The sequence below is a fragment of the Suricata suricatta genome, chromosome 8, assembly GCF_006229205.1.
Source record: "Suricata suricatta isolate VVHF042 chromosome 8, meerkat_22Aug2017_6uvM2_HiC, whole genome shotgun sequence".
Classification (NCBI taxonomy): domain Eukaryota; kingdom Metazoa; phylum Chordata; class Mammalia; order Carnivora; family Herpestidae; genus Suricata; species Suricata suricatta.
The window spans coordinates 59,483,145-59,598,105 of record NC_043707.1 but is presented as its reverse complement, the minus strand read 5'-3'; the positions used below and the strand labels follow the sequence as shown (position 1 = coordinate 59,598,105).

At 37.4% G+C, this 114,961-nt stretch overlaps 1 protein-coding gene and 1 pseudogene across 1 annotated transcript; both read left to right on the top strand.

The window, feature by feature from the left end:
* Positions 1-15,687: 15,687 nt before the first annotated feature.
* Positions 15,688-99,471, top strand: AGL (amylo-alpha-1, 6-glucosidase, 4-alpha-glucanotransferase). Its single transcript, XM_029949043.1, has 34 exons — positions 15,688-15,993; positions 16,555-16,704; positions 36,008-36,218; positions 36,750-36,916; positions 37,735-37,938; positions 45,869-46,050; positions 46,403-46,514; positions 49,858-49,984; positions 50,361-50,463; positions 50,560-50,657; positions 51,731-51,870; positions 52,911-53,098; positions 54,646-54,769; positions 55,565-55,728; positions 56,294-56,395; positions 56,511-56,666; positions 56,768-56,918; positions 59,504-59,628; positions 59,717-59,829; positions 60,178-60,312; positions 63,046-63,176; positions 67,056-67,192; positions 67,446-67,579; positions 68,844-69,019; positions 72,153-72,255; positions 75,547-75,772; positions 76,947-77,058; positions 87,027-87,162; positions 88,340-88,452; positions 89,264-89,475; positions 90,704-90,801; positions 92,753-92,840; positions 92,952-93,085; positions 98,384-99,471. The coding sequence occupies exons 2-34, from the start codon at positions 16,623-16,625 to the stop codon at positions 98,499-98,501; spliced, it is 4,602 nt and encodes a 1,533-aa protein (XP_029804903.1). The 5' UTR covers positions 15,688-15,993; positions 16,555-16,622; the 3' UTR covers positions 98,502-99,471.
* A 14,562-nt stretch (positions 99,472-114,033) lies between these two features.
* On the top strand, positions 114,034-114,194 carry LOC115300478 (annotated as a pseudogene).
* Positions 114,195-114,961: the final 767 nt, after the last annotated feature.

Genomic DNA, 114,961 nt, shown 5'->3' with positions numbered 1-114,961 from the left:
TGTCTATTGATGGACACTTAGGTTGTTTCCATGTCTTGGCTATTCCAAATAATGTTGCAATAAACATAGGGATACATATATCTTTTTGAGTTAGTGTCTTCATTTCCCCTGGGTAAATACCCAACAGTGGAATTATTGGATCATAAAAGATTTCTACAATGTGGTGAAAAGTTAAAACAAAAAAGCTTAACATGACCTAGGAAGCTACCAAGTAGTCCTTTTGGTGGTTTTATTGTTTTTAATATTTTTTTTAGAGGGAGAGAAAGAGTGAAAGCAGGGGGAAGACAGAGAGAGATGGAAATAAAATCTGAAGCAGGCTCCAGGCTCTGTGCTATTAGCACAGAGCCCAATGCAGCACTCAAACCCACAAACCACAAGATCATGACCTGAGCTGAAGTCAGATGTTTAACAAACTGAGCCACCCAGGCGCCCCTTGTGGTTTGTTTTTAAAGGTACTGTAAAGCTACTTGAAAATATACAATATTGAGGGCACCTGGGTGGCTCAGTCATTGAGTATCTGACTTCAGTTCAGGTCATGATCTCACATTTTGTGAGTTTGAGTCCCACATTGGGTGAGCAAGAGTCTTGCTTTGGGTGAGACCCACTTCTCTCTCTCTCTCTCTCTCTCTCTCTCTCTGTCCCTCTCTCACTTGCACCCTCTCTCTCTCAAAAAAAATATATATATACAATACTGGAATTAATGGCAAATCACCTTTCTGATAGAATTCAACAGTAAACAGAAACCCAGTACCTCAATGTTGTTGAGGGAGATGTTGTAGAAAAAAGTCATCAAGTTGATCAAAAAGAAAAATATGTTGTCTGAAAGCCAGAGGTGATACTTTGTCTCCAAAGGCAAAAATCATCAAGAGGAAAGAAGTAAAAAATATAAATAATGCAAAAGAAAAAAGTCCCCCTTTTCTGAAAAATAAGGAAGGACAACTTAGGGAATACAATGTTATAGATTTTAGAATTTAAAAAGCATCCAACTGAATTGGCTACCTAATGGCTTGCACATTTTAGAAAAGTTAAGGAGTCCCTAAAAATGGAGGTTTGGGAAGGTATGAACTTGAGGCACAAAGGCACGGCTGGTGCTTCTCAAACTTGAAAGTTCTTACAAACTACCTGGATATATTGTTAAAATTCACTCTGATTTTGTTTGTCTGGTGTCCAGCCTGGGATTCTGCATTTCTAACAAGCTCCCAGATGATGTGAATACTGCTGGCCCCTGGCTCACACTCTGAACAGCAAAGTACTAATGACTCCAAACTTGAGCATAGCATCCAGGAAACCGAAATAGAAATTCTCCACATATTCATTCAGCCATAGATAAAAATGTTTAGACCTTCACAAGATTAGGAAATTGGTGGCATGGGGAAACAGGGTTTATTAACCTTGCCTATGAGTCACTATGAATTAATTTTTGCTTTATGCTAATCAAACATAGGTTATGAACATAACCCTATCATAAAAACACCTGTGTATTTTTCAGATAGTCCTAGAAGCACTGATAGAACAGTATATGCTCACCTGGCAACAATCCATGGCAGTGGTAACCATTTTACGTAAGTGACGTATGGACACCTCAAAGTTGTAAATCTGTAGACTTCAATGAGCACAGCACCTCTCAGGTGTAAATCTCAGATAGAGCACTTGCCCTAGAACTTGAACCAGGTGCTCAAGTTCCAAAAGAGCTGCTTCTTACCCCTGCCCACTTGCACTCTGCCCAACAGGGAAGACTTGGAACATCTGATCAGCAGACTGATCCTTGCCAGTGAGAACCATGCATGGAATATGTCAAATGGTCTAGAATTAGCCTGCTTTCCCCATGTCACTTTTGGGTGACATTCGCAGCCTGTTAAATAGCAGCAGCCTCCTCCCCAAACTCCTTGCCTGATTCTCACTGTGTTTCTCCAGTCTTTCAGACTGACCAGCTACCCTGGTCCTGATTTGCTTAGTCCCCAGCAACTAGGATTGGGAACTGGCAAAGGTTCCTAGTCAATATGGCTTTGGGGACCCCGATTTTATGCTTGGTCCTTGTAGTCCTCTATGACCTGTGGTCCAACTCCATCCCCAAGAATGAAGATGTTGTTATTTGACTAAAAGTAATGAAACTGTTGTTACCATATCCCACCCAATTAGGTGGAATCCTTCCCTACTGCTACCAGCCTGAAACTGTGCTGTTTTATTTAAAAAAAAAAAAAAAAAAAAAAGGTGGGGGGAGTGGAAGGGGCAGATGCCTGGGTGGCTCAGTTGGTTGAGTGTTCAACTGCAGCTCAGGTTGTGATCTCGCCGTTCGTGGGTTAGAGCCTGGCATCAGGCTCTGCACTGTCAGGGCAAAGCCCACTTCAGATCCTCTGTCCTGGTCTCTCTCTATGCCACCTCCCCCACTCATACCCTCTCTCTCTCTCTCAAAAAATAAACAAACATTAAAAAACAAATTACTTGTATAACCTAATCTGCTCATCTTGTCTCTATGTAACCTATAATACCTTGTGGCCATACTTAGAAATTTTAAAAATCTAGAAATTAATCCCCCACCACCACAGACTACCCAGATTATATTGCTGAAATCACTTTACAGTCCAGGACCTCACTTTTCTTATCTATAACTTAGAGACATGGAGTTAGTAACTACCTTGTCTCTTTCACAAAATTGTAACATTAAGTGGAATTATAAATATTGCAACACTTTGAAAATCTGTAAAGTACTACATAAGCATCAAATATAACCACTGATATTGAGAGTTTAATTTAGCAGATGAATAAACTACTTTTAGAAGCAACTTCTCCAAGTCTGGAACAATGAGGTGACAGGTGACATCACGTTCTGCCTCTTCAACTAAGCCCAGGGATTAAACAGACAACTTAATCTATGATTATGCTTCCATAAATCAACTAATTTGCATAGGTTTAAGTACTCCTCTAGGTACTAGCTGACAAAACATGGCTACGGAGCCTGTCACAACATTCTATGGCTCATTAAGTCTTTGTGGGAAAATTAATTACTTGTCTCATTTTGATTTTTTCTATTTTTGATATTATAAACCAATTTGATCAATATATTGCAACACAATGCTGTGTAGGTACACAACATATATTATACTAAATAATTAAAGTGCCATAGAAGTTTGTCAGACCAGAGGTGATGTGACCTATAGAAAAACTGAGTGTACACTATTCATATAGTCTGTATTCATTTTCTAATATAGACAATTTTTAAAATACAAATAAAAAGGATATATTGAGTCTACAGTATTTATACAAAAATCACCACATTATTTCATTAAATATTTCTCAGTATTGCTGAAAAATTCCATTTTGGTTCAAGATCGTCCAGCTGAACTGGCTAGCTGATGGCCGGCAGATTTCAGAAAACTAGAGGATAGAAGGTCCCTAAAAATGGAGGTTAGGAATGCCTGAACTTGAAGCAGAAAGACATAATGGTCCTTCTCACCTTTTGGGTCACCTTGCCTCCTGAGCCATCCAGAATTATAAACACAGAATGCTGTTTGACATCTTAATTTTAACGTAACTATTAAAATATAACACAAAGGAATTAGAAATCACCTCAAATTTTCATTACTTTTTTAAAAATATTTGAAAATATCAAAGAATCAATAAGCCCTAGGAAGGAGAGAAAGAAAAGTCAAGATGGATCGTAGAGACTATACTAAATGAGTATGGTATGGGTCACAAAATCAGTTCAAAGACTAAAACACTGAATCTGTTCTAAATTCAGTGTACATTACATATATTTGTATTTCAAAAATACCATTATTGTCAAATTTAAGTCAGATATACATATATATCTTTTAATTTTTTTAATGTTTAGTTTTGAGAGAGAGAGAGAGAGAGAGAGAGAGAGAGAGAGAGAGGATACAAGCAGGTGAGGGAGGGGCAGAGAGAAGGAGACACAGAATCGGAAGCAGGCTCCAGGTTCTAAACTGTCAGCTCAGAGCCCAACGTGGGGCTCAAACTCACAAAGGCAAGATCTTGACCTGAGCCAAAGTCGGATACTGGACCGAATGAGCCACCTAGGTGCCCCATAAGCCACATATATTTTTAAAATGTAACTTTACTATGCTTGAATCTCTAAATAAATTCTTTCCAATAAAATACTTTTATTACTATTTTTCTATGTAAATAAAAAAGCAATCATTTGCCTTGACAGGACATGTAACCTATGTTCATGCAATAAACTTTCCAAAGTGCTGATGAATTTAATTCAAGCTTAAAGTTTTGCTGATTATCCACTATGCTGCATTCATGATATACAACCCTTTTAATCACTGTGTAAGCAGGAAAATGACTCCCACAGTCACTGTAAATTGAGAAGAGGGCTTTTTTTAAACCTTAGGCAGTTAAAATAGATTAGCCTCTGTCTTATACTGTTGACCTTTCCTCTTAGTTTACTTGATTGGCAGTGAAATACTTCAGTCAAGTGTTCTGGTAAATTAGGCTGTGTTGGTCGTCAAACTATGTTGGTCATCAATCTATGTAGCAGATATCACTCATAGATTATGCTTTATGTAATTTTTATACAATGTACTATATGATGTTCCATATAAGTACAGAAAGGGAGAAAAGAAGGAGGGAAGGGAGAGAAAGAATGAATGAATGAAAGAAAGGAAGGGAGAGGGAAAGGAGAGGAAAGAGGGGCACCTGGTAGTTCAGTTGGTTAAGCTGGTCAGAGCTCAGTCAGTGGCACTCCATCTCTGTCTCCCTCTTTCTCTCTCTCTCAAAAATAAATAAACATTAAAAAATAAAATAATTTTAAACAAAGAAAAGAAAGAAAAAAACAAGTGTTGGCAATGATGTGGAAAAATTGAAACCCTGTGCACTGTTGATGGGAATCTAAAATAGTATAGCTGCTATGAAAAACTGACCCTGAGAAAATTAAAAACTGAATTACCATATGATCCAGCAATTCCACTTCTGAGTATATTTCCAAAAGAACCTAAAGTGGGGTCTCAAAGAGATATTTGTACACTATGTTCATAGCAGTATTATTCACAGTAGCTAAGACATAAACAACCAAATGTCCACTGACAGATGCATGGATAAACAAAATGTATATGCATACAAGGGAATATTATTCAGTCTTAAAAAGGAAGAAAATTACACATGACAACATGAGTGAACCCTAAGGAGGTGATGGTAAGTGAAATAAGTCAGAAATGTTAACCTAAAGTAAATGTCAAAAATGTTAGCCTAAAGTAAACTATTCATTAAACCAGAAACAAAAGTATAAATATTATAACCTATTAAGTCATCCATTCCTTCCATATTCATTCTTATGGCCATTATTAAATGCCTTTCAGTGTCAGGTACCACACCAGGCAATGGTGATCCTGATGTAATATAGGATAATATTTTATTTTATTTTTATTTTTAAAAACTATTTTAATGTCTTTTTTTTTTTTGAGAGACAGAGACAGAGAGTGAGCGGGGAAGGGGCAGAGAGAGAGGAAGACACAGAATCTGAAGCAGGCTCCAGGCTCTGAGCTGTCAGCACCGAGCCTGATGCGGGGCTGGAACCCACAGACTGTGAGATCATGACCTGAGCTGAAGTTGGACGCTTAACCAACTGAGCCACCCAGACGCCGCTAGGATAATATTGTAAAAATATAAATGTATCTTTCTCATTTGCCTTTACAGCATACAAGACTTTCTCCCATTTGGCCTAAGATACCCAACTGCCTCAGTTAGAGTCTTGGATTGCTAAAGAATTAATGTAAAGAGAAAGAAGAGTTAATAATAAACACCTTTCATTCAAAATATGATTTTGCAGCAAGACTATAGACATTTTTGATAAAGAGTTTTTTCTCTAAGTTCCTTTATCTTTCATTTAACATTAGCAGCAAGGACTAATGAACTAGTTCCTGGTAGGTAGGAAGGAAGGGAAATCCATTCCTTCTGGGCTTGAGTAATTGTGAAAGTAAGACCATCTAAAGAGAGAGAGGGGAGGGAAACTGTGAAATGTCCTGGTGAGAACAAGTCAGACAGGTTCAGGGCATTATTAGAATATAAACTCCAGGGGGGCCTAGGTGGCTCAGTCATTTAAGCATCTGACTACAGCTCAGGTCATGATCTCACAGTTTGTGGGTTTGAACCCTGCATCGGACTCTGTGCTGACAGTTCAGAGCCTGGAGCCTGCTTTGGATTCTCCCCTGCTCATTCCCTCTCTCTCTCTCTCTCTCTCTCTCTCTCTCTCTCTCTCTCTCTCTCTCTCTCTCTCTCAAAAATAAACATTAAAAAATTAAAGAATATAAACTCTTTATATTTATATCTGCTTTGTTCATTACTGCTCCTTCAGTTCCTGAATGGTGCCTACCACACAGTAGGTACAGTATTTGTCAAATGCATAGAAGACTTTTTGTTCTGCCCCCTGTTTTGAACTCTGGATGAATGGTGTTATGCTAGGCAAAATAAATAAATAAATAAATAAAAAATAAAAACCAGGGGGGCCAAAAAGGAGAGCCCCAGCATAGTTAGGAGGGTAAACCAAGCACATCAGTTATAGACAGGACCTAGAGAGGTCTGCAGTGGAAGTAGGACCTCAAGGAAGTCTAAACAGCAGAGAAGGCTTCTAGGCCCTGACCAAGCTAAGAAAGAATGACAGGAAGTTACCAGCTATAGACATCAGTAGCTTACGTCACCAGGATAACCAGGAATAGGACTACATAGATGTACTTTCGGTAACACCAGCCCCTGCACAATGCCCAGTTCAAGGCCACAGAGTTCAACTCCTCCAAAGCAATGATTTCATGTGAGACCCTGCTCTGTATGGCAGACACCAACTTAGAAGTAGGGAAAGGAAGGGGGATGGAAACAACGAAACAATGATTTCATAGAAACAAGGTTAAAGATATTATTATTTTTTTTATTTTTTAATGTTTATATATTTAAAAAGAGAGAACACAAGCAGGGGAGGGGCAGAGAGAGAGGGAGAGAGAATCTGTGCCGACAGTGCAGAGCCCAATGTGGAGCTTGATTCCATGAACCATGAGATCATGACCCGAGCTGAAATCAAGAGTGAGACACTGAACCTACTGAGCCACCCAGGTGCCCCAAAGAAATTATTTAAATAATTGGATCAGGATTAGTTTTAAAACAAACTAAAATTATTTTTGCTTTCCCCTGTCCAGCAATTGGGGAATAGTAAAGGGGATCAGGGCTGTTTTAAAAATATAGATGGAAACAACCTAGTGTGACGGGCATTAAGGAGGGCAGTTGCTGGGATGAACCCTGGGTGTTATATGTGTGATGAATCACTAAATTCTACTCCTGAAATCATGAAAGAAAGAAAGAAAGAAAGAAAGAAAGAAAGAAAGAAAGAAAGAAAGAAAGAAAGAAAGAAAGAAAGAAAGGAAGGAAGGAAGGAAGGAATGGAGAAAGAAAGAAAGAGAAAGGAAGGAAGGGAGAAAGAAAGAAAAGAAGAGAGAGAGGGAGGGAGGGAAAGAGAAAGAGAAAGGAAAGGAAACAACATAGGTGTCTATCAATGGATGAATGGCTAATGAAGAGACAGTATGTATGGGGGCTGAGGGTGGGAGAACTGGGAAGATATTGTAAGGTAACAAACTTGCAAACAGTAGATAAATAAGTCCTGGAGATCTAATGTACAGCATAGTGGTTACAGACAATAATACAGTATTATGAACTTCAAAGAGACTAGGTCTTGCCAAGAGACTAGGTCTTACAGGTTTTTTATCCCCAAAAAGAAGTAATTATGTGATGTGGTGGAATTTAGCTAACTCTATAGTGGTAATCATATTTGCAATACATATCAAATCAATACACTGTACATCTTGAACTTACACAATGGTATATGTCCATTATATATCAGTAAGAACATTTAAAAAAAAAAAAAAGGAAAGCCTGAGAAACGGTCACAGCCAAAAGGAGTTTAAGGAGACATGACAACTAAACGTTATGTGGTGCCCTGATGGGATCCCAGAACAGAAAAAGGATAGGAGGCAAAAAGCATGGAAACCTGAATAAACTATGGACTGTAATAATGTATTAATATTGCTTCGCTAATTGTAACAAATGAATCATACTACTGTAAGATGTTAACAATAGGGGAACCTGGGCTCCAAAAAATGGGGATCTCTCTGTACTCTCTTTGCAACTATTTTCTTAACTCAAACTATTCTAAATTAAAAGGCTTATTTAAAATTTTTAAAAAGAAGAAAGTATAGTTTCCTTCGTATACCTAAGAAGTGTAAGTAGTTTTACAACTCAGCCATCCAGAGACAGGAAACATAATCTCTACCTCAAAAACTCTAGTGAGAAAGAAATAAAAGGCAGTTATTACTCAACATGATATGATACATCATTCATTCCAACAGAGGACATGAAGGAGGAACACCTAACCCAGACCCACGGGAAAGAGGGCAAAGCAGGGAAATACTGCCTGAAGGAGCTGTCCTGGGATGACTATTAGATTAGCCAGGATACTCCTAGAAGAGAACAAACTCACTGTTGTCATAGCTATAAAGTCAGCAATGTTCAACTTCAATTTATAAAGCCTTTATTGACTTCCAGGCCATGGGGATATCAGTGCTCTCAGATTTAGAGTTTACTGAACAGAATCACTGAGAATACAACTGAAATCCCACTCTTCCACTTGATCCCTGTGTGACCTTAAACAAACCACTTAACCTTGGGGACTCAGTTTACATATCTTTAAATTAGGGGTAACAATAGTGTCTTGGGAATTGAGTTGCTTCATGTAATGGGCTTAGAACGGCGCCTGGCACCTCCGAGATGCTCATTAAACATTCATTGTTATTAACTATTTATAGGGTATATATTAATTTTTGAAACATTTCAGATATTTTATTTTTGTATATCCTTGAAAGATAAATTACAGCTTGGGAATTAGAGCACAAAAGCAGTTCAGGGACTTACGTAATGCCTGAAGAAGAATGCTTTCCCCTAATTCCTTTTTTATTTTTATTTTTTTTTTAAGAAAGAGCTTCCCTAAACAAACCTCTGGCTTTCCTTTGCTCTAGTTAACTCACTCCATTTCTAGAGAGAGGGGAGTGATTTACCTGGCTGGTAGATTTGGGGCAAACAACTGGTGAGCTTGGCTTACCTCTGGTTTTTTTTTTAAGCGTATTTATTTTGGGGAGAGAGCAAGCGGGAGAGGGGCAGAGAGAGAGGAGAACAGAGGTTCGGAAGTGGGCTCTGTGTTGATAGCAGAGAACCCGATGTGGGCTCAAACTCAGAAGCCCTGAGAGCTGACCTGAGCTGAAGTCGAATGCTCAACCCACTGAGCCCCACAGGCGCCCCACCTCTGTCCTTTTCTGAGAATAAACATGCAGTGACCATGCTTTCCCCAGTCTGTCTATGACGGGAAAGGTAAGCAGGCTGGTTCTGGGGTTCGGCTGCAGCAGGTTCATTTGGCTGATCGATCTTATAGCTGCAGTCTCCAACTGGACTTTCTGAAGTTTGGGGTAGTCGGTTTGCTTAATCACCTCCAAGCTTTCTGAGAGAAAACCAAGGTGTTTGTGAAACATCTGTCCATGAGGTCAAGCACAATTAAACAATTAGTTCCATGTTTTTCTTCCCGGGCCTTCCATCCTCCTGCTCCAAAGTGCATTGCTTTGATAGCAATTAAAATGGAAAATAAAGTACCACACAAACTGTGGTAGACACTACTAACTATTCATTCTCTTTCCTTAATAAAAAGAACTTGTGTTGTGGCTCATCTCATTGCTGCCCATTTGTGTGTGTATCTTGTGACCAAGGTTTGACTAATGAGATAGGAGTAGAAATGCTGTCTGGTATTTCCAGAAACACTTAAAGGGAAGAGGTGCACCCTTCTTTTCCTCTTCTTCATCATATTCCCTAACTTGGATATGATAGCTGGAGCTCTGGCAGCCTTATTGTACTATGATACTACACATAGTAAGAGAGAGAAAGCTGGGAGCTAGAGAGAGCCTGGCTTCCTATTAATTTTACACAGCTGCCACACCAGCTTTAAACTGCTCACCCCTAAACTTTTAGGTCAGAAAGAAACATATTTATCTCTTGTTTAAGCCACTGTTGCTTTTTTTTTTTCTGTCATATGCAGCTGAAGTAGTCCTGACAAATATAGAAAATCAGCTCAAGTCTTCCTTCTGCCATCCTTTTTCCCCAAACCAGACTGGCAACTCTACCCTCTTCTACTGAGAGACTCTGGAGGCAGGATTTCAACAGGAAGTTAAATTTATTTGCAAGGATAAATGATTTAGCTTTAAATTGGGGGCAAAGAACATTTTAAAAGACCCATCTTTAGAAAGAAGAAGACATCACCACTAAAAAATCCTCTCGAGTTTCCTCCTATCATGGTTTCCAAGCATTCCATACACCTTTATGGTCAATTTGTTATATCAGTGCTTAGAACTTTTTAAATGACGTCCTATGCAAGTTTTGGCTTTTATGTTTTGTTTTTTTTTTTAAATAAAATACAACTATTTATTTTGTACATCTCGATAATTATTCTAACAAATATTAATTGTACAGCAACAAAACCTTACTTTTTTCTTACGTGCTTCTTCTATTCTCTATGATTTAGGCTAAAACTTTGGGCTCTGACTCACTTTCTGAGTTCACCTTTTTTACTCCCTCTTCACAGAGTAAGATAAGAGAATTTTGTTTGTGGGCTCTAGGAGCATCCCCTTCAGCTGCTTTGTCTAACAGCCATCCCGCCATCCCAGATGCAGCACAGACAAATGGCCATCAGACCTTCTCTTTTCAGGCTCTCATTTATTAAAAGCCTGACTTTCACCAAGGACTATATAATTAAGGCCTTGAATACTTTCATTATTTCATCTAATCTTCACAACAACACTCCAAGTGAAGCGTTAATCTCTCCATTTTACAGATGAATCAACTGTAATTCAGAGATTAAAACGAATCCCTAGTTTCTTTACAAAGTTCATTTACTTTTTCTTTTTCTTTTAAAATTTTTAATGTTTTTATTTATTTTTGAGAGAGAGACAGCACAAGCAGGGGAGGGTCAGAGAGAGAGAGAGGGAGACACAGAATCCAAAGACAAGCTCCAGGCTCTGAGCTAGTTGTCAGCACAGAGCCTGATGTGGGGCTCGAACCCATAAACCGGGAGATCACGACCTGAGTCAAAGCCAGACACTCAAATGACTGAGCCACCCAGGTGCCCAAAGTTCATTTTCTTTGTGTTATACTATCCCTTCTTGAAAAATCTCTGGTTTCTGTACCTCAGTCATTATATTAGGTACTTCTTCTTGTCTGACTTCACCTCTATTTCCTTTCCTATCTTCCTGGTTAAAGAATGGGTATTTCCCAAAAGTGCAGAATAAATTGTTCCACTTAGAAGAGATTTTGAAAACACAATTCCAAATTTTACAAAATAAAATTATTAATAATGTCAGTATATTATCACTACCATATAAGGCACACAAAAAATGCTGATGAATATAAAAGCCAAATAAGGCAGATCCAACCACTTCAGACCCAGAACCTCCCAGGACTGGGATCAAACTATCCAAAATACCCTAAACAACTCCTCTTTTTCTGAAAACAGATACACGTGTACACAGACCTTAAGAAACGCCCTAGTGTTTTCTGACCCTTCTGACCACAGCCCTTCTCTCACTCCCCAAATACATTAATATCAATGTTTTAGAAGGCACTAGTCACTGCCAAATAGCTGAGATTATCCATCGGATGTTCCTCAAGGAGATTCTTCTCCTCACAACTCCAGGATGAGATTATTGGGTATATATAGATCCCTGTTATGCACAGGACAGGCACATGACAAATGTTCGCCAAAATGAAGGCAGCACATAGCACCACGGTAGCTCTAGACTACAAGTTCACTGGCATTCCAAGAAGTTCACAAATAGCACATAGTGTGATTTCTTTTTTTAAAAGGACACTGTGGCTTGTAAATATAATCTTTGAGACACATCACATTGATTCATAATGTTTTCATTCTTTAACATTCTTCACTCTCGTTCACACTATGAAATCTCCACAATTAAGATCATTTGGATTGACAAATCTTTCAAGTCCCCAGTAGCTCGCCGTGATCGTAGTGGTTAGTACTCTGCATTGTGGATTGACAAATCTTTCAAAATACAAGCATTTGTGAAAGAATAACTCACCATGAGAGGAATTCATTTTGTCAGTCTATTTTACTCTTTATTTTAACCAGAATATTGGGCCCTAAAGTGACAGTTTTGCTGGCGGAGGGAGAGCAAGAATAGAGACCTTTGGAGTCCTGGAGAAGAGTGATCGGCAGAAAGGCAGTGTGATGAGCCGGTCATAGGAGAGACTCAAAGTGGCGGGGGATATGGAAAAGAGAGCCTGAAGACAAAGATAAAAGTAACTGTATTTCACATCAGTCTGGGTCCCATCCTAATATTTGTACTTTCACAGTACTTGGTAAGTCTCAGGCACAGTTCTAAATCCTCATTTAATTAATAGTAGGTACTATTTTTTCCCTGTTTTACAGTTGTATAAACCAAAGCACAAAAAGGTTGAATATCTTCCAATTATTTTTAATGTTTGTTTATTTTTGAGAGAGAGGGAGAGAGAAAGCACCCAAGGTGGGGGGGGGAGGAAGGGGCAGAGAGTGGGACAGAGAATCTGAAGCGGGTTCTGTGCTGACCGCAAAGAGTCTGATGTGGGGTTCAAACTCACAAACTGCAAGATCATGCCCTGAGCCCAAATCGGACTCTTAACTGACTGAGCCATCCAGGCACACAAGGTCAAGTATCTTACAAAGCTGCATAGCCAGTTAGCGGCAGAGCTAGGATTAAAATGCAGGCACATTTCATAATCATGAATTATTATGATTTTACATAGCATAATTTTTGAGAGTGGTGGCTCTCAAACATGTTTTTGACTATGATTCCCAGTAGGAATACAGGACCCACTACAATAAAACATAATAGAAACAGAAGTTTCTTGAGATAATAGTCTTACCAGATGCAGTGCACTCAGATTGTTCCTATTTCACTTTAAAAATTGTTGGTTGCAGGATACCTGGGTGGCTCAGTTGGTTACCATCTGCTTTGGATTCTGTGACTCCTTCTCTCTCTGCCCTTCCCCTGCTCCCATTTTCTGTCTCTCTCTCTCTCTCTCACCCTCTCTCTCTCAAAAAAGTTAACATTAAATTTTTTTTAGATTGTTGGTCGCAACTAATAAATTACTTTTACAACCCTCAAGGGGTATGACTTACAATTTGAAGAACACTACTTTAGAGAGCAGGGCTGTAAGTGATCATTCGATATCTTCACTTGGATGTTTGACAGTCATGTCAACAGTTATCTTCACTTGGTCATTGACAGTCTACAACCAAACTCCTGAATTGCACACTCCAATCATGCTCCCTCCCTTTTCTTCCTCTCATTAAATGGCAGATTCTTCTGCACGGTCCATATAGTAGCCACTAGTCATACAAAGCTATGGAAGGCTTGAAATATATCTATTGTAACTGAGACATGCCAGAAGTGTAAAGTACACACCAAGCTTCAAAGGCTTAGTAGGAAAAAAGAACTTAAAATATCTCATCAATAACTTTTTATATTGACTGCATTTTAAATAATGTTTAAGACATGTTGAGTTAAATAAAATATATTATTAAGATTAATTTCACCTGGGACATCTGGGTGGCTCAATTAAAGATCTAATTTCAGCTCAGGTCTTGATCTCATGGCTCCTGAGTTTGAGCCCTACGTTGGGCTCTGTGCTGACAGCTCAGAGCTTGGAACCTGCTTCCAATTCTGTGCCTCTCTCTCTCTCTGCTCCTCCCCTCCTCACATTGTGCCTCTCTCTCTCTCTCTCAAAAATAAATAAACATTAAAAAAAAATTTAATTAATTTCACCTGTTTCTTTTTACTTTTTTGATGTGGTTACTTGAAAGATTTTTACTGCCTATGTGGCACATTATCTTTCTTTTCTTTTTTTTTCCATTATATTTCTTTTGGATGGAATGTTCTGGTTGCTCAGGCTAAAAACTTTGGAATCATCCATGACTCCTTTCTCATCATCAGTATAAGCCCTACTTTCAAAATAGATCCATAATTCAGTAACTTCTATCACCTTCACTGCTATACCTTCTTTACACACACACACACACCCCCCACTGTATCTTGGTTAATTGAAATAACGGTTTAACTGGCCTTGCTTCCTTCCTCACCACACCCGACAGTGTATTTAGCTATTCTCCATAAAGTTGCAGAGTAATCCTTTTAAAGGTCTATCAGATTATGTCACTCCTCTGTTCAAAATCCTCCAATGTCTCTTTTGCGCAGATTAAAAGCCCAAATGCTTGCAATGGCCTACAAAGTCTTACAAGATCTGGCTGCCAAACCCACCCCATTATCTGTTCTAATTTCTTACCACTCTCTTCCCTCAGTTATGTTGGCCTCCTTGTCCACCAACTGTGCTCCTGCCTTATGGCCTTTCTGTACCTCTGTATATAACCCTCTACCCTGGATATCCTCTCTGCTCTTTCTCTGATTAGGATCAACTCACCAGCAAGTCCTTTATTGACTATTATATTTACAATTGCAAACTTCCTTTTCCTGACTCTTCTATGCTTCCCACTTCTCTTTTTCCTGCAACCTTTCATTATCTTATATAATTTATTTATTTTATTTATTTTTCTACCTCCCACCAACAAAATGAAAGAGTTCCATGAGGGCAGTAACTGATTCACCTGCATGCCTGGCAAATCCTAGGTGCTCAATAAATACTTGTTGAATGAATAAATGAACTACAGATCCCCCAACTCAGTTTTGGACCATTTGCAATGAGCCATTCTCAGAAATCTACTGAAACAAATATTTCAGTATCTTTAGTTTTTAACCATTATTGTTTTTGGACCTATAGTATTTCCACAATAAAGAAAGCAAGATCTCTGCATTCCAAACCCTTGACCTTTTTTCTCATGATCCATAGGTGTCCTCAAAAACTCTAGAAAGGTGTTCTTTTCCTCAGGCATAAAATCTCCTTAGACACCTGTACCAGATCCTAAATTTCTGGCCTACAATTATGTGCAGCCAATACAGATCCTTAAATTGCATATAATCTTCAGGTCTATGCAGTGGACATCAGATACAACCAGACTTTGTACAAGTGGTATTTGCACACTCAATTGTTTGCAAACTGGCCACAGTTCACCTACCTAGTAGTGCCGTGTCTGCTTTCAAGATGTGCCCTGTGATAGCACTAGAGATGGTAGACACACGAAGGATGGAATGTCTGAGATTGTAGACGGCCCCTTATTTTAAACATGGGGAAATCAAGATTCAGAAAGTTTAGGCCAAGTAAGCTTAGGCCACATTTAAAAAAAAAAAAATCAAAAAGACACAAAACACATAGTGGTAGAAAAACACAGGAAGCCAGGTCTCTCGCCTCCCACCATTCAGCCGGTCCACAAAACGATCCTGTAACCTACGCAGCTCAACCTAGCTGGCAGCCTTCTGCCGTAGCACTTTAATGTTCAACTACGAACTTGCAGGGGATAAAGGAGGTGCTGGCACACTCCGGACCTCGCACCTCCTAGGCCCGAAAGAAAAAAAAAAAAAAGCAGCCCGCTGCCTGGGCAGCAGCCACCTCCCGGACCCCGACCCCGCTGACCACAGTCTCGCGAGACTAGCGGTCGCGAAGAGCAGGGTGCGGAGCCTCCCGGAAGTGGGCGGCGGGACCTGTCAGCTCCCACCGGTCGTGTGAACTTGAGGCCGGGTGGGTAGAGGGTCTCCTCGGGGACCAGCGCGAGGCGGAGCCACGGAGAAGCGGTCTGCCATTCACACAGCTGCCTTAGCACTGGCCCGGCTGCCGCCGCCCCGCCCTTTGCCCTTCACGGCGCCCGGCCCTCCTTGTCTGGGGCTGCTTTTTGCGCCTGGGCAGGCTGCCTTTCCCCGTTGGCTTTCCTTTCCGTCTCCTCCCCCGACTCCAACACCAGAGTCGCGGGTTCTGCAGTGTCCCAGAAGCTGCACGTATAACTCGCTCTGTGTAAGTGCTAGGAATGCCTCTGGCCTCTCAGGGAAGTGGGTTCTTTCTATCTATAGCTCCGTCTGTACATCCTATGTCTGCAGCAGCTATTCCCGGGGCAACAACTGCTTCCCAGTGTTCTCATCTCCCCATTGGTGGCTTCCAACCCGAATTTGGGAATGGGGAGCTCTCCCACCTGTTATCTTTGAGCGGACTAATCTCTTGTAAGCAGAAGTGCCGTTTGTAGTCTTCAGAGCCTTTTGGCTTGGGACCGGGAATTTAACCCCCACCCCCGCCCAAATCCAGGCTTTCCAAAACGTATTGCCTTTCTTTGAGAACAATTTAGGTTTTTTTTTTAACTGTAAGAATCTATAATACAATAGTTTTGCGTTGGTCCTATTGTGCTCTAAGGGAGGAAACAACTATTAATTTACCTTCTCAGGTCGTCTTTATAGGATTCATTCTTCCTTTTTTGCTCAGCTAGGGTTAAAACACATTTAGAACATGTAAGTGCGGCTGTCAGCCTTGAAGAATTTAAGGTAATAGTTATTTTCTTTATCTTAAATCCTTTTTGTTTCATAGGGGTAACTCATTCGATTTCGGAGTTCTTTTAAGTCTTCTGAAAGATTTCAAATCTTCTAGAAGCCAAAATGGGACACAGTAAACAAATCAGAATTTTACTTCTGAACGAAATGGAAAAGCTGGAAAGGACCCTCTTCAGACTTGAACAAGGTGAGTAGCAAGTTGTTTTATTAGCTGTGTCTTTTTACATTTTAATCTATTGCCATTCTAATTTTTTTTTAACTTTTAAGACAGGTATAATTTCCAAGGACCTTTCCAGACTCGACTAGTGCAAAGACAGTGCTGTATTTTAAAAATATAACTAATGAAAGTTGATTCTAGTTATAAAGTTGAAAATGTTATATCTGTCATGTTAGAAGGATAGAATAGTTCACTTTTCTTTCTGTGCTTAGTTCCACATAAGACGGAAGTTTCATATATGATCAAGAAATTTACCATGTTTTTTCTATTAATTATTATAAAACATGGTAAATTACTTCCTATGTAATTTTATTTGGAGGATAGCTACAGTTTTTTTTCATAGCCCTCATTTTTTTCCTTTACTGAAACTTTGATTTAGTAAAATAGATCACAGAAAAAAGCAAACTATTATTTAGATTTATCAAAAGCCTCTCGAATGTAGAGAAGATAAAAGCTGAAAATATTTTTTGGCTGAATAAAGATTTTAAAAACTGATCAGGTTATGTTGAAATATATTTGAGCTTTTTCTTTAGACTTTATAATTTTTCAATATTGAAAAACATCTCACACTTTTCATGTTAGTGTAACTTGTGAAGTAGAAGTTTAATGTATGAAAAATAAAATGCATCCCGCTTTAATAGTGTAACAGATAGACATTGATCGTAAACACTGAAGGATCCCCCCCACCTCAATATCTTAAGAGTTAAATTTTTGAAGAAAAACAAATCGACCGTCAAATGTGTCAACCTCCATGCCAAATCACCTTCTTCCAACTTTGGCATTTCGGATCACTGAGTACTTACTCCATTTTTGGCTTTCCTGACTCGGCACTTTCCTGGTTTTCATTTTTTTTCCTACCCTCTTGAGTACTCCTGTCAACTTGGTGGTGTCTCTTGCTACGCTGTCTTCCTTCCTTATTTTAATTAATTCTATCTATCTGCAAGAGATCTTTTCTTTTTCTCTTCCTCTGCCCTCAAAGAATTATACATTCTCACAGCCTCATTTGTTGTCTCCATGCTGATGGCTCTTTTTGGAAGAAGAGCCATAAATTTTGCTTGCTACTTGAAAGCCAGGAGTATAATGGCAAGAATAAGGAACTAGAATTTTCTTGACTCTCCTGCTAACAACTTCTTTGACTTTGGGCAAGTCACTTGAATTCTAAACATTAATTTATTTGCGAAATGAAGGTGTTAATTTCTGCTCTATTAACTTCCTGGATGTTGAAGCTCAAAATTAATAATACAGGGCTTTAAAGTCCTAAACAGATATCAATCAGGCATTGATAGATCACTATACCTATCTATTTTTGCCCTGGATTCTTGGCTTCTTCCAGTATTACACTATAGAATAGCCTTAGGGTAGCTCCACTTGATGTGCTTACATCTGACATGTCCAGAACCATCTCCTACTTCCCTTTCTTAAACCTTCTTTGTTTCCCATCTTGTTTATTTTAATGATGTCTACATTTTCATAGTTTCCAAGGCCAGAAACTTTATATTCTTCTTTGATAGTGTCTTCTCTTTAACTGCAATCTCTCTTGAAGCCCTGTAATTTCTTTCCAAATGTCTCTTTGCCTGTCTCTTCCATATGCCTAAACATGGATGCTAGAATAAACTTCTATGCCATCTCTTCCCTTTTCATTAATTGGTGTCTGTAAATGCCTTTGTGGGGTTTCCAAGACATCCTCCTCTAATAGAATCCACCTTCACTAGCCAAGGTTATAACTCATTGTTCCCCATTATTAGTTTCCTACATCTGTACAGTTCCCCTGTCAATCCCCTCTCCCCTGGCTTTTCTCAAAGCTCTCCTGACACCGTCATCCCCAGCAGGTTCCTCGATATCCATTAATCCCTTTACTATCACTCTGTGTATTGCCTACCTCTCAGCTTTCAGCTAAAATTCTACCTTCTCCATGAGGTCTTTCCTTAATTTTTTGTTATCTCCTTTCTTTGATTTCCAGTCGCACAATAGGCACAGGAAAATTAAGTACTGAACAATGTAGCAGTGTCTAAAAACTTACTGGTCTCATAGCATCCAACTAGTTTAAGATCCATGAGGATAGGGAAAGTATTATAACCTAGTGCAATGTACAACAGCCATTAAATCCGTGCCGATGGATTGCTGAAACGCCAGTTAAAGCTAGCAAAAGGTGTTAAATTGAGCCAAACTATTTGAAGAGGGAGCTAGGAAGGGTTTATAAAATAAGAATGATGTGGTTGAGTCTGTAACTCTAGTTAAAACTGGTAAATCCAACCAAATGATATAAATGGGAACATGTCAATTTTTTGTGTGCATGAATGAGGTGATCATATTACTATAGAAGATAATTATAATGTGAAAGATGAAGGGACATTAGAGACAAGAAGTCATTGAGAAGGCTGTTTTGAAAACACATCTGATTAAAAATAAGGATTTAACTACATTAGAGTCAAGATGTTTACAGTTAAAGTTCAAGACATTTTATTTTACTTTTATTTTATTATTATTATTATTTTAATAATTATTTTTGAGAGAGAGAGAGAGAAACAGCGTGAGCAGGAGAGGGGCAGAGAGAAGGGGAGACAAAGACTCCAAAGCAGGCTCCAAGCTCTGAGCTGTCAGCACAAGAGCCTGATGTGGGGCTCGAACTCAGAGACTGAACTAACAACCTGAGCTGAAGTCAGACACTCAACTGACTGAGCCACCCAGCCACCCCTTTTTTAAATATTTTTTTAATATTTATGAGAACGAGAGAGAGAGGAGGAGGGGCAGAGAGAGGGAGAGAGAGAACCAAACAGGCTCTGTGCTGCAGCATATTGCAAACCGTGAGATCATGACCTGAGCAGAAACTAAAAGTGGGACACTTAACCACTGAGTCACCCAGGCGCCCCAGAGTATAAGACATTTTAAAATTCATAGGACTTAGTGACCAATTAGATGTGAAGAAAATCTTTGATTCTTTCATATTTAATTGGTCACCAAGTCTCTTCATTTTTCTTTTCTCTTCTTTTCTTTCTCTTTTCCCTAAGAAAGGATTCCTCCTCATTTTCCAGCTTAATATCTCTATAGACTCTTCTAACTCAAGAAGACCAAAAAATATTTTTTCTAGCCGAGTCATGGCCTTTCCCTGTATTTCCTGGTTCAGTGGCAGAGTCATGAACAAAGTCAGTTGTTGCCAAACCTGGAGTTCTTCCCTTTTTATATAGGTTGGTCAAATTTCAACTTTTACTTTTTTTTTTTTTGAAGAAAATACTTTAAATGTTTCTTGATTAGGAACTTGAGCTTATATAAATTTAGAGGAGGGAACAAGATGGAAACATTTAGTTTAGAGTAATAGTTTACTCACTTTACTGGTTGCCTACAAGAGGGATATGGCTAATCTGAGTAGTTTTCCTCATGTTCTCTGAGGAATAAGATAGCCACTCTATGTACTGCTATGCCCTAAGCTAATTTTAGCAAACTGAGTGAGTCATTATGGAATCTGACATACTCTAGGTATTCTAATATTTCATTTACTGTATATAAAATTTTAGTTTTGGGAACTTGTACTGGACATCTACTGAGTAGGTGTGTACTCTTGGGGTTATGCCCTGATCTGTCTAGTGAAACATAAAAAGAAAGTACAGGATTTCTCTTTTCTCTTTTTTTTTTTTTCTTTCATATATTTTTGTTTTCAAAAAGTAATTACATTTTGGGGCACCTGGCTGGTTCATTCAGAAGAGCATGTAACTCTTGGTCTCAGGGTTATGAGTTTGAGCCCCACATTGGGTGTAGAGATTAGTAAAAAATAAATAAATAACTTTAAAAAAAAGATTTCTGGAGCATCTGGGTGGCTCAGTTGGTTAAGCGTCCGGCTTCGGCTCAGGTCATGATCTTACAGTTCGTGGGTTTGAGCCCTACATTTGGCTCTGTGCTGACAGCTCAGAGCCTGGAGCCTGTCTTCGGATTCTGTGTCTCCCTCTCTCTCTGACCTTCTCCTGCTCACATGGTCTCTCTCTCTCTTTCTCAAAAATAAATAAAACATTTAAAAATTTAAAATAAAAAATAAAAAAGATTTTTTAAAAGCAATTAACTTTTGCTAATGTATAAATTGACATTGATGCTTTCAGTTTGTGTGTCAGATAAGTTATAAACAAAAAAGACATATTCTGAGAAAATAGTAGGAGTTGTAGCTGTGGAAGGGGTTGATAGTCATAACATCACTGCTTTGAGATAGGTTGCCATGGGTTACAGTTTTACCTCAGCCAGGCTAAGGGATACGCAAGTCATAATACCTTAAGTACTCGAGTGTTTACAGTATTTCATAACAAAAGGTGCAATAACCATAAATGCCCCTTTTACCTCAGGAGATTGTCAGACTTAAAGATGAGTTAGAAAGTGCTTGAAATTTGCTCTTTGAAATTTGTCTTTTCAGGAATGACATGTAGCTTTCACTAGTATGATACCTAGAAAATATTTTCTGAAAAAAGAAACACAGTTAAATTGAGGTAAACATGAGTGAGAAAGTTAACTGCTTTTTGATGAAAATTGATACCATAGAGCCGAGGTGAGCACATTTTTTCCTCTAAAGGTTCAGATAGTGAATATTTCAGCTTTGCAGGGCATTTCTTTTGCAGTTACTCAATTCTGCCATTATATCATGAAAGCAAACATAAAGAATGAACAAATGAATGTGTTCCAACAAAACTTTATTTATAGAAACAGGGTGGATATAGTTTGCTGAGCCTTACTATAGCAAGAGCATTTTGAATATGTATTTTAGTAATACTTCCATCATATGATTTCAGCCATAAAAATAATACCTACCCTTTTTTAAAAATTGATAACAAAATTTTACAATCGGTTTAAAATCTTTCAAGTGAAAGATTTTGGTTAAATTTCAAATCATCTATTTAATGTATAAATATAGAATATCTTATCAGTTTATAAAAGCAATTGATGATAACAGAAAAAATATACTTACTAGCACATTTCAACAAAAATCTTTACATAATTGGTGAATGGGATTGAAAAGTTGATGTCATGAATTAGTTAACATGGTCACTAAGAGCTTCTTCCATTTGAATTTAGGTATCTTTGTGTGGTGTTTTTTCAAGTCTGATGCCTTTAAACCAAATATCAATAAAAAGAACTTGGAATATTTAAATTACTTTATCATAAAATATTAAACCAAGACTTAAAGTTAATGAAATTTATTTAATTGCATTGCTTTCACTGACATATTATCAATATTAATTTTTAGTGAGAGCTAAAAGATATTTTCCATCCATTAATAGGTAAAATTAGGTTGCTTAAAATATTATTTATTTTATGTATCCCATTTTTGTATTTTGTAATTTATATAATCTGTTAAATTGTCATACATGTATATTCTATAAATAAATAAATATTTATATTTAGAGAATGCTTGTCAATTTTTTCTGAGGGTATACCACTGACCCAAATACTGTTTTTGAGATTTTGAATGAGTTTTAACCTTTGTACTACAAGTTCTCTGAATCCTTGTGTAATGATAAAAACAATATTTGTACAAACTGAACGGGAGGCAAGTTGTTTAAATATGCTCATCCAGCTAATCTCTGATGTTTGTGCCTGTTCAAAGTGATACTACGTCTTCTGTAGTAAACTTAAGCATTATTTTAGAGATGTAGATATTTATGATTCTCACAATCACTGAGTATTAAAATTTGATGTTTTAATTCTCTGAGCAATTATTTCTCCATCTGTCTCTTCATAATTTTACCTCTAACTTTAAATGATATTTTCCCAATTATAAAATTACACAAGTGTATAGGAGTACCTGGCATGCTCAATCAGTAGAGCATGCTACTCTGGATCCCACGGTGGTGAGTTCAAGCCCACATTGGGTGGAGAGATTACTTAAAAATCTTTTAAAACTGAAGTAATTAATTAAATTATACAAGTGTAGAAAAAGCCTTTTTTCTGTACTCTTTGTTTCAAAACAAAATTGGGTTTATACTAACCAAGCAAGGTGAAATCTGCTTATAGTATAATGGTATCTGAATTCCACATTCCAGATTACTGCCACAGTTCCACCATATATTTTTCTAGAAAGGATTTCGTTTTTTTCTAAATTTTAGTTAGTTAGCATACAGTGCAATATTGGTTTCAGGAGTAGAATTCAGTGATTTATCACTTACATACAGAACCCTGTGCTCATCACAAGTGCCCTCCTTAATACTTATCACCCATCTAGCCCATCTCCCACCCACCTCCCTCCATCAACCCATAGTTTGTTCTCTGTCATTAAGAGTCTCTTGTGGTTTATTTCCCTCTCTTCTCTTTTTCTCTTCCCCTTCCAATATGTTCATTTGTTTTGTTTCTTAAATTTCACATATGAGTAAAATTGTATGGTATTTGTCTTTCTCTGACTGACTTATTTCTCTTTGCATAATACACTCTGGTTCCATTCATGTTGTTGCAAATGGCAAGATTTTGTTCTTTCTAATCACCGAGTAATATTCCATGGTGTGTATATACCATGTCTTCTTTATCTGTTCATCAGTTGATGGACATTTGGGCTCTCCCCATAGTTTGGCTATTGTTAATACTGCTATAAACATTGAGGTACATGTACTCCTTTGAATCTATATTTTTGATCCTTTGGGTAAATAGCAAATACTGCAATTGTTGGATCATAGAGTAGCTCTATTTCTAGTTTCTTGAGGAACCTCCATACTGTTCTCTAGAGTGGCACCAGTTTGCATTTCCAACAGCGCAAGAGGCTTCCCCTTTCTGCACATCCGTGCCAACACCTGTTGTTTCTTGTGTTGTTAATTTTAGCCATTCTGACAGGTGTGAGGTGGTATCTCATCATGGTTTTGGCTTGTATTTCCCTGATGATGAGTAATGCTGAGCATCTTTTCATGTGTCTGTTAACCATCTATGTCTGGAAAAGTGTCTATTCATGTCTTCTACCCATTTCTTAACTGAGTTATTTGTCTTTTGGGTGTTGAGTTTGATAAGTGCTTTATAGATTTTGGATATTAGCCCGTTATCACATATGTCATTTGCAAATATCTTCTCTCATTTCATAGGCTACCTTTTAGTTTTGTTAATTGTTTCCTTCTTTGTGCAGAAACTTTTTATCTTGATGAAGTCCCAATAGTTCATGTTTGCTTTTGTTTCTCTTGCATTCAGGGACATGTCTAGTAAGAAATTGCTTCAACTGGAGTCCAATAGGTTGCTGCCTGCATTCTCCTTTTGGATTTTGATGATTTACTGTCTCATATTTAGGTGTTTCATTCATTTTGAATTTATTTTTATGTATGGTATAAGAAAGTGGTCCAGTTTTATTCTTCTGCATATCGCCATCCAGTTTTCCCAACACCATTTGTTGAAGAAACTGTTTTCCATTGGATATTCTTTCCTGCTTTGTCAAAGATAAGTTGACCATATTCTTGCAGTTCCATTTCTGGGTTTTCTATTCTGTTCCATTGATCTATGTGTCTGTTTTTGTGCCACACTGTCTTGATGACTACAGCTTTGTAATGTAGCTTGAAATCCAAAATCATGATGCATCCAGTTTTGTTTTGCTTTTTCAGGATTGCTTTGGCTATTTGGGGTCTTTTGTGGTTTCCTACAAATTTTAGGATGTTTGTTCTAGTTCTGTGAAAAATGCTGGTATAGGTATTGCATTAAATGTGTAAATTTCTTTGGATAGTATAGACATGTTAACAGTGCTCTTTCCAGTCCATGAGCATGGAATGCTTTCGATTTCTTTGTATCCTCTTCAATTTCTTTTATAAGTGTTCTATAGTTTTCAGAGTACAGATTTTTTACCTCTTTAGTTAGGTTTATTTCTAGGTATCTTATTGTTTTTGGTGCAGTTGCAAATGGGAAAGATTCCTTGATTTCTTTTTCTGCTGCTTCATTATTGGTATATAGAAATGCAATGGATGTCTGCATGTTGACTTTATATCCTGTACTTTGCTGAATTCATCTGTTCTAGCAATTATTTGGTATATCTTTTGGGTTTTCTTTTTTTTATTATTTTTTCTTTTATTATTTATTTTTGAGAGAGAGATAGCATGAGCAGAGGAGCGTCACAGAGAGAGGGAGACACAGAACTGTAGACAGGCTTCAGGCTCTGAGCTAGCTGTCAGCACAGAACCCGACGCGGGGCTCAAACCCACAAACCCACGAACCGTGAGATCATGACCCGAGCCAAAGTTGGACGCCCAACCGACTGAGACCCCCAGGTGCCCCTCGGGTTTTCTAAAGAGTAGCATGTCATCTGAAAATAGTGAAAGTTCGACTTCTTCCTTGCTAAGATAGATGCCTTTTATTTCTTTTTGTTGTCTGATTGCTGAGGCTGACTTCCAGTACTATGTTAAATTGTAATAGTGAGAGTAGACATCCTTGTCTTATTCCTGACATGGGCTCTCAGTTTTTCCCCATTGAGGATATTAGCTGTGGGTCTTTCTTATACTACCTTCATAATGTTGAGGTATGTTCCATCTATCTCTACTTTGTTGAGGGTTTTTATCAAGAATGGATGCTATATTTTGTCAAATGCTTTTTCCACATCTGTTGACAGGATCATATGGTTCTTATCCTTTCATTTATTAATGTGGTATATCATGCTGATTAATTTGTGAATATTCAACCAGCCCTGCAGCCCGGGAATAAATCCCACTTAATCATGGTAAATAATTATTTTTTTTCTTTTCTAGTTTATTGTCAAGTCGGTTTCCATATAACACCCAGTGCTTATCCCAACAAGTGCCCTCCTTCATGCCCATCACCCATTTTCCCCTCACATCCACCCCCCATCAACCCTCAGTTTGTTCTCAGCATTTAAGAGTCTCTTATGGTTTGCCTCCCTCCCTCTCCTTAACTATTTTTCCCTTTCCACTCCTCCATGGTCCTCTGTTAAGTTTCTCCTGTTTCACATATGAGTGAAAACATATGGTTATCTGTCCTTCTCTGCCTGACTTATTTCACTTAGCATAACACCCTCGTTACTATGTGGATTCTTTCTCTTTGCCATGTAGTATTCCATTGTATAGAGAAATGCCACCTTCTTGATCCATTCATCAGTTGAGGGACATTTAGGCTCTTTCCATGATTTGGCTTTTCTTGAAAGTGTTGCTATGAACATTGGGGTGCATGTGCCCCTGTGCATTGGCACTCCTGTATCCCTTGAGTAAATTCCTAGCAGTGTTATTGTTGGGTTATAGGGGAGTTTTATTGTTAATTTTTTGAGGATCCTCCACACTGTTTTCCAAAGAGGCTGCACCAGTTTACATTCCCACCAATAATGTAGGTGCCCATTTCTCCACATCCTCGCCAGCATCTATAGTCCCCTGATTTGTTCATTTTAGCCACTCTGACTGGCGTGAGGTGGTATCTCAGTGTGGTTTTGATTTGTGTTTCCCTGATGATGGTGATGCTGAGCAATGTTTCATGTGTCTGTGGGCCATCTGAATATCCTCTTTGGAGAAGTGTCTGTTCATGTCTTCTGCCCATTTCCTTCACTGGATTATTTGTTTTTTGGGTGTGGAGTTTGGTGAGTTCCTTATAGATTTTGGATATTAGCCCTTTATCTGATATGTCATTTGCAACTATCTTTTCCCATTCCGTTAGTTGCCTTTTAGTTTTGTTGATTGTTTCCTTTGTCGTATAGAAGCTTTTTATCTTGATGAGGTCCCAATAGTTCATTTTTGCTCTTGATTCCCTTGCCTTTGGGGATGTGTTGAGTAAGAAATTGTGTGGTTAATGTCAAGGAGGCTGTTTCCTGCTTTCTTCTCTAGGGTTTGATGATTCCTGTCTCACGTTGAGGTCCTTCATCCATTTTGAGTTTATTTTTGTGTATGGTGTGAGAAAGTGGTCTAGTTTCATTCTTCTGCATGTTGCTGTCCAGTTCTCCCAGCACCATCTGTTAAGGAGGCTTTTTCCCATTGCATACTCTTTCCTGCTTTGTCAGAGATTAATTGGCCATACATTTGTGGGTACAGTTCTGGGGTCTCTATTCTATTCCATTGGTCTATGTGTCTGTTTTTGTGGCAATACCATACTGTCTTGATGATGACAGCTTTGTAGTAGAAGCTAAAGTCTGGGATTGTCATACCTCCTGTTTTGGTTTTCTTCTTCAATATTACTTTGGCTATTTGGGGTCTTTTGTGGTTCCATACAAAGTTTAGGATAGTTTGTTCTAGCTTTGAGAAGAATGCTGGTGCAATTTTGATGGGGATTGCATTAAATGTGTAGATTGCTTTGGGTAGTATTGACATTTTAACAGTATTTATTCTTCTGATCCATGAGCATGGAATGTTTTTCCATTTCTTTGTGTCTTATTCAATTTCCTTCTTATGTTTTCTATAGTTATCATTATATAGATCTTTTACATCTTTGGTTAGGTTTATTCCTAGGTATTTTATGCTTTTTTGTGCAATTGTGAATGGGATTAGTTTCTTGATTTCTCTTTCTGTTGCTTCATTATTGGTGTATAAAAATGCAATCGATATCTGTACGTTGATTTTGTACCCAGCAACTTCTCTGAATTCATGGATCAGTTTGAGTAGGCTTCTGGTGGAGTCTCTCAGGTTTTCCATGTAGGTTTATCATGTCATCTGTGAAAACTGAAAACTGACTTCGATAAATAATTCATTAAATATACTCTTGAATTTGATTTGCTGATATCTTGTTGACAATTTTTGCATTCATGTTTATCAGGGATATTGGCCTGTAATTCTCCTTTTTAGTGAGGTCTTTGTCTGGTTTTGGAAACAAGGTAATGCTGGCTTTGTAGAATGAGTTTGGAAGTTTTCTTTCTATTTCGATTTTTTGGAGCACTTTGTGAAGAATAGATATTAACTCTTCTTTAAATGTCTGGCAGAATTCCCCTGGGAAGCCATCTAGAAAGGATTTCAGAAGTTCAGTATAGATGCATAAAATGAGCAAACCAGGGGCGCCTGGGTGGCTCAGTCAGTTAAGCCTCCGACTTCAGCTCAGGTCAATCTCACATTCATGGGTTCAAGCCCCGTGTCAGGCTCTGTGCTGACAGCTAGCTCAGAGGCTGGAGCCTGCTTCCAGTTCTGTGTCTCCTTCTCTCTCTGCCTCTCCCCCTCTCATGCTGTGTCTCTCTCTGTATCAAAAATAAATAAAACATTAAAAAAAATGAGCAAACCAGAATAAAAGTAGCCATAAAAGGAAAGTAGATTATTAAATATCTTTAGATAACATGACTTATAATAGCTTTATAATAGTCTAGCTTACATAAGACGGTTTGGTACCACAATTTATCTAATCACTCCCAATCATTAGATATTTAGTTTGTTTGCAGTTTATTTAATTATAATAAATGAAGCTGTTATGAATATAGTCTATTTACATCACTGATTAATTCTTCAGAAAATATGTCTATATGAAATTATTAGGTCAAACATAAGCCTTATTAATACTCTTCAAGTATTTATGCCAATTACTTATAGAAAAATTTGTGTATATAGCTACTTGGAAAAGAAGGTATAAGTTTCCGTGTACAGTGTGAGAAATAGAAGTGAGTCCCTGGATTTTTGCAGTTACTTAATAATACCATTTATATACTTAATAATACCATTTATATAATATACCATTTCATAGCCATTTGCTATGAAAAATTTATATCCACTATTTAGTATAATCCAAGAATATGGTTAGCAATACTTATCACTACTGATAATTTTTTGCAAGAATGTGTAGAACTTCCATTCTTCACATTATCCATACTGCAGTATGCAAAAGAGTGTTTGTATTTATCTAGGCAAAGGTAGAGGTGTTTGATTGGATTACAGTAAATTGAAAGAGTCCTGCATTCTCTTAATGTCTTTTATTGAAATATTTTGCTATTAAAGACCAACTTAGCCAGTGTTTAACATTGTGGTGTAGAATTTGCCATCTGTTGAACATCATTGTGAAGGATTTACTTCTACAAGAGCAACTTGAGACATGACATGACATATCTACATGCTCTGTATTTCAGGATTTGCTTGGAATCAAACTGACATATATGTCACACACACACACACACACACACACATACACATATATATGTATCCGTTCATAATGATATCTATGCTTCATATCCACCACAACAAGGTTTGTTGTAGCTTTCCCCTTTATTTGTAACATCTTTCTCTAACATTGAAAAGTTTGGGGCACCTGACTGGCTCAGTTGGAAGAGCACATGCATGACTCTTGGTCCCAGGAATGTGAGTTCAAGCCCCACAGTGAGTATACAGATTACTCAAATAAATAAAACTTAAAAAAAAAAAAAGAAAAGAAAAGAAAATCCTGGCCCTCACCACTTTTATTTTTGAAAGATATTTTCACGAGATATAGAATTTTAGGCTGACAGTTTTAATCTTTAAGTTACAGTTGACCTTATCAATGCAGAGATTTGGGGCACTGACCCCTAATGCAGCCAAAACTCCAAGTATAACTTTAGATTCCTGCAAAACTGAGGTACTACTAGTAGTAGTATTAACTACTACTACCTATTGTCGACCAGAAACCTTACAGATACAACATATTCTATTTATGTACTATATGCTATAATCTTATAGTACATAAGCTAGCGAAAAGAGAATGTTATTAAGAAAATCATAAGGAGGGGTACCTGGGTGGCTCAGTTGGTTAAGCATCCGACTTTAACTCAGGTCGTGAGCTCATGGTTTCTGAGTTCAAGCCCTGTGTCAGGCTAGCCACTGTCAGCAAAGAGTCCACTTTGAATCCTCTGTGCTCCTCTCTCTGCTCCTCCCTTGCTCATGCTCTCTTTCTCAAAAAAATAAATAAACATTTTTTTTAAATCATAAGGAAGAGAAAATTTATATTTACTGGACTGTACTGCAAAAACAAAACAAAACAAAAACAAAAACAAAACCCAACACATGTATAAGTAGACCTGCACAGTTCAAACCCATATTGTCCAACAATCAGCTATACCTTTAAAGATACTGCTCCACTATCTTCTTACTTTTGTTGTTTCCCATGAGAAATCTATCATCCTTATCACTGTTCCTCTGAACTTACTGTGACATCCCCCCCCCCCCCCCCCCCCCCCCCCCCCCCCCCCCCCCCGTCCCCACCTGGCTTCTTTTAAGATACTCTCTTTTTCACTGCTTTTGAGCAATTTGACTTTGATGTTTCATAGTGTGATGTTTCTTGATTGGGGATTTATTAAACTTCTTTGGATCTGTAAATCCGGTGTTTTTTTTTTTTTATCAAATTTGGAGATTTTTTAAACCCATTATTTTTAAAATACTTGGTATCTCCCCTTTTTTCTTCTTTGAGGACTCAAATTACCTATATATTAGGCCACGTGAATTGTTCCGCAGATCAGTAATGCTTTTTTAATTTTGTAGATTCTTTTCTCTCTCTTGGTTTCATTTTGCATATTTCTTTTTTTTGTGTTTATTTATTTTTGAGAAAGAGACACTGCAAGTCAGGGAGGTTGCAGAGAGAGGGAGAGACAGAATCTGAAGCAGGCTCCAGGCTCTGAGCTGCCAGCACAGAACCTGATGCGGGCCTCAAATTCAAGAACCACCAGATCATGACCTGAACCGAAGTTGGAGGCTTAACTGGCTGAGCCACGCAGGCTCCCCCCATTTTGCATATTTTTATTCCTGTGTCTTGAAATTTACTAATCTTTTTTTCTGCCATGTCTCACCATCCATCAATTCCATCTTGCAGATTTTTCTTTTTTTTTTTTTTTAAAGTTGCTTCTTATAGTGCACAATTGCTGAGGATCCTGGATTTGGTTTGTTTGTTTGTTTGTTTGTTTGTTTGTTTGTTTTAAGTAGTTTATTGTCAAATTGGTTTCCATACAATACCCAGTACTCTTCCCCACAAGTGCCCTCCTCCATCACCACCACCTCTTTCCCCCCCTCCCCCTTCCCCTTCAACCCTCAGTTCGTTTTCAGCATTCAATAGTCTCTCAGGTTTTGTGTTCCTCTCGCTCCCCAACTCTCTTTCCCTCTTCCCCTCCCCCTGGTCCTCCATTAGGTTTCTCCTGTTCTCCTGTTAGACCTATGAGTCATCTCGCAGATTTTTCATCCTCAGACCTTGTAGTTTTCATTTTTAAAATTTTATTTGGATGTTTTGTTATGCTCTGTTTTTTAATATTTTCCAGGTCTCGACATAACTTTTTGAACATATGGAATACAGTTATAATAACTGGTATCCTTCCTTATCTGCTAGTTCAATATCTATGTCATTCCTGGGTCAGTTTTCATTAATTGATTATTTTCTTTGTTTGTCTTGTAATCTTTTTATGGATGCCAGGCATTATGAGTTTTACCTTATTGAGTTTTACTAAAAATACTGGGTGTTTTTTGATTCTTATAATTTTTTATCTTTGTTTCGGAATGAAGTTAAATTACTTGGAAATATTGTAATACATTTGAGTTTTACTTTTATGATTTGTTAAGCAGTCTAGTCTATGCTCTGTCTAGGGCTCTTTCTTCTCTACTCCTGAAGCAATATCCTCTGAACTTTCTGCCCAATGCCTCAGGAATTATGAGTTTTTCCAATCTGGCACTTGATTTTTCCAATCACGCGCTATTCCTGGTCACAGACATGCACTGATCAGTACTCTGCAAAGTGCAGAAGGGAGACCTTCTGCAAATCTCTAGGGTTCTGTCTTTGGGCACTTTTCTCCTCCTCACTAAATACTGACATCTGCAAACTAGCTGCTTGGGTCTCAACAGATCCTTAACTCTATCTTCTCAGCTTAGGAAGTTAGCTAAGCTCTGCCTGGGTTTCTCCTCCTTGTGCCTCAACCTGGACATTCTTTCAAGGTTGTAAGAAGGGGCAGTTGGAGGCTTCACATTGTTTATTTTCTGTCTCCTAGGGATCACTGTACTTTGTTGCCTGATGTCTAGGCTTGAAAATTATGATTTCATATATTTTGTTTTTTCTTCGTTTCTTTCTTTCAAGTTTCAAGGAAGAGCATAAATCCAGTCCCTGTTATTCATTCTATCTTTGCTAGAAGCAGAGGTCTCAGGTCCTGTACATCTTCTGTTTCCTCTGTGTGAGATGCCCTACCATAAAAACCTGTATCATTAGTGCCATCACCTCCTTTTTCTGTTTACCAGTTTTATACTGGATGCTGGACAATGTCAATGTTCTGTTGCAGTATCTCTGGATTTTTTTGTCTTCCTTTGAAGCAGTAGTACCCAGGCAGCTCTTTCTGCCCACAGGTCCTATCCCTGTGCTTTAGTAAAACCACCTTTTTTGCACCCAAAAAAGTAAATAAATAAAATAGGAGTGATGTCTTTTATTTGGGGAGCCATTTACCTTATCTGTGTATTAGCTTAATCCTTTTGAGGTTTAAGATTAGCAGAGAGCCCAACATGAGATCATGACCTGAGCCAAAATCATGAGTCGAATGCCCAACCAACTGAGCCACCCAAGCACCCCCCTTTTGGAGCTGTTTTAATGTTTGGCAGGATAGGTATAGTAGTTTTTACTCTAGGGCTACGTTAGCCTTACTACATAAGACATGACCCTTTTGAATACAATAGGTGTTCAATGAAGTCTCTTCACTCTGAAAATGGTAATATCTCCCAGGCTTGAGTGAGCTCTGGGAATGGGTCAACTGATCGCTCCCAGTAGTCATTCTTTGCCTAGCCTCATGGATTCAGACACCACTCATGTCAGCCTGGTATTCAGGCAGACCCAAGGTAACCCTCGGTAATTTTCTAGAGAGCTCTTTCTTTGCAGTTTCTTCTATGTCATACTCTGCCCTGAAAATTACAGTTTCTTCACTCTCCTCAAATTCTAATCTCTGTCTCCTCAATTCAGACTACTATTTCTGCTTCCTGTGTCACAGCAGAGAAAGTTCCCCTTGTCTGAAAGCTAGGGAGTCCACAGGAATGACCATTCTCTTGGGTATCACAGTCCTGAACTCCTTATTTTGGAAAACAGTTGCCTCATATATTTCTTCTAGTTCTCAGCAGAGGACAAATCTAATACCAGTTACTCCATTATGGCTAGAAGCAGACATAATCAGAGTGATATAAAATACAAAGTGATTTAATACACAAGTTAGGTCATGTGACTTCTCTGATCGAAATTGTTCACTGGCTCCTAGTTTGAGTCAGAGAAAAAGCCAGAATACTTACAGTGGCCTACAGGATCCTGATCTGGCACCCGTTACCTTTCTTTCCCCATATTCTACTACTTCTCTCTGAACTTATTCCAAATCACACATACTGAGTTTCTTGTTATTTCTGGAATCACCAGGCTTGCTTCCGCCCTAAGTTCTCCTGGCTTCCTTTGCTTGACCAATACATTCCATAGACGGCCATGAATAGCCGTGGGGCTAACTCCTCACTTCTCTCAAGCTCTTCAACTTCTTAATATTTAAAATTGCTGCCACCTCCCCACCATCTCTCCTTTATCCCCATTTTCCTTGCACTGCTCTGATTTTTGTTTTTTCTCTTAGCATTTATCCCTCCCTGATACACTGTTTTTTCTTTTGTTTATCATGTTCATTGTTTAATGGCTGCCTTCCTCCCTTAGAACTCAAGCCCCCAAGGGCAGAGATCATTGTCTATTTTGTTTCCTGTACATGGTATGTGCTTATTACATAATTTTTTATACTTTGATAGATGCTTCATAAATTGAACATTAAAAGTATAGATAATAGTATGCTTCTCAAAAAGTTTCTTAAGAGGTAAAACATTCCAGTTTTAAGATAAATAAATCACAGAGATGAAAAGTACAGCATAGGAAATATAACCAATAACACTGTAATAATGTTGTATGGTGACCACACTTATTGTGGTAATGTATAGAATTGTTGAGTCACTATGTTGGACACCTGAAAGTAATGTCACCTGTGCTTCAATAATAAATAAAAAGTAAAATAAAATAAATTTTTTTTAATTTCCTTAAGTTTAAAGATTATAATCAGCAGAACTAAATTTTCCTGCCTTCATTGCTTATTATTGCCCATCATTGATTGAAGTGTTACCTTCATGATTAAAATTTCTAAGCCTTATATTTCTTTTTTTATTATATTTACTTTTCAATTTTAATTCCATATAGTTAACACACAATGTTATATTAGTTTCAGGTGTACAATATAGTGATTCAACAATTCTATACATTACTCAGTGCTCATCATAAGTATACTCTTATTCACTTTATATTTCTAACAGATTGTAGTCAGAATTTTCACATTTTAATAATTGTATTAAGATTTAAAATCTTCCCTGATCTAACCATATTTTTATTTTACAGTGAAATTTTAACTATAATGTGTTAAATTCTTTTTTGCCTTCCATGACAAAATGCTTGTAATACATTCTAGAAGTCTCAGATACATTTTAATAGAAATAGCCTAACTTAGGCAAAATTGGGATTGTTTTGGCCCTCTGAATTCCAAAAAAGGCTTAAATAATAAAACATGAAGAGTAGGGAAATAGGCAGTCGTATGCTGGAATTGCTTGTGTTGACTCACAAGAGCTGGTGGTGCATGTCTTTTCCCAATTCCATGTGTAGTAATGTCATATTGGTAGCTTGAGGCTGATCATAGTGAGCTTATTTCTACCAGGAAATCAGCAAACACTGTAAATCAGGACTCAGCGCCCCCCCCCCCCCGCCAACCCCCAACCTCAGCCGCACGCAGCCACATGTTAACTCTTTATTACCACACTCTGGATTTGAACAGACATAAAGAACTGGTGTCAGGGGCTCAAATGCCTCTAGACCTCCTTTTAGAAGTTTGAATCCTGCCTCTCTAGAGGCTGTCTTCACTCAGGAAGACTGGCTTTCTGTGTCTGTGGTGAGATTGTTGTTCCATCATACCTCCCGGGTTTTACATACTGTCACACACACTGGCACCACAGAGAAACTCACCTTCTCTGTTGCTATTTGAACAATGTTAGCAAAGATCTCTACTTAGATGCCCACCTCTGGGCAGTCAACTCAGAGGTGGAGGAGTTGAGGGATCATGGGAAATGGGGTCATGTAAGAGCTTGCACATCCTGGAGAAAAGGGAACACTCATGCACTGTTGGTGGGAGTGCAAACTAGTTTAGCCATGGTGGAAAACAGTATGGAGGTTCCTCAAAAAATGAAAAATAGAACTACCATATGATCCAGTAATTCCTCTACTGAGTATTTACCCGGAGAATATGAAAACACTAATTTGAAAAGATACATGCACCCGTATGTTTATTGAAGCACTATGTACAGTAGCCAAATTATGGAAGAAGCCCAAGCGTCCATCAATAGATTGATAAGGAAGGTATGGTATATATAGTGGAATATTACTCAACTATTAAAAATAACAAAATCTTGCCATTTGCAACAACATGGATGGATCTAGAGAATATAATCCTAAGTGAAATGAGTCAGTCAGAGAAAGACAAATACCATATGATTTTACTGTGTGGTATTTTAGGAACAAAAAAGAAAGAAAGAAAAAAGAAAAAAAGAGACAAACCAAAAACAGATTCTTAACTATAGAGAACAAATTGATGGTTATTAGAGTGGAGGTGGGTAGGGAGATGGATGAAATAGGTGAAGGGGATTAAGAATACACGGGCACCTGAATGGTTCCGTTGGTTAAGCATCCAACTCTTGGTTCTGGCTCAGGTCATAATCTCATGGTCATGGGATTGAGCCCTGCATTGGGCTCCATGCTGAGCGTGGAGCTTACTTGATTCTCTCCCTCTCTTTCCCTCTTCCTCTCCCTCTTTCTCTCTCTCTCTCTCTCTCTCTCTCTCTCAAAATAAATAAACTTTAAAAAATGTATTAAAAAATGAATACACTTATCATAATGAGTACTGAGTAATGCATAGGATTGTTGAATCACTGTATTGTACATGTGAAAGTAATATTACCCTGTATGTTAACTATATTGGAATGAAAAAGAAAGATTTCAAGTTCAGTTAAATTTCATTTTGTTTTTTACTTTAGTGCTATCCTGGTTTCCTAAAAGTACTCTCAATAACCTTGAAGACATGTTATTAAAGGAAGGTGGGGAGAAGAACTTGCATATCACAAAGTAGCCATGCAAATCGGAATCAGTTTCTGGGAGAAAAGGAGAGGGACAGTACAGAGCAGACAGTTCTGTGTTGTATACTGTATGTTAAATATAAAATTCAGCTAACTTAGTATGCAAAGTAGTTCCAAAATCAGCAGCATTGTATATTAGGATGTATTTTAAACATACTTAACAAGTTATAGTTTTTTTAAAACCTTAAATAAATCTTTTATTTACTAATGTGGTAATTTAAGTTCTTACAGTCAGTTTATTGAAACGTGTTTTTTTTGTTTAGGGTTTGAACTACAGTTCCGATTAGGCCCCACTTTACAGGGAAAAGCAGTTACTGTATATACAAATTATCCATTTCCTGGAGAACCATTTAATCGAGAAAAATTCCATTCCCTAGAATGGGAAAATCCAACAGAAAGAGAAGATGATTCTGATAAATACTGTAAACTTCATCTTCAGCAAGCTGGATCATTTCAGTATTACTTCCTTCAAGGGTAAGTCAGGTGTTCTGTATGTGGGGGGGGGGGTTATTTTATTCTCTAATTAAATTATCTAGCTTGTAAGAAAAGTTGCTATATAAACCATGGCAGTGCAATTTTTTACAGAATTTTTTGAGATGCAAATAGAATATGGTTCCTCAGTTCCTAGGGAGCAATTAATTGTTAGACTCATTGCAGATTCAATTTTTTTAAGTAACCACTTGAATACTCTACTCTTTTCATGTAACTTAATTATAAGATACTATTTGCTTGAGTGCCCTTGTTATTACTAATAGGTATGCTTATTTTTCCTTAAAGCAACATTATTAGAAATTATACATATTATATCACTATGTAGAGATTAGAAAAAGGAGAAAATGAGGCTTTTCCATTGAGTTTCAATGCAACTTTTTAAATGGTTTTATGTGTTTAGAAATATATTTTAAAATAGGACAATTCACTTTCCCATTAGAGAGTTAGACTATTAGATGAGGACTTTTTTTTTCCATCATTAATTGAGAAGTTCTTGTTTTGTTTTTTTCTTAGAAATGAAAAAAGTGGTGGGGGTTACATAGTTGTGGACCCTATTTTACATGTTGGTGCTGACAATCATGTGTTACCCTTGGACTGTGTTACTCTCCAGACATTTTTAGCTAAGTGTCTGGGACCCTTCGATGAATGGGAAAGCAGACTTAGGGTTGCAAAAGAATCAGGTAACGTCAGCTCTCGTTTTTTTCTTTATGAAAATAAATGTAATTATCCTCTGTGATATAGTTTTCAAAGGCTTTGATTCTCTTGTTTCTTAGTATATTTAGTAATAGAAATAAATAGAATCAAATAAAGTTGTTAGGACTTAACCATTTTTAACCTGAAAAAATAGCAAACTTTATGGTTCAACTTAGAAAATTAAGGAACTCTAATAATAAAATGAGATCATTATTGTATCTAAGACTTTACTTTGACATGGAAAAATTATTAGTAAACTATTAAAATGTTTGGAAAATGTATTATCATTGTATATAACTTTAATTCAACACTGATTGTCTTCCATGTTGAAGGTGTGTGATGCTAGACATACCAAAGGGTAATATTTTCTGCTTTCAAACTGAATACAATATGAAGAAAGAGATGAGTTTATTGACACAATTGAAACAGAATACAAGATGGTGGAACATTAAAAGTAGGAACAAGACACGCTGACATATTTTTACTTCTCTACATTTATATCCATCTAATAAATATAAATTGAACCCCTACTAGTAACCAGGCACTGTGTATGATTTTTTCAAATGCATTATTTCATTATCTTTGTCTGATAGATGAGGACACTGATATCCTGAAAGATTTAAGTAGACTTGCTTGAAGTCACTTATGGTACAGCTAGGATTTGAACCCTAGGCTTTGATTCCTTTTCTAGTTACATGGTTCCCTTGCTGTTTGAAACTACTTAAGGAAGTTTAAACTTATATTTTGCTTACTTGTAGTTCGTTTGTTTTCTTACAGTGGTCTTTGTTATTTTCTTGCATTGCAGGTTACAACATGATTCATTTTACCCCATTGCAGACTCTTGGACTCTCTAGGTCTTGCTACTCCCTAGCTAACCAGTTAGAGTTCAGTCCTGACTTTTCAAGACCTAATAGAAAGTATACCTGGGATGATGTTGGACAGCTAGTGGAAAAATTGAAGAAGGAATGGAATATTCTTTGTATTACTGACGTTGTCTACAACCACACTGGTATGAGCTTAATTAAGTACTTCCATTCATTTTGATGAGAATATTATATTCTGATTATTTTATTTCTTGCTGTTTTAAATAACATAAAATTGGAAAACAATTATGTGTAGGTGTCCTTCAATTTAAAAAGTCACTTTATGTAGTGCCACTTTTTTCCTTCAAAGAAAATAAGTGTTAGTTGAAGATATTTCAATATGTAATTACTTTGCATTTGATGATTATAAAAACAGGAGAGCAATCATAGAAGGCACGTTTGATCACATATTTCAACTTGCAGTATTCATACTTTGCAGACCAACCTGTGAATCCCATATAGCAGCAGCTCTGGTACTATAGTATATATTTGAAAAAACAGAATGACTGTTATTTAGAGAGAAAATTATTGATAAACTCTTAGAAGTTAAATCTAAAAATTGTATCTTTTACATGTTAGAAAGGCTTCTTAAAGTTAACCTGTTTGGATCCCAAGATCCTTTACCAATATACAGTTCCATAAAATGTATCAGAACTTCCCAACTGGTGGTCCTCAGGGAGGTGATTGCTCCTCTCACCTGTCAGAACAGCTGGGCCTGGGGGTGCCTGAGTGGCTCAGTCGGTTAAGCCTCCAACTTTGGCTCAGGGCAGATCTCACGTTCATGGGTTCGAGCCCCGCGTTGGGCTCTGTGCTGACAGCTAGCTCAGAGGCTGGAGCCTGCTTCCGGTTCTGTGTCTCCTTCTCTCTCTGCCCCTCCCCTTCTCATGCTCTGTCTCTCTCTGTCTCAAAAATAAATAAAAACTTTAAGAAAAGAACAGCTGGGCCTGGGGAAGCCACTGGCCATGATCAGCTTTCAATTTAACCCAGTGTCCCTTGCAAACATTATCTTCCCTGTGCAAACAAAACTTCCTAGTGTCTTAGAACTTACTATTCTTCACTTGAAATTTTGACATTATTGGTAATTGCTTTAATATCTATAATATTATTCACATCAAGTTTATCAAACTACATAATGACATTATAGGAGTTTAGGATATGGCAGAGGCAGCTATAACAGAAACAAAAATATAGTGACTTAAAGACTGAAACTGTATTTATTTCTTATAAAAGATTAGATAGGGAGCACCTGGCTGGCTCAATCGGTTAAGTATCCGACTTCAGCTCAGGTCATGATCTCACAGTTTATGGGTTCAAGCCCTGCATCAGGCTCTGTGCTGACAGCTCAGAGCCTGGAGCCTGCTTCAGATTCTGTCTCTCCCTCTCTCCCTGTCCCTTAACTGCTCATGTTCTGTCTTCTGTGTCTCAAAAATAAAGAAAACATTAAAAAATTAGATTAAAAAATTTTTAAAAACATTAAAAATTAACATCCCAAGACTGCTATGGTAGCTCAGTGGTGATAGGGAACTAGGTTCTTTCTCTCATGCTGCTCTATCTCCAATAATTTGCTTTCAACTCTTAATCAAATATGGCCGCTCCAGTTCTCAGTACCACCTTCTACCCAGTGGAAAGGAGGAAGGGAAGTAAGTCATGCATTTAAGGACATGATCTGGTGTGTATATGTGTGTTGTGTGTATATGTATATATATATAAGATATATATATGTAACTCCATGATAAATAAATGCCGATATGTTTATATATCATTTCTCATATTTTATCAGGTGGGATTCTGTCTCTTGGCACACTTTGCAAGTAGTCTGTCAGCCATGTGTATGGCTGAACCTTGGGAATTCTGTTACTAAAGGAACAAAGGGAGAAAAAAATCAGAGACTTTATTTCTGAAGCATTTGAAAGATTCTATGCAATATAAAAAAAGTAAACTTTGCTTCAGCCTTAAATTGGAAAAAGTTGCAAATTATGTGCTTTCTGTGAAACAGGTTTTCATTAAAAAGTTACTGTCCAGGGAGAGTCAACTTCCAGATTGGCAGTGTGAGGGCTTCACAGAGTTCTCTACCCAGAAAAACAACTGGTAAAAATTATTTTTTAAGAGAACTGTTTAAAGTCTTTGAAAACTATTCTAAGGGAATTCAACATGTGGAAAAGCATTTACACAAGGAAATCTCCTAAATCTCAATAAGAGCAGTGATAATCTGTGACATTTGAACAGGGACGGTGCTTCTCCCTGCCCCAGTTCAGAATGATGATAGGTCTACTTCTGGCATGTGCAGGTGGGAACACAAGGTTCCTTTTCTCCCCAGCTCCCTGTTGAACGGGCAGGCTTCCAACATTTCTCATGTCCCTTGCAACTCCAGCACTATGTTGTAGAAATTCCGTTGTGGGCAAGAGCACTTGTGATATCTGGGACTCCCTTCCTTCATCCAGCCCCTACTCACAAAGGGAAAGCTCTACCCCGTGCATGGCAGAGCAAGAATTCTGGGCCCTAGTTGCCCTGTCCCTGCGTGCTGGTGGGGGGAGCCTCCACACCTAGAGACATACACCAAGAAAACCAGCTGGGCAGCAGTGACACAGGTGTTCCGGCCAGGGGAAGAGATGTGCAGTAAGAACAGAGTAAGGATGAAATTGACTTTATTGGTACATAGCCTGGGACACTGTTGAAAACAATGGAGACTTTGGTGGTATACAAGAGAAGGCTCGTATCACCTTGAGAGCGTCATCCAACACCACAGGCCAGCCAGCACTTAACCCGAAAGAACCAGAGAGAGAGACAGCCAAGAACAGCCCTCCTGGAGTCAGACAAGTCTCAAAGACTGGCCTCAGAGACTAGCCCTGCTGAGGGGCCCAAATTTAATTGGATCATATTGTGGAGCAATTTATACTTCAGCATATTATCAAAAATAATAACACACCAAAAGAGTAACAACTAAATGTGATTCCAGCCGATGTAAGCAACTTAATAGAGTTCAGGGAAGGAGACAGTCGTGAGAGCCCTGCTGAGAACCACTGTCATCCCAGACTGACTGCCGATGACCAAGGCTGTACCCTCTGGGTGGCGACATCAGTGGCTACACACTGTTGAGGAAATAGACTTCACTGAAATCCTACAGCCAAGTTACAAACAAGCAGTCAGTGAGAACTGGAAGGAATGGGCTCAGTATCCAGAGTTGCTACAATACATTATTTACATTGCCCAATTTGCAATAAAAAATTGTAACATGCAGAGAAACAGCAAATGTGACCCATACACAAGAAAAAAGCAAGCGACAGAAATCACCTTGTAAAGTCCTAGATGTCATGCACACTGGTACACATTATAGAAATGAAATACCAGAAGGAAAAGGATAGAAGAAACACCTGAAGTAACAGCTGAAAACTTCCCCATCTTTAAAATTTGATTTAGGGGCGCCTGGGTGGCTCAGTCAGTTAAGCATCCGGCTTCGGCTCAGGTCATGATCTCACGGCTCATGGGTTCGAGCCCCGCACCGGGCTCTGTGCTGACAGCTAGCTCAGACCCTGGAGCCTGTCTTCAGATTCTGTGTCTCCCTCTCTCTCTGACCCTCTCCTGCTCGCGCTCTCTCTGTCTTTCAAAAATAAATAAAAAGCATAAGAATTTTTTAAATAAAATTTGATTAAAAAAAAACATTAATCTACATATCCTAAAGCTCAGTGAACTTTAAGTAACATAAACACAAAGGTAGCCACACTCAGCACATCATAGTAAAAATCCTTAAAGCCAGATCCAGGGAATTGTGAAAGTAATGCAGACCTTGTTTTATTGTGCTTCACTTTATTGCACTTGTCAGTTACTGCTTTTTTACACATTGAAGGTTTTGTGGCAGCCCTGCGTCAAGCAAGTCTATTGATGCCATTTTTCCAACAGCATTTGCTCACTTCTCCTGTCTCTGTGTCACATTTTGGTAATTTTCACAATATTTCAAACTTTTGCTTATTATATTTGTTATGGTGATCTGTGATTCGTGACTTTGACTTGCTGAAAGTTCAGATAATAGTTAGCACTTTTTAGCATCAAGGTATTTTTTATTTAAGGGATGTACATTTTTTTAAAGATATAATGCTATTGTACACTTACTAGACTATAGTATGGTATAAACATAACTTTTGGGGGCAGCTGGGTGGCTCAGTCAGATGAGCATCTGACTCTTAATTTTAACTCTGGTCATGATCCCAGGGTCGTATGATCAAGTCCCGCTTCAGGCTCCAGGCTAAGTGTGGAGTCTGCTTGGGATTCTCTCTCTCTCTCCCTCTCCCTCTCCCTCTCCCTCTCCCTCTCCCTCTCCCTCTCTCTCTCCCTCTCCCTCTCCCTCTCTCTCTCCCTCTCCCTCTCTCTTTCTCTCTCTCCCTCTCCCTCTCTCCCTTCTCTCTCCCACCGCAAAAAATAAATAACTTTTATATGCACTAGGAAACCCAAAAAAAAAAAAAAAAAGAATTGTTTGACTCACTTTGTTGTGATTTTCACTTTCTTGCAATGGTCTGGACCCAAATCCACAGTATCTCTGAGGTGTGCCTGTATCTTGAAAGACAGAGATTGTCAAAGTTATTTGAAAAAACAAGACCCAACTATGTGCTGCCTACAGGCAACACACTTTAGATTCAAAGATACAAATAGGTTGGCAGTAAAAAGATGAATAAAGAGTTATCAAGGGCTGGGAGCTTGGAGGTTTTCTTTCTGCTTGTTCTGGAGACAGCACCGCCTTGGGCTTACATATGGTCTTCCAGACTGCCAGAGGTAAATGTGATTTTATTTTTAAGCCTGGCTTCTTAGGATTTACCCTGGGTCAGAGTAGTTCAGTGTTTGCTCCATGTTTAGTTAGAGGTTGTGTTTAAGTCCCTTTGCCAGTGAGGTGTCCTGTGACGATGGCTCTGTATGGCATTTGGGGAATGTTTTCAAGTCTTTCCCATGGCCTGTTAGAATTGCTCCTGAGTGGATGCAGCCTCGTGCACACACCCAGCCTTCCAGACCCCCAGTGTTGCCTGTGATCCCAGGAGGGCTGTCCTCTACTTTCTCTTCCTGGTTCTGTCTATTAAATTCTGTTCTGTTTGCTATCTATCATGTCTGTGTTATATCATGGAGTTACCAGCATTCTCCTAACTGCTCCCCACCAAGGCCTTCGTTATTTCCAGCAACGCCTACTACATGAAGTTCTTCACTCACTGGTCCAAATAAAGTCAGTCCTTTCAGGCAGAGCCCTCGGTCCTCATGAACTCTCCCTCTCCCCGAGCAGAACGCTTGTGCCACTGCTCCCGAGCTGGGGATGAGACCACTCTTCCCCAGGTACCATCTCATTCTGGAGACATTTGAGGCAGGAGGTGGCAGTCCCTGGTTGTCTCAGTCGCCCTCCCCATGTGGAACCTTCACCTCCCGGTGAGCTCCAGCTCTCAGGGGCAATTGGAGCCCCAGTATTCTTGGCCTCCCACAGCTGGGTAGAACATCCACCCGACAAGTGGGGACTAGGTGGAGGAAGGGAGCTGAGATTTTCTCTGCCTGCCTGTTTGGAATAGAGCTTCTACAAAATGGGGCTGGAGGGAGTGAGAAACACAGGCAGCCTGCCCCTCCCCACCAGAAACTGTAACCCCAGACTGGGAGTTGTGGAAAGGGGGAGTCTCCACGTTGGCCATGCCTTCCCGGAGGAGAGCACCCGGCATAGAGCTTCCATAACACATGGCTGGTTGGGAGAGTGAAGGGAGCAGATTGTAGTTCAAGTGCCACAGACTCTTGCTATTCTTGCCAAGAGTTAGTAGATTTTCTTAAATAAATGTTTCTTCATATGCTAAAAGCCCTTAGGACAATTTCCAGAGACTGTAAGTGATTATATTTTATAATTTTTGCTGTTTAAATTGTGGTTTTGCTGGGGAGACTGTCTGCTAAGTTCCTCATTGCACCACTCTAGAAATCCATGTTTCATTTTTAATTTTGCTATATATTAAGATGTAGTTTGGTTTGACTTCTCTTTCAGGTAGAATTATATAAGATACTTTACGAGTTAATGTTTAGAATTCCTTCCTTTTAACATTTGATTTTGTTTCAAAATATTGAGATAAGTAGCAAAGCTTCAGGATTTTACCATTTAAAAAATTAGAGTATCCTTAGTAGTCCTAATAAATGAAAATCCTAACTAGATGTAATCATCATTACATTTCTCTCCTACATCTTGAATTCTAATAACTATGATGATGAATCTAGGGAAACCCAGCATGATTCAGTTTTGAAGAATTATTAATTTAACTTATTATAACATCTCTGCTTCCTATATATCCTGTCTTCATCCAAGTTTTTATCCTGGATATGAATAAGTAATAAGTAAATAAATTATGTACTACATTATTTACCAAATAAATGACTGAAACTAAAAATAATGATGATTTTTAAACTCTAAGGATTGTAATGGTGCTCAGCTGAGTGAATGAGGCAGGAACATAGTCTCAGCAGACGAACAGAGTGTATTAAATTACTGTATTTAACTGCTCAGGTCAGTTCCTGGCGCATGGTAGGCATTCAATCGTTGTTATTGCCTTTTGTTTCATGTGCATTAAGTGCTCATGCTCCTCAGTGTGAATTCAGGGGCATTACACTATTTTAAGATGAAAGAAAATATGTATGACTTTTATTTGTTAATTTAAAAAGTAAAACAAATGTTCTTTAATGTTGCAAATACTTGGAGCACCTTGCAGAACTCCTCTGGTTCTGATTCTAAACTTACTGATACAAATGGACTGTAAGATGTAAGCTATACCCTTGTTCTCGGAGTATGTTTCTTTTTAGCAATTTCTGAGCCTGGCTTTTATCAGTCTTGCCAAAACAACAAATCTTACTAACCATTCCAGATTAGCTATACAGAGAGCTTGCCTATGAGAGAACTGAATTTTTTTCTGTCAGAATTGTCAAAGCACAATAAAATCAAACAAACAAATTAACAAATAAAAAGCCCCGCCTCTCTAGAATGAGAAAGTTCCATGAAGACAGGAGCCTTGCTCACTTTTGCTGCAGAATATCCATCTCCCAGAGCAGTGCCTGGGATATATCACAATTTAAGTGTAGATATATGCAGAGATATGAATGGATTTTGACTTAACATGCCGTTCTCAGGGAGTGGTACTCATCTACTCATCAAGTGCTTGGGTAGATGGCCCTTGGCTGGAGCTGGACACGTTTGAGATACGGGTGCTAAGAAGAGTGGCTATGATGAGGAAGGGCATGTTTAGAGAAAGAGTGGGACTAAGATATAACAGATCTCCTGCAAGGTTTAATAGAAATGAGAAGGGGGCACCTGGGTGGGTAGCTCAGTGGGTTAAGCATGCAACTTCAGCTCAGGTCATGATCTCATGGTTCATGGGTTCAAGCCCCGTGTCAGGCTCTGTGTTGACAGTTCAGAGCCTAGAGCTTGCTTCAGATTCTGTGTCTCCCTCTCTCTCTCTGCTCCGCCCCTGCTCATGCTCTATCTCTCAAAAATAAACAAACATAATAAAAAATTATTTTAAAAATCCCTACAACAGAAAAAAACAGTACGGTGAAGTGGATGACAGGATACCACAACGAAAAAAAGTTTCTCAAATTGCAGTATCATAAATTACTATGAACATTTTTAATTAATGTCAAATATTTAATATAAAATGTTACATTAATATGAAATATACAGTTTGTATAATATAATATTTAAATATTGATTCTAATATATAAGAAAATCAGTGTTGGGAGCACTTGGGTGACTCAGTCCGTTAAGCATCCAGCTCTTGATCACAGCTCAGGTCTTCATCTCAAGGTTGTGGGTTCAAGCCCCATGTTGAGCTCCATGCTAGCCATGAAGCCTACTTGAAAGAGAGAGAGAGAGAGAAAGAGAGAGAGAAAGAAAAAAAAAGAAAGAAAGGAAGGAAGGAAGAAAGAAAAAGGGAGGGGAGGGAAGGGAAGGGAAGAGAGGGAAGGAGGGAGGAAGGAAGCAAATGAATGGTGGATGTCGATATTTTATTTCATCTTAAAACTTAACATAGATACTAACTTGAGTTTAATTACAAGACATTCCTTTATGTTTCCTTTTTCTTTAAGCTGCTAACAGTAAATGGATCCAGGAACATCCAGAAAGTGCATATAACCTCGTAAATTCTCCACACTTAAAACCCGCCTGGGTCTTAGACAGAGCACTGTGGCATTTATCCTGTGACGTTGCGGAAGGGAAATACAAAGAAAAAGGAGTACCTGCTTTGATTGAAAATGATCATCAGATGAATGTCAGTATGTATAGAGGAGTACCCCACTAAAACTGAATAGCACAATTTTTTAATACAATTTATTGTCAAATTGGCTTACAGACAACACCCAGTGCTCATCCCAACAAGGGCCCTCTTCCATGCCCATCACCCATTTTCCCTCTCCTCTACCCCACCCTCCGGCCACCCTCAGTTTGTTCTCTGTATTTAAGAGTCTCTTGTATTTGCCTCCCTCCCTCTCTCAGAATAACAGAATTTCTAAAATACAAATTAAATGTATGGTTGAAAATTACTTAGAGTCTATCTTTATTATGATAAATACATTTAGTGAAAAGATTTTAAATATATTTTTTCAACTATTGAAATTTTTCAGTGCATTCGAAAAATAATTTGGGAGGATATTTTTCCAAAGATTCAACTCTGGGAATTTTTCCAAGTGGACGTTCACAAAGCAGTTGAGCAATTTAGAAGACTTCTTACACAAGGTAAATGATAACATTAGAATGTTCCTAGCAATTTTAAGAAAGTTATTATTACTCTTAAAGAGATAACTCATAACTCTTCTTTTCTCTCATTAAGACATTATTAAATCTGTATTATATGATATTTGTGTTACTGTAAACTGATTCTGGAAGCTGAGAGTTAGCAGAGACATCTAAAGGGTATGTCATAATACATAACATAGGTATTTCTCTTGGGGACTGTTTCTTACTGTTGGTTCCTTAGCACAATGCTCAGAATGTAATAGAGCTTAATACATGTTTGTTAAATACATGAATGGGAGGGAAGTGGAGCAGATTATTTCAGCTGCCAAAGGCTCAAAACAGGCTTAGAAACAGAAATGTAGTGTTATTCTGTTGGCTAAAGTAGGGATCTTAACTGAGGTAGGAGGGCTTCCAGCTGATGGAAGGGCCCACCATTAAGGCCACCTACCCACGAGGAAGACTGACCCAGATACTAGCAAGGAGCAGATCTTCAGTTCAGGACATCACTAAACTGAAGAAGTTAATCGTTGTGTCCCTGACAAAGGAGGGGAGGAAAAGCCATGCTCAAAGTGTTCTTAGGAGGCAAATTAGAGAGAAAAATCATAAAAATGTATCTACAGTTAGTGTAGGACAACCTAGCAGCAAGGATATTGCTGGCTCTTAAATAACGAATTCTCTTCCTCATCTAGAAATTAGAGCTAGAATAATACCCAGAAATACTGCTTTCAGAGGAGAAGTTGGGGGGTACCTGGGTGGCTCAGTGGTTGAGTGACTGAGTCTTGATTTCAGCTCAGGTCGTGGCCCCCGGGTCACGGAATCAACCCTGTGTTGGGCTCTGTGCTGAGAGGGGAGCCTGCTTGGGATTCTGTCTCTCTCTCTCTGCCTCTGCTCCTCTTTCCATATCTCTCTGTCTCTCTCTCTCTCTCAAAAAATAAATAAAATTTAAATATTAAATAAAATAAAATAAAAACTATTTTTTCTTAAAACAACAAGAAAGGAAAAGTCAGTATGACTTGAGGTCTAGGAACTTAGGGTCAGATTCACACTTCAGCTTTCCCAATTGTGTAACACCTTGATACATGAATTTTTTTTATTAACTTTTCTTCATGTTTTATTTTACTAAAAGACCTCTATCTCCTCTTCCCTCTGATATTTATAAGCTGTTATTTAAGTGCAGCAGTATGTACTCATAGTAAAGAAAAAAAAAAACAGTACAAAAATACAATTAAAAAAATCTGTGACTTCGTCTCCCTCAAAACTTAATTCTTAGAGGGAACCAATTAATACCAATTAATAGTTTTTGTATTTCTTTTCAGACTCATTTTGAAAAAAATTAAAATTTTATATACTTTTTTATCATTGTGTATAAATTAAAAATATGTTTTATGTCTTTTATATACACAGAGAAGACTACAGCTTACACACTGTTTAACAACTTGTTCTTTTAGTTGACAGTATGATTTTATTATAGATAATTAGTTCTTTTAACCTCTAGAGAGCAATACACTGCTTTACAGTACTTGAACTTCCTTAACCTTTTTGATAGATTATTTTCCCAGTTTTTTTCATCATTCACTCATTCATTGATTTAATACGTATTTTTTGTACCACCTGCTTACTATGTACTAGGTACTTTTCCCAGCATGAGGATTCAGTGGTGAACATAGCAAACCCCTACTTCAGTAGAACTTATATCCTTATAAGCAGTATTGTAGAAAATGTATTCTTGTATGTGTTATCTTTACTTATGTGAATAAAATCTGCAGGATACATTGTTAGACATAGAATTTCTGGGTCAAAGAGTATACAAATTTAATGATAAATTTATTTACAATAGATATCATCCAGTTGCTTTTCAACACAAGTTTTACCAATTTACAATACCACTAAATATACCATCACCAACATTAGATACCATTATTAATCTTTATGATCTTTGTCAGTTGGACAAAACAGTCCTTATTTTAATTTGCAGCTACTTTGCTCATTAATGAAGTATCTTTTCACATACTACTTTACCATTTTTCCATTAATTGTATATGAACGTTCTTTCCCTATTTTTCTGTTGGGTTGAGGTTGTTTGACTTTTTCACATTGACTTCTTATTATTGATGATTCCTTACTATACTGGCTTCACATAGGTCCTTCTAGCATGCTATTGATCCTTTAACTTTTCATTATGGAGATATTTTTTTCAGTGTAGTCAAATTTGTCAGTCTTATCTTTTATGGCTTCTGATTTCACATCATGCTGAGAAAAATCCTTCAGTCAACATTGTTTTCTTCTAATAATCTTATTTGTATTTTACACTTAAATGTTCAATACACCTGTAATTTAAATATTTTGTATATTACATAAGGTCTTTATTCAAAAAATGATATTGAGTTGATAATCTATCCGTTTTTACTGATTTGTAGTACCACCATAAGTACTTCATAGTGTAGTCATACGAAATATACGTGGATTTGTTATCTGCACTATTCCAGTGATCTTTTATTCACTCTATCAATACTGTAGACCACTTTATCATTTACACTGATTGTGTAGCTTTTTCTTTTTTTTTTTTTTCAAACACTTCCTGGCAGTTTTCATATGGTTACTCTTCCAGATGAACCTCAGAAACTAGACTTTAAGAACTTATATATATTTTATCTTATTTTGTGCTTTTGTAAGCCACTTCAAGGTCTCTTTAGAATAAGCCAGATATTAATTAGTAATTATAAAATCAAGCCTTGAAGGGGCATTCTTGCACACCTAATCTATGAAGAACAATTCCAGAAAAGGGATGAAAGTTCTTCCCATAAAGCATTTATTTACTTTTCCATTTTTTATCTTTATGAAAAGAATATGCTTGTTGGTGAAAAGGAAAAAGTATAAAAACACCTCTGTGTGCTTCTTTCAGAGAATGTAAGGAAACACTTTTGAATAGAAAGCAGTCTTTGAAGAAAAAGACTTCCTGATATTAGTGTATTTGCTAACACCTAGAAAGAACATTTGTGCCACCAACATCCTTACTGCCTAAAAAATGTATAGTAGAGTAAGTGAATGCTGACTGAGGCAGGAAAGTGGGGCAGTATTTGAGCTGATAGGAATCCTTGTGTTTTTCTTCTATAATGTTCTTGTTCCTCCGTCTTCGCCCCCTCTGTGTATGTACATGTGTGAGTGTGTGTGTGAGTGTGTGTGTGTTAGGTGGTATGCACAAAGATGGGGGTAGAAAGGATGCTTGTGAAATAAACATTTTATTTTCTGTGAAAAAATTGTAAGTTAAAAATTTGGAATCAGTAATGGTTATAATCTCCTTGTGGATATTTGCATTTAAGATATCATCTTTTCTTGCTTTCAGAAAATAGGAAAATAACAACCAGACCTGATCCAAAGGAACACCTTAAGATTATTCAGGATCCTGAATACAGAAGGCTTGGCTGTACTGTAGACATGAACATTGCACTAGCAACTTTCATACCACATGAGTATGCTACATATTTTTCTTCTGAAATAAAGGATGATATTACTTATAAACCTACACAGCTAGTCTTACTATCATGCTGTTTATTAGAATCCTGAATAGAAAATTAAATAAACTGGGAGGAAGGGGAAGAAAATTAAATAAACTAATTTGCCATAATTCTACTACTTCAAATGCATGATGATTTCCTCTATTTTCTATGTGCTGGTCCATGTTCCTATATATGTATATAAAAATTTTTACAATTGGAAAACTTCCTCAGCTATAATTAAGATCCTGATGAATATATTTAAAGTTTCTATGACCCTTGTAAGGAAATGTTTAAATGTAGAATTTTAAAACCGTTAAATACTAAATGCGTATTGCTCTCTCTGCTCCAGCAATGGGCCAGCCGCAATCGATGAGTGCTGTAACTGGTTCCGTAAGAGAATTGAGGAATTAAATTCAGAGAAGCATCAACTCGTGAACTACCATCAGGAACAGGTTTCACCTACTTTTGAACTACTGTTTCTCTTTGAGTCTTAATACTGTGTGTTGTTGTTGGTTTTACTGACATAACCTCGTTTGATGTGTTTCTAGGCAGTTAATTGCCTTTTGGGAAATGTGTTTTATGAACGACTGGCTGGCCATGGTCCTAAACTAGGACCTGTCACTAGAAAACATCCTTTAGTGACCAGGTACTCCATTTTTGTTTTCTTCTCATAAAAAGTTAAAAGTTGAAAATTGTATTTAACTTCTCAAGTTAATGGGAATATTCCCTTTAATGTGTGACTCCGGTACATTTTTGAAGTGAAATGAAAGTTTTGATGTGGTAACTAGGGTTAATATTAATTAATTTTGTAAGCCAGTCTTTAGTTAGAGAAACTATCATCACTGTGAACCAATTTATAAGCACCGACAGTAATGTTTCTGGAGGACTGTGTTCTTACTATGATAAATTCAATCCCAATCAAATTGAGCCAGCATTTAGCTCCTTATCTTGTAGGTCATGTGCAGCACAGATTAGGTCAACTGAAGTGTAGTAACAGCTTTTGCAAAGTAACATCAATACCTCAGTGATTTTCTTAGTAATTAAAAAAAAACTTTTTAATGTTTATTTTTGAGAGAGAGAGAGCATGAGCAGGGGAGGGGCAGAGAGAGAGGGAGACACAGAATCCAAAGCAGGCTCGAGGCTCTGAGCTGTTAGCACAGAGCCGGACGCGGGGCTTGAACTCATGAACTGTGAGATCACGACCAGAGCTGAAGTCAAGCACTTAATGGACTAAGCCACCCAGGTGCCCCAATTTTCTTAGTAATTTTATGAGACATTTTAAGCTATTATTTAAGAAGTTAACCAAAGAAAGCTATAATGCTGTCTATTTCTCAAATCTTAGTAGACTTACTCAGAAAATCTTCTGGGGGCACCTGTGTGGCTCAGTTAAGCATCCAATTTCAGCCTAGGTCATGATTCACCGTTCCCGAGTTCCAGCCCCGTGTCAGGCTCTGTGCTGACAGTTCAGAGCTTGGAGCCTGTTTTAAATTCTCTGTCTCCCCCCACCTCTCTCTCCCTCTCTCTCAAAAATAAATATTTAAAAAATTTTAATAAAAAAAGAAAATCTTCTGAAGAATTTTGATCTGTAATGAAGTTTATTTTCTATAGTGTCAAACTAATTTTATTTGATACTGAGGAAGTTATATTTTAATAGTGCTAATCTAAAGTATTTCCAAAGACTTTCTCTGTGTGAACTTAATATTTAATGTATCTCCATAGATATTTTACTTTCCCATTTGAAGAAATGACCCCTTCCACAGAAGAATCTATGATTCATCTCCCAAATAAAGCTTGCTTTCTGATGGCACATAATGGGTGGGTAATGGGAGATGATCCCCTTCGAAACTTTGCTGAACCAGGTACATCATTTTTGTTAACTTCTCTGTGGATAGGGAAAGAAAAGTTTACGGCAAGCTCAAAATATAAACGGTTTCATTGACTTTCCCCCCCCCGCTAGGCTAATGGTTCTTAAACTGTTTCATCACAGAGGTGCCATACAGTTTGAGGGAGAAGAGAAGGGATTGACAAGAAAATGGGACTCATCTTCTCCTTCCCCCTTCTTCCCCTCCTTGTCCTCATATGCTCAACTAGAATGGGTTTTGTCTAACTTATATTAGGGTTCTGCATAAGATTTTATTTGGTTAAAAACTTAATCTATTACATTTTTAAAATACATTTGAAACTATTGCTATTACAATTATATTGCCCTAAGAGAGATTTTCACTCAGTAGCCAGAGGGGTATTAAGGTATTTGAATAGTAGTTACACTAGAATCAACTTTTAGGTTCCCTCTCTCTCCTAGCGTTTTATTTTCCTACACCTCTTTCTTTGCCAGGAAGTATTTTGCTGGAAACCCATCAATATATTGGTTTCTTAACATTTTAGAAGTCTGTTTTAATGACATTAAATTTAATTCAAAAATCTCATTTTTAAAAAAAGAACATACCTTGGGTTTAAGTTATCTCTGTCTTGTCCTTTCTAGGTATTCTAAATGAAAAAAGGCATTTGCTCTATGCTCTGGTTGTAATGTAACCTATTGCCAACAATGAGAAACAAGGTGGAAAGGGAGGTTTAAAGTTTTTGGTAGAGCTCTATCTTCAAAGGGCCTATGATACTACTATTACTGTTTCCCTTTCAAAAGCAACTTGAATTTTTGGCATTAAGCACACATTTTTAGAAGAGACTGTAAGCTAGAATCTTAGCGAAATAGATATGAGATATAAAATAATTTTAACTGTTTAAAACTTTATAAATTTAGGTAACGATATCATTTTAGACATAATTTTAACCAGTATATGGTTTGTGATGGAAATGTTTGATTTAAAAGTAAGTGTATCGTTGAAGTAATTGTTTTTATTCTATTTCTTGAACCACTGAAAGCAATCTCCTTTCTTAACAGGTTCAGATGTTTATCTAAGGAGAGAACTTATTTGCTGGGGAGACAGCGTCAAATTACGCTATGGGAATAAACCAGAGGACTGTCCTTTTCTCTGGGCACACATGAAAAAATACACTGAAATAACTGCGACTTATTTCCAGGGAGTGCGTCTTGACAACTGCCACTCCACACCCCTCCATGTGGCCGAGGTACAGAAAACCAGTTCATCTGCGTTAAGAAAAGAAATGTAGTGTTCTTTCCTCACTTTCCTTAAATAAAACATGCAAATACTGCTCCAGATGGACACCAGCATTGATCTGGTGGGAGTATTTAACACTTTGGCCCAATTTCACAATTGTAACAGAATCTTTTGAAGCAGTTGTTACGGAATACGGGGCTATTAAATGTTTGGCAGGTTAATATTTTCATTTAAATTAGGGAAGTAGATCATATTGTCTCCGATAAAATATACGGAACCATAGTGTCATGTATATTATTAAAATATTATTACTATTTTACTATTAACTTTTAAATAATCTTAATATGTTAAGGGTGTGTAAATTTCAATTTTTCTTATTTTTGTTATTCTTAGGTTGCTTTTAATATATTAATAGATACTGTGAAGTCACTTGTTACGTAGTATGTATTTAAGCACTAATTACAGCACAGTGAAGCTAGTTTTAGCCTCTTTGATTCAATTTTCAACTGTTTATAAAAATGTAAGTGTAAACATAAAGGTTGTTTATTCCTCTTTGGGCTTTTTTACAGAAACTGAAACAGTGCAAAAATGTATAGCATTATCTTCTACTTAATACAGTTTTGAAAACACAGTTTTTATCCTGTTTATAAGACCTCTAATAACTTCGTAGTGACACATTCTTTCAGAATGTGTGCTTATCTGGAAAATATCTATTATTTTAAAGCCATATTATAATGAATATGTTTCAAGGCCTATGATGAAAAATTGATTTAGAAGAATTTAGTGAACATTAGTTAATGTGGTAGCACAGATTTTAGCTCAAAAAACTAGTAAAGGTTTTTTTTTTCTTATTGTACGTTTAGCAACAGCAAAATATATATATTTCTAAGATTGTTATTATGACAAAACAGAAAATTAAAATTCAGTTTGCTTAATTATGAGTTATAAAATCATCTAGGGTTCTACTTGTTAGTACAATTTCAATTATTAACCTTTTTACAAATATTATATGAAAAAAATTGGACCTGATTAAAGTTCTGACTGAGAGTTATTACCATCTGTAGGAAAAGCTAGCTTCAGTTTGGTCAGACCTGTCTTTGCAGTAGCTAAATGATTCACCAGCAGGGAATTTCCCAGTGATGGCTTAATCAACTGCCTGCAAATTAATAGTCTGGTTAGAGTGTTAAAAACAAAAGACACGTAAAATGGGGGGAAAGCCTAGCAGAATCACAGAAGTATGGTTTAAGTTTTTTAATATGACACTAACATTTTTCTTCTTCCTTCCCCCCCCTTGTGTCTCTATATCTTTGTAAAATCTAATCTTCCTTTTTAACTGGTTTATTCTCTTTATAAATTCTCTTGTTTCCTGTGTGTACTGGTCTCTTTTATGTTTTCTTACATATGTACAATTAAATTTATTTGGAAATTCTTCCTGGATTTCCATTTTGTCTTGCTCCACGATATTTTCCTATGTCAAATCTATGCCTAGCCCTGCCTCCTTTTCTTCCCCTACTTGCTTTTCTCTTTGTGTTACATTTGTGACTGTGTTTTTTGCAGTACATGTTGGATGCTGCTAGGAAATTGCAGCCCAATTTGTATGTAGTAGCCGAACTGTTCACAGGAAGTGAAGAACTGGACAATGTCTTTGTTACTAGACTGGGCATTAGTTCCCTAATAAGAGGTAGGCTTGTTGAAGTGTATTTCTCATCTAAAAATTTACTTTTTCTTTAAATAGATTAAAAACATTTAATAGCTTCACATACAATGTTTAGTAACTTTCAACATAGTTAATGTTCCTTTAAATACTCTATATAAAATTTTCTGTAACTCAGTCTGTTTTTATTAGGGAAATTTTCCACTTTGCAGCAAAATATCTCATTAAAAAATTTTTTTCAATGTTTATTTATTTTGAGAGAGACAGAGTGCAAGCAGGGGAGGGGCAGAGAGAGAAGGAGACACAGAACCTGAAGCAGGCTCCAGGCCCTGAGCTGTCAGCACAGAGCCTGAGGCAGGGCTCAAACTCAGGAACCATGAGATCATGAGCTGAGCCCAAGTCAGGGGCTTAATCAACTGAGCCACCCAGGCCCCCCTCATTTTAAATTGAAAGACCAGTAGGGTGAGTTGATGACTCATGAACAAAAGTATTTTTCATTTTTGAAAATATATAAATCTGTCTTTCATCTCCTACTTGGATAGATGATACAATCTTAGGGTTTTTTCCATAGATTTATATAACCAGCATCTTAATAAACAACATATGTTCCCTTTTATCTACATAAGCCTTTTCTTTGGCTACGTTATAGAGAAGACTATTTTCTCACTTAAACAAAGAGGCATGTGTTTAAATGTTTAAAGCAGTTTTATTTTTATAATATTTATGTGGCCTTTTTTTTGAAAGTTAGCTATGGTAAGAAACCTACCCTCTTCTTGGACAGTAATAATGAAGTTTGGTAAAATATTCTGTAATGCTTTGCAGAGGCAATGAGTGCATATAATAGCCACGAAGAAGGCAGATTAGTTTATAGATATGGAGGAGAACCTGTTGGATCCTTCGTTCAGCCCTGTCTGAGGCCTTTAATGCCAGCTATTGCACATGCCCTGTTTATGGATATTACCCACGATAACGAGTGTCCTATAGTGGTAAGCATCTAATCCCTTTCTTGTACTTACTTATTTTGCTAAACTCATGTGGAGTTTAAGAAATATAAGGGATGAACCATAGGAGGGGAAGACAGAGAGAGAGAGAGGCTAACCATAAAACAGACTCAAGTATAGAGAACAAACTGAGATTGCTGGAGGGGAGGTAGGTGGGGGCATGGGCTAAATGAGACAGGTGATGGGTATTAAGGAGGGCACTTGGGATAGTACTAGTTCTTGTATGCGAGTGATGAATCACTCAATTCTACACCTGAAACTGATATTACATGCCGTATGTTAACTAACTGGAATTTAAATAAAAACTTGAAAAAGGAAAATTAATAAGTAAATGTTTTGATATTTAGTTTTCTGATATTTAGTGGCAATAATATCCACATACTTCAAAATCATATCTTAGATTTATAAGTGATTGTGGCACATAATTTTTTAATATTTTATTTGTTTTAAAGCATATCAGTGTCTTATAGTATATAACTATATATCCTTTACTTCACTTTGCATTAAAAGAAAATGAACTTTAGGTTGTTGTGTTTTTATTGTGCTCTAGCACAGGTCAGAATATGATGCTCTCCCAAGTACCACGATTGTTTCTATGGCATGTTGTGCTAGTGGAAGTACTAAAGGCTATGATGAATTAGTGCCTCATCAGGTATGTTTATGTACCGGTTTTTTAAAACCCACAATGGCCACAACTTTGAGCATTTTTACTGAAAGTTCTCATTATGACTAGAATGTATCCATGGCTAATTTTTAACTTTGTTCAGATTTCAGTGGTTTCTGAAGAACGGTTTTATACTAAGTGGAACCCTGGAGCATCTCCATCAAATACAGGTGAAGTTAATTTCCAAAGTGGAATTATTGCAGCCAGATGTGCTATCAATAAACTTCATCAAGAGCTTGGGGCCAAGGGTTTCATTCAGGCAAGAAACTAAATTTTTGTAAGTTTCTTAAGGTTTAATTTGAGTTAATTTGAGTTAATTCCAGTTTGAGCGCTAATCTGTTCTCCCCTTTTGTTTCTCAGGTGTATGTGGATCAGGTCGATGAAGACATAGTGGCAGTAACAAGGCATTCACCCAGCATTCATCAGTCTGTCGTGTCTGTGTCTAGAACTGCTTTCAGGAATCCTAAGACTTCATTTTACAGCAAAGAAGTGCCTCAAATGTGCATCCCTGGTAATGCAATCTAAAAATGTTATTGTGATTATAACACTTTGTTATATTCAGTCATACTATGTCATATTAAATTGTCATTATATAGCATATATTATAACATATTGCAGGTATAGCTGGAGTTGAGAAAAAGTATTAGAAATTTTGGGTAACTTGGGGTACCTGGCTGGCTCAGTTAGTACAACATGTGACTCTTGATCTCCAGGTCATGAGTTCAAGCCTCACGTTGGGTATAGAACTAACTTTAAAGAAAGAAAAGAAGAAAAGAATTAATTTACATGGAACAAAACCTCGACAGAAGTATTCTCAAATATTAACATTTTTTGAGTTGTGAATTAGCTTTATTTTTATCTTAATACATTCCAGTATTTCCTAACTTGTATAAAACCTACATATTTCTTTTATACCCAGGAAATATATGTATATATTCATGTATTTGTGTGTATATTTGTAATTGTATCTAAGTGTGTAATTGTGAATGTACATGTATATACATACACATATATATAAACCAAGTGAAAAATAGTTTAATATTTAAGGCTCTTCATAATCTATCCTCAATTACCTTCCTAGCCCTGTGTCACTTGACTATTTCAACCAAATAGGTATTTTCATTGATCCTCAGGTTCTCTTACTAACACCCATATATATGTATTTTTCATATCTTTCAAGAACTAAAGTTCCACTTCCCTTGAAAAACCTTTTCTAAATACTCAGTAATTTCTCTCTTTTGTGAACATACAGCAATTATAGTCTTCCCATATCTCTCTTTGACAATTATAAAATGTATCCCTGAGATGTATCCTTATTATTGCTACATTTATCTTTCTAGACGTGTGTATTTTATCTCCTTACTTACTGTTATTAGCATATATTCTAGCAAAACATTCTCCTGTGCATATTAAAACTGTCCCAGTCTATCAATTATAAAAGTAGATGAAGAGTCCTATAAAAATAATTATATTCTATATTGGTAGCTAGTTAGTAAATATGTATGACTCCAATTTTTAAAAATTACCAACCTGAATAGTTTTAATATTAAATGTTCATTAGTTATTTTTAACTATTTGCAAGTGTATATTCAGTAATCTTGTCTAATGGTTGCTAATATACATATACAGTTTTACATGGCTGCAATCAGTGTGTATAGTACTATCTCAGGTTTTATTTTGGTCGCCAATCATTACTACAACGTCCCCATTTTGTTCACAAAACTGTGATTTTCATTATGTTCTATATTTCATATCTTATTATGTTAGTATTCTATTTTTAATATTCTTTTCATGTTTAGCAGTATCCTTATTTAAGTTTTGAATATACATTAGAAATAATTTTTTCAGAATAATTTTTTCTTGAACAGTTTCTTAGTATATATTTCAAGAGTAGAATTTCTGGATCCAAAGGGTGTTGTTACTTATTATAAGAGTAATGGCTTAAAGCTTAAATTATTTCAATAATAAAATTCAAGTTTTATATGTCCTTTAACTCAGCACTTCTACCTACGTATATCTCTCTCATATAAAACTCTCAGATATTTCATGGCCATTTGTAGGAAAGTGGATGGACCTCGAGGGTGTCATGCTAAGTGAAATAAGTCAGTCAGAGAAGGACAGATCCCATATGTTTGCACTCATAGGTCTAACAGAACAGGAGAAACGTAATGGAGGACCGGGGGAGGGGAAGAGGGAAAGAGAGTTGGGGAGAGAGAGGGACGCAAAACCTGAGAGACTATTGAATACTGAAAATGAACTGAGGGTTGAAGGGGAAGGGGGAGGGGGGAAAGAGGTGGTGGTGATGAAGGAGGGCACTTGTGGGGAAGAGCACTGGGTGTTGTATGGAAAACAATTTGACAATAAACTATTTTAAAAAAATAAATAAAATAAAACTCTCAGGTATTTCAATAGAAGACAGGTACAAGAATATATTTGGCATATTCATACAGTGCAATGCTATTTGCCATCTGAAACAAATGAGCTGCAGCTAATGTAGCAGTGGGAACAAATCTAAAATATATGGTGTTTAGTGGAGAGCAAGTTGCAGAACCATGTAGATAATCTGAATCTATTTTAATGAAACTTGGAAATACGAAAACAATATATGTTGTTTCAAGAAACAGACATATGTATGTAGTAAAAGTGCACAGGATCGGTGATCGCCAAACTGTAGATAGTGTTTACCTCTGAAGGAGAATAAAAGGCACATGTTTGTAATGTTTTCTTAAGCTAAGAAGTAGGACCTGGGTTTTTTAATTTTTCCTTACTTTTTGTATTTCTGAAAATTTCGTTTTTTTAATATAAGTCTTTTAAGTGATTTATTTTCTCTCTGCTCACAATTAGGAAGGTTATATATTATTTCTAAGAGCTAAGCCATTATTACTTGAATATGATCTCTTTTCAAATAAATCTTTGTTAATTTCTGATTTTAAAAACAAAAACATCATGTGAAAAATGTATCTTGGGTAGAATCATCTATTCTCAGACTGATATTTCATATTCAACTTTAAGTTAAGTGATTTTAAAATTCCTTTACCAATTCCTAATTTCAGGTGGTTTAATATGAAATTTCATTAACATTTTATATATTTCTAGGCAAAATTGAAGAAGTAGTTCTTGAAGCTAGAACTATTGAGAGAAATACAAAACCTTATCAGAAGGATAAGCATTTCATCAATGGAATGCCAAATATCACAGTAGAAATTAGAGAGCATATTCAGGTATTGGGACTCTCATCTTACTAGTGTGTATAACATTTTAAGGACATTAGAATTGTTTCTTAAATGGTTTTATACAATTTTTTTCAAGCTTAATGAAAGTAGAATTGTGAAACAAGCTGGAGTTGCCACAAAAGGACCCAATGAATATATTCAAGAAATAGAATTTGAAAACTTGTCTCCAGGGAGTGTTATTATATTCAGGTATGTTGGAGTTCAAACTGTTGACATTGTTTGTTTTGGGGGGAGGGGTGTTATTTTTTAATTTTTTTAATGTTTATTTTTGGGAGAGAAAGACAGAGTGTGAGCAGGGGAGGGGCAGAGAGAAAGGGCAACACAGAATCCAAAGTAGGCTCCAGGCTCCACCCTGTCAGCACAGCCAGTGCGGGGCTCAATGAACTCGTGAGCCGCGAGATCATGACCTGAGCCGAAGTCAGACCTTAACCAGCTGACCACCCAGATGCCCCTTTGTTTGTAAAATAGATTACATGTTCTGGTAATTTGGAATAAATCGTTCCTCAAAAGTAACCATTTTTTAATTAACATTTTCAGAGTTAGTCTTGATCCACATGCACAAGTCGCTGTTGGAATTCTTCGAAATCATCTGACACAATTCAGTCCTCACTTTAAATCTGGAAGCCTTGCAGTTGACAACGCAGATCCTATATTAAAAATTCCTTTTGCTGTGTAAGTAGTTTATGGAGATTTGCCATTTTAATAATTGATCAGTTACCACAAGCCTGATTTAAGCAGTTTTAAGAGTCCTCTGTATCATTGCACTCAGACGGTGGTCCAAGGACTACTAGTAACATCATCGTCTGTTGTTAACATTTTGTCCTAAGGCTTTATCATTTGTGTGTGTGCTTGCACGTGCACTCTCTCACACTCATGCACTCTCTGTATGTAGCAGTAGGTGGATGCATGCAAACAGATACATACATACATCTCTATACACACACACACACACACACACACACATGCACATGCACACAATTGTTCTGAACTGTTTGAGGCTAAATTGCATACATCGTATTCTCTACCACATCATTTATTAAATGAGACTGTGTTGGAGAGGTGGGTGAGGGATGGGGAAGGCTAAATAGGTAATGGGTATTAAGAAGGGCATTTGTTGTGATAGCACTGGATATTACATGTTAGTGATGAATCACTAAATTCTAGTCCTACTAGAGTTAACATACACTATATGCTAACTGGCTAGAATTTAAATAAAAACTTGAAACACTAAAAAAGGGGGAGAGTATATTATTCTATTATTTGACTACGCCAAAATTTATTTACTTAGCCTCCAGTTTTGGACATCTAAACTACTTCTAATAATTCCCTATTACATTTTTTTTGCATTCATCTTTGCATAAATTCTTAGTCATTCCCTAACTATTCCCTTGCTAGGTAGTACCACATAATACCAAAGAATTTGGGTTTTGAAATTTAGAGTTGGGTTTAACGCTAGCTTCACCATTCCTAATACAATCTTAAACAATATGGTTATATTTTCTTCATCTCAACTTTTCCACCTGAAGAACTGGGCTCATAATAGTACCTACTTCTTAAATTTTGTAAGGATTACATAGGATAATGCATAGCAAGCACTTAACACTTAATGGCACATAATAAATGGTCAGTATATGTTTACTGTCGTAAGGACTAGGATAAATTTCCAGAAATGTAATTTCTTCATTCAGCTATATCCAGCTATATCAGGCTTTTAAAACTGCCAAATCTCCTCTAGAAAGATTTTATTAATTAATACTTTCGGCTCTCTGTAAGGGTGTCCATTACCTGACATTGTTACCAATTCATTGTTAAGAGGTAATGTTAAGAGCATAGAATATAGAACCAACCTGCATTTCAATCTAATTTCAGACTCTCAGAGCTGTAAGAAGTAAGACCTTGGGCAAGCAATCTAATAGATATCATTATAGTGCCTCTTTTAAACACTTAGAACAGTAATTGTAAGATGATTATAAGTGATCGATGAGTGTCAGCTATTACTGATCAAATTGTTAAACATATACTACTTTCAAGTGACATCTTAATTCGTTTTAAATATTAGTTAAGCTAAATTTTTTTAAGTTTATTTTTTTAGCAATCTCTATACCCAACACGGGTCCCCAACTCATGACCCTGAGATCAAGAGTTGCATGCTCTTCCAACTGAAGGCACCCCAAGCTAAATTTTTTGTTGTTCATTGGCTATCAGTGAAATACCATTTTATGTACCAGTCCATTTTTCTTTTGTGTTCAACTTTTTGTCTTTATAAGAGCTTTTATCATTAAGGATATTAACTCTTAATTCAAACTATTCTTAGAAAAGTAGTTGCATTCTAAAAAAACTATGATGAAGCATTTTTGTGTTTCTGCACAATGCTTATAAATCAGACCTACTCAATTTATCTTGGGGCAAGGCCAAGAAATCTGCATTTTAATAAGCTCTAGGGCATTCGTATGCAAGTTCACAGGCTACATGTTGAAAAATATTGCCCTAGAATGGAGTTGGTACTGAGGCTGCTGACTGATTTGGTCAAACTGGATTCACAAACTGCAGACGAAGGAAAAGTCAGTCCTGGCTATGAGGGCAGAGTCTAGGCAGAGATGGGAAACAAAGCACAGCCAACGATGATTTTCTAAGTTGAGACGGAACTAAAAGAGAAGGAAGGAAGTACATCAAGAGAATATGTGTTAGGTAAAATGAAATGACTGAACAGTAAGAACTGCAAGAAAGTAGAGTTTTGGTTATATTCAGGTGTAGTCGGTTATGCCGTCTCACTGCTGCCTGGACAAAGGGAAACCAAGACCATGATAGACACCTTCCTTCTGACTACTCTCAAGAAGCATCTTTATCTAAGAAAATCCTGGTTTCCTGCATAACCCAGCTAAAGGACAATGCAACTTGAGAAAAGGAGAAAAGGAAAAGGAGGGAGATCAGAAGTGATTTCTAAGGCGGTTAACTGCGACTTGTGATTTTCTCTTTACTGGTCTTTGACAAGTATTTTGATTTTAAGATAATTATCATAAAAAGCTATTGATGTCCCACATAGGATATAAAGAAAAGAAAAAAACTAAGCCCAACTAGAAAGATTAAAAAAGTAAATTTGTGAGAAAAAGGTTGTAGCAACCAAAAAATTTTTCTAGAATACTCTAAGTAATAAAATTCGGCAATTGACTTTTTTTTTTTTGGCTTGGAAGAAGTGTTACTTCTTACTGAATTTTAGCATGATTTATCCTTTAATTACTATTTATAATGTATATTGTTTGTAACATATGTCATAATGCCAAGTTCCTAAGACATATTTTGCTAAGACACTTCATGGTTATGATTCAGATTTTCCTCTTTAGTTTTATTGGCAGCAAGTGAAATTCTACTGTATTTAATGAGTTCTCTTTATTTTCCACTTCTTAGTATTGCCTCTAAATTAACTTTGGCTGAGCTGAATCAGGTACTTTACCGATGTGAAGCGGAAGAACAAGAAGATGGTGGAGGGTGTTATGACATCCCAAACTGGTCATCTCTTAAATATGCAGGTCTTCAAGGTAAGCAAATGCAAGGAGAGTTAAGCCTTTGGAGGGTTTTGTAGGGTCATATGGTGTCTTCTTTATGGATAAGAGTCTGGGCTCAGAATTCGACTGCTTAGATTCAAATTGTGGCTCTCCCACCTCGTCATTCATGAATCTCCAGCAAGTAACCTCCCTTTTCTGTGCTCCAATTTCTGCCTCTATAAAATGTGAATAATGTTGTCTAATTCATAGGGCTTTTTTGAAGACTAAATGGGAAGATTTATTTGGGCCCCAAATGGGACTAGATTGTAACTGTAATACATTCATCTTCCTTTTTCATCTAATTAGAAGTCTTGTTTCATTGCATATGTGTCTTATCCTACAAAGAGAACTTGTAATAAAATATTATATAGTTAGAGTAGTTGTAAGACAGGATATAGGAACTAAATATTTAATTATAAGTTTAACCCACCTGGTTGGAAATATTTTCTTGGATTTTTGTCCAGGAAATTTGGTTTATCATACACGTGTTTCTGATTCATATAAGATCCCATATATCATTGCCTCCTTTGCAACTCCTTATTTTCTTTGTCCATCTAAACCATCTTTAAGGATGAAATCAATTCTAACATCTTCCACAAAACATTCCTTCACTATTAATTTTCAGAGTTATTTCTTTGTCCCCTAGATAGCCATTGCATTAATTTATTATTCCACTTACTTGGCTCTTGGAATATTTTGCCTTATTTAAGTAATTAGTACAATGTGTTTTGTGAATCCTTTTTGTTGTGATTAAGAATGAGCCCTAGGGGTGCTTGAGTGGCTTAGTCAGGTAAGCATCCAACTCATGGTTTCTGCTTAGGTCATGATCTCACAGTTTCGCTGGTTCAAGCTTGCATCAGGCTCTGTGCTGGCAACACAGAGCCTTTCTCCCTTCCTCCCTCAACTTCTGCCCCTCCCCCCCTTTCTCTCTAAAAATAAATAAATAAACTTGAAGAAAAAAGGGCTTCAGAACCAGACTTGCTGGGTTATAGTGACTAGCTATACAATCTTAGAGTGAGTGCTTCATGGCTCAGTTTTTCTCATCTGTAAAATGGAAACAATGCTAGTGCCTACCACAAGGATTAAATGAGATACTACATGTAAAGCACTTAGACAATGCTTAGTTCATAGTTAGTACTTGGTGGTTGTTAGCTAAGTAGATTGTACCTTGAGAAAAAAAGAATGTTTGCCTTTTTTGCATTCTTGTCTTTTAGCTTTTGTACTTTCTACAAAACTAAACACATAAGAAGCTCTCAATAAGTTTTAGATATTTAGATATTCGTACTTATGACTTTTTTCTAAAACAGTCTCACTTTCAACACAAAATGTTTTGTGCTGTGAGAAATAAAGAAATGTATATGTTACTAGTCATTAACAGCTATTCATTTCATTTTTACTCTGAGTTGTTGCTACTTGACAGAAAAGACTTCCATGAGCTTTTTTTAAAAAAAATTTTTAATGTTCATTTTTTTATTTTTTAGAGAGAGAGACAGCGCAAGCAAGCATGAGTGAGAGAGGGGCAGAGAGAGAGACAGAATCTGAAGCAGGCTTCAGGCTCTGAGCTGTCAGGCTATCAGCAAAGAGCCAGGTGTGGGACTCAAACTCACAAATTTCCAAGATCATGACCTGAGCTAAGGATGGACGCCTAACCAACTGATCCACCCAGGCTTCTTTTCTTTTCTTTCTTAAAGTTGAGTGTAGTTTGTTACTCTCTCCTGATTACTTTTTACTTTATATCAATCCCTTTTTTCCCTGACAGTTCAGTGTTTCTAGCATTCCACTGAATATTTCTAGCAGGCTCTCAATAGCAACTTTCAGGGCACCTGGGTGGCTTGGTTGGTTGAGTGTCAGACTTCAGCTCAGGTCATGATCTCACCACTTGTGTGTTCAGGCTCTGTGCCTGGAGCCTCCTTCAGATTCTGGGTCTCCCGTCTCCCTCTTCCCCTCCCCTGCTCACTCTCTCTTTCTCGCTCTCTCTTTTTCACTCTCTCTTTTTCAAACATAAACATTAAAAGAAAATTTTAATAGCAACATCCAATTACATCAAACCAAACAACTTCATTGACCTTTGTCGTGTTCCGCCCCGGCCAGCAGGGCAGAGAATCGTCGAGGGTTCTTTTCCTGAGGGAGGGAGAGAAGACAGGGCAGGAAGGGGGACGCACAGAGAGTAAAGACAACACAGGGTTTCTGATCAAGCCTCTCTCTTTATTGAGAAAACACCCTATCTTATAAAGGTTTCAAGGCGGGAAAACAAGGCAGCTGACCTAGGTCGGTTGCTAGGAAACAGGGTTAAGGGATTAAGGCTGGAGTAAAGAGGAACCAGACTAAAGTGTTCTAGCACAGCGCCTGAGGGGCTGATACTACCCTGCCTGCAGGCGGTTGATCTTTGATTTTCTGGCTTCTCTGACAGGGAGTGGTGCTCCCCTGCCTATTTCTGCAACTCCTCTCAGGGAGTGACATATCCGGCTAGCAAATGGCCAAGCAGCTGAATCTTTGCCGCTCCCCACAGACCTTCTCTCCCCTAAGCAGCATTCCTGGTCTTTTCTTCCCTACTTCTTACAATAATATATATTCAGTCATGTTGAAATCTATTTTTGGATCCATCCCTTTTATCCTCACTATGCAATCAGTAATTGTGACTATGGATATTTTTCTGTGTTCTCTTTGATATACCATGTCCTTTTATTTTCATAGTTAGCACCCTATTCAAAGACCAAGTCCTGTCTGCAAAACCAAGTAACCAGTTTTCCAACCTCTTGTTACCTCTTCCACAAATCATTCCATCCCACTGATACATCAGCTCTTTTTCTAAAACGCTGCTCCATCATGTCACCATTATTAAACAAGTGGAGCTCACAAATGCTATGCAATATTTGCCTTCCCTGAAAATGCTAGGGCAAAAGTTATTTTATACTGTCGTGTTTTTCAGTTTTTTATGTTTTAAGCCTTGTTTCCCAAAGAAGGTTGTAAGAGAGGGAACTACATCTTAAATTTATATATTTATCTTTTCAATTTCTCAAGATATGCTACATACACAATAAAATTAAAACTGCATCTTAAATTTATATATTTATTATTTATTTCTTTATTATTTATTATATTTATTTCTTTAATTTATCAAGGTACCCTACATACACAGTAAAATTAAATTCTAAATAATGAATAAATTGAGTCAAAGTGAACTTGGTGAGGCTATTAATACAACATTTTAAGGTAGAAATAATTACATTTTTGAGCAATGAAAGAAGTATTGTTCTGTCACTGAAATCACAGAATCTGCTATGTATGCATAGGAATTCTAGTGTTTCTGTTGAGTATTACTTAAGGATATGCCCACATTTTCACCTTGGTAGTTTCTTTAGTTCCAGCTACCTTTTATTATATTTCAAAGATTCTTTCCAAAGCAGGCTTTATTATTATTGTTACCAGATATGCTCTTGCTCTCTCTGAAACCAGTCCTGTGATTGCCTGAATAGTAATGAATCCACCACTTTTCAACCTGAGAAGACACAGACTTAACCAGTTTCCCTCCCTCCCAGTGTCTTAGGGCAGAGAAACTATGACATTTAGTTGCCTTTGAATATTATAATATTAAAATTGAAAACAATAAAAACAAGTCCCAGAAATTAAGAATCTTGGAAATCTCGGCATAGCTCCTGCGACAGTGGTTCCCTTCAGTTTGTCTTTGTATCTTGGGTCCAGCCATTGTTGCCACATTTATCTCCAGCCATGGGAAGTGCCACTGTGGTCTTTGTGGCCCTTATGTCTACATCTATATGCGTTCGCCCTAAATCATTAGAGACAGCAGTGGCCAAGGCTGTGGGAACAAGTTGCCTCTGCCAATAACAGCATGATATTTCTATGAATTTTCAGGATTAATGTCCGTCTTGGCAGAAATAAGACCAAAGAATGACTTGGGACACCCCTTTTGTGGTAATTTGAGATCTGGAGATTGGATGATTGACTATGTCAGTAACCGGCTTATTTCACGATCAGGAACTATTGCTGAAGTAAGTAAAGCTATATTCTAGCTGAAAAAAAAAACAACGACACAAATAAGAGCTATATTACTATGGTATCTATAAAGTTAACATTGTTTTCTAACCTGAAATATTCCCCTCCCTTCATCATTTCTGATTCTAATAAATAGAAATCTAGTTGATAGATTATTAGATAGTAGAGTTGCATGTTTCGATTTACCTCTTAAAATGCGTCCAGCCTGTAAACACACCAAATTAACTTTTAAAATCATTTTTATAACAGGTTGGTAAATGGCTGCAGGCTATGTTCTTCTACTTGAAGCAGGTCCCACGTTATCTTATCCCCTGTTACTTCGATGCTATACTGATTGGTGCGTACACCACTCTCCTGGACACAGCGTGGAAGCAGATGTCAAGGTAGACCCAGCAAAGCCTGAGGAAATAGCCATATTTATGCAGAAAACATATGCAGTCAGTTTATACACACTCTTGAAAGACCAAAGTGTAAAGAATTGTCATAGACTCATAGAGCTGAGGGTCTAGAAGTGGATAGTAATATATCTGCATCCTTGAATCTGGAGTACACAAAAACAGCAGTATTAAAATCTGTTCAGTAAAGCTAAAAAAAAACATGTTCCTGGGAAAATTCAATTGTTTCTACTTATTCATTGACTTGTTAACAGAGATAATGTTTAGAATATGCATACATAATTATTTTTCTAATTTCTCATTAATTAAGAGAAAAATTATTCTATTATTATGAGTGAGATCTGCCCTCAGTGGTGAATTTCCCTAAAATGAAATTACAGACCTAACATGCCACCAAAGAGCCACCAAACTGATTTGGGCGTCATTTCAGAAAGAACAGAACTTCCGTCCTTCCATCTGGCGCAACAAGACCTTGGACTTAAAGCCAACTGTAATATTGTGTGAAATGAAGGCAGTTCTGAAATCTAACCAAATCAAAAATGTTTTCAACCAGTATTACCATTGTTACACATCTGTGTAGAGAGACTTAGGAAGAAATCAAATAAAATGATACTGCTAAAAAATGTGGAGACAATGGGTGTGCAAGATGAGTGAATTCTAGAAGATCTGTGTACCATTGTGCCTCTGAGTAGCAGAATTGGATTGTACACCTAAAATCTGTTGAGAGTAGATTTCAAGTTAGTGTTCATATCACAATTTTGCATTTCTACAAATAACATTTTTTTAAGTTTATTTATGTATTATTTGAGAGAGAGAGAATGTACACAGCAGGGGAGGAGTAGAGACATAGGGAGAGAAAGAATCCCAAGCATACTCCACACTGTCAGCACAGAGCCTGACTCAGGACTCAATCTCATGAACTGTGAGATCATGACTTAAGCCAAAATCAAGAGTAGGACACTTAACCGACTAAGCCACCTAGGCGCCCCTCTACAAATAATATTTTAAACTCGGTCACTTTGGGGGTGCCTGGGTGGCTCTGTTGGTTAAGCATCCAACTTCAACTCAGGTCATGATGTCATGGCTCATGGGTTCGAGCTCCACATCAGGCTCTGTGCTGACAGCTCTGAGGCTGGAGCCTGCTTCAGCCTCTGTGTTTCCCTCCTGCTCCTACTCAGCTCACACTCTGTCTCTCTTTCTGTCAAAATTAAATAAACATTTTAAAAAATTAAACTCGGTTGCTTTGTTACAGCTTTGTTCAGAATGGTTCTACCTTTGTGAAACACCTTTCACTGGGATCAGTGCAAATGTGTGGAGTAGGAAAATGCCCTTCTCTGCCACGTCTGTCACCTTCACTTATGGATGTGCCATATAGGCTAAATGAGATCACGAAAGAAAAGGAGCAATATTGTGTGTCTCTAGCTGCAGGTAAGAAATTACATACAGGCTAAAATGTGTGTTAGGTTTTTTTCAAAGAGGAAAAGGTATGGGGAAATGACTGTTTAAAAAAAAAAAACCTCATGATGTCACCCAAGATTTTATGTGACTGGTTAGTAAAATTTCATAGCTATTCACTTGTAAAACTAACAATTGTGCTTACTATTTAATTAATACTGTGCAACAGGCATTTATTTGCATGTGTTTTCATTGTGGCTCGTTAATCCTTCTGCATGTTTCTATTTTTTCCAACTACTACTCTTTTGTATTTTTTTAATCAGATTTGTTTTACTACTCTTTTACATTATATTATACTTCATTCCCACTTTTAAAAAATTAAGTCAAGGGGTACCTCGGTGGCTCAGTCAGTGAAGCATCTAACTTTTAGCAAAACAGGCTAAAAAACAGGCTTTTCTTTTTAATATATTTCAAGCTATTTCTAGAAAATGCCCACTGAATTTAGAACTTTCCAGACTAAACTGAAAAATACCAAATTGCAGGATGAAAATAATAGTATTTATGTGACTTTCTCTGTTTGCTCTTAAATTTGCATCTACTCAGACCCAGAAAAAAAGACTTCATAAGACCTGACAACTAAAAGAAATTAACTTTTCGTTTAGAATGATCATATGAACCCTCTGAATGTTTTAGTTATACAAATCATGTTTTAGATTTTCCCTCAACTATTTTGTCTCCTCCTGGTACTTAATTTCCCCTGTGAATCCATGCAGGTGCTTATGAAACTGAACTGGGTCAATGTGGGAAAAAAATTGATGTGCAGAATTTGGGTTTTTTTGTTTTGTTTTGTTTTTTCAGAATTTGGTTTTAAAGCCTACTGCTTAGAAACCTTACACAGTATAGTGACCTCAACATTCTTGACTGTGCACTGCTGTTGTTTAGCACTCCCCAAAAAATATACTGATATACTGGTATCATAGCTGTTACATTGATATGATATCTGACATAATCTGGCTCAGTGAAAACAAAAATAGAAACTATAAAGATAAGTTGATAAATATAAATAGGAGTTTTAATGTTTCCTTCTAGTTTCCCAGGGAAGTGTTCTGTATGCTACATACTAACAAAATACAGGACTGTGCTCATTTTTGCAGATAGTTTTTTGGGGTTCATCTTAAAATGAATACCAAGGCCTTTGATGACAGTAGTACCAAAAAAATCATCGTTGTAAACTTGTATAATAATTGGCAAGGTAGAAATCACTCATAAGATATGTGACTTGTAAGTTCTGTACTCTTAAGGTCAAAAGGTTAATGCAAACATTTCCACATACCAGTGCTAGAGATCTTATAGTTTTTACTTCTTCCCAAAGACAAATTGCCTAAACTTTAGGGCATAGCAACTCAAATTCATCCTTAAATCTATCTATACTCGTCTTTCATACAAATTGTTAAATGGGTTAGAGTACCAGAAAGTCTGTGTGGCATCGAGTGGTATTATATATGGTAACCACTGTCCTCATCGACCTCAAAGTTACAATCATCAACCATATATAAACCATGTGTAAATAATACACAATGTGTTTAGGGAAGTTTGGTACCACTATTTTAGAGACAGTGTAGAAAAGAAACATCTAATGTTACCTTTAGTTCTGATCCTTCTTAATAGAAAACAATGTCTACTACAAGGTGAAGACCTAATAAGCAGAAACTCAAATTGTGAAATATACTTAGGAATGGCCCAAAGTTTCTTTTACCTTAGTCAAAATCTTTCACCTCTCAATTTACCTTTTTAAAAAATGTTTATTTATTTATTTTGAGACAGAGAGAGAGAATACACCAGCATGGAGAGAGAGATCAGAGAGAGAATCCCAAGCAGGCTCTGAGCTGTCAGCACAGAGCCCCATGTGGGGCTTGATCTCACAAATCGTGAGATCATTTCCTGACAACTTATCTTTTATAATTAGTCTTTTATTTCATTCATTCAATAAGTTTTTATGATTTTCTTTTTACCAGTTACAACTTTTAATGATAGATATAGTTTGGTAAACAAGCCAGATAAGGTTTCTGTTGACGTGAATCTTATTTTCCACTCAGGAGAGACACTTATTCATTCAACAAACCAGAAAACAAGCAAATATGATAATGTCAGAGAACACTAAGTGCTTAGAAGATAGTTATGAATGAATGCTGTGTACGTTTTATTTATGTCCTAAGTTTTCCCTTCCTGAAAAATGTGTTATATTTATGCTTAGCATAGTTCTTTTTTGAGTGGAATGTTAATGCCTTTATTTTTCTACTGATTATTGTTTTGGGTACAAATAAGAATAACAATGTATTATTTACATGTTTTATAAGAAATCAAACTCAGTCTAAAATTTATATACTTTATCCATCTATCACCCTATCTTATCTCATGCATAAAGGCTACAGTTACCTAGAATGTTCGAGTTATTTAGCATCTGAAATTCTTATTTTCATTTGTAAAAACTGGCTGACAAAGTGTAAGTTGTTTTGAATTAACGGGAAATTTGGTATTAAAGTTTGACTCTAGACTGACAGATTAATAAACATGTTCAATTATGTATCATTAAGATAATCATTTTGTACTTAGATTAATTTGTTGCCTTTAAGTTGCAAGTAGAATCCTCAGATGTATCATCAATATTATATGGCACAGCTCTGTCTCCTTTGAACTTGGCTGTTCTCATATCTGGAGAGTGTACTTTTCACTTTATTAAACTTCCCACTTGTGTTATTAAATAATATATATCATTAATATTATATTGTTTGTTTATATGTTGTATACTAGATCTCTGATTTCAATCTCTAACTTTAATGTATTAAAAGAATATTCATCTGTGTTTAAATACTCACATTCTAATCAATTCAGTATCCCTCTCTAGTCCTGATTCATATATCTTTGAAATCATGGATTCCCTTAAGAATGTAATAAGAATATGGAACCTCATCACACAAAGTTGATATAGGTATAAATACGTCACACATTTTGCATACAATTTTAAAGTTTAAAGTTTAAAGAAAGTTTGCAGACTCCCTATAGCTCATTCTTGTCCCCCAGGCTTAAAGCAACTGGCCTCTAGTAATGAAGTTCATAGGCTTGTGTGTATATTATTAACATATTACTTTGTTCTGTTTTCTATTAGGTTTACCTCATTTTTCTTCTGGTATTTTCCGCTGCTGGGGAAGGGATACTTTTATTGCACTAAGAGGTCTACTGCTGATTACTGGACGCTATTTAGAGGCCAGGTAGGAGATCTCTAAAGAGTTGGAGCACAAGTTTATGTCTAAATGTTTTCACATGCTCTTCAAACCTTCCTCCTTACCATCTATTTGTAACAGTTGGGAAGTATGTTTTCCTTAGGTGCTTTTTTTTTAAATTTTTAATGTTTATTTATTTTTGAGAGAGAGACAGACAGACAGACAGAGGACGAGTGGGGGAGGGGCAGAGAGGGACACACACACACACACAGAATCTGAAGCAGGCTCCCAGCTCTGTGTCCCGGCTCTGAGCTGTCAGCAAAGAGCCCAATGTGGGACTTGAACTCGTGGACCGCAAGATCATGACCTGAGCTGAAACTGGACACTTAACTGACTGAGCCACCCAGGTGCCCCTATTTTATTTTACACATATTCATTTAATAAGATCACAGAATTTCAAAGTAGTAAAAATCTTTGAAGTGACTAAGTTCTACTCCTTCATGTTATAGGTCAGGCTATCTTCAGCATTTGCTAATTGATTTTGGTAAAACTAAAAAATATTTAACCATGTTACAAACATCACTCACTAAAGAGTAAAATTTCTGTGCCTGAATTAAGTATAAGAACTCAGATTCACCTTTAGGTAAAATTTGAATTCTATCATCCTTCTCCTTCTATAATGAACGCTGAGTCCTGTGGGAAGAATTGTAGTATCAGCTTTTCCTCTGTCTGTTGTCAGGCCTTGGAACCACTGGGTTTGTGTTTTAGACTTCAGATAGTATTTCTTATGTCACCGTAGTATGAATGAAATTATCGAAGGCAGAATAGAGAGGTGGTATAGCAGTGCTACTCAATTCAGCACAAATCACTGCCACAAATCAGCAGTGTCACCATCATCTGAGAGTGTGTTAGACATGCAAATTCTTGATCCTTGTGCTGGACCTCCGAATGTGGGCATAGAGAGGTCAGAGTACCAGGCAGAAATCTGTGTCTTCCAGGTGATTTTCAGCAGCCCAAGGCTAAAGTTTGACAGCACTGCTCTACAAGTTAAAACTTTTAGCAAAAAAGCATTTATATGATAGCTTGTTTGGATGTCATTCAGAAAATAATGGAAATTTGCCTCTTCAAGTGACAAAGTTTTGTTTTCAATCCTTGTAAAATTGAAAATTTCTAAGTAGGCATCTGAAATGTATTATATTCTTCCCTGCTAACCTAATATAATAAGATCATTTCTTACTGACTAAAGAGACCATTGTGGGGCTGTAAAGATTTGAGACACTGTTTGCTTCTTCCCCAAATGCTCCTAAATGACCATGATTGAAAGGTAGGAAATGGAACATCAGAATTCAGTGCAATGTAATGGCTAAGAACTTGGGTTTGGGCCAGACTGCCAGGCTCTAATCCTGGTTCCAAACTACCAACTGACACCTTCTTTATCCTCTTTGGACTCTGTCAAATGTTGATAGTACTTAACTTAAAGGGCGTTTGTGAAGATTAAATGAGCTAGTACAGTTATAGTGTCTAGAACAGTATCTGTCACATGCATTACATAAATGTTTATTTTTTTAATCATTATTATTATTTTCATTGTTATCTGGGCTCTCAGTTATCACTTATATACTACCAACAATTTCTCCTTCTCAATTTTACATATGACTGTCTAGATCAGGGGTTAGTGAAATATGGCCCCTATCACCTATTTTGTAGAGCTAGGAGCAAAGAATAGTTTTTACCTTTTTAAAGAGTCATTAAAAAAGAAGAAGACATGATTGGGATCATATATATGGCCAACAAGGCCTAAAATATTTACTATCTAGTCCTTTACAGAAAAAGGTTGCCCACCGTGATCTAGATAATTCCAAGAGGATAATGTGTCCGTTAGGGTAGTATTACCTGCTATAATTACAAACTCTTGGGGCGCCTGGGTGGCTTAGTCATCCGACTTTGGCTCAGGTCACGATCTCATGGTTCATGAGTTCAAGCCCCAGGTCAGGCTCTGTGCTGACAGCTCAGACCCTGGAGCCTGCTTCAGATTCTGTGTCTCCTTCTCTCTCTGATCCTCTCCTACTTATACTCTGTCTCCTTCTCTCTCTGAAAAACAAATAAACATCAAAAAAATTTTTTCAATTATAAACTTGAATTTCAGTGGTTTTTCACAAACAAAATTTATTTCTCACTTCTGGCCCAAAATGGGTTTTCAAGAAGCAGCTTTCCGTGTAGTGATTCAAGGATACAGGCCCCTTCATCTTGAGGATCAACCATCCCAGGGCCTAAGTCCTACTCTCCAATCAGCTGGCAGACAGGGAAAGAGCCTGGGGGAAATGCACCTGCTCTGTGCACGTAACATGCATGTGTAACATGTGTTCCATTCCCATGCTTGCCTTAGAATCCAGTAATCTGGTCACAGCCACCTCTAACATAGGTTGGGACATGTAGGAAAGCCATTTTGGTGGGCATTTGGCTGTCTCTACCAGAGACAGTTCTACTTCCTCCTACTTCAGAGGTCTTCATGGACAGGAGTCTTTCATTCAACTTTCAAGTGTGTAACATTGTTCTGGATGGCTAAGATTGCTGCATTCTGGCCTTTTATTAATTGGAAGTATTACTATTCATACTAATACTTTTGTACTGCAAAATATAAGAAAGCATTTTGTTGCACTATTATTTAAGAGATAGGCATTAAACTGAAACACAAAACTAATTAAATTTCTAAATGGTTTGTCAAGGCCAAAAAATACTGAGGCCTTGACATTTCAGCAACTTTTCCTAGGCCATACAGATGGCCATGCTAGATTTTAAACCTGTCTTCTTATTTCTTACCTCTTAGTTTTTAGAATGCCACGCTATCTTACAAAGTTGCCATTTGGTATATGATAATACAATACTTTAAAAGAGAAAGTATTCTCTACCAATTTTTGAAAATAAATCATGATTTTCAAGGTCAACTTTTACTCATTTATTTTGCTTTGCTCTTAACATCTGCTATTTAAAATAATAAAGTTCATTTCATAGTTACCTAGATTTTGAAATACTACAGTTTTCAAAAGTAGACTCTAGAGATATGAGGGGCCCTAAAACACACCCAGTCCAATCCCTAAGTCCATAGATAAAAAAAACTATTCCAGAGAAGGTAAGATTATTAGAGAAAAAACCAGGACTAGGATCAAAGTTTCTGGCTTTTAATTCAGCACTCCATCTATCATATTATGACCACTTCTTGAAAATTCAAAGTAAGGGCAGGAGGGAAAATGCATCTGGAATAGTAGTCACAAAAAATGACTTAAATTTTTTAAGTGACTGTTTTCATGTCGAATGATCCACCTAATTCTGTTGTTTTAGGAATATTATTTTAGCATTTGCTGGTACCCTGAGACACGGTCTCATTCCTAATCTCCTGGGAGAAGGAACTTACGCCAGATACAATTGCCGGGATGCCGTGTGGTGGTGGCTCCAGTGTATTCAGGATTATTGTAAAATCGTTCCAAATGGCCTAGACATTCTCAAGTGCCCAGTTTCCAGAATGTATCCGACAGATGATTCTGCTCCTTTGTCTGCCGGCACACTGGTAAAAATCATCTTAAAACATTTTCTTTTTCCTGAACAATGACTTAAAAAATAAAAAAATGTATAAAACATATAAATACACATAATTAAGAATCCAGATCTGAAGAACTTGTTAACATTGGTATTTCTTTAGCACCTGCTAGGACCTTGAAAGCTTGCAGTGGTAAGACTTATTCTTGTTTAAAGAACTTGCAACGTGGTAGAAGAGATAACGTGTACATATCAGGGTCATTATAAAAAGAGGTGCATAGGAAATGCATAAAATAGTAGGTGGTTCTCAGTGAGGACCTCATAAAGCACCAAACATTTACCTCCACTGAACCTTAAAAGGTAAATAGGGTTTCAGCAGAGATGAGGGAAGTTGTGAGAAGATATCCAAGATGAAAGGAAAAATAAAGTGCAGGATAGAAGCACAGTTTAGGACGTGCTGCTCAGTCTAGTTTGACTTTCTGTGCAGGGCCCCTGCAGGGTAGGAAGAGATGGTGGAATGGGTGAGCCAGGTTGTGGAGAGGCTGGTCACCAAGCCACGTTGTTCAGAGTTTATCTTTTGAACAGTGCAGAACAAATAAACATTTTGAGTTGTTTTCTTCCCAGTCAATAATGTACAATGATACTGTACTTTTGCCACTGCTGAACTACCTTTATGTTATAGTTTGTTTGGTATATGATTGTGGGGACTTCTAAACCATCTTAGAGTTAGGAGAGATCTGTGTCCCCATGATATTTTTATCATGAAATATTCAAAGAACATTTGTCAAAAAATGGTTTCACCTAAAGTGTCATGTTAGCATGTAATTTATCCCCAGGACTATGTATGTGGATGAGTAAAAACAGCAATGCCAATTTAAAGTTTAGATTTCTGAAGAAGCTAGATACATTTATTAGCTGCCCAGCTCACTCAAATAGAAACCATACAAAGTCACAAGATTCATTTTCATGTGTCAGCAAAATTGCAAACTCTGTCATATCACAGACATGAACAGTCCAAACTGCACTATGTTAAACACTCATATGCCAGAGGCGGACTGTGTGATGTGGGGGGTAGGAGCTTCCTGCCCCAGCCCCACCCCATTTCTCATCCAGAGGAAAATATGTTTTCACAAAACTTCCATCGTAGGATTTGGGAGAAGGTAAGAAAAATGCAGTTTCTAACACATTCATTGTGTCTCAAACAGGATCAGCCATTATTTGAATTAATACAGGAAGTAATGCAAAGACACCTGCAGGGCATACAGTTCCGAGAAAGGAATGCTGGGCCACAGATAGATCGAAACATGAAGGACGAAGGTACATAAATTCACACAGTAAAGATTTCTGATGAGGTGGAATTAAACCTTGTAATTGTTCATGTATTTCTTTCTAAGTTCATTTATTTGTTTTGAGAGAGAAAGAGAACAGAGGAGGGACCGAGAGAGAGGGAGAGAGAGAGAAGCCCAAGCAGGTTCTGCACTGTCAGCATGGAGCCCAACGTGGGGCTCAGTCCCATAAACTGTGAGATTGTGACCTGAGCCAAAACCAACGGTCAGACGCTTAATTGACTGAGCCCCTCAGGCGCCCCTAATTGTTCATGTATTTGAGAAATATTTTATGTGTGTGTGAAACTTCAGAATAGGACAATGAGAAAGATTAACACAGTTCCTAATCTCACTGGTTTAGTTTTAGCTTGTAGAGGAAAGATTAAATTTTGTATCTTTTGCCAGCCAATTTTGAAAGGTAATTTTGGTGGTTGCATTTATAATCATAATAATACAGGAGTGCTTCCTATGTGCTGGGCATTATGCTAACTGCTGTACCTCTGCTGTTCCCATTTAACACTCCCAACACCGTCGGGGGTGTGTTACGTTGTGCCCAGGTGTATTGGTAAGGTGACTGAAGCAGAGTAGCTTGCCCAGAGTTACTCAGCGACTAAGTGGCAGAACTAGGACTTCATCCACAGTCTGTCTGTCTCTGTAACTTAGGCTCTTATAAGATTCTTTTTGTAAAAAGGTTTGTCTACAGAGTCTAAATATACTTTTAACCTCTTTTAAATTCATCATGTTCCTATTTTTATGGCACACTATCATCAGCCGATGCAAGACTAATGATCATTTACTTTATCACCTGTTCCCTCTAGAGACATTCTAGACAGAAAGGAATAGAAAGACACATGCAGAGCATACAGTACATATACATTTGCTGTATATTTATATATTTTTCTGTGAAACATATACTGCTTTATGTGCATGTTGATTTTAACTTTTTAATTTTGAAAGAATTAGAGACTGATAGAAAGTAAAAATGATATGTAAGAGTACCCTGAGGCCTTTCTCCAGCTTCCCCAGTGAAGGTATCTTATCTATTGTATCTATATCTTACTGTAATACAGTATCAAAATCAAGCTGACATGAATTCAGTACTGTTAACTAGACCATATTCAATTTTCACCATTCTCACATTAACTCATTTGTGTGTGTACATGTGTGTGCGTGGTTCTGTGTCATTTTGCCCCATGGATAGCTTCCTGTAACCACTCCCACAATCAAGATATGAACGGTTCCGTCACCACAACAGTCTTCTTGGAGCTACCCCTTTAGAATCATACCAACAATCCCTGGTCTCTGGCAACTACTAATCTGTTCTGCATCTCTATAGTTTTGTCATTTTTTTAAATTTTTAATTATTTTTTAATATAATTTACTGTCAAATTGGCTTACATACAACACCTGGTGCTCATGCCAACAAGTGTCCTCCTCAGCGCCTATCACCCATTGTCCCCTCTCCCCAACCCCTGTCAACCCTCAGTTTGTTCTCTGTATTTAAGAGTATTTTTAAGAATGTGTATAAATGGAATCATAAAGCATGTAAATTTTTGAGATTCTTTCACTAAGCATATTCCCTTTGAGGTCCACTCAAGCTGTTGCATGTATCAGTAGTTTATTCCTTTTTATTACTTAGTAGTATTCTCTTTCATGGATGTAACATTCATCTGTTGAAGGACATTTTGGCTATTTCCATTTTTTGGCTAATATAAATAAAGCTAACGTGAGCATTTATATACAGGTGTTTGTATGAACATAAATTTTTATTTCTCTGGGACAAATGCCCAAGAATGTGATTGGGTCATATGTTAAGTATGGATTTTGTTTTATAAGAAACTGCCAAACTATTTTCCAAAGTGGTGTACCATTTTACATTCCCATCCACAAACTTGAGAGATCCAATTTCTTCACATCCTCAGCAGCGTTTGACATTAATCACTTTTTTTTTAAGCTGTTCTGATAGTTGGGTACACCACTACTTATTGTGGCTTTTATTTGCATTTCCCTAATGACCAATGGTATTCAACATCTATTCACGTGCTTATTTGCCATTTGTATCTCTTTTTGATGAAATGTCTGTGTCTTTTGCCCATTTTTTAATTGTAGTGTTGGGTTTTTCCACTATTGAGGCTTCTTGTATATGTGGCAAAAAACACTTAACATCTTTGGCATTTACCATAAAATATATCATTTTAACCATTGTAAGTATACAGTGGCTTTAAGTACATTCACCTTATTATGTAACCATCATCACTCTCCATCTCTGGAACTTTTCATCATCATGGAAACTCTGTACCCAGTAAACAGTGACTCCCCATTCCCTCCTCCCTAATCCCTGGTAACCACTATTCTACTTTCTGCCTCTGTAAAATTGACTACTCTACATACCTCACATACATGCAATCTACAGAATTTGTCCCTGTGTGTCTGGCTAATTTCACTTAGCATTGCTATATCAGAGCTATGTATACCATACTCTTATGCTCTTTGATTAAGTACCACGAAACTTCTTTCCATGATTAGTCTATGTTCCCACTAACAGTCAAAGTGGCTTCTTATGTGCCCACCCACATTTTCCACTCATCTCATGGGGGTAAAGTAACATGTAATTGTTGTTCCTTGCAGTTCTCCTATCACTGATGAATTTGAGTATTATTTATGTTTTTATCCTTGACAGAGAGTTTCCTTTCCTATAAATTGTCCTTTCACGTTCTGTGCCTTTTCTCATCTTTCTTCTAGCACTCCTATGTTTTTCTTGGTGATTTCAAGGAGTCCCTCATATACTCTACAGCAATAAACTTTTATGTGTAATTTGATCATCTCTTCTTTCTATGTCTCTTACAACATCCTCCAAGATTTAAGTTAATTTAATGAGTTAATCTCATTTATTTGTTACTTATGAAAATTCTCAGAGAAGTGCCTAGTAAAAAGCAAGTGATCTGTAAGTTACTGTAGTTGTTTTATTGTTGTGATGTGAACACTATCTTCAAGTATGTTTCATTTTTCTTTTTAATTTTTTAAAATGTTTATTTTTGAAAGAGAGAAAGATAGAGCAGGGTAGGAGCACAGAGAGAGAGGGAGAAAGAGAATCCCAAGTAGGCTCTATGCTGTCAGTACAAAGCCAGACACGGGGCTCAAACTCAGGAACCATGAGATTCATGACCTGAGCCCAAATCAAGAGTCAGATGCTTAACCAACTGAGCAACCCAGATGCCCCTTCTCTTAAATTTTTTATTCAAATTCTAGTTAATTAACATACAATGCAATATTGATTTCAGGGGCACCTGGGTGGCTCAGTCAGTTGAACATCCAACTCTGACTCAAGTCACTATCTTCCAGTGCATGAGTTTGAGCTTCACATCAGGCTCTCTGCTGTCAGCAGAGAGTCTGCTTTGGAACCTCTGTCCCTCTCTGTCTCTCAAAAATAAACATTTAGGGGTACCTGGGTGGGTCAGTGGGTTAAGTGTCTGACTTCAGCTCAGGTCATGATCTCGCGGTTTGTGAGTTTGAGCCCCACATCAGGCTCTGTGCTGATAGCTCAGAACCTGGAACTTGCTTCAGATTCTGTCTCCCTCTTTCTCTGCCCTTCCCCTGCTTGTGTTCTGTCTCTGTCTCTCAAAAATAAACATTAAAAACATTTTTTAGTAAATGAACATTTAAATAAATTAATTTCTGTTTAAAGAAAAAAGGAGTAGAATTGAGTGATTCATCACTTACATGCAACACCCAGTACTCATCACAAATGCCCTCCTTAGGACCCATCCCCCATCTAGCCCATCTCACACTTCCTCCCTCCATCAACCTTTTGTTCTCTGTCGTTGAGTCTCTTATGGTTTATATCCCTCTCTCTCTTTTTTATTCCCCTCCCGTATGTTCGTCTGTTTTGTTTCTTAAATTCCACATATGAGTGAAATCATATGGTATTTTTCTTTCTCTGACTTACTTTGCTTAGCATAATACACTCTAGCTCTGTCCACATTACTGCAAGTGGCAAGATTTTATTCTTTTTGATGGTTGAGTAATAGTCCAGTGTGGGTGTCTGTGTCTGCATATACACATTCTTTATCCATTTGTCAGTCAATGGAGCATTTGGGCTCTTTCTATAGTTGGCTATTGTTGATAAAAGAATGTGTTTATTTTTTTTAATATTTTAATTGTTTATTATTGAGAGACACAGACAGAATGTGAGTGGGAGAGGGGCAGAGAAAGGAAGACACAGAATCTGAAGCAGGCTCCAGGCTCTGAGCTCAAACTCAGAGATCATAACCTGAACTGAAGGCAGACGCTTAGCTGACTGAGCCTCCCAGGCGCCCCAATAAAACAATGTTTTTAAAGTTGGAATTTATGTGTCAAAACTTCTGAAGCCTTGTATGACTAGAAATTTTTTTAAACTTTTTATTTTATTTAGTTTTTTTATGTTGATTTATTTTTGAGAGAGAGAGACAGAATGCAAGTGGAGGAGGAGCAGAGAGAGATGGAGACACAGAATCCGAAGCAGGTTCCAGGCTCCGAGCTGTCAGCACAGAGCCCAATGTGGGGGCTCGAACTCATGAACTGCAAGATCATAACCTGAGCTGAAGTCAGATGCTTAACCAACTGAGCCACCTAGGTGTCCCTGGAAACTTTTTATTAGACTCTCACATTTAAATGCCATATTGGTCATAAAATTCTAGTTCAAGTTCTCTTTTTTTTCAATATTTAAAAAAATATTGAGCCACCCAGGTATCCCTGGAAAGTTTTTACACTCTCACATTTAAATATCATATTGAACATATAATTCTAGTTCTTTTTTTTCAATATTAAAAAATATTATTCTGTTGACTTCTTGCTTCTAATCTTTCTATTGAAGGTCTGTTGACCTAGATCTTGTTCCATTGTTGGTGATCTACTCTTTCTTTCATGAAGCTTTTAGAACCATCTCTTTATGTTCATTTAAGGTTTTATTCTATGAGCCTTTCAATCTGCAGTCTTCTCTTAATTCTGGGATATTTATCATTCTACTTCAAATATTTCCTCTCCTTCTTTTTCTCCTTTCTGGGAGTAATGGATATTGTCTTGTTTATTTCTAACCCCCGCAGCTCTTAGCTCTGTTCTTCTTCCTTTTTTTTTTTTTCTTTTTTAGTTTTTTTAATGTCTATTTATTTTTGAGAGAGAGAGAGAGAGAGACAGAGCACAAGCTGGGGAGGGACAGAGAGAGAGGGAGACACAGAATCTGAAGCAAACTCCAGGCTCCAGGCTGTCAGCACAGAGCCCAATGCGGGGCTCTAACTCATGAACCGTGAGATCATGACCTGGGCCGAAGTCAGATGCTTAACCAACTGAGCCCCCCAGGTGCCCCATAGCTCTGTTCTTCTGTTTTCTCCTCTCTATTTTTCCCTTATCCATTCCTGATGCCTCTGAAGGATTTTCAATCTGATTTTCCATCTCACCAATTCATTATTCAGCTAGATCCATCTATAATCTAGTCCCTTTATTGTCTTCTTTATTTCGGCTACTAAAAATTTTAGACCTAACATCTCCACTTGGTCATTTTTAATGACTTTTGTCAGTATGGTTAATGTCTTTGAGAATATTATTATGTCTTTGAGAATATTTATTTTTGCTTATTTATTGGTCCGGCTGTTCCAGTAATTCTGCTACCTGTAGAATATGCTACTCAGTTTCTTTCTTTTTTATTTATTTATTTTTTAAAGATTTTACCTTTTTAAGTTTATTTTGAGACAGAGTGTGTGAGTAGGGGAGGAGCAGAGAGAGAGAAAGAATCCCAAGCAAGCCCCATGCCCTGCACAGAGCCCAACACAGGCCTCAATCTCATGACAATGAAATCATGACCTGAGCTGAAATCAAGAGTCAGACACTTAACCAACTGAGCCACCCAGGCACCCCTTAAAGGTTTTATTTTTAAGTAATCTCCATACCCAACATGAGGCTTGAACTCACAACTCCAAGATCAAGAGTCTCACACTCTACCAGCTGAGACAGGCACCCTGCTTCTTTCTCTTTTATAGTAGTTAGAGTCATCTGGTATCTAATATTTTCTTTTTCTCAATAAGCTCATGTTCCCTTGATTATCAGTAACCCCACAGAGCTCTGAAAAGAGGCAATCTCCTCAGATTATAACAACCACCTTGAAAGCCTGCATAGAGTGAAAGCCCAAGAGTGGCTGGTCAGGTTTCACTTATTTTATCAGTTTCTCCCTAAAATGTGAATTCCTCAGATCAGTACCTCATACTTACTTCTACAGTTCCTCTGGGTTGATTTTGGGGAGAGAGCCAATAGCCTAGGATACTCTGCCATTTCATCAGAAACTACAAAAATAGGATTTCTTTGTATTTTTTTTGTACATTTGAAGCAACTTGTTCTTTTATAGTTATTTTAACCTATGTACCTTTTTGTGTATGTTTCTGTTGCTATCCACTAAATCTCTGAGAGGAAAACCACTAAGCATGGATTATCCAATTACTGTCATTTATTTAATATCAGATAAAGTAAAAGCCTCCTTGCCTTTGTGTATTACCTTGCAAACATTCTCCAGAGACCTCTATCACTAGCTCACAGTATAGGGAATAAGAAGGGGAAACAGGCAGGTAATTTTCCCAAGGACATACACAGATAGTCCATTAATAAACATGAGAGAAGCATTCAGCCTTAACAGGAATCAAAAAAATTCATATTAAAGTGGGTCACCGTTTTTCCCGTACTAAATTATAAGAGACAACAGAGCATGAATGAAAGCGCCAATGCTAGAAGCAGACTTACTATCTTTTGTTTTTATTTTATTTTTTTAATGTTTACTTAGTTTTGAGAGCGAGAGCAAGAGAGTACATGAGCAGGGGAGGAGCAGAGAGAGAGGGAGACACAAAATCTGAAGCAGGCTCCAGGCTCTGAGCTGTAAGCACGGAGCCTGATGCAGGGCTTGATCCAATGAACTGTGAGATCATGACCTGAGCCAAGGTGGGATGCTTAACTGACTGAGCCACCCGGGTGCCCCTAGACTTGCTATCTTAAAAATCCCATCTCTGCTCATTTTTTAGCTGTGTTCTCTTGGATAAGTTTTAACTTTTCTTTGCCTCTCTATTCTACATTTGTTGAGGGAGATAACAATAGCACCTACCCCGTAAGGTTGATATGAAGATTCAATGAAACATGTATGTTAAGGCACTTAGAACAGTGCATGGCACATAGTGAGTACTGTAAGTCTACTGTTTATTATTAGCAAAAAAACCCAATGTATTCATTTGCTAGGACTGCCATAACGAAGCACCACACTCTGGGTGGCCTAAATGACAGAAATATATTGTCTCTCAGTTCTAGAGGCTAGGAGTCCAACATTTAGGTGTTGTCAGGGTTGACTCAGCCTTCGGGCTATGAAAGAAGGATCTGTTCCAGGCCTCTCTCCGCTAGTAGATGGCCACATTCATGATTACGTGGTGTTCTCCCTTTATCTTCACATCAGCCTCCTTCTGTGCATTGTCTGTGCACAGAGTTCCTCATCTTATAAGGACAACAGTCAAATTGGATTAAAGCCAAGGCTAATGACCTTTTTTTTAACATGCTTAACTTTTTAAATTCTATGTGCAAATAAGATTACATTCTGATGTACTGGGGTTAAGACTTCAACATATGAATTTGGGCATTCACATAATTCAATCCATAACAAACAGTAATAAGGAACAGATTTTGGTTTTGAGAGATATTCAGATACTACTGATGGCACTGTAAACTGAGCCGAAGTCTGACGCTTAATCCACTGAGCCACCCAGGTGCTCTGATGGTATTGTAAACTGACTCATTCTTCTTGTAAAGCAACTTGGAGAGAGAAAGAGATCCAGATATGCTTTATGAGATATAAAACATTCACATGTTTTTGTTTATAAACTTATTCCATTTATGGGACTCTAGTCCATGAAATAATCTAAAACACACAAAAACCATATAGCCATATTAGATGATATTGACCATAACATTTCTTATAATCACAAAAAAGAATGAAATAATTCTGTCTAAAAGGAAATGCTTACATTGACTTAATTTGTTTTGTTTTAATGTTTATTTTGAGAGAGAGAAAAGGTGTGTGAGTATGAGAGGGAGAGGGACAGGCAGAGGGGGAGAGACAGAATCCCAAGCAGGCTCCACACTCAGTGTGGAGCCCAACACAGGGCTTAATCACACGAACTGTGAGATCGTGACCTGAGCCGAAATCAAGAGCTTGTTGCTTAATCAACTGAGCCACCTAGGTGCTCCTGTTTACATTTCCTTGAATGAAAAAGTCTGTAATTCCTACAAATTATAATTTTTATAATTTGTGTAATATTTAAATATTAAGAACTATATGGGTGTTGAATCTAATACATGAAAAATAATTGGATATAACATATTTACAAAAACTTTACTATTATGTGAAAAGACTAGAAAGAAATACATAAGTGTAATAGATTTTTTAGGGTAATAGGATTATGGACTCTTGTTTTTGCTCCTTTTTTAAACACTACTGTTTTTAATGTGAAATGATAATCTTTTTAAGTGATCTATTTCAACTATTTCAGATAACTCACTGGCAAATTTTGACATAAACTCAAAAACTTATATTCTTTCTTGCATGTTCTAAATTACATTTTAAACAATAGTTAGGGACGCCTGGGTGGCTCAGTCAGTTAAGCATCCGACTTTGGCTCAGGTCATGATCTCACAGTGTGTGAGTTCCAGCCCTGCGTCGGGTGAGTTGGAGTCCCACTTCTGGATTCTCTGCATCTCCCTCCCTCTCCCTACCCATTGTGGGATTCTCTCCCTGTGCCTCTCTCTCCCTCGCTCACTCACGCTCTCTTTCAAAAAAAAAAAGAAAAACAGTAGTTAAACCCCATTTAGTTAATTTATTGTTTGTAAGGGTACAGATTGTATACATGATTGAACTGGTGAAAATCACTGATACTTTTTTTATCTTTCATTTAAGAAACTAAATAGATATAGATTTTATATTTAAAAAAACATTTTTGTGATCTCTCTAAATTATTTTAATTTTTAGATTTAATTGTAAGACAGTTCAGTTAGAGAAAACAAGATAAGTTACACCTTGAAACCTAGAAATAAAATTAGATATTAACATTTGGTCATATTTTCTTCAGATCTGTTTTGCTTTGAAAATAAACCATTAGTGATGTATGTAAAACTTCATCTCTCTCTTCCCTCCCTCTCAAGAATTAATAACTATGCTATAATCAGGGTTTATTATTTACATGTATGTTTTGCATTTTATGAGGTTGTGTTTGAGTATATGTAAATTGCATATGTATGTGTATTAATGTATACATAATGCATATGTATATTATGTAGTATATATTCAGTATATAATATAGTATATTCAATCTATAATATAGTAAATATAGTGTATATTATGTAACATATTCAGTATATAATATAGTATATGTTCAGTATATTATATAATATACTATAATATATACACGTAACTATTCTATATATTTTTTAATTTATACAATATCATATTAGACATAGTCTTATAGACATACATGGTTGTAAATATTAGTATTGTCTATATTTTAAACTTTAAGAAAAGGTATCTTATTACGCATATCCTTTTGCAACTTGTTTGCTCAATCACTTTGGGGGTTTTGTCCATTGTGATTGATGTAAATCTAGTTCATTAATTTGAAATGGTATAGAGAGTTTTTATACCGTATGAATAAACCACAGTGTTTGTTCACTCCTCCGCAGTTATTTCTTTCCTTGCTAATACAGTGTTGCATTGAATATTCTTGTATATACCTTCATATGTGCATAGGTAAGGATTTCTCTAAAGTATGTGTCGAGAAATGAAATCTCTCTGTGGTAGAACATACACGTCTTCAGCTTTTAAGGCATTACCACATTGTTCTCCAGAGTAGTTTTCCAGTTTATTATATTCCTTTCAGATTTTATAAATGTGTTATTTTGCTTTTCTAGGCTTTAATATAACCGCAGGAGTTGATGAAGAAACAGGGTTTGTATATGGAGGAAATCGCTTCAACTGTGGCACATGGATGGATAAAATGGGAGAAAGTGAAAGAGCCAGAAACAGAGGAATCCCGGCCACTCCAAGGTAGTGTTAATTTGTAGAGTGCTTGTGTAATTACACCTTTTTTAAAACCACATACCTGTGGAGTCGTCATACTAAATCAGTGAAAATCTCCTTCCTCTCTGCCGCTCCTCCCTCTCCCACAATACACGCATACACAACCCTCTTGTTACAAGTCATCAAGTAAAGCTGTTCTTTTCGGGAAGTTCTCATGGGGTGATTCTCTACAAGTACCTCAAAGGAAAGTTTTATGATTCAGTATTTTTCTGATTAAGATCTTTTCTTAACCAGAAATGCTTTTATTATAAACATTTCGTTACGCCCATCTTTCTTACATATAGAAAACACCCCATTATACTGTCCTTTATGAAATACTTTTAATTTCTGAAACTTTTTTCCTCCTAAATTTTTTTAGCTTTTCTCCCAGTATTTCTTTTTATGGTTTCAAATGCTTAGTATAATACAAAATCTGAGAAACTCTTTTCTTATTCTAAATTTTATCTTCAGTCAGAACTGTGAAAAAAAATCATTTAATTGTAACTATTGTTACATGCTTTGCAAATTCTTTTTAAAGCATGTTTATTTTGGTACATTATTAGGTCTCAGACTTCCCTTTCATTTTACTTAAAACTAAACTTTCAGGGGCACTGGGATAACTCAGTGGTTGAGTCTTGATTTCTGCTGAGGTCATGGTCCCAGGTTGTGGGATCAAGCCCCGCTTCAGGCTCTGTGCTGGGCGTGGAGCCTACTTAAGACTCTCTCTCTCTCTGCTTCTCTCCCCAACTCATGCTCTCTCTCTCTCTCTTTAAAAAAACAAAACAAACAAAAAAAACTTTAAAATGATTATGTGTGCTTTCCCTGGCTGTCTTCAGTTCTATATCCCATGTTTGCTGTCTGTGGTACTGTCTCAGTATTCTCTGATGCCTTCCCTGCCTTTTCCAGCTGCCACCTCCTTAACCTCCATAATCACCATTCCACTTCACAGAACTTTTTGTAATTGTTAAGAAGGTAAGTAATGGCAAAATAATTAAAGGAGAGATTTCTTATATATGCAGTATATATTTCAATAAAGTGAAGGGTTTTTTATAGCTAGTTATTTTTATAATATATTAATTATATAATTCAGAATTGTTTATTAAATGCCATTTAAGTAGTGCTGAAGTGACTCCAACTCACAGAGTAAATTTTATTTTAATTTTAGAGATGGGTCTGCTGTGGAAATTGTGGGCCTGAGTAAATCTGCCATCCGTTGGTTGCTGGAATTATCCAAAAAAAGAATTTTCCCTTATCATGAAGTTACCATAAAAAGACATGGTAAGCTGTGCATTTTATTTAAAAAGAAACTTTAAATGTATGGTCTATACTCTTAATATACATAGTCATCATTTGACTCGATGAACTAATATTAGAAAACCCTTAAGATTAAGAGGAAAGAAAAAACATTAATTTACTAGTATGAAACTGTAACAAACCTGGTTACTAACCACATTATTATAGCAACTTTGAACTGAGATATGAAAAGCATCATAGTTAATTGTTTTATTGTGCTTTTCTTTTCCTTAATGTGAGTGTGAGCAAGTTGCACTTTTGTGAACACTTAGGAAATCTTTATATCTCTTTTTCTAGAGCTATGCTGTCCAAAAGAAATATAATTTTAAATTTTCTAGTACTCATTTTAAAAAAGTAAAAAGAAACAGGTGAGACTAATTATAATAATATACTAATACGTGCTAAATATTATTTCAACATGCAATAAGCATGAAATTATTCATGAGCTGTTTTATGTTCTTTTGTGGGGAGAGTATTTTTGTTGAATTGCAGTATATATTTACACTTCTGGCACTTCTGAATTCAGAGTAGCCTCATTTCAAGCGCACAGTAAATACAACTTTATCAAACATGTTAAGAGTGATACAAAGACAAATCAGGGATCATTCACTGGAGTCTAATTCTTTCTGGTAATATAACAAAAGATCATTTTTAGTTTCAAGCTAGAGACCTTCAAAAGACCTTGACACTTGTAAGAAATGGGTTATTTATAGCCTAGATATTAGTCTTTGGCTGTAACTAAACGTATGGATTTCTTTGAATGCTTAAAACTGCCAAGTCTTTTATCATATTTCAGGAAAAGTTGTGACAATCTCGTATGATGAGTGGAACAGAAAAATACAAGACAACTTCGAAAAGCTATTTCATGTGTCAGAAGACCCTTCAGATTTTAATGAAAAGCATCCTAATCTGGTTCACAAACGTGGCATATACAAAGATAGCTATGGAGCTTCAAGCCCTTGGTGTGACTATCAGCTCAGGCCTAATTTCACCATAGCAATGGTTGTAGTAAGTGAATTGCTACTTTCAAATTTCAAAAATGCTGTGATAGAATGTATTTAGTTCTTTATTCCCATTTGTTTTCAAATTTGTGTTGTTGCCAAAAAGTAAATTGTTTACTAGCTAGTTTTATATAGCCTTTTTAAATTAATAAAGCATGATGCATACCACCCTTAACCTACAGCATTCGGTATCAAAAAATACAAAATAATAGATGATGACTAATGGAGTACTTGCCAACGTTTTTCATATCATAGCACACATAGAAAATAATGATATACAGTACATTGGACTAAATGAATTAGGTTGATCATGCCACATCCAAATGCTTCAGGGCGCCCAGGCTCCACCCAGCTTGAAAGCTGGTGGCATCCCTAGTTGGGCCACCTGTGCTATGAGCAGTGCCTCAGCACACTAGCTGAAAAGATCTAGACTGCCAACTAGTGAACGTGGCTTCAGCTCCTATTCTGTTTCCTTTGTTGTATTGCTGTAATTCATTCTACAATTCTAGACTCTCTTTATTTTACCTCTCCTTAGTCTAAAAATAAACAGTAAGTACAGTAAAATAGAGATGGGATGTGCCTTCCATGCCTGCCTTGCTGTCTCCACCTTGTCAAAAAAAGTACTAAACATGGAACTATATTATAGTAGAATAAGAAATGCAAAACAAAAAAAAGAATAAAAAATGGAAAAGTACATAAAGAGAACTTCTGTTCAGTGTGCATTGATTTCGCTTAATCATTACAATTAATGCATATTCTTAGCCACCAGTGCTTTCTCTCCTCCATGATCACAAGCACACACACTTACTCATGTTCTTAGAGTGCAAGTCGTTCTGTACTTTACTATGACCCCAAAACAAAAACTACCAGATATGCATAAAGGAAGCTATTGTAGATCTTCTAAAAAATGAATTAGATAGGTTTAAGTGTGTTCTGCCTTCACTGTAGCTAAGGCAACTTCCTTTTGGAGCTCATACATTTTCTTAAAATGACACAAAGAAATAATCATGTCTAACAGCTTCCCTCACTTCTAAGGCCAAGGGCAGCGCTCCCACATCAGCCCCATAGCATCAGATCTGGCTGAGCTTCTGCACTTGAAACCAATTCTGACCCACACTGTAGTTTTAAACCATTTTCATTTCTAAGTTTATGAATAGTTTTTGTTCCACTGTGAGTAGAAACTAATTCCTTTGTGATCTTAAAAAGTTTGAGTATTCACTTTTGATATTCATTAGGCCCCTGAGCTCTTTACTGCAGAAAAAGCATGGAAAGCTTTGGAGATTGCAGAAAAAAAATTGCTTGGTCCCCTCGGCATGAAAACTTTGGATCCAGAGTAAGTTAGAATATGAATACTAAGAATATTATTCACATTGTATTTAATATATAATCATATTTATATTTAATAATGGCATGAAAACTTTGGACCCAGAGTACACTGGAGTATAAGTATTAAGAATGTTGTTGTTGATGTTATATTGCATTAACCATAATTTTTTTCCTTGTCAGTAAACTCTAAAATTCCATTCAAACTGAGTTTTTTAAAACGCCATCTGTAGTGTTCACAATGCTTGTCCTATATTTAATAATCAATAAGTTTTATGTTTATAAAGCTAATAGTCATGAATATTTCCTCATGCCTATTTTTTCTGATTGTAAAAGTAATACATGATTATTATGGACATTGGAAGTATAGACACACTGTCTCCTCAGAGACAGTCTTTAAAATTTTCAAAGGTATTATCCTTAGCAGTCCCCTCCATATTTTTTTTATTTTTTATTAGTTTATTTATTTTGAGAGAGAGGGTGTGTGAGTCGTAGAGGGATAGAGAGAGAGAGAGAAGCCCAAGCAGGCTCTCCACTGTCAGCACAGAGCCCGACTTGGGGCACAATATTACAAACAGCAAAGTCACGACCTGGCCCGAAATCAAGGGTCAGATATGCAACCAACTGAGCCACCCAGGTGCCCCCACCCCATGTTACCAAATAGTATGTGTATGCACCTGTCTCTTGGTTTTTAAAAAAATGTTAGACACTGTTTGGTTATTTCTTGTGGTAACAGATGATGATTTAACTCTATCCTCACCACCAACCATTTCCAGCCTTTCTGTGTAATTACCCCACCATTTTCTTTTAACCACTAACTGATTTTGTTTTTACTTTATGATTATGTGTTTATACCATTTAGGTTTCTTTTCTTTTCCAACTTTTCTTGAGTATCTAATGACCTCTTCTGTGATTTTCCTTTAAAGTTTGATGCCCCAAATTAATTTGCTTTCTATATCAATAGGTGACCAAGTTGCATTTCCATATAGTACCCTCACCTTTGTAGAATTTTCCTAATTTACTATGTATTCATTTTAATCTTGAGGTGCAGATTTTTTGAGTGTATACTTATCCGCATTCTGAAGTGTTCGCCACAGTTTCAGAGACCTTACAAACCACTGGTCGAAACTAAAACCCACAGTTAATTAAACCTTAGTCATTTGAAAATAAGTAAAGAAATGAATAAAGCTTACTCACATGACAAGTTCTGTCTCTCACTAAAAGAAAAAAGAAAACTAATAAATTAAACAGTATAGATAACTACCTTGTATTATCTGCTGCAATAAGCTTGTAATATTTTGTTTAGTTTATAAGTGTGTATAAATTTTCTATGTCCATTTGGTTACTATTTGTAATATGATAATGTACTAACTTTAATTAATTTTTAAATAACTTAATGGAGGAGTTTAAAAATGATCTCTCCAATATATAATATTTAATAAAACCATGCCTTTAATGTTTACCAATTTAAATTATTTCATATATTTTAATTATCATAAGTATATTAGGAGCTTCATGAAATAATTGAATTTAACCAATATTGGTGCCAGACTAACTCATTGAAGGCAAGATACCGGAATAATTTATATATTTTTTGTATTAGCCAGTATTTGTAATCATTCCCTCACACACTATTCTGGGAGTATTCTGTGGGTGCCTGGCTGGGCTCAATCAATAGAGCAGGTGACTTTTGTTCTAAGCCCCATGGGTGTCAGAGAGCTTACTTAAAAATAAATAAATAAATAAATAAATAAATAAATAAATCTTTTAAAATGGGTTGTAAAAAAGAGGCATTCTGAACCCGTATATATTAATCTAAGGTTAAATGGAAGATGAGCTTATTGTATAGATTTGAAGACAAAATAGTTTGATTCTTTCTTTTACCTTTGCTATTAAAAAATCTTTCTAATGCTTATGTCATGTCTGATCTTTTTCTAACCTAAATTTCAATAATTTTGCAGTGATATGGTTTACTGTGGTATTTATGACAACGCCTTAGACAATGACAACTACAATCTTGCTAAAGGTTTCAATTATCATCAAGGACCTGTAAGAATTTCTTTTCTCTTTTCAGAATTTTCAGTTTGTTGTTTTTCAAATGACTTTATAAATATTAACAGCTCTTTTTTTTTTTCTTTACTTTTAAATCATCTGTTTTAGGAGTGGCTGTGGCCTGTTGGGTATTTTCTTCGTGCAAAATTGTATTTTTCCAAATTGATGGGTCCAGAGGCTAATGCAAAGACTGTGTTTTTGGTTAAAAATGTTCTTTCCCGACATTATGTCCATCTTGAGAGGTAAGTTGTTGGAGGCATGTAATTTCCGTAACACTGTTTAGTCAATTTATTAGATATTAGGTAAATAACAACTGCTTAGAATTAACTTCTGTATACTCTAGGTACCCCAATAAGACTTGAAAACTTTACTCTTATTTAACATGACAAATTCAATGATGTAATTTCACCTTCCTTTAATTATTTTAGGTTGTTATTTATCTTGATTTGGAGACTTGATATTGTGTGCTTTATATATATGGAATAGTCTGATTTTTAAATTTAGTGGATATTTTTGAGTATGATTAGAACAGAATAAATACAAAAACTAAAAGTACTCAGGCTGGGCATTTTGAGTTAGCTGATTTAATGATTTATGTGGTTGCCAGAGGCGAGGTAGGTGGAGGGATGGGTGAAATAGAGTATGCTTATCCTGATGAGCACCCTAGTAATGTATTAATTTCTGGGTCATTATATTGTATACCTGTAACTAATGTAACACTGTATGTTACAACTTTTTAAATTTAGAATGATTCGAAAAATTAATAAATGAAATTAGAACAATTTAAAACAAAATAAATGAAATAAAAATAAAGATATATCAATAAGTAGTTTTCAGAAATGCTTTATTATAGGGGCACCTGGATGGCTCAGTCCGTTAAGCAAATGACTCTTGATTTTGGCATGATCTCATGGTTCATGGGATCAGGTCCCGCATCGGGCTTTGCACTGACAGATTCTCTCCTCTTTTTCTGCTCTTTCCTCTCTCTCTCCCCCTCCTTCTCTCTCTCAATAAATAAATAAACATTTTAAATGATTTATTATACCTAAAATATCAAGTTGGTCTTTTGACTTTTGTCTCAAACCCATTTGTCACCACCTTTGTCCTAATGATTAGAGATAAATAATGTCAAAGTTATGTGTCTTTATAAGATACAAATATAGTCAAAAGCTAGCTTGATATCCCAAATTCTAGATTCAACCTAAATACAGGCATGCCTCAGAGATGGTGTGGGTTCAGTTCCAGACTGCCTCAATAAAGCAAAAATCACAATAAAGCAAATCAAATGAATTTTTGGTTTCCCAGTGAATGTCAAAGTTACACTTATACATATATGGCATTCTATTAAATATGCAGTAGCATTGTGTCTAAAAATAAAAACCAATGTGCATACCTGAATTTTAAAATATTTTATTGCTGGGGTGCCTGGGAGGCTCAGTCAGTTAAATGTCCAACTTCGGCTCAGGTCATGATCTCCTGGTTTGGTTCGTGAGTTCAAGCCCTGTGTCAGGCTCTGTGCTGACAGCTCAAAGCCTGGAGCCTGCTTCAGAATCTGTGTCTCCCTTTCTGCCCCCTCCCCTCAAAAATAAACATTAAAAATGTTTTAAGTATTTCATTGCTAAAATATGCTGATTATCATCCGAGTTTTCAGCAAGTCATAATCACTGACCACAGATCACCGTAACAAATGTAACAATAATGAATAAGTTTGAAATAATTGTGTGAAATACTAAATGTTACACAAAGTGTGCAAATGCTGTTGGAAAAAATGGTGCCTAATAGACTTGCTTGATGCCGTTTGCCACAAACCTTAAATTTGTAGAAAACAATGTCTGCAAAGTACAGTAAAGCTCAGTAAAACAAGGTAGGGCTTATTGCTCAGAATAATTATGCATAAACAACATAAATTTTCCCTCCTTTATTACAAGAGCATGAAGGACTTCCATCTATCACCATGAACATTGTGTCATGTTTTCTCTCTTTTTTTTTTTCAAAGTTTGTTTTTATTAGCTTGGATGTAGTCACAGAAAACCTAGTCCTGCCAGAAAGAATTCTTGTACCTCACCTGGAAACCGAGGCGGAATCTGTGTGATGTGAACACTCTCGTATTCTATCCTTTGTTGCCCCACAGTTATTTCTCACTGTTTGCATCTGTTTTCTCTTTTTTCCCTTTTGTCCATGAAAAGTAAGAGTATCTTTTACTTTACCTATGATCCCATCCCTCCCACTCGGGCCATGACTTTGCTCCAGTAATTATCCTTTCTTGGTATTCCACTTGACCCTTCCTTCTAAATCTAGAAAGATCAGCCCATCCTAAAGTAAAGTCCCTTCATACGGTTCCTGCTCTAGTCCTGTCCTGTGCATCTCAGCACACTTCCTGTAGGAGCAGCCTCAATCCTTTCGCTTTCTGACTCCGGACTTAGTTTCCATCAGCAGGCGGGCTTTTGTTTTGCCCTTACCACTCTGGTGAAGCCACTCAACAAAATTCTTTCAGGCTTCCAGATCCTGTGACTTCCTTTCAGTTCCCTTCTTTGACCTATAATATTTGAAGTTGTTGCTTTCTTTTCATAAAAAACCTAATGCTGTCCAGGGGTGCCTGGCTGGCTCTGTCAGAAGAGCACGCAACTCTTGATCTTGGGGCCCTGAGTAACCTGCTCCCCACACTGTGCTGTCACTACCACAGGGAGCTTACCCTGCTCTCGCTCTGGCACCCCATGCTGGGGTGCCCCAACACGTAGGTGACCTCTTGGGCCTGACAACCCCACACTAGACCACACGTGTGTGTGGATGCCCCCCTTGTACCACCTGGGCTCTGGGCCACTCGCACCCCTGGTGTGAACAACTTCATACCCCTCAGGCTCTGGCACCCCACCCTGTACTGTTCCTGCTCCCCTTCCTCCCTCTCCTTCCCAGTTGGGGTCACTGACCTCCTTTGCCCACCTAATGATGTGAGGAATGAATTTCTTTCAGACAGGCAGGGAAAGAGGACTTCTTTATACAGTATGGATATGTTCTGTGCTCTAGCTCCACATAGAACTATGGGCAGCATATTATTGGTTCTTTAAGCTTGTTTGGTCTCTTAATTTCAATACTATATTAGTTTTCTAACTCTGCCATAACAAAGCACTACAAAGTGAATAGCTTAAATAAGGAACTCTATTGCCCCATGGTCCTGGAAGCCAGACGTTTGAAATCAAGGTGTTAGTAGGGCTATGCTCCCTCTGGAGATGCTAGGGAAGGATCTCTCCCAGCCCGGTCTCCTAGCTTCTGGTGTTTCCTTGGCTTCTGGCAGCATGATTCCAGTCTTCACATGACTTTCTCTCTGTGTGCATCTCTTTGTCCAAATTTCTCCATTTTATAAGGACACCAGTCATGTTGGATGGGGGGGCCCATTCTATTCCAGCGTGACCTCATCATAACTAATTTTATCTGTTACAACTCTATATCCAAATAAGTTCGCATTCTGAGGTATTGAGGATTGAGACTTCAACATAAGAATTTTGAGGAGGACACAATTCACCCCACTCCAGATACCCTGGTACCCAACTTCAGTAATTTGGCCTTTTACTTGGAAGTAACTTAAACACTTAGAAGCAAGTTTCTATATTTTGTATTTCTTATGATGGCTTCTTAAATAAGTTACTAGCTGTCGTTGTTATTATTATTATTATTAATTTTTATCTAAACTGTCTCCATATTTACCTAAGGAAATGATTTTTCCATTTTTATTATGAAAAATTTAATACCTACAGAAGAGTATAATGTAACATACACTCTTCACACAGCCATGAGTTACAGTGTTATAATGGTGAAAAAAAGACATTCTCATAACCCAACTTTAAAAATAAAACAGTAAAGAATTCTGGGTTTTTTAACTGTATGTTTCGTGTTTCGTGTTTAAAGAGATTACACTGGGGCGCCTGGGTGGCTCAGTTGGTTAAGCCTCCGACTTCGGCTCAGGTCAGATCTCACGTTCGTGGGTTCGAGCCCCGCGTCAGGCTCTGTGCCGACAGCTCAGAGCCTGGAGCCTGCTTCCGGTTCTGTGTCTCCTTCTCTCTCTGCCCCTCCCCCTCTCATGCTCTGTCTCTCTCTGTATCAAAAATAAATAAAACATTAAAATAAATAAATAAAATAAATAAAGAGATTACACTGAAGTTAAGAATGAATCTGAGGGGTGCCTAGGTGGCTTAGTTGGTTGAGCATCTGAGTCTTCATTTCTGCTCAGTTCATGATCTTGTGGTTCAGCTGATCGGGCTCTGAGCTGACAGGCGCAGCTTACTTGAGATTTTCTCTTTCCTCTCTGCCTCTCTTACACTCCCTCTCTTTCAATAAATAAAAAAAAAAAACACTTTTTTTAAAAAAATAAATTTGAGGGGAACCTGGCTGACTCAGTTGCAAAACCATGCAGCTCTTGATCTCAAGGTTGTAAGTTCAAGCCCCACATTGGGTATAGAGATTACTTAAATAAATAAAGTTTAAAAAAACAAAGAATAAACTTGATATGATAACAATACTGTGTGAGACCTGGAACAATTAGTTAACCTCTATAAACCTTTTATCTGCTCTGTGAATATGAATGATTATGGTGCTTGCCTTACAGAGTTGCTGTGGGCATTAAATGAGATAATGTACATAAGTCACTTAGAATATAATAAATGCCCAATAAATACTAACTGTATTATTATGCAGTAGATTGAGAGATTCGTATAGAAATTCAGATTGTTCTCTTAATTTTGAGAGAGAACATGCAAGCAGGGGAGAGGGGCAGAGGGAGAGAGAACAATCTTAAGCAGGCGCCATGCTCAGCGGAAGCCAGACACGGGGCTTGATCCCCCAACCGTGGTATCATGACCTGAGCCAAATTCAAGAATTGGACACTCAACCAACTGAGCCACCCAGGTGCCACCAGATTTTTTTTTAATTGGCACTGCTTTCCTAGTCATAGCTCTCAGTGTTTCTTCATTATCCTATTTCAGTTTTATAATTTTATCAAAATCTACATAATCACTATTTGAATTTCATAAACTTAATTTGAAAGTACTAAAATTTGACCTGAGAGGATTTTTGTCTCTCTGTATATGCTTGGAATGATAGTTTCTTCTGTTTTCTTTTTTTAATGTTTATTTAGTTTTTGAGAGAGAGAGAGAGAGCAGGAGGGGGGCTGAGACAGTGGGGGACAGAGGATCTGAAGCAGGCTCTGCGCTGACAGCATGAGCCCAATACACAAGCCGTGAGATCATGACCTGAGCTGAAGTCGGACACTCAGCTAACTGAGCCACCCAGGCGCCCCCTGCTTTTAATACATAAAAGGAATCCTTTGTGGGTGAAAGTCCTAAATCTCAAACATTGAATATCAAATAATTTCAATCTAAAGTCTTTATACATAGATATTTAGGATATTCTGTTTTATTTTGTAGCAAATGACTATATATGATTGTTTTTCTAGACTAGAAAGAAAAACCACCAGTGTATACCTATTTTGTTTATCCAAACAAGATGTGTTAGATTGTATCTCATAAAATGTCTTTTCTTTCTTTAAGATCCCCTTGGAAAGGACTTCCTGAACTGACCAACGAGAACGGCCAGTACTGCCCTTTCAGCTGTGAAACACAAGCCTGGTCAATTGCTACTATTCTTGAAACACTTTATGACTTATAGCCAATTCATGCATATGTATTAAGTATGCAAATACTTAATGCAATAATTGTATTATGGAATGTAAGGTCAAAATATGCTTTATATGCACGGGCTTGAGTTATTTTAAAAATCTCATTTATATAATATTGATGCCCAATTCGGTAAGACTTTAAAAACATTGATTTGTTTTTTCCTTTTCTTTTGTTTTTAATGTACAGAAGTAGCTTTTGACTTGAATCAGAAAGAAAAACTACCAGTACCAACAGGATGTTTTTCTTTTGAATTCATGAAGTATTCCTTAAATGCCTAGAAATAAATAAAGAGTTTGAAATCCAGAGTTTGAAACAGAAAAATCATGTAATCTTCTACTTGTACATAAGTGAAAATGAAGTATGAGAATTAATAATGAAAGAAATGGAAAAGCATCCTTAGATTGTGGCATATATTTTCTTCACTAACAATACATATTGATTATCTGTAGTTCACTGAAGTTCTCACCTTTTACTATGTTATTCCTAACAGCTTCTACACCGCATTCGATAAATAGTAACTGAATATTGAATCATGGAAGTGCCTGACTACAATGTTATGTCAGAGATGGAGCACAGGTGTTCACTGTGTGGGGCTTTTTCCACTAAAGTATTAATATGTTTTTAATATAATGAATGCCATAATTTGCTTAGGATAATGATGCGTAGGTATATGAAAAATCACAAGTATTTAAGATTTTATTTCCTAAAAATGGTTTTATAAAATTAATCTTGAGTTCCAGTTTCTACGATGAGATGGTTGACATTCTCAAAATGTACATTGTTGGGCATATTTAAGAGAACTTTTAAAAAAAACATGCTGTATTCTAAAACTTAACAATTATTTTTAGTTTGTGTGTAAAACTATATCATAGCAGATACTAGTTTCCTATTAACTAAAGCCTACATTGACAAGTTTAGCATTGAGAATAATCTTAATATAATAAAAATATAGACATGAATTTATTAGTTCTCTTGAATTCAATAGAATCATTTGAAAAGTTGTTCATGACCTTAAATCTGAAAAGTCATAAAAGGAAAAAAGTTTTTAACATTTATATGAGTTGATATTTTTGAATAATACTTATTCTCTAGATGGAATTTTTTTATTGTTTACTGCTTTTGTCTCAAGAAACACTTAAATAAAATCATTATACTTTTAGTTGAAAGAAAATAGTTGCAAAAATCCTTTCATCACTGTTGAATATTATTTAGTGGTATATTTATAGTTAATAAAATAATGGTACAGTAGTCCTTTTCTCAGTTAAAGGTAACATACCCACCCATCTTGAATATGATTAAGAAATAAAAATAAGAAAAGAAAGTAATCTAAAACTTTTAGATAGCAAAAATATATGAATACTGAAGATATCAAATCCCCATGCTCAAAACCTCATGCAACTTAATGTCTCCTGCACAGCCTTCTTCAAAACAGACCGTACTTTAGAAATAGTTTTAACTAGGGGCACCTGGGTGGCTCAGTCAGTTGAGTATCCAACTTCAGTTCAGGTCATGATCTCACGATTTGTGGAGTGCCAGCCCCAGGCCTGGCTATGTGCTGACAGCTCAGAGCCTGGAGCCTGATTCTGATTCTGTGTCTCCCACTCTCTCTGCTCCTCCCCTGCTCACATTCTTTCTCTCTCTCTCTCCCTCTCTCAAAAATAAATAAAACATAAAAAAAATTTTTAATTATGTTTTATTTATTTTTGATACAGAGAGACACACAGCATGAGGCGGCGGGGGGGGGGGCAGAGAGAGAAGGAAACACAGAACCGGAAGCAGGCTCCAGGCTCTGAGCTAGCTGTCAGCACAAAGCCTGACGCAGGGCTTGAACCCATGAACGTGAGATCTGACCTGAGCCGAAGTCGGAGGCTTAACTGACTGAGCCACCCAGGCACCCAAAAAAAAAATTTTTTTTAAAGAAATAGTTTTAACTAGCTTGCTCTTTTGGTTTCCCAACCTAAAACAGATTAAATCCTAGAAATTTAAGGAGAGTTGTGATATTAATCTGATCACTGTCTTGGTTTCTAAGTTTCCCTTCCTTCTCCATTTCCCTCAATTTCTCTAAGCTTTGCAGTTAAAAGGAATGCCCTTCCTTGAGAGAGTAAACTATTAGTCATCAAAGGTTTATGCAGTTATGTTGCTCTACTTTAACTTCGGAATTAAAGATAGTAAGAAAAATAGCTGAAAAACCAGTGTATTTAATGAAAGCAAGAAGTAATAGCTGATAATTAAATAAGCTGGATGGATGGATGGATGGATAGATAGATTATAGATAGATAACAAGATGAGAATTTCTAAAACATAGCCATATTGGATTGTAGGGTAATTCCCTACCTCTATAATTTTTAAGGATATCATGCTATACTAGAAAATTAGGTGGTTGATATTCCAATAAGGAATATTAGGGAAAGAACATTGTGATGATCTGCATGATTTTTTTAAAGTTTAAGAAGGCATGTTAGACATTATTTCATCAAAAGTAGTTAAAATAACAGTTTTAGACTTTAGAGGCATATAAATGTCATTTGACTAAAGAACACTTAAATACAAGACTGCTTCATTCCTGAATGTGTTGGATGATGTACCATTGTATGACATTTCGGCGATGGTTCTGTGCCTTGGTTCTTCACTAATCCTGATCAATCTGACTCTAACATGAGAAATATGTTTGCCAGTAGAACCAGTATGCTGTGACTATTTAATGTTTCAAGGAGAGTTGAGGAAACATTAGACCCATCATCATATCTGTGGACAGTAAAGCCTATGTGAATTATAATCTGTTTCTAGTACGTCTTCAACTGCTATATCTAGTAAGAAATGTCATTTTAATGTCTGTGTGCCAAGAAAATAAAAATATTTTCTAAAGGACTATATTTTACTTTTATTCCATTATTTACCAATTAATCTTTTGATGTTGACCACTACCATTTATTCAGGGCTCGCTTGTTTTGGCTGTTTATTTTTGGGTGTTTATTTTTTTGCAGGATGTGAGGACAAAAAAGAAAAAGAAGAATTTTAGGCTGTTTGACAATTTATTTAATTAGCCATATTGAAATTAGGAGCAAAACATACTTTTGATGTATAGTTAGATTGGTTAGCAACTATACACTCTCCTAGTATTTCTTGAAACCTTTTACTCTACCATGAATTTTTTTATTTACCTTTCATCAACTTGCTAAAAGGCAAATACCATAAGCTAGTATAGATATAATGCAGATGTGTGCTTCCTAAAGTGGCCAGAAAGATTGCTTCACTTTTAATTATAATAACATCTAGTGACCAAAGTTAATCCATTTGGTCTTTGCCTTAATTACTTCATTTTTACTGTAGATATGTCCATATTCAGATAAAAATAATAACCTAGAAGTCCAAACTTGTATCAAACAGTTTTTATGAATAGATCTGTCAGACTGTCAATGTGCCAAAATAATAAACTCAAGCACATTGTTTAGTTTGGGTTTTGGGGTTTTTTTTCTTTACATTTTAATGAGCCTACAGTTTTTTCCCTAATATTTTTCTTGGTAATTTTTTTTTGACTGGAAGTATTTTGTTTGACTTACAAAAAGCATTTGATTTTTCTTTAATCAAATCTTTTCATGTTTATCTTCGCAAACTTTTGTATCTCTTCAAAATTTAATCAATCTCATTTAATAATTTAATAAGCTTTTTCTTCTGATTTAGTATTTAATGTTTTATAGCAGTATCCAGTAATGAGGTGAGACATTACTTAGGTTTTTTTTCAAACTGTTTTATTCCAAACTCATAAATTGAATATGACTTGTAGCGATTCCTTTTTTCAATTATTTGTGCCATTAACTCATTTAACTATTATAATATTTTGTTTTAATATTTTAGAGTTATTTCTTACCAATCTCCTACTCTCCTTTCTTAGAATCCTGTTTTATATACCCTCCTTTGTTCTTAAGTATATCTACATATCCAAAAAATGTTCTCTTACTATTTTTTCTAAGCTTATATTCACAGTGTAAGTTAATGTGGTAAAGACTGACATTTACAGTATTTAATCTCTTCTAACAGCATTCAGAAAAATTTTAGTTTGCTGAAATTCTTACTAATTTTTATGCTTTTTGTTGCTATTATGTATGTAATCCATTTTGCTTCGACTTAATAGCCAGTTCATTAGAATAACAGATTCAGACTTGGGGCGCCTGGGTGGCTCACTTGGTTAAGCATCTGACTTTTGGTTTTGGCTCAGATCATGATCTCCCTGTTCATTTGGGCTCTGCGCTGACAATGCAGAGCCTGCTTGGGATTCTCTCTCTCATTTCCCTCTGCTCCTCTGCCGCTTGCTTGCTCTCTTTCTCAAAATAAATAAATAAACATTTAAGAAAAAAAGTCTTGCCCTCAGCCACACAACACAAGAATTACTAGACCAAGACTTCACCGTTAGTCTTCTGACTACATACAGAGCGTCTTGCAAAGATCCTCAAAATCGCAGGTTTCTGGGCTCGTGCTCATGGTTCTTCCATCATCCATTCATAGGTCAGGCATCAGCTGCTGCCTGATTATAGAAAGCATTCGATCTTGCTCTGTTTGGGTCTAGACATCATCCCTTCTCACCTCACCAAAACGCTGTATCTGCAGCCATCTGCCTTAATAAGATAACTGATCTATTCCTGGCTAAATATTCAGACCCCCAAGCGCCAAGCATGGGTTACGTTACACAACTTGGATACATTTGCAAATATAAGTGTCCTATCAAGGTGAGGCAGAAAAAGTCAGAGACAATAAGGATAAGAATGTAAGAGATGGCCAACTGTCCAAGTTGCTTGTAAAAATTTTGGCAAAAAGTTAGGATTCACTCCCAGGCATGAAGAATACAAGTTAGATCTATGGAAATTTACTAACAAATATGGCACTTAATTCCACAAATGCTCAATGTTAACATTTATTGTAATTGATGTATTTTGAAAATGCAAAACTAAGCACTAAGTCTTATTAAACACCTTTTATTACACCATAAAAGTGCTCCAAAATGATTCATCATAACTACCACATCACTTTCAATAGTCTTTTACCTGACTAGATTCTCATCTATTCCACTCTTTCTGTTTTCACTCTTGTCTTGTCCTTAGACTAATATAATCATTTCTTTCTTGGTCACAACTTACTTTGAGTCTCATAGAACTATGAGGAAAATCTCTCTCGAGTACTGATTATAACCCATCACTGCTCAGAGGACATTTAGGATCCTCTGTAATCTGACCCAATCTCTTTCCTGTCTTGGTGCAACAACACTTTGCTCTTTCCAAAGCTGATTACTTGCCTCTCTGAGCCTTTGTTTCTTCAACTGTAAAAATAAGAATAATGGTGACACGTGGGGCGCCTGGGTGGCTCAGTCAGTTAAGCATCCACTCTTATCTCAGTTCAAGTCTTGATCTCATGGTTCATGAGCCTGAGCCACACATTGGGCTCTGTGCTGACAGTGTGGCACCTGCTTGGGATTCTCTCTCCCTTTCTCTGTGCACCTCCCACCCAACCCTCTCTCAAAAATAAATAAATAAATAAATAAATACTTTTAAATTTCTTTTAAAAAAAAAAAGAATGATCATAATACCTAACTTATTGAGAGTAAAGATTCATGAAGGTGACTCAGGGTATATCAGGATTAAGTCTGACGGCATATGGGGCACTGGGGTGGCTCAGTCAGCTAAGCATCTGACTCGATTTAGGCTCAGGTCATGATCCCAGGGTCACAGGATTGAGCCCGAGTCAGCCTCCATGCTGGACATGGAACCTGCATGAGATTCTCTCCCTCTCCCTCTACACCACCCCGTTCACACTCATGCTCTCGCTCTCTCTCTCTAAAAAAGAAAAGAAAAGGTTTGATGGCGTGTGACAGAACCCAAGTGACAGTGGTCTAAGTGAGACTGAGGTGCAGAGGTGTGCAGTCCAAGGCTAGTACACTGGTTCCATGGTCACCAGGAACCAAGGCAAGCAACTAGTGGACAAAAAATATTCTATCATTTCTCAGGTATGTTAGCTCGTTGTCTCCTAGACGTAAGCAGAGGTGTGTAATAATCTATGCCCTTACTTTAATCAGTGGTTTCTCCAAATTATTTTTTCTCTTGACTTTCCAAACTTGATCGCGGGAAAACAGGGATTCAAAGTCCATATTGTCTGAATTCATTGCAAATTTTATGTCTTGGTTGAAATAAGAACAAATTTTATAGTTAATTTATATTTACATTTTTTAAATTCATTTAACACATTAAATTTTAAAGACATGAGTCCACTTGTACATGGATGTTTTACAGTACTTTAAACATATTTTCTTTTTTCTTTCTAAAGACTATTTAGGGGCATCTGCGAGACTCAGTCGGTTAAGCGTCTGACTTCAGCTCAGGTCATGATCTCGTGGTTTGTGGGTTCGAGACCTGCATCGGGCTCTGTGCTGACAGCTCAGAGCCTAGAGCCTGTGTTCAGATTCTGTGTCTCCCTCTCTCTCTGACCCTCCCCTGCTCGTGCTGTCTCTCTCTGTCTCTCAAAAAAAAAAAAAATTAGAAAATAAAGTTTATTTATTTTTGAGAGAGAGAGTGCACGCAGGGGAGGGGCAAAAAGAGAGAGAATCCCAAGCAGGCTCCATACCATTAGTGCAGAGCCCACTGCAGGGCTTGAACTCAGGAGCTGTGAGATTATGACCTGAGCCAAGTCAGACACTTAACTGAGCCACCCAAGTGCCTCTTTCTTATTTTCTTAATAATATTTTCTTTCCTCTAGCTTACTTTATTGTAAGAATACTGTAGATAGGGGCGCATGGGTGGCTCAGTCGGTTAAGCAGCTGACTTCGGCTCACGTCATTTCATGGTTTGTGGGTTCGAGCTCTGCGTTGGCCTCTGTCTGACACTCAGAGTCTGAAGTCAGCTTCCGGTACTGTGTCTCCCTCTCTCTCTGCCCCTCCCCCACTCGTGCTCTGTTTCTCTCTGTCTCAGTAATAAATAAACATCAAAAAAATTTAAAAAAACAATACTGAAGATAATATATATAACATGCAAAATATGTGTTAACTATTTATGTTATCAGTAATTCTTCCCGTCAACAGTAGGCTATTAGTAGTTAAAGATTTTGGGGAATCATGGGGCACCTGGGTGGGTCAGTTAGTCGAGTGTCTGACTTCAGCTCAGGTTATGATCTGACGGTCTGTGGGTTCAAGCCCCACATCGGGCTTTCTGCTGTCAGCACAGAGCCTGCTTCAGAGTCTCTGTCTGCCCCCCTCTCTCTGCCCCTCCCCTGCTCACACTTCCTCTCTCTCTCTCTCTCTCTCTTTCTCTCTCAAAAATAAATAAACATTAAAAATTTTTTTAAATATACCAGGGAGTCAAAAAGTCCTATGCAGCTTTTGGACTCCACGAGGGGTTGGCAAGGGCTGTACAAGGGTCACAGTTGTCCTGAGCTGCACACTTAGGATTTATGCATTTTTCTGTCTGTAGGTTAGAGATCAGTAAAAAGTCTCCCCACCTCTGCCATAAAAATCTTTACAGAGCCCTTGTATTATTTCAGTTGTAACTGAACTTATATTTTGTTCTTTACTACTTAAGGTTTTAGAGCCCATCTACTGTGTGAAGTAGTCTTTTTTTAATTTATGCTAAATGTATCCTTTTAGAATTAGTACTCAGTTTGATTAGTAAATTTGTTTGTCCTAATTATATTTATATAATTAGCTTGAGTTTTATATAGGCTTCTAGAATATCCTAAATCTTTTCATCTTCATCTGTAGCCAGTTCTCTCTCTCTCTCTCTCTCTCTCTCTCTCTCTCTCTCACACACACACACACACACACACACACACACACACACAGCCCTTTTTACACATTTCTAAAAAAAAAATTAGGACCTAAGTGCCTTATCAAATGTTACACAGATTGGTGAGATGCAGGTACCCTGATGCCAGCTCAGAGATCTTTTTCCTGTAATTCCAAGGTTCAAGAAAAAAACTGGGTGCCTCTGGGCAACTTCCCTGATGAATGCTGCCATTTGCCCTCTCGTGACAACAGAGGGTTCTGTCATTTGGACAAAGGTATAAAATCGACCCTATGGTGGAGAGAGCGTGGAATTCAAGAAAGTTAGAATTCACGTCAAAACAATACGAGCATTTATTTAAAGTAGTTTTTGACTTCTATGGAACATGGTAATTCTTTTATAGTCCAAGCAGAATTATCGAGTTAAAAAGCACTAGTCATTTCTCAAATGTCACAAAAAGCCATCTGTGGAAACTTACGTACAATCAAGATTTCTCTTTTTTTGCCAGATTCTTAAACATAGGTTTCATTTTGAAAAGGCCTTTCGAGAGCCGTTCTGCACGCTCCCTGAAGATCCAGGAACGTGGTACACGCAGAGGGGCGCAGGTCTCAGCTGAGGGCGGCTCTGGAGGCTGTGCAAACCCGGCGAGCGCCACCAGAGGGCAGTGCGCGCTCAGCTCCCGACCGACTCCCCACCGACCGCACTGCCCTAAGGCCAAGCGGTTCTCGCCGCGGAGGAACCAACGCTTTTACCTTACCTACCTCAGACCTCAGCCAGGAGAAATCAGGACATGTATGGGTTCTTTAAATTTCATAATACATCTAACTATATAGTAAGTTTAATATAAATTGTAAGATATGGGTATCTTTCATAAATGAAACTCTGCTTTCCTTTGGGATCAATAGTGAGCATAATTATTCAAATCAAAACCACACTGAGAAACCACCTCACACCGGTCAGAGTCGCTAAAATGAACAAATCAAGAGAATATAGATGCTGGCGAGGATGTGGAGAAACAGGCACCCTCCTGCACTGTTGGTGGGAATGTAAACTGGTGCAGTCACTCTGGAAAACAGTGTGGAGGTTCCTCAAAAAACTATCAACAGAACTCCCCTATGACCCAGCAATAGCACTGCTAGGGATTTACCCAAGGGATAAAGAAGGGCTGATGCATAGGAGCACATGTACCCCAATGTTCATAGCAGCACTGGCAACAATAGCCAAATCATGGAAAAAGCCTAAATGTCCATCACCTGATGAGTGGATCAAGAAGATATGGTATACATATACAATGGAGTACTACATGGATGAGAAAGAATGACATATGGCCATTTGTAGGAAAGTGGATGGACCTTGAGGGTGTCATGCTAAGCGAAATAAGGCAGAGAAGGACAGATACCATATGCTTGCATTCATAGGTCTAACAGGAGAGACCTGGCAGGGGACCATGGGGAGAGAAAGGGGGAAAGAGAGCGGGGGAGAGTGAGGGACACAGATCAAGGGACTATTGAATACTGAAAACAAACAACCTTGGACTGAAGGGGGAGGGGGAGGGAGGGAGGGGGGTGATGGTCATGGTGGGGGGCATTTGTGGGGAGAAGCATTGGGTGTTAAATGGAAGCCAATTTGACAATAAACTATTTTAAAAATAATAAAAATAAAAATAAAAATGCAAAAAAAAAATAGTGAGCACAATTATTCTGCTCTGCCTTTTCACTCTTTACATAAACCTTTCCAAATACTTTCAGCCAAACTTCCCTGTTGGGGCTGGTGACATTAACCATGGAAAGGAGTTAACTGATTCTAAAAGAAATGCGATGACTTTTTAACAAATCACTGGGTAAGAGTGCCAACTATGACAGCTCTGAAATTACAAATTCTTCACGTTTCCATTCAAGAAATGGTAATATCTCCAATTGCCATCATCTCTTTTTAAACAACATAGTTTTGGGCTTTCTTTTTAATTTTTATTTATTTTATTTTTTATTTTTGAGAGAGACAGAGAGAGAGAAAGAAAGACACAGAATCTGAAACAGGCTACAGGCTCTGAGCTGTCAGCATGGAGCCTGACGTGGGGCTCAAACTCAGTAACCAACCACAAGATCATGACCTGAGCTGAAGTCGGCCACTTAACTGACTGAGCCACCCAGGCACGAGGCCATCGTCTCTGTCTCTTTATCAACAAGTTCATTCATGCATTTTTACAGAAAAGAAATCCCTTATTTTGGTAATCATTTCTCAATATATTTGTGCAGCAAATCATCACGTTGCCCACTTAAGCTTACATAATGTTACGTCAATTATATCAGAATAAAGCTGGGGGGGAGATGAAACCAAGGCCCCAAACCCAAAGTAAAATACTATTATTATAACAATAGATAAGGTTGAAGTTTTAATTCAAGAGGAAATTGAAGAGGTTTTGGTTTTTCAACCAGTAAAGAGATTTAATTTCACTTTAATAATTACATGGGAAGGGAAAAATTTTTTTGCGTGAAGCCTCTTTGGATAACAACGTCTACTAAGTATTAATAGGTAAGGTATTTCTATGTAGCCAGGGTGGTTCAGGATGACAAGATTCCCACTCCCTTCAAATTATTTCCTACAGTTAGGGGAGGATAGATTATTGAGTAAGGAATCATGGGAGAAATTTCCTCATTGCAAAGTATTTGAAATTGGAGAGGTTGAAAGGCAAGCTCTGTTTTCCGTAGACTCTATAAAATGTCTCAGCATTTATAGATTCTATAAAGTTTAATCTTTTCCCTTTAGTGAACAAAGTAGCTCAGTCCTGTCCTGTTTTGTTCTCAGCCAATTTTGAATGAAAGCTTCTCCTACTCAACTCAGAGACTTTCAGGGCATAAGTGTCTAGAGACATTTTTTTTTAAATATGCAACATGACCATACCTAAAATATGACAGTTTATTATTAAGAGGAGTGGTCCATAACCTTGGTCCTTTCTTTCCTGGTAGCATTCTTGAAACTGGCATTTTAAGTCTCTTTAAACAAATTGTAAAGGAAGAATTAGGCATCTATCCATTTCTGTTTGGTATTGGGAGAAAAGTAAAAGATCCTGGAGGCTTTGGAAGGGATTTTATTTGTTTTCTCCTCAAAGATGATCACAAATTGCTCTCCAGTGTCCTTTCTAGTCAAAATTGGTCTTTGAATAACTAAAGTGAAAAAAAAAACTTCAGGTCTAGCGTTACTTTCCCATTCATGACCCAGAGATTTATATGTAAAAGAAAACAATTGTGAATATGACTCGGTTTATACAGAATATTCCTTTCTCCTCAATTCTTCTGAATTGGGGATCTCCGGTCATTATGTTTCAAAATCCAGAGCCTGGAAAAGAGCTCTAGAGGTTAAGCTGATCTACCCAATAAAGAGTTAGAGAGGGGCACCTGGGTGGCTCAGTCAGTTAAGTGTCAGACTTCAGTTCAGGTCATGATCTCACAGTTCATGAGTTCCAGCACCGCGTTGGGCTCTGTGCTGACAGCTCTGAGCTTGGAGCCTGCTTCAGATTCTGTCTCCTCTCTCTTTCTACTGCTGCCCCCCTCATGCTTTCTCTCTCTCTCCTTCAAAAATAAATAAACATTTTTAAAAAAAGGGTTGGAGAAAATTGGGAAAGGAAAGAGAACCGTTGAAGTGTAGATGAAGTGGGTGATATAAGAGAGTCCAATGCCACCCGCCCTGCATCTGTCACCCGCTTAGGGGACTATTCCTGTCTTGTGTCCACTGAGCCTTGCTCTGAAGGATGACCCTTCAGACCAGTGTACAGTAATATTTTTCTGAACTAAACTGAAATTCACAAATCACACTCAGATTCGTGTTTAACCCTAAAGTCTAGCAAGAGTTGCTACAAAAATGGCAACAATTCAGTTGAACTCCCTGCAAAACACCTCTCACTCTTCAGGGGAGATGCCAACATTACTAAGGAGTGATCCACTAAAGAGAGAAGAGATTTAGAGGAACGTTTATGATCAAAAAATAACTCACAAAGTAGAAAATTTGATGCCTACAAATAGAGAACAGGGGGTTCAAATGAAGTAAAGATGGTCATCGCCTTCCCAGTTCACCAGAAGCTGGAAGAAAGTAAGAAATAATGAAAAAATAGTAACTAGGATACAGCTCAACATGGCAGACAACATTTGCACCTTGGCCTCCCTTCTCTCCACGGACGGGGGCTACTCAGAATGCTCCACAAACCAGTGTAGGGAAACGAACAGTGTATTACAGGTCTGTAAATAGAGAAATATAGAAACTGAGTCCAAGCACTTAGAAAGTTTTATAGCAGTCTGGCATTGCCTGATCAAATTGCTTTTTATCACATTTTTCTGGCAGTTCCTTTTTATTGTATTTTACCAAAAGTATCAATCCAAAATGATTTGGGAGGAAAGGATTGGTCCTTCCCTGGGATCATTTGGGAAGCTTTGCCCTAGTCGCCCCAGAGTGGAGGTCCAGAAGTATCAGAATTTATCTGATGTGATGATGGAGAGGCCCAGCAGCTCACTGCCTTTATGGTCTTGGGAGATTCCTAGGAACATATTTTTCCTAAATGTTGAAGAACTAGTTCAATGAACTTGACTCAGTAAAAAACTGAGAAGAACTTTGTCATTAGAGGGAAGCAGCATTTTGAGAACATTTCAGTGGTTATCAATGGACCCTATTTCCATTTTTCTCTGTGGGTATCTAAGTCTGAGTCCTAGAGAGAGACAAGGCTGCAAGAAATGATTTTTCCCAAATGTAGTGAAGCATCAGGCAACAAGCAGTCTAGCTGGAGACTCCCTCTAACTGCAGAGAAAACAGGGAGAGAGGCATTGCATTCCTCACTGCAGACCCCAGTTTGCCCACTTTGCTCATGGTAACGGCCCAATTTAAACAGGAGGTGTAGGGACACGTAGCTAGCTCAGTATAGAGCGTGAGACTCCTGATCTCGAGGTCATGAGTTTGAGCCCCATGTTGGGCATAGCACTTACTTTAAATAAATAAATAAATAAATAAATAAATAAATAAAAATTAAAAATAAACAGGAGGTGGGGCGCCTGAGTTGCTCAGTCGGTTGAGCCTCTGACTTCGGCTCAGGTCAGATCTCACGTTCATGGGTTCGAGCCCCGCGTCAGGCTTTGTGCTGACAGCTAGCTCAGAGCCTGGAGCCTGCTTCCGGTTCTGTGTTTCCTTCTCTCTCTGCCCCCCCCCCCCGCCTCATGCTGTGTGTCTCTCTGTATCAAAAATAAATAAAACATAAAAAAAGTTTAAAAAAAATAAACAGGAGGTGGAGGGCCTGGAGCTCCTGAGTTCTGTTTCTGTCTGCTGAAAGGTGGTGGCGGCATTGCAGGGGGTGTGATGTTTGTAGAGCAGGGACAGCCACCACTGGGAGGCCCATGTACAGCTGAGAGCATGAGCAGTGACTGGAAGGAGATCACTTACCAGCCGTCACAGCAGCCAGTGAAGTGAGCTTGTTCATGAGAAATGAATCCCAGTTGGAAAGAGCCCAGATGTCCATCGACTGGTGAATGGATAAAGAAGATGTGGTATGTGTATATGTGTGTACACACACACACACACACACACACACACAATGGAGTATTACTTGGCAATCAAAAAAAAAGAATCTTGCCATTTGCAACTACATGGATGGAACTAGAGGGTATTATGCTAAGTAAAATTAGTCAGTTGGAAAAAGACAAATATCATATGACTTCACTCATATGAGGACTTTAAGATAAAAAACAGATTAACATAATGGAAGGGAAGCAAAAATAATATAAAACAGGGAGGGGAAGAAACATAAGAGACTCTTAAATGTAGAGAACAAACAGAAGGTTGTCGTGGGGGTTGTGGGAGGGGGATGGGCTAAATGGGGAAGGAGCATTAAGGAATCTACTCCTGGATGTAAATTTAAAAATAATTAATTCAAAAAAGATAAAATTTAAATTAAAAAAAATGAATCCCACTTAAATCAAGAGTGAGTGTGCTGGGGTGGGGGGAGGATGTGGGCACAAAGGTGTGTGTAAGGTGCAGTCAGCAAGGAAGTGCAAAACCCCTAAAAATCGGAGCTATCACTGTTAATGCATAGAGTGAGTAGAGGAAGAGAACCCCCATAATGGAGACTGAGAAGGAGCAAAGAAATCATCAGAGAAAGGAGGGAAAAGACAAGAGAGTGGTGTTATGGAAACCAGGAGAGTATTGATAAGTAACGCTTATCAGAGAAGGAAAGGAAGTGTCTGCGGCTGATCCCAACCCAAGAATAAGCAGGACCTTGAAGAGCTAGAAAAGATGGAAAATCAACCTCCCCTCTCTGAGGAGGGGGGAGTTTGTGCCTCACCCAGTGGAACGCAGGGCTAGCCTGACCCGTGGCTCACCTGTGAATGTCTCTAAGACTCGTTTCTCAGGCAGTGGGGTAGTGTGCCAACTTCAGGCCCCGCCCACTGAACTCCTATCCGGAAGTGCTGGGCAGGTGTGCTGTGGAGCTTTCAGCGGGATAGAAACGCCCTAGACTGTGCTGTCCGATACATGTGGCCAGGGTAACTAACGAAAGTGGGTTTCTAATTTGATTTAACGTCAATTCAAACAGCTGCAGATGAGTAGTGGCTGTCATATTGGAAGCGCAGGTTTATTGATTGATTTACTTTTGAGAGCGAGAGAGGGTGCAAGTGAGCAAGGGGCAGAGAGAAAGAAAGGGAATACCAGAGGGGCAGAGCAGGGAGGAGAGAAAAGGAGAAAGAGAGAGAGAGAGAGAGAGAAGCGTGGCTCATCTGAAGCAGGGCTCAAGGTCACCAGATGTAGGACTCAAACTCTGGATAGTGAAACTGTAAGGACGCAGGTCTGAACCAAACTGACTCTAATCATTAGACAATAAAAGGGCACACGTTGCCCAAGGCAGGAGGGACCACCCTTGTAACACCCAATCAGGAAAAGCCAGCTAACACCCTTAACATTTCTACGGGCAGGCCTAGAAAGCTAGTCACGCCCTACGTGAGGGCCCTGGGCCCACTCTGTAATTGGTCAATACTCTAAATGTTGTGATTGGCTCCTACCAAAAGTAACAATGTATGATTAAAGTTACTGCCAATATTGATAGGCAATAATGATTGGACCCCTGTACCTGTGTCACAATTTCCTGTAACTCCCCCTTCCAAACCCATAGAGGCCCCGCCCCACCTTTGTTTGGGGTGCTCAGCGTGAATCCACTGTGCCAGTAAATCCTGTGAGCCCGAGCTTAGGCCCAGCCAGCCTAAACTCGTAATAAAGCCCTTTGCTTTTGCATGTGTGACTCGGTCTCCCTGGCAGTCTCTGGTTTTGGGGGACGGAATGGAAATCTTGGGCATAACAAAAGTTGAGATCATTAGTGCAGGTTGAGACTTATGATCTCCTCCCTCCATCGCACCTCTGTTTGCCTTGTATGCTCACACTGAGCTGCCCGGAGGCTCTGGGCACAGGGGGGTCCAGGCAGAAGAGTGGGAGGTGTAGAGGAGAAAGATCAGTGGACACTCAAACTCAGAACTGGCTTGGATTTAGGTCGGGTCACCATAGACCAAGCAGCATGAGGTCCCCCAGTGCGTTTCCAGCTACCCATCTTGCTGAATGACCTCCGCAAGGCTCTGCTCTGACCCTGGAGCTGACTCAGCAGATAGCTTCCAGGACCCCTTCTGGAGACCCAGCCCCACCCCCTACAAAAGAAAAAAAACATGTGAGAAGGGAGATGATTTGTTTTTAGAAATACCAAGTAAAAGCTGTGCTCTCTACAATAAGTTTACAACCCACTGGAACTTTGCGCAGTGGCAGTATCGTAGCCAATGAGGTTTATCCGAGGCGCGATTATTGCTAATTGAAAACTTTTCCCAATACAACTTACTGGAAATATGTACAAAACTCCTCACACACATACACACAAACACACGCGCGCACACACACACACACACTGGAGTCCCAAATCCTTAGACACTTCACTTTCTGGTTCTTCTTCCCCTCTCTGTTTCACAGGCTTATTTTAGCAGGCTTTCCAATGAGCATGTGCCAAAGAACAGAGGAAGGAGGAACTGAAAGTCTCTGTTACAGACTACTTTTTGAATTACATGGGTATATGCAACATCCAGTAAGGCTGTAACCTCTGTAGTATTTAGCCAATGAGGAACCAGGGGAGGGACTTACATGCTAGGAGATAAATTGTCTGCTGTGACTGCCCGGAGTGTGCCTGTCCATCAGACACCGGGTGTCACAAGAGCATTGATTAAACACTTCACTGTGCACCCCGTCTCAACCTCTCTCTTTTAATTGGGTCAGTAGGCTTATTTCTCACAATAGAGATCAAATGTGACAATCATATACTGAATTTAACAAAACTAAGGTCACTGGTGGCCTTGGTGAGAAAAATTCTGATAGTCTGTTTGTTTAAAAGCCTCACTATAACAGATCAGTAGTAAATAAGAAATAAGTAGACACATCAGGTGTAGATTAGGTTGGGCCCACCAAGAATGGTCTCCCTGTCTTAAAGTCAACTGAGACCCTAAATAATATATAAAATTCCTTCTGTTATTGTCAAAGACAAAAACTGGACAGGGAAGAACATTGATTTTATTCAAGCTATTGCAAAAGAGAGAGCATTCAGATCCAAAGATCAGACTATTTTAGCAGGTGGTTTTGCCTTAGGGTTTCATAAAGAGGAGTAAACAAGTTGTAGATGTTTTGCAAGCAG

Bases quoted from the DNA above. Each gene is read 5' to 3' on its own strand.
- AGL (XM_029949043.1), top strand. From the start codon at position 16,623: ATGGGACACAGTAAACAAATCAGAATTTTACTTCTGAACGAAATGGAA. The intron at 36,917-37,734 runs GTAACGTCAGCT...CTTGCATTGCAG, and splicing joins TAGGGTTGCAAAAGAATCAG to GTTACAACATGATTCATTTT. The intron at 75,773-76,946 runs GTAAAAATCATC...TGTCTCAAACAG, and splicing joins CTTTGTCTGCCGGCACACTG to GATCAGCCATTATTTGAATT.